Source organism: Alnus glutinosa, chromosome 6, assembly GCF_958979055.1.
Source record: "Alnus glutinosa chromosome 6, dhAlnGlut1.1, whole genome shotgun sequence".
In the NCBI taxonomy this organism is placed as follows: Eukaryota; Viridiplantae; Streptophyta; class Magnoliopsida; order Fagales; family Betulaceae; genus Alnus; species Alnus glutinosa.
In genome coordinates, this window is record NC_084891.1 from 2,702,426 (window position 1) to 2,832,278 (window position 129,853).

At 37.0% G+C, this 129,853-nt stretch overlaps 7 protein-coding genes across 10 annotated transcripts; 5 read left to right on the top strand and 2 right to left on the bottom strand.

Moving 5' to 3' along the window:
* The first annotated feature begins 2,690 nt into the window (after positions 1-2,690).
* On the top strand, positions 2,691-4,941 carry LOC133870129 (U-box domain-containing protein 13). The gene is made up of 2 exons (XM_062307185.1): positions 2,691-3,422; positions 3,870-4,941. The coding sequence occupies exons 1-2, from the start codon at positions 2,863-2,865 to the stop codon at positions 4,783-4,785; spliced, it is 1,476 nt and encodes a 491-aa protein (XP_062163169.1). The 5' UTR covers positions 2,691-2,862; the 3' UTR covers positions 4,786-4,941.
* Positions 4,942-8,799: 3,858 nt separating this feature from the next.
* On the bottom strand, positions 8,800-17,248 carry LOC133871007 (chaperone protein ClpB4, mitochondrial). Its single transcript, XM_062308339.1, has 10 exons — positions 16,852-17,248; positions 16,222-16,440; positions 15,919-16,156; positions 15,092-15,287; positions 13,810-13,864; positions 12,805-12,955; positions 12,036-12,344; positions 11,163-11,428; positions 10,153-11,079; positions 8,800-9,391 (listed from the first exon to the last, which is right to left on the bottom strand). Exons 1-10 carry the CDS (start codon positions 17,134-17,136, stop codon positions 9,080-9,082), a joined length of 2,958 nt encoding a protein of 985 aa, XP_062164323.1. The 5' UTR covers positions 17,137-17,248; the 3' UTR covers positions 8,800-9,079.
* A 15,183-nt stretch (positions 17,249-32,431) lies between these two features.
* Positions 32,432-34,001, top strand: LOC133870880 (probable CCR4-associated factor 1 homolog 6). The gene is made up of 2 exons (XM_062308135.1): positions 32,432-32,592; positions 32,708-34,001. Exon 2 carries the CDS (start codon positions 32,961-32,963, stop codon positions 33,783-33,785), a length of 825 nt encoding a protein of 274 aa, XP_062164119.1. The 5' UTR covers positions 32,432-32,592; positions 32,708-32,960; the 3' UTR covers positions 33,786-34,001.
* A 3,938-nt stretch (positions 34,002-37,939) lies between these two features.
* Positions 37,940-41,394, top strand: LOC133870692 (cytochrome b561, DM13 and DOMON domain-containing protein At5g54830). The gene has a single exon (XM_062307874.1). It carries the CDS (start codon positions 38,310-38,312, stop codon positions 40,977-40,979), a length of 2,670 nt encoding a protein of 889 aa, XP_062163858.1. The 5' UTR covers positions 37,940-38,309; the 3' UTR covers positions 40,980-41,394.
* Positions 41,395-56,796: 15,402 nt separating this feature from the next.
* On the top strand, positions 56,797-109,690 carry LOC133872030 (CHD3-type chromatin-remodeling factor PICKLE-like). Its single transcript, XM_062309535.1, has 31 exons — positions 56,797-56,961; positions 65,181-65,330; positions 66,354-66,491; positions 66,592-66,746; positions 66,999-67,160; positions 68,760-69,007; positions 69,114-69,209; positions 69,298-69,434; positions 70,279-70,491; positions 70,577-70,684; positions 77,392-77,442; positions 77,569-77,668; positions 79,251-79,393; positions 79,478-79,581; positions 79,859-79,997; positions 80,130-80,299; positions 90,573-90,639; positions 90,732-90,854; positions 92,892-93,001; positions 93,097-93,178; positions 96,468-96,665; positions 97,173-97,323; positions 97,421-97,526; positions 97,791-97,865; positions 99,824-99,885; positions 99,989-100,065; positions 101,069-101,199; positions 102,511-102,886; positions 106,871-107,003; positions 108,708-108,781; positions 108,885-109,690. The coding sequence occupies exons 2-31, from the start codon at positions 65,184-65,186 to the stop codon at positions 109,380-109,382; spliced, it is 4,374 nt and encodes a 1,457-aa protein (XP_062165519.1). The 5' UTR covers positions 56,797-56,961; positions 65,181-65,183; the 3' UTR covers positions 109,383-109,690.
* Positions 109,691-115,736: 6,046 nt separating this feature from the next.
* Positions 115,737-119,656, top strand: LOC133872003 (brassinosteroid-related acyltransferase 1). Its single transcript, XM_062309507.1, has 4 exons — positions 115,737-116,306; positions 117,140-117,340; positions 117,473-117,724; positions 118,955-119,656. Exons 1-4 carry the CDS (start codon positions 115,857-115,859, stop codon positions 119,456-119,458), a joined length of 1,407 nt encoding a protein of 468 aa, XP_062165491.1. The 5' UTR covers positions 115,737-115,856; the 3' UTR covers positions 119,459-119,656.
* A 344-nt stretch (positions 119,657-120,000) lies between these two features.
* LOC133870638 (two-component response regulator ARR12-like) lies at positions 120,001-128,389 on the bottom strand. 4 transcript variants are annotated; one of them, XR_009900756.1, is made up of 7 exons: positions 128,018-128,388; positions 127,147-127,299; positions 126,277-126,672; positions 126,057-126,133; positions 124,703-125,968; positions 122,716-122,846; positions 120,001-120,334 (listed from the first exon to the last, which is right to left on the bottom strand). XR_009900756.1 is itself a non-coding variant. In XM_062307803.1 (7 exons), exons 1-6 carry the CDS (start codon positions 128,145-128,147, stop codon positions 122,756-122,758), a joined length of 2,103 nt encoding a protein of 700 aa, XP_062163787.1. In that variant the 5' UTR covers positions 128,148-128,389; the 3' UTR covers positions 120,001-120,334; positions 122,716-122,755. The 4 variants fall into 4 exon arrangements, 3 of the variants coding, with proteins under 3 accessions (XP_062163787.1, XP_062163788.1, XP_062163786.1); XM_062307803.1 differs by having other exon boundaries at positions 122,716-122,836; positions 128,018-128,389; XM_062307804.1 differs by lacking the exon at positions 122,716-122,846 and having other exon boundaries at positions 128,018-128,385.
* Between the last annotated feature and the right edge of the window lie 1,464 nt (positions 128,390-129,853).

Sequence of the window (129,853 nt, forward strand, 5' to 3'; positions counted from 1 at the left end):
CTTTAGAGTACAATCCACACACTTCCCTATGTAGAAAAAGAAAAAAGTATTGAAGGACACGCAATCTTTTGCAAAGCCCCTTTCCCCTTTTTTCTCTCTTCTCAGGTGTGGCTTCTTCTGTAAGCCTATATATATATATATATATATATATATATATATATATATATATATATATATATATATATATATATATTTTAAAAGATAAGAATTTAGAAATTTTATTTTTAAGTAAATGTGAAATTTTTGATAATTTTGTTGTTTGAATTGTTAGAGAGAACTCTCGAATGTCCAAAAAAGTTTCGGGTAGTTCGCTAATTTGTTTGGGTAGGTCAGTCTCATAAAAATTATTTCATATTTATTGTTCGAATTGCTAACAATTTTAGCGGCAAATTACTTGAGATTTAGATACATGTTACTTGTTAGTCACTGCATCTCAAAAATTTGTCAAAATATTCTTATAAGAAGGTGTGAAATTTTTTACTTTTAATTCTATTGTCATTCTCTTAAGTCTTATCATTCTCCTCTAATGTGAACATTGTAAATTCATTATCATAATTTATTTTTTTTTGCAATTAAAATTAATTTAAAGGTGAGTTGATAATGCCACATCAGCAAAAAAAAAAAAAAAAAAAGAAAAAAGAAAAAAAAAAAGAAGAAGAATAAGTATTATTGCACAATTGTTATGCACAATCATTGCTCGAATACTTTAGCCGCGTATCTCTTTTGTGAAAAGTGTATTTTTGTGTCTCAAAACAGAAATTACTAGGAGAAAAGCCTGTTTAAGTGACATTTGAATATAATATGTTTAAATGACATTTTGCTCAAAGTGGGTGGCTCCTTCTATTTTTTTTTTTTTTTTTTTAAGTTTTATTATTTATGGTTTTTTAATTTTTAAAGATTTTTTTTTTTCAGTTTTTTTTTTTTTTTTTTAATGCAGAAGATATGTGTCACCACTTTAGAGATGTTAACGTGAACTTCCGTCAAATTTTAGACGAAAGTATCATCTCTGTTTTTCGTCATAACCAAAGTACCATATGCGATATTAAATAAATTATAGGAAAAATAAAAATAAAAAATCATTAAATCACATGGGACAAAAACAGATTTAGCCCTTATTTTTATTATTTATATTCAGCGTGGATTTCATTAAATCTGGAAATTCAATTGTTTACGACTAACTATGGAAGAGAAATGTTAAACATCTCATTATTTTTTTTTTAGAATTTAGTTTCAACTTGATGTGTCACAATCCTATGAGATTGTGGCACATTTTCCAAATAGAGCAACTTCTATCCAGTCAAGGCAAAAAATAAGAGTATTATGCCCACCAATAAGAAATTGACACATCACTTTAAAACAAAAAATACAAGTGTTGGCAAAACACTAGATCATATCCATTCCTTTCATTCTTTTAGCATGAAAAAAAAAAAAAATAGGACAAAAAAATCTACTAGCCACCGCCGACCCCAGCCATCGCCCACCCCAGACGCCGCCGCAACCACCGCTGGTTCCGCCGCTCCTCCACCATCAGTTCCACCTCTCTGCCACTGGTAAGTTCAACCCTATCTCTCTCTCTCTCTCTCTCTCTCTCATGGCGTGGGTCTCTCTCTCATGGAGTTTTGGAAGTAGTCGTTGGAAATTGTCGCTGACAACCCCTGACTCCCAGAGGACTAGGGCATTTTGGTTGTTTTTCGTTCCACCACCGCTCTCTTTGGACCCTTTGCTTCTAATGTCCTCAAACTCAACACACTAAATATCTTCTTTTCTCTTTTCTTTTTTGGGACCCTTTTTAAGTTCCAAAACTTGTCGGTTGGAGATGATCTAGAGGTGGCCGACGAGATTTGAAAATTTTCAGTGGTTTTACAACGGCTGTTGTGAATTTTTTTGGCGAATTTTGAGTTTTGAAATTATTTTCCCACACTTTTCTAAGTAACCAGTTACCAAATAGAAGAAATAAAACATTAAAGCTAGAGGATGCTGTCGGAGAAAGAGAGGTTGAACTTACCGGTGAAGGAGTGGCGGAAATGGCGGTGATTCCCAGTGTGGGGCAGTGGTGGCAGCATGGTGACGATGGTTGGGAATTTTTTTGTTTTTGTTTTTTTTAAAGACTAAAAGTGTGAAAAAATGGTTTCATCTAGTGTTTTACTAAGTTTTACTAAAATTTACTTTTTTTGTTTGATGCTGATGTGTGAATCTCTCATTGGAGGGCAAAAACCTATTGGTTTTTGCCGATGCCTGATTGAAGTTATCCCCATTTTCAAAATGATAAATCTTATGAGATTGTGACACATCATATTAAAACTAAATTTTAGAAGAAAAAAAAAGTGTTAAATATGTTTAGTATTTCTCAATATAGAAGCTCCACAAAATCTTGTTTTGGGGGAAAAAAAAAAAATTAATTCGACAATCAGGGAAAAAATGGTTGGAAGATTTAAACTAAAAAAAATTGCTAAACACATTTTTTTTTTTATTATAACTCTTTTACAAAAAAAAAAAATATATATATATATATATATATATTCATCAGTCTACATGTGGGAGTCATGTGGCATATGGGACAATATAAGTAAATAATAATAATAATAATAATACAAAATTATTAAAAAAATTATAATAAAAACAGACGTGTCGAAAAAAAACAATTTTTACCGTCACTCCGTCCATTCTCTGAAACAAATAAATACGAAACAAAAAGTCAGCAGGCACACACTCTGTCTCTGATCACTGAAACGCTCGAAGAAAACACCAAGAAAACCTAGACACTTTTCTTCTTCTTCTTCTTCTACTCTCTCTCTTTTTCTAGAAGATTTTTTGTACCGGTTTTCTTGGCAATGTGGTTGGCCTGACACGTCATCGGAGGAAATGGCCAAGTGTCAGCGAAACGACGTCGCGTCACTGATCCTCGACCGCCCTACTGCCGCCGCCGCCGGGGGCCACTCCCGTCTATGGACTGTATTCTCCGGTTCTGCATTCCGCCGCGCAATCTTCGACGCCGTCAGCTGCGGAGGCGGATCCCGCCACCGTAACCGTCACCGCGAAGAGGACGACGTTTTCGCCGCAAGCGTCAGATCAACAGCCAAAGCGCCCGAGAAGCGGAAGGCGGTGAGGTCCGAGAAGCTCTCGGATCTTCTGAGCATGGCGGACTCGCCGGAGGCCGAGAGCGATGCGGAGACGAAGAGGAAGGAGGAGGCGCTGGAGGAGCTGAAGCGCGTGGCGAGGGGGCTCCAGGCCGAGGACTTGTCGACGAGAAAGGAAGCCGCGCGGAGCGTGAGGCTACGCGCGAAGGAGGACTCGGAGGCCAGAGTGACGCTCGCTATGCTCGGAGCGATCCCTCCTCTAGTCGGAATGCTCGACTCGGAGGACGCCGATTCTCAGATCGCATCGCTCTACGCGCTGCTCAATCTCGGGATCGGCAACGACGTGTGAGTTTTTCGGTTCCGGTTCCGGTTCCGGTTTCGGTTTTGAATCGGAATCTGATTCTGTTTTTGTTCTGTCACTTTCTCTGTTTGATTTGTTTCTTCCGTATTAACTACGTTTTTTCTTTAAATTTATTTTATTTTTACCTCTCTAACTGTCGTTTTTTCTCGCTCTAATAACGTGCTTAATTCCGGTCTTTACAGGTAATTATGTAAAGTACATGTCGTTTTCGGTGTTAATTAACTTCCATTTTCTTTTTTAATATTCACTTCTTTGTCGTTGAATTTCTTCTCTCTTTCTCTTCAATCCTTAAAAAATGTGGCTTTTTCCCTTTCTAATTTCAGTTTGTCTTTTAGCGAATGTTAGTACACCATGCTTTTGTTCGTGTTAATTGCTATATTAATCACGTTTTATTCTCAGTTATCCACTTGTTTTTTTGGATCCTTTTGCAGGAACAAAGCGGCCATTGTGAAAGCTGGTGGTGTTCACAAGATGCTAAAGCTGATTGAATCTCCGGGTGATCCAAACCCTTCAGTCTTGGAAGCTATAGTGGCCAATTTCCTTGGCCTGAGCGCATTGGATTCGAATAAACCGGTGATCGGATCATCGGGTGCAATCCCGTTCTTGGCAAAAACCCTTCAGAGTAGTAGCCCCCAGGCCAAGCAAGATGCCCTCCGTGCGCTCTACAATCTTTCCATCTTCGCTTCCAACGTTTCAGTCATTTTGGAGACCGATTTGATCCCATTTCTATTGAAAGCACTGGGTGATATGGAAGTGAGTGAGAGGATTTTAGCAGTCCTCAGCAATGTGGTATCGACCCCGGAAGGTCGAAAGGCGATCAGCGTTGCACCGGATGCCTTCCCGATATTGGTCGACGCGTTGAATTGGAATGATTCGCCGGGTTGCCAAGAGAAGGCGTCGTACGTTTTGATGGTAATGGCACACAAAGCATATGGTGATAGGCAGGCAATGGTGGAGGCTGGAATCGTGTCGTCCTTGCTAGAATTAACTCTTTTGGGCAGCACATTGGCCCAGAAGAGGGCTTCAAGGATCTTGGAGTGTTTGAGAGTGGATAAAGGGAAGCAAGTTTCGGAGAATTACGGCGGGAATTCGGGTGGTGCGGCGGTATCAGCTCCAATTTGTGGCGGGTGTGCATCATCGTCTTCTGCAAACCCAAATGCCGGGGAGGCGGAAGATATGATGATGATGAGTGAGGAGAAAATAGCAGTGAAGCAATTGGTCCAACAGAGTCTGCAGAACAACATGAAGAGAATTGTGAAGAGGGCAAATTTGCCACAGGACTTTGTTCCTTCAGACCATTTCAAGTCCCTCACATCTGGCTCCACTTCAAAGAGCTTGCCATTTTGAGGAGGCATTTGGAGCTATCCAAGAAGGTTTATTATTAGGTTGAAGACAAGAATCTTAAGGTTTATTAGGCTTCTGGTCCCTTGTAGTTTTTTTTTTTTTTGTGAATTAAATATTTAGCCTAAAATTTATATATATAATCATTTTGTACAAGTGTTACTAGAACAGTTTTAGAACAGTCATCTCTGGTTGATTTGTTTCTATGCATATTTTTGGGTTTTTAGAATAATTTTAAGTAGGGCCGTGTAAATACCTGCTTTTATGGGGATCAGATTCTCTTCATTTCAAGTCGTTTATTGGTATGTTATTTAAAATTTTAAATGACATGGCATTATATATATTGTTAGGTTCAACAAAACAAACTTATGGCCCGTTCCAAAGTTGGTTTATATAAAAATGCTTATCACAAACCTAACCCGTTCCGATGTTAATTTTCCTTTTTGAATTTTGATGGATAAGTAGTAGAAAAGATCGAATTTCCAATCCAACCAAGTTACTAATTTAATCCACATTAGTCATAGCCCAAGCTCATTCAATTCCGATATTGACCCATGAATTTGAGAGTACGAATGCGCATAGCATGGAATTCATACCCAAGTCATTATCGCACTAAATGGCCTCGTAACTACCACATAAACCATAATTTATAATTAAACCGTGCGTACTTAATTTCAAAGAGAATATATGCCTTAAAGCAATCAAACGTAGGGTAAATTATCGATTTGAAAGTAACCGAACCATCCCATGAGAACTGGTTTGGAGATGGTCTAACCACCAAAAACAATCACCCAAGAAAATTACCATTTTATCCTCTTCATCATTTTTTTTTCATTTAGTATCATAATTTAGACCATTCATTTTAAATAAAACTTCAAAGAATCTCAATCTCTTAGTGACGTTTCCTTTGCAGTGGCATGACATGCAAATATGGAAAGCTGGAGGGCTGCTAGTGTCACTCAAGACTTGTGTGAGTTTCCCTACAATCAAGGAGTCACTTTCAAAGCCCATCAGTACAATTATGTCTCCCACGTTGGCCCTACCCTCTTCAATATTATGAGTATCCCATAATACCCGAATCCTAATAAACAAACCTGTTGGTTGGGAGGTGTCGGTCGTTTTCTTATTCAAGCAAATTGAGACCATTCAGTATCTCCCTATGAATATTAGATGGAGACCCTTCCTGCCCATTTATTCAAACCAAACATATTTTATCATTCTGCCAACAACAACAACAAAAAATAAAAATATATATTTTATCATGATTGGAGCACGAGAGACCCGTGTTTCGATGATTACAATTTTTACTGCAAAGTTATTTATAAATTATTTATAAATTGATGTAACAGTTCATAATCGATAAAATAAATAAACAAAAAATCTGGTGGCAATCCACGTTTTATAAAAACAAATGTTATGTAAACTGCTACGAGCCAGTCCACATTTTAGTGATTGACGTGATAAATGTCACGTTAGTTTGTAAATACGATAAGTATCAGTTTGTGAAAAAAAACTTGTAGTAAAAGTTATATTACCTCGGGCAAGGTATTATTCGATGAAACCAAACTTTCAAAAAAACACTTTCAAAGTAGTATATAAAATTGTAACGAGTGTTGCTAAAGATACTGCAAGTTTTATTGTAAGTTCCTTACAAATTGATGTGACAAATCACGTCAGTTTGTAAGTCATCGTGGTACTTACTATGTTAATCACTATGCAATTAAATTTGATTATAACTGACGTGAGAAATCTACGTAGGCTTTTGCGTCAATTTATAAGAAATTAGAGTAAAAGATATTGTAGTATTTGAAAATTTTAGTGTAATTTTGAACAGAAGAGAGCCAAATTGATAACTAATGCAATTGATTCCCTTTTCCATATGGGTATCTTTCATTTGTCAGTTTTGAATACTGGGTCTGAAGGATTTACAGAGTTGAATTGAATTCAATATAAGTTTTACAGTGAGAACATGGCTGTTGAGCCCTCTTCTCTTTCATCAATTCAAAAATCTTATTTATTACTTATGCATTGTCAATGCTTTTCCCTCGTTTAATGGGCAATTTTCTATTACCTAATTACAGATGTTAACGAAGAATTAGTAAACCAATTTGGTTTGGAGTGCTGTAACTGTAGCATCTTTTATTATAAATTATTTACAAATTGACTGCTAATTATGTTTAAGGGTGATTATCTTCTTCTTTTTTTAATAACCATCGGCCTCCGTCAATATGTCTCACGATCTGCCAAAATGATAGTCTTTAACGACGGAGGAGTTATGATAAGTAAATGGTAGTTCGATGCGGTTAGGTGATGAGAACGTCAGTTTGTGAGGGTATATTAACAGAGGCCGGTAGTTCATGAAATAAAAAGATAATTTCCCTTTATGCTTATAAATTGACGTAACAGTTTACGTTCACATATATCAACTAATAATAAAATATGTTAGTTTAATAGACTGGATCGAAAAAAGAAAAGCTTCCGCTAAACTTTGAAGCAGTTAATTTAATAGACTGAATTAAAGTATTGTTCATCGTTTGTGGTACCGGTGTGGGTAGATCGAACACAAAAATTCTACAGATTCATGATTGTCCATTTGTGGTCCATTTTCAAGGTCGTGTCGGACCACATTAGCCACTGTTGGGGCATAATTTTTGTGCCTCTGCTGAATGTAAGGCTTCTTTGTGAAATGTTTAGTGTTTTGATGTAACTATCACCAGACTAATTAAGTGGCCCTCTTCTAAAATTGTTTTAATTATTTGTATTTAAAATTATTCTTTTTTACGTTTTAATGATTAAAAGGAAAAAAAAAAAAATCAAATTTAGTATTTAGGTTTTCTAGCAATTTCAATTTAGTGTGAGTTTTCAATTTTGACAAATAAGTCATTAAATTCTTTCCCAATTTCAAATAAGTTCTCTTGTCAACCTATCAACCAATTAATTAATCGTATGTTATGTCAAATCAATAAATTGATGTCATGTAACTCGTATATGTAACTCGTATAAGAGCACTAACAACAGCTTCTCTAAATTTCTTTCATTTCCTTAATTGTACGAAAAACTCTTAAAAAACCACTTGAATCAAATTTCTTTGTTATTCCCTAAACTAAGGAAACCAAAAATTGTACCATATATCTAAGGAAGCAAAAAACTATTAAATAAAAAAAAATATTTAAAAACTCTCTCTTTCCTCTCTCTTAGCATTTAATTAAAAAAAATATTAAAATAGTATAGAAAAAGAATAAGAGAATCTATTGTGTAGTGCATTTAAATAGAGAAGCAAAAAATGGTTTAATTCTCTACATTGAGAAAAAGTTTTAAGAAAAGCTGCTAGATGCTCTAATACTTTGCGTGACAACTTTCCTATCACATGACACACATTTAGTTTACAGTACCAATATACAGTAAATAAAAAAATAAAATAATAATAATAAAATAGAGATAAAGGAGAGGCGGTCGACCACCTCTAACTAGTGATGAAGGACATACCTCATAGGAGAGGAGCTGCCACCCCTAGCCACTCTCACTCGTTAGGGGCGGTCAGCCACCTCTCTTTTTTTGGTTTTTAAATTTTTATTTAGAATGTATTTATAATCAAAGTAATTGTGTCAAGTGGCAATCATATTTAACATATAACTTGTCAAATGAAAGCTACATGGCATCAATTGATGGATCTAATGTGTCCCAGTTAATTAGATTCAGACCTAATAAAAACCAGATAAAAACCTAAGAACCTAATTGTTAAAAATGGAGACTTGAAATTGTGTAAAAACCCTAAGGACTAAATTTTAATTTTTCCCTAATTAAAAAGACTTTCAGCAACCACGTACAATTACTCAAGTTGTTGCACCATGGTGAGTATCTGTATGAAAAAACCAACATAATATTCTCTTCTCTCCATTTAACATCAGCAACCACAATTACTCTTAGGAATTACTCACTAAGAAATCACCAGAAATCCTCAATCTCATAAAATATGATTATTTTTTGGGCAGGTAGAAATCAAATATGAAAGTCTTCCCATATCCAATAATACGTTTCATACCATTAGAAATTAAAGTTTGCAAAACTTTGTGTTGTCCAGAAAGTTTAACAAAAAGGTTCAAGTACACAACGTTTCCATGTGCTAAGAAAACCAGGCCAGTAGCTACACAACTTGATTAAAAAGCACATAAACTCTGATGCCTTTGTCATCATACTAGAAGGCAAAACTCAAAACATACCTTTTATTCACCATATTTACGACCCCATAACGCGTACCCGGACATTTATTCACAACATTTACAGGCTCCAAAACGCAAACTCAATCATTGGCAGCCATTGCATCCATTGCAGAGCTGCTCTCCAGTTTCTTTATGAGCAATCTCTTCTGAGGAGGAAGGTCTTTGGCTGACGTAGACACATCGGCATCAACAACGATCGAGTCGTCCTCGTTGAAATCTCCCCTCAAGATTCCCATTGCAATTTCATTCTCAACCAACTGTTGTATTACCCTCTTAACCGGCCTCGCTCCAAAGTTCGGGTCAAAACCCAGCGTCCCAAGAAGCTCGACAGCTTCCTTTGTGTAATGAAGATCAATTTTCTTCTGTTTGAGCCTGTCTTTCAAACGATCCAGCTGCAAAGGGCAATGACATGTGTTAACAATGTAGCTTTTATGACAAAGGAATATGGATTTTGCTAACAATGATTTTGCATTTAGCAATGATTAAATGAATAAAAACAACAGAATATGTATTTAGATTGCTGTATTAAAGGCAACAGTTATAAATATACAGATACATGTACAAACAGGCCCAGGTTAAATTAGATATGCCCAAGAAAGTTAAAAATAGACTAAAGATCATTTGGGTTTGCGATTCCGAAACGTGCGATATAAAAATTGCGATTTTTAAAAATGTAGTTAAGCATTTGGTAAAATTGCAGTTTAACCTCCAAAATCACAGATTTTTCTACGTTTTCAAATTGCAATTTTTTAAAAACGTACTTCCAAACAATACATTTTCTGCGACTTAGTTTAAAATCGCATTTTTGGTTTGTGAAATCGCAATGCCAAACGCACTCTAATTCAGCTTCAATCTGATCTCACCTTTTGCAACCCAAGGGAATTATGAAAGTTTGTATACCTCACTCAATAGGGGCGAGGTTACATGTGAACAATCATCCTAAATGTAACCATATGATCTCATGCTTCCCTTAGATGGTCATAAAATTCAGCGACTATCATTTAACAATAAGACCATAACCAACCATTAGGATTTTCTACTGCAGTAGGTTATTGAAGGCATTAAAGGACCGTCAGCATAAGAATAAGCCTCACTAAAGCAATATATAAGAAATGCTTATACAATAAAGTATTTTATGGAGAAGATTAATCACCTGTATCTCGACAATTTTACTTATTTGATTGGAGTCCAGAGGCTGGAACACAATATACTCGTCAATTCGATTCATGAATTCTGGGCGGAAAGTTTGTCTAGCCAACTCAACAACTTGTTTCTTCATCAAATCATAAACTGCTTTCTTGTCACCCGGTGTGCTAAGAGTCTCAAGTATATAATGGGAGCCGATGTTCGAGGTCATTATCACAACACAATTCGTAAAACTAACGGTCCTCCCTTGAGAATCAGTTATTCTTCCATCATCCAACAACTGTAACAAAATGTTGAAGACATCATGATGCGCTTTCTCTATTTCATCAAAGAGTACAACAGAATAAGGTCTTCGACGAACCACTTCAGTTAGCTGCCCACCTTCTTCATAACCAACATAGCCAGGTGGGGCCCCGACCAGGCGCGAAACTGCATGTTTTTCCATGTACTCGCTCATATCGATTCTCACAAGAGCATTTTCTGTGTTAAAAAGATAACCAGCCAAGGCCTTTGCAAGCTCTGTTTTCCCAACACCAGTAGGGCCCATGAACATGAAACTTGCTATGGGTCGATTTGGGTCAGATAATCCTGCCCTCGAGCGTCGGATAGCATCTGCAACTGATTTAACCGCCATATCTTGACCAACCACCCTCTTGTGAAGAACCTCTTCCAGCAAGACCAACTTGTCTCTCTCGGATTGTTGAAGATTTGATAAGGGTATACCAGTCCATTTGCTTACAATCTCAGCAATATCAAGATCAGTGACCTCTTCTCGAAGCAAAGATTTTCCAGACTTCTGGAACTCTGCAAGGTTCTTCTCTGCCTCTTCTAATTGTCGTTGAAGGGATATTAGGGTTCCATATCTTAGTTCAGCTGCACGATTTAGGTCATACTCACGCTCAGCAGCTTCCATCTCTAGGTTAACTCTACCAATCTGCAAATATTAAAAAGAGATGAAAGCAGGGAAAAAACGTGAAGGTGTTATAATGTCAATGAATTCTACACATGTATAATTACCTCCTCTTTAATTGATCTTATCCGTGTCATGAGAGCCTTCTCATGTTCCCACAGCTCAGTAAATTCTTTCTGTTTTTGTTTGAGCAAAGTCAAATCATTTTCTAGCTTGCTTAACCTTTCTTTGGATGCTTTATCAGTGTCGTTTTTCAGAGATAGCTTCTCCATCTCCAACTTTAGAACAGCTCTATCTATCTCATCTAACTCCGTAGGCTTAGAAGTCATTTCCATTTTCAGCTTTGCAGCAGCTTCATCAACAAGATCAATGGCTGAAAGGGGAAAAGCTAAATTAGAAAATCTACAGAGACAAAATGAGACAAGGAAAACTTCATGATTTTAATAAACAACTTCCTTTTTGGATGAGACCAAGCTTCTACCAAGTGTAGAGGACTACGAAGGGTGAAAAAGAAAAAAGAAAAAATCTATTTGCTCCTCCATTAGACATCTGACAGCTCTCCAGTTTTTTGTAGCTAAGCAAGGGAGAAAACCTACATTACTCATCATAAGAAATGTCAATGCTTGGACAAAGCCACCCATAAAGCACACAGTTGAAACATCTATCAAAGGAGTAACTCAAATAAACCTTAAAAAAATAAGAAAAAGTACCACAAAAAAATGGAAAGGCCTAAATTGTTGAAAAAAAAAAAAAAAAAAATCAGCTTCCAAATCCATGAGGAACAATGATTTTGCTCTCTCTCTCTCTCTCTCTCTAAAGCTTTGAACTCTTTAACGTAAATATATCATGGGCTATTATCCATTTATAACATCACACCTCAATTAATTGGTATGTGAATACATAGACAAGAAAATGATAAAAATAAAATTAAGCTAACTGACATTGACATCAATTTTTAACGCTTAAAGTTACTATTTTACCTTTATCAGGCAAAAAACGTCCTGTAATGTATCGACCTGCTAGAACTGCTGCTGAAACGAGAGCGCTATCTGATATTTTAACACCATGATGCAGCTCATAGCGCTCTCGCAATCCACGAAGAATAGATATTGTGTCTTCAACTGATGGTTGATCACAGAACACTTGTTGGAATCTCCGCTCAAGTGCAGGATCCTTCTCAATGTATTTCCTGTACTCATTCAATGTAGTTGCTCCGATACATCGAAGCTCGCCTCGACCAAGCATCGGTTTCAACAAGTTCCCAGCATCCATTGCACCACTTGTAGCACCTACACATAAATCATCAACATGGCTATCGTATAGATACAATGTAAGCAAGGGCTGAACTAAAATTTTAGGTAAGGGAGGATGGGCAAAAAAAAAAATTAGGGTGGTAAAAAATTAATTTTAGAGGGGTTATCCCATAAAAACATATAATTTTTGGGGCATTTTGAAATTCTTGGGGGGAATACCGCCCCCAATGCTTGCTGTGGTTCCGCCCTGAATGTCAGAATGCACAATGCATTACATTGTAGATTTGAAAATAACGCCACACAAAGATGTATAGATACATGATTATGGGTGCGCATACAAATACAGATGTGACTGATTTTCACTAGTGTTTTCATGTAGTAAAATCATGCTCTAGGCAGCAGCTTAAATGCTACAGAAAAGGAACCAAAGACGGTACATATGCCAGATTCTAAACAACAGGATTCTATCCCAAAGCGAATTATATAGCGCACAAACCTGCACCAACAACAGTATGGATCTCATCAATGAATAAAATAATCTGCCCATTTGAAGAAGTGACCTCCTTCAAGACAGCTTTCAATCTTTCCTCAAAGTCTCCACGAAACTTGGCACCAGCAACCAATGAACCCATATCTAGGGAGATTAACTGTAGAATAAAAGATAAAACACAGAATCCAAATTCAACTTTTACTATCATGGAAAGCAATACAGTAAACAATGAAGTCACTTCACAGTAAATTTAGCTACAGCCAATTACGTATACAGAGAGCTTAGTTTGCATCCATATAAAAACAGATCCTGAATAGTTCCATCTGCCGAGATTTGTACAATAATCTAAAAAAACTGGATTTCTAGCAAATCCAAAATAATATTCCGTTGAAGGCTACAACTTACAATCATAACCAATCATCATGGCAATCATGACATACTGCAACGAAGATTCAAAATAGGCCCATTCTTATTGAATCTGTTCCATCCATTCCTGGATCTAAGATACTGTTGATCAGATTTTTTATTTTCTATTTTTTTTAAAAAAAAAGTCATTTAGGGATTAGTGTTGTAGTTGAATCTTTGGTCCAAAAATGGATGAAAACCTGTGGGAGATTTACATTCTGATGGATAGGCAAATCGTTATTTCATTTGAATCTTGTACAACATTCAACATCCATTTGCTTCATTAAATTCTATTAAGAGCACTGAAGACTAAAAGAATAAAAACAAAATAATCCAAACTCTAAAAACCAACTTTCCAGTTGAGTAAATGCTGCTCAAGAAAGACAATGTTGGGCAGCTATTATAGCTATCAACAGAGTGAAGTAAAAACATATATAACTACAGAGTTGTCCGAGAATTGGGTTAAAGTAATCCCTCCCTCCCCCCACCCCACCCCACCCCCGCGGACACACAAATACGCGAGAGAGAGAGAGAGAGAGAGAGAGAGAGAGAGAGAGGACCCACACAATAAAAAAATTGAGGATTAAAACAAAAGAACTTTACTACCTTCCGATTCAACAGTGGCTCTGGTACATCCCCCCGCACAATCCGTTGAGCTAATCTGAAAATTGATACTAGGATTATTAGTGCAAAAAGAAAGTTCCCTATAACCCCACAATCAATGTCACAAGAAAAAATTTCAAAATATATTCGATCAATAAGATATGATGATAGTAACATATCTCTTAAGAGAAATGGTTAATATAACCAACACTTCAAACTGGCTGCAGGAGTATACATCATGAGAAGAAAATAGTGACTACTTGAACTTGAAACACCAAATTCAAACACGCAACCTAAGTGGTATTAATTCATTATAGGACATAAAGATATCATTTTAGAACATAAGAATGTCACCAAAGTATCTTGTTCATATTATCAAAGAAAATTTGGGTTGAACCAAAGCCTCATTAAAGATATCATTATTAAAGCACCATATGCCATTTGTACCAAATATCTTGTTTTGTAACAATATTCAATGCTTTACTTTTATATGTGCATGATAGAACAAATTGTTCATATCAAATGTCTCCTCCATAACAGTATTTCAGGCTGCACATTCACAAATTACAAGGGAACGGAAGAAGGAATAAAAAATTAGCAGAAAGCAGGTGACATAAGCTTTACTTAGTTGAGGACACTGTCTATCAATAACATTCTCCGCATATAGACATTGAATTTAAAATTCTCATACCCTGTATATTTGGTCCTGATGGAATAAGCTGTCTGTAAATTTCCTTAACTATCCAGTTCTTGCTCTGCGAGCCATAAATTTTTGACTGACAATTTATCACACAAGCATTTCACTAAAAATAATTAGTAGGTGAAATGTTGTCAACTCAAGAATCATTCTCATAATTTGAACTTGCAGCAAGAACATATAGTTACAAAAAAAAAAAAAGGTCAAAAAAAAAAAAGTGCACCTTTTTATTTTATTTCTATTAATTAACTGATGCTGGTCAGATAGATTGAATTAACCTAGAAGGATCGATAATGAAGTGAACTGTCTGACAGCAACAGATACAAAAACCACTACATCTAAGATCAGCACTACATCAATCTACTGCCAACTAGTCATTGAAGTAAAAATGAATGCCCTGTAAAGTAGTTCAGAGATTCATGTTCACAAATCTGTAGTACTTAGCATCAACCAGACATAAGAAAGACTGAACCAACTGAAAATTGTACTTAAAATTAAATCACCTAAAACAGAATTTTCATGTACTTGCACAAGAACTATGATGAGGCACAATTTCCCAAAAGTGAAAAAATACTTCCAAAAACATACCCTTCAGCAATTGCAGTCTTCCCCACACCAGGTTCACCAATAATAACAGGATTATTTTTTGTTCTCCTAGATAATATCTGGATACAACGCCGGATTTCATCATCTCGTCCTATAACAGGATCAAGTTTGCCTCGCCTTGCAAGTTCAGTCAAGTCATTCCCATATTTCTCCAATGCCTCATATTTTCCTTCAGGATCTACATAAGACAAGAAAAAGATGTGAGATAAAGGCAAGAAGTAACAAAAGCAGCCAAGAATGTGGCATTACAATTCAAATAAGGTCAACTCAAGGTGGAACATTGGAAAAGGGAGGAAAAGGTTTTTCAAGATGATCCCAATGCTCCGACAATATGTTCTTTGACATCTAAAATACCTCAGTTGCTGCTATTAGTTTAAGAAGCTTAATAGATTCCTCAAGAAGAATTAGAATTTCAGCATTAAGATTAGCTGCTTTGCTATCACATAAGCATCAACTACCTTGCGACTGGAAAACAAGGATGTCAGTATTCATTTATGGTAACAACATATTCCTACAAAAGAAGATGCAACAAAAATCTCGATCTATACAGATCTCAATATCCACATTGAAAGAAAAATGTCTCGCACGAGAAAAAAATGAAAAGCTGGAGTGACCTTCTTGAGCAACCCAACATACCAATGTAAATTTAGAGTAATAAATTTATACTTCATATTCTTACATGATAGAGTAATAAATTTAGTTCAAAGACTATCCTTTGCAGCTTCCTAGAATTCTTTCAACTATATGCAATTCGGGCATATTGTTCTTGTCATACGAGGCAAAATATCTGTAAGAGGTATACTTCTTACTTTGATCAGTTACTCTCTGACTTCCGCGAACAGCTTGAACGGCATCCTTCAAGTCCTTTTCACTGAGCTGGAGGTTGCTAAATAACTGCTGCCCAAACCTCTTGTCTGGAAGGAATGCCAACACAAGATGCTCTACTGACAAAAAATCATCTCCCATTTCTTTCTTACGTTTCCGGGCAACGTCCAAGAGGTTACTGAGATGTGTGCCAATTTTAGGGCCACTAGTGTCACCTATCACCTGCAATTAAGATGAATGAGAACCAAGCCTGCACAAATAAATACATCAATCATCAAATTACCTACTTTTGGTTGTTTAGATATAAAGTCATCTGTAGCCTGCAGAACTGACGTGTTGTCAAGTCCTGCCTTAGTGAATATTCTCCTGGCTAAGCCATCCTTTTGCTCCAGAAGGGCTTTCATCAAATGCTCGGATTCCACCACTTGTTGTTTGAAAAGCCGTGCTGCCTCCACAGCGCCAATAACTCCCTCCCATGCCATCTCAGTGAACTCTGACTGATTAACCTTAGAACAAAACCAAAAGATCCATAAGAAAATGAAAAAAAAAAAAAAAAGTTTTAATGGGTAGCACACCATGCTAGAATTTGTACCAGACAAGAAGCAAGAACTCCAATATGTCAAAACAAGAAACTAAAGTGTTAAGCCAATCTCAAAGCAAAATGGGTTGAACTAAACTACCAGAATTCAACAAGCGTATTACTCTTTTCCTTACTCAATTCATCCCAATCTCAATAAACAAATACATATCATACCCAAAATTTTAAATTAAAACCAAACAAAAAGCAAAAACCCCATATGCCTTTCATATCTTTTAAAAAAAAAAAAAAAAAAAAACCATTAAAAAGTTACATTCTTTATCGATGTATTGCAGTAAAGTAGGCATTTTTTTTGTGGGTTTGAATATCTTCTTCGAACCTGAGACGAGCTGGCGGCGGAGTAGAAGGAGGGGGTGGAAGAGTGAAACTGGCGTCGCATGAAAGTGTCAGCCAGAAACTTCGCCGAAGCGACATTGCCATCCGAAACTCTGCCGAAAGCCAGAGGCCGAGAGAGAGAAGAGACAGAATTACCGAGAAAACTACAAGTGGAACCAGAAACTACGCGAGCACGAAGCTGGGAGTGTGTGAGCCTCGCGGGCCTAGAGGCGTTGATGGAGGCCGCTAAAAGGGACTTGGTGAGCCTTGAAGCTCTTCTGCTTGCCATGTTGGAGATGAACAAAAGGACACCAAGTTGGGGTTTTGCTTAGGATCTTTAGAATGGGAAAGAGAGAGAGGGAGAAGCGGGGGAGAGAGAGGGGGGTGTTTGAAAGCGTGGGGAAGAGGCAAAGGAAGGTTGTGGAATAGTTTCGAAGTTTCTTCTATTTTCTCTTTGTTTCTTTTTTTATTTTTTTTTATGTTCCGTTTGTTTGGGTGTAAAATATTTTATATATTTTCTAATGTTTAGTGTAACCGAAAATAATGGTTAACATAAATTATTTTTAGTTTAACCATAAAAGTATCTTTTAAATTTTTGAAAACGATTTACGATTTTAAAAATGTAAATGAGTTTTTGGATTTAAATTCTTCGTTTTTGCAAGTACGTTTGTGGGAATCCGTCATTATCGAGCATTAAAGTTTGTTGGTAGCCTGAATCTACAGCTGAAAATTCACAAATTTTGGTATCCGATCGTCGTAATTTGGCAACCGAGATTCCAGCAAAACAGGCCGGAATTCGGCCGGTGCCTAAATCTGGCAACGTCTGGCCACCATCGCCAGATTTTAGCGACCAGATTCTTCCTAAAATTGGCCGAAATCCAGTTGTACTGTGCCAGATTCCGGCCAATTTGGCCAAGATCCGACACAAATAGCCATATTCCGGCCACCTTCGCTGGAATCCAGCTAACTTAGATCCCAGCAAAATTGACCAGAATCTGGCATCCATTATCGGAATCCAGCAATAGTAGCTGGAAGCCAGTGAAAGTGGCCAGAATCCTTCCAATCAGTCACATAATCTCATTATTGTTAATGATTTTTTTGTAAGACCCAAACGTTGAAAAATATTTTTAAGAAAAAAAATAATTTCGTTAAAAATATTTTACGACGAAACAAATAGAACATTAGTTAGGATAGTGTTTGGTTGAGGACATTTGTAACACCCCGGTCCTATATTGGGAATAAATGAATAGCTCACATAGAGTGAGTGATTTATAAGAGATGGATGAGTGATAAGTCTCACATTGCATAGTTACTAGGTGAAACTAGACTTTATAAGTAATTATAGGGAAAGCTTCAAATCGACTAGTCATTTTTGGGTGATAGTTAGGATAGTGTTTGGTTGAGGACATTTTTGTAACACCCCGATCCTATATTGGGAAGAGATGAGTAGCTCATATAGAGTAAGTGATTTATAAGAGATGGATGTGTGATAAGTCTCACATTGCATAGTTACTAGGTGAAACTAGGCTTTATCAGTAATTATAGGGAAAGCTTCAAATCAACTACTCCTTTTGGGGTGATAGAGCAGATGTGGCTAGCGTTTTTTCTTGGGTCGTTACAAATAGTATCAGAGCCACCTACCTAGTAACGGCATGCAGTGTGGTACTGAAGCGCTACATGACATGGCCCTGACGAGGGCGTCAAGAGTTTAAGATGGGGAGTTTGTAACACCCCGGTCCCATATTGGAAAGATGAGTAGCCCACATAGAGTGAGTGGTTTATAAAGATAATCATGAGTGCTAAGTTCTACATTGCCTAGTTATTATGTGAAACTATGCTTTATAAGGGATTCTAGGAAAACTCCAATTTAACTAATCCTTTTGGGGTGATAGCGCAGACAGGGACGGAGCCAGCTTTTAGGTTTTGGGGAGGGCCAAATTGAAAAAGAATAATTTGGGGGGGCCAAAACTATATTTTTTTAAAAAAAATAAGGGCAAAAATATATATATATATATATATATATATATATATATATATATATATATATATATATATATATATATATATATATTCACCCCCAATAACACAATACTGTCCGTTTTTGGCTCCCCATATCAGACTTCCCAGGAGGTCACCCATCCTAGGATTGCTCTCGCAGCGGCTCGCTTAACTGCGGAGTTCTGATAGGTTCATTGCCATCTCGGCTTTAAAACGCGTTGTGTCATAAAGGGTGCATTTATACATATAAGCACATTCTCATTCCCAGGCGATGTGGGACGTCACAATCACCCCCTCACCCCCTCTTTGGACCCAGCGTCCCCGCTGGCGTCCTTCATTGGGCTTGTGCACGCTCCCACCATCTCAGGCTGGGCAATGGCTCTGATACCATTTGTAACGATCCACCCCCAATGACACAATACTGTCCACTTTTGGCTCCCCATATCAGACTTCCAGGAGGTCACCCATCCTGGGATTGCTCTCGCAGCGGCTCGCTTAACTGCGGAGTTCTGATAGGTTCATTGCCATCACGGCTTTAAAACGCGTTGTGTCATAAAGGGTGCATTTATACATATAAGCACATCCTCATTCCCAGGTGATGTGGGACGTCACAATCACCCCTGAGCGTAGATGTGGCTAGCGCTCTTCCTTAAGTCATTGCAAATAGTATCAGAGCCGTACTTGGGCCCGCCTACAACGTCCACTCTATCCGATGGTATGTAAAAGAATATATCTTCTTCTGGATCATAATAGATGAGGGGGTCCTCTTCTGGATCAGCTTCTTCTTCTGGCACCCATATCGGGCCTTCTTCAAAGCTAAAGTTAGAGTAACGTGTACTCCTTTCGTCCGTGTCATCATCGCCTAGGATTTTTATTTGTTCCTCCCAACGCAAAGTTCTCGTCTCGTCCTTGTCGATTACCGAATTTTGAGAACGAAATTCTTATAAGGTGGGGAGATTGTAATAACCCCGACTCCCTTTCGAGGGTAAAATAGTCTTTTACTACTTAAGAGAATGGATGACTGGGCATTTAATATTTTTATTTAAAAGAAAAAAAAACTGACCTTGTATATTTATAATATTTTGTGCCTTATTTAAATAGCCGTTGCTATTTTGTTTTTAACATCTGATTTTTTTAAATTTAATAAAATTTCATATCAATTTAAATTTTACCTTTTCAATTAATATTTTTAAAAACCTTAATTGTCAAGCCCTAGCAGCCATTCTCCCTTTCGAAAAGAACAAATGAGTTGTTTGGTAACCCATTCTAAAATTTTTAATTCTCATTTCACTCCTCCCAAAAAAATCAAATCAAAAATATTTTAAATTTTTTACACTTTTTACATCACATCAATAATTTTTTATTACTATTCAAATAAAATAACTCACTACAAAACAAAACTTTTTTATTTTTTTATAAAACATTCTCAAATTTTATATCACATCAATCACTTTTAATTACTATTCAAATAAATATTCAATTTATAAATAAATTAACAGTAGCCTTAATTTTCCCACACTGTTTTCTAGCCGCACACCCTTTCACACTTTCGCAGCTTTCAGCCCTTTTAGACCCCATCTCGTCTCTACATCTTGTCTCTTACTTCTGTAGTTTTTCTTTTTCTGTAGAACAGTAGCCTCCATACACTGCCCTGCTAATTTATTTAGTTTATTTTGTCTTTGTTGTCCTTCACATATCTACTTTAATAGTTTCTGGTTCTATTGTCATTCATGTTTGTAGAACAATCATGAACTTTGACTTTTAGACCATTATCACCAAACGTGGGTAGTCCTTATTTCTTCTTCTTCTTCTTTTCCATCTCTTTTCTTTCCTATGGACGTGGCTCTTGTAATTTCTCCCTTTTATTTTTTAGTTATCTTTTTCTTTCCTAGCAGTAAAATACTAGAACAGAGGAGGTATAGCCTTTATCATTTTTAATTTATTCCCTTCTTTTCTGACAGCATGGTCTCCACATATATATATATTTGTTTGCTTTTCTTTTCTATTCTTTTATTTTCGATACAAGTCTTAAAATACTTCTGTTTTTTTATTTATTATTATTTTCCCTCTACTCCTCTATCCTAATGACCCCGTAACAAATTTTCATTGGCATAACTGTATTAGATTTTAGTTATTTTAATTCTGTCCCACTGAAAAATAAAGACGATGCTAATTCAAGTGTTTTAAAAGTCATTGTTAATTGCTTAAAAATCATCAGAGCCTTTTTAATAAATCATTTTGAATAGATGTAAAGTCGGGTGATGCATGAATTTATCGAATTATATGACTTTATCATATAAGAATTCTTATGACAATTGCCTTTATTGAGTTGTATTTATAATATCAATAAAAGAAAATGTATTATTACTTACTTAATGATTTATGTGTTATTCGAGTTATTAGTGTGCTTAAAGAATCCATTCTCAGTAGGTTAGCAAGACGAATCTTAGTGGTGTCAGTGTGTAGTCTAGTGACTAGCACGAGGTATTAATTTATTTAAACTTGTATCAGGTGACTAGTTAGCTGTCGAGATATTCCAACGACGTACTGTGTTCAGAGATGTAAGGGATCCTCTACCCCTTCTAAAATTATTTTATGTATTATTATTTTATCCATTTATTCTAGCATATTTGTGAATAATTATTTTCGTCATGTATTTAAAATTATATTGTTGCATAAAAGATTGTTTTAAAATAGTGTTGATGTGAAAGTTATTGGTGGAAATAATATTATTGGAATCAGCGATTTTAAGAAAAATCTTAGTTCTAAAAGACTTTCCAATTATAAAAAAAATGAGGAATGCTAGGTATCCAAACACTTGTTTCTAGAATTTGGTTCCAAACTGATGTGTCACAATCCTATGAGATTGTGACACACTTTCCAAAATGATAGATCTCATGGGATTGTGACACATCAGTTTGGAACTAAATTCTGAAAACAAGTATTTGGATGCCTAACATTCCTCATAAAAAATTACTTATATTATTCCCGAGATGGGAATACGCTACTTTCTTGAAATTAATGGAAATAGGAGTGTAAAAACCCTCACACACGTTGCCTCAAGAGTTACCAAGCACAGTGAAAGGAATAGAAATAGTTTATGAGAAGGAAAAAAAAATTTATAAATGAGGCACATGTGTGGAGGAAACTATTATTTTGGCCCCATATATATTGACAGAGATTCACAGAAGATTAAGCTCGGTACCGTTGCTTGAGATGTAGAGGTGTGCAAAACCTGCCCGTACCCGCGAACCCGTCCCGCCCCGCACCAACCCACCCCGTCAATAAAGGATTTAAAACATTTCTAAAAAAGTGCGGACCCTAAATATGCCAACCTGTGATTTATGGGACGGGTTACGGGATTAAATTTTTTTCCACCCGCAAACCTGCCCCGCCCCGCCCCGCAGTCCCTTTATACTCGTACCATAAAATTTTCCCTAAAAAAAATTATAAGAGTCACGATTAGGGTCACAAATTGCCTAGATTGTATACCTTTGATTTCATTCAATACAATTCTGCACTATCTATTTCATCTCTATTCTTATTCTATTCTCATAAATACTTCAATCTCTACATTTTTACACACACATACTCATTCAATCTACAATCACATAAAAGAATAAAAAAGTTCTTTTACAGTTGGGTTTGTTGGTAATTCTGGTTCTTTCTTCTTGTTCTTGTTTGCTAGTAAGGTTGATTCAATTGGGATTTTCAAATTTTGAACTAAGTTAGCAAGATTGTGAATTATTTTTCTAGTTTTGGGCCTAAAAGAAAAAAAGAAAAAGGAATATCCGAACCCGCATGAACCCGTCCTGACCCACGCTACCCGAGGCTCAACGGGTTGACCATTCACTATGCAGGTTGTGGATCTCGATTTTCAAACCCGTTCACTGCGGGGCGGGTTGTGGAAAACATGCAAATCCGGCCCGCGCCCACCCCTATTGAGATGGAAGAGCAACCGCTGAAGATCGTTGAGAATGCGAGAATTCATCTCCAGGTCATGCTAAGTGCACTTTGATTAATTAGCTGACGAGACAGGCATGCGGCCACAGTTACTTGCCATGGTCACAGTAAAGACCGTGCAACCCTAAATACACAATGCGTAATGGTGTACATGGGCCCTAAATATTAGAAGTTTTATTTATCAACCAGTAATTTTATGTGTTAAGCAAAATGCCGAACTTATAATTGTGTTCTGAAAATTTAGATTTCAAGTGTGTTTAATAATCGTTTTGAAGAAAATGAAGTTAACTCAACTGTTTTATGGTTGAGGGTTGTTTTACTAAGCATTTCTCGTTCACCCCTTATTTTGTTTTGTTTTCAGGTTATGAGCAGAGAGACCTAGGCGGCGGGGATGGGATCTAGGCTAGCATTAGGATATTGCGTTTATGTTACCTTAATAAGTGCACTTGCACGATAAATTTAGCTTCCTTTGGATTTTCATTTATTGTATCAAACATAATTACTCTTTTCGAAATAATCATTTCCACGTTTACCGGAGCTTTGAGTTTTAAAATTATTTTTCTAGTAATTTATTTAATTTAGCATATTAGTTAGGTTATCTAGTAGACCTTGTGAATCTTTGTGTTTTGGTGTAAGAACATGGACGAACCTAACCCTTAGCAGTTTGGGAGCGTTTTAACTCCCCCCCTTAAACCCATGATGTCCTCGTCAGGGCCACGTCATGCAGTGCTCCAGTATCACATGACCTGGCGTTACTAGGTGACTTTGATATCATTTTTGTAACAACCCAAGAAAAAATGATAGCCACATCTGCGCTATCACCCCAAAAGGACTAGTCGATTTGACGTTTTTCCTATAATTGCTTATAAAGCCCAGTTTCACATAGTAACTAGGTAATGTGAGACTTAACACTTATCTATCTCTTATAAATTACTCACTCTATGTGAGTTATTCATCTCTTCCCAATATATGACCGGGGTGTTGCAACATTGATCAAGAGTTGAAGCAAAAACAGTTTGGGGATGAAAGGGTCTGAATCTGATTCATCATTCAGACATTGTTTATATACATATTATTTCTTGTTGATGAATTTCCTTGCAAATTCCTGTCCAACTTGCACATAGAAAAAATTATAGGAGACTGTGAGGGGTGCCCGAGCAAGAGGAATCGCTCTTATAAGTGGACTTTTGAATCAGGATACGTCTTTCTCGAGCAAGTGAGCTTGACACCTTGAGTGTCATCTCTTAAGTTGTTCAAGTTTTATAAAAATTCGGACAACTTTATTATAGGGTTTCAATCTATGGGCCTCCTACCAAATTTGAAGGGCAGAAATAAGCATAGGGATTCCAATTGTAGGGGCCACTATAACACCCCACGTATAGAAATAAGACTAAAAAAATAATGTTTTGAGTACTTTTTTTTTTTTTTTTTTTTTATGAATTAAAGCTTTCTAATTCATACATGAAATTTTACAACTCTCCAATAGACACCGGATTCAACATCCTAGCAAGGGACAAACCCCTAAGAAGGATAACAAACTCTGTTACTTTCAAAACAACAAACAACAAACCACCATCACCCAAATAAGCCCCACAAGAAACAAACGAAAAGGCCCTCCCAACATAAAAGCATACTCTGTAGAAACATCTCCATGCCAAACTAGCAAGAGGAGCTCCAAAACCCAGATCGGCCATCAATGAGGAGAGAATTTAGCAAGAATTATCACTTTAACTTCCCATCTGATTCTAGAGAGAATCTCTTCCTCAGTTTTGGGAGTCCTTCCATGAAGCAGAAAATTGCATTGCATCCACAAGTTGTAAACCGTAGCAGCAAAACACAATTTTCGGGATGTAGAGAGCAACCTTTTTCCCTTCGTATGCATAGAACTCCATCTCACAATCAACTCTCAATCAGTTGGAGGATCCACCACCTTACAGTCAGCCATGATAGATCTCCAAACTCTCCTACTAAAACCACACTCAAAAAAGAGATGAGTCAAATTTTCCTGTTTGAACCGACCGAAAATACAGAGACTGTCACCATTATATCCCCAGCTACACATATTTTCTCTAGTAGTAATAGAGTCTTGAAAAGCTAGCCAAAGGAAAAAAGCATACTTAGGAATAACTGCCGTAAACCAAACAACTTCATGCCACTCCACAATCGGTTTTTTCACCCATAAGTCCTCAAAGGTTTCTGCACAAGAAAAAACTCCACCTTTAGTACCCTAAATCGGCATAATGCTTTGAGTACTTGGTAATAATTTTGAATAAATCTAAAGAAAGTATGAGAATATTTATGGAAAATGAATATTTATTTATATTAAAAGGTCTTAGTTATTTTTTTTAAAAATAAAAAGTTATTAATTGGACAAGAAAAGGCTTTCGGGAGGCTATGTCGTAAAATCTCGTATTGATCGGAAGACAGGAAGGAGTCTGATCAGATAATTGGAACGATAGATGTAATAAATATAATATAATAAAAATAAGATAATATTTTTCAAAAAAAAAAAAAAAGTTAGGACTGCTGTGGCGGCACCTGCGCCACAGCAGGAGCACACGTGGCTCAGCGTGTGGCGCACTTGTCGCACAAGCTGAGGGACACTCCCCTTATAAAAGGGAAGGCTGGCCCTTATAAGGGCAGCTAGAAAGAAGAGAGGGAAGAAACGAAGAAAGAAGAGAAGAAAAATGAAAAAAAAAAAGAAAAAAAGAAAAAAAAAAAAAAGGGTTAAATACCCCAGAGGTACCTGAGTTTTACGTGTTTTTAAATTTAGTACCTCAGTTTCATTTCGTATCACAGGTAGTACCTGAATTTGGAAGAAAAAAAAAACCCTAGGTAGTACCTGTCAGATTTCTCGTCCAAATTTCAACTTCTCGCCACGTGTCAACCTCAGCGGTTGACACGTGGCACCACATAAAAAAAAAATTAAAAATTAAAAATTACAAAATTAAAAAAATGATTAAATTTTTTTTTTTTAAAAAAGAGGGGTGGCTGAGCCACCACCCTTGGCAGGTCTGGGGTGGCCGAACCACCCCCTATGGGGTGGTTCGGCCACCCCACAGTTGAAAAAAAAAAAAAAAATAAATTGAAGGGTTTTGGCCCTAGGGGGTGGCCGAACCACCCCCTAGGGCCACGGGGGTGGTTCGGCCACCCCCATGGCCCTAGGGGGTGGTTCGGCCACCCCACAGTTGAAAAAAAAAAAAAAAAAAAAAATTGAAGGGTTTTGGCCCTAGGGGGTGGCTCGGCCACCCCCATGGTGGCCAAGGGGGGTGGCTCAGCCACCCCTCTTTTTTTTTCTTTTTTTTTTAAAAAATTTTAATCATTTTTTAAATTTTGTAATTTTTAATTTTTTTATGTGGTGCCACGTGTCAACCTGACACGTGGCGAGAAGTTGAAATTTGGACGAGAAATCTGACAGGTACTACTTAGGATTTTTTTTCTTCCAAATTCAGGTACTACCTGTGATACGAAATGAAACTGAGGTACTAAATTTAAAAACACGTAAAACTCAGGTACCTCTGGGGTATTTAACCCAAAAAAAAAAAAGAGAGGAAGCCGTGGAAGAGAGAGAAATAAAAGAAAAATAGGGAGCTGCAGACGTGGCACTCGGTGAATAGTTTTTTTTTTTTTTTTAAAACACTTTTATTACTAATTAGTGAAATACAGCAAATTACTTCAATAAAACAATATCACATATATAATTTGAAATTTCCTTCATTCAAACTTATCTATGGCATGTTTAATGGCAGCTCTAGCTAAACTATGCGCCCTATTATTAGGAATATTATAATATGGTGAATCCGCCAACTAGAAAATAAATTTAAAACTATACGAGTATCTTCCACAATTTGTCAAACGCTACTCATATTACAACCTTTTCGTTTGTGTATGTCTGTTTTTTTAAATCAAGTCGTTATAATGTTCAAATTAATCTGTAAAGCTTAGACTAATATTTTATAATATTATATTTATATAACAACTAATGATGTTACATTCAATTTATTACCGAAAAATTGTAATAGCATCGTTATAATGTCCGTATAAAGTAGAGAATTTCACAATAACACTGTTATAATGTCCGAGTAACGTTATAATATTTTAAGAATATTTTTATATATATGAAGTAGTAATTCCCATATAAAAAATACGAATGAATACTAAGCTCAATTGACATTACGACCTCATAGATATACCATTACTCTGCCGAAATAAATAATGAAAATGTAGCAACATATTTTGGGTAGTAAAATAATACATTGGATTATGTCTAACAAGATTGGAGTGCCACTCACGTGAATAGTGTCATGCTCGCGAAATATTTACAACTTGTAAATATGTCATTATGCTCTCTATTTTTTGACTAAGTATAAAAAGAAAAATTACACGTTATTTTAGCATTTTAAAAATAATTTAAAATTGATATATTGTCGTGTGCGAGGGCACTAATTAAAATTCAGTAAATATTAGAATCCATGAATAAGAGTTGGAATCTAATTTAGATGTGTACGTAGAAAAGTAAGTATAACTTCTTACTAGGACTTGATACATGTTCTTAAATAATGATACTTGTTTTATAAATTAAGCCCGGATATTTAATGAATAATGTGATTATTGCTTTTGATTATTTCCATGTGTTTTAATATATATTGTTGATTAATGCATGATTTAAGAATTGGTTGGTGCCTCCAAGAAGGGGTGAAGGAAAGGTGGGGGGATGAAGATGAGTGCTAAAATATTGATTAAATGATTAAATTTATCTATTTCTATCAACTTGCCTTTAAATGATGATTTAATATAGTATCAGAGTAGAGATCCTGAGTTCGAATCATGTTGGTTAAATGATTCAATTTACATCTTCCTAATACCACGAAAAAAAAACATAATGAAATAAAAATAAATTACTGAAATTAAAAAAAAAAATAGAGACAAGAGATTTTACGTTGTTCGGTCTATAACCTATCGTCACCTACGTCTACGGCCTACGGGATAAAGCCAAAATGACTATATTTTACTCTTATTTATCTTAATGAATTTACAATAGAAATGATCCATGTTTATAGAGATATACGAAGAATACAAAAATGTATGAAAGAATATCAAATCAAATCAGAATTGAATGTATAATAATAAATTATAATCAAATCGTACAATTTTATATATTCGCATACCATATCCGATCACAACTATATAGAGAATATATTCCCTAACAGGCACATGCTCCCTCTCAATCCCTAAAATTTTCCCTTGGCCTTGGTAGATTTTCATTGGATATCCTGATTGCTAGTTATCAGGGGATATCTATATTAGACGGACAAAGCTTTTGGAAGGCTAAGAGAATAGTCTTTCATGCTTTTACCATTCCAAATTTTCAAGGTTTTGACATTTTTAGGTTAAAGGTCATTTACTCTTAATGAAGAAGAAGATGAACAAAACATGAGTTATTTTATTATTATTATTATTATTATTATTATTGTTATTGTTATTATTAGGTGAAAAGTTGCAATTTGATAGATTAGTGATATTTAATAATTTATTATACAACTATCGTATATATTGATAATATGACAGTTAAAAATAATCTTTGAATCAACACTTACAAAAGTAAAATATAATTAATGGCCGATTTTCACAACCACAACATATTAGTTATATGATAATCGTATAACATTTTACTAAATAACATTACTCTTTATATTATGTTTTACCGCCGCCAACATAAAAACCTAAAGTTTCAATATAAAATATGTGTTGCGACTTGCTTACTTGCAATATTGAATTTATCTCTCTCTCTCTCAAAAAAAAAAAAAAAAAAAAAAAAAAAAAAATCAATCATCGATCCTATGTTGTGATTTGCGAATTTGGGAAAGAATATATGTAACACACAAAAATATCCATACTCCAATTAGTGCATCCATGTATAGTGCATTGATTTAACAGGTCCAAACACATCGCAATCGATACAATCATTCAATCCTTCTAGACCCATTTAGTGGTTATATGAAAATATATCATACCTTGCTTTAAAGGGAATGTATGCCAAGAGATAAAGATGCAACCAATGAGTTATGGCCATCATTCTTGACCACATTCGAGAATCAACAGATCCATTGTCCCAACATAGAGAGAGAGAGGGGGTCTCATCTATGGATCATGATGGTATATTCTTATATGGTTATTTGTCTGATTTTAAGAAATTTTGGGTAAGTAATTGTGAGAGACCACTTATGAGATTTAATTGTCCAATTGTTATTTGGTCAATTGAATTTCATAAATGGTCTTTCACAATTACCTGCATAAATTTTTATAAATTCGAACAAATAATTGTAGCCGATCCTAATCCATCGTCTATTGGATCACATTTTCATAGAGTAATGCTAGTATATATATACATTTTATATCGATTGACGTGACATATTTTAAGTGACTTTTCATTTTAATCACTTAATAACAAGAAATAAAAATAACTTCAAAGTCGTTATCTCAACCGAAATGAAATAAGTGTGATAAACAAATGTAAATAATAACATTATTCATTTTCATAACTAGTATTACTAACAATTAAGATTTTTCAGCCAGCCAATTCACTCCTAAAACTTTGTCATATAATTATTGGGTCAAACTAATAATTTGATCCGTTCACATGTAAGGGCAGTCCATCCGCTAGATTGTCTAAAAAATTATCATTTTTTAGCTGTCCTTTTTTTGGTTGCGTTCTAAAATACTATTGGGCCAAACCATTTAATTATTTAATTATTTATTATTATTAAGCCAAATCCAATATTTATACTAAGGCCTTTGTTCACCCTCTTTTCTTCTTTTATTAATGCAATATCCCTTAAAAACTATGGAGCTGTTTGGTAACCAATCCATCCCATTTCAATTTCCATTTCACTTCTCCCAAAAAAATCAAATCAAAAACATTCAAACTTTTTTACACTTTTTACATCACATCAATAATTTTTTATTACTATTCAAATAAAAAAACTCACTACAAAACAAAACTTTTTCACTTTTCTATAAAACATTCTCAAATTCTATATCACATCAATCATTTATTACTACTATTCAAATAAAACATCCAATTTTCCACAACTTACCAAACAGGTCCTATGTAAAGATTCATTAAAAGAAAAGCAACGGAGCTGTTTGGTAACCAATCCATCCCATTTCAATTTCCATTTCACTTCTCCCAAAAAAATCAAATAAAAAACATTCCAACTTTTTTACACTTTTTACATCACATCAATAATTTTTTATTACTATTCAAATAAAAAAATTCACTACAAAACAAAACTTTTTCACTTTTCTATAAAACATTCTCAAATTCTATATCACATCAATCATTTATTACTACTATTCAAATAAAACATCCCATTTTCCACAACTTACCAAACAGGTCCAACAATTTTGCCAAGCCAAACGCTGCCTTTGGTGGAAACAACACATATTTCTTCGAACTGGACCACAGCCATTTTGGGATTAGACCAGTCAACAAAGTTGAGTCGTTGACTTCCCATCCCTTGGGTCAAAGACGCGTGTACTTTATGTAGGTTTAATATCACACTTTCTCCATCCAAAGATAAATTAAAAGATGTGTTTCAATTGAGATTTTAAAGATATTAACCTTGAATACACACGTGTCAGTCTACAACTTGTTACATTAAAAAGACGTGATCATTGATTAATATAGCATAATTGAATCCAAATTCATAAATTTAAACTTTTAGTTAATGGAAAAAATTGCATGATACGAGCAAACCTACGTAGCATACAAGTTATCTTAGAAACTAGGGTTGTACATTCGGATAGATATTAACCGTCCGCATAGGCTATCTGCACATGCGGCTAGCAAAAATCACTATCCATACATGCGGTCGCAGTTAGCGATTTTAAGATACGCGGTTATAGTTATAAACCCAATTCACATACCCTTAATATATAATATATATTTTATATTATATATATTATTTAATAAATTCATTAAAACGATGTTGTTTTGATGTTTAATCTCAAAATGACGGTCGTTTTGCATTAGGTATAGATTATGTTTATATTGATCTGGTTGGCTGTGTTGCTTTCTTATGTAACACTAGGTTAAAAATGCAAAATTAATTAATGTGAAATTAACATATTTTCAAAAGATTAAGGTTTTAAAAAATTTAAACAAGCCAAAAATATTAAAATCGGCATAAATTATTTTCAAAATCGTTTAAAATAAACCTTAATATACCCAAAAAGGCCCAAAAGAATAAAATAGACCCATTACCTAATATATAGATAGCGGATAACAACCGCAATAACCACGCATATGTGATTATTAAAAATATGATGTGGGTGTGAATACCGATACAAATGTAAATATTTAAAAGTGATATTCGTATTTTACGGATGAGATTATTAATATATATAAAAAACAAAAGAGAGAGAGAAAGAAAGAAATAAAAGAAAGTGACTGGCATTTCGTGTTGAACCGTGAGATTACACATTTCCATGGCTTTTCCACCTTTACTCGAGGTTATGGGAATGGCCAAGTCTCTGAAAGAGACCTACTTGAAAGAAAAGACGAAAAATTCGTGTGCTTCAATGTTGATGGGTGTGAATGTGTGATATGGTCAATTAAGGAAGCATTTCTTAATTCTCATGGCCTCTTGGTGAGGCAGAAGGAGGGATTGGAACCCTAACTTGTCATCTTAAATTCATTATATTACACAGATTGACCAAATTGATGGTGATCAGGCATCTTACAGTTCTTATCATAATTATAAATAATGGAACAACTTTATTTTAAGGGAAAAAAAAATGTAAAACCAATCCACATGGTTATATTGATTTGCAATAAATTTATAAATTTATAGGGTTTTAAAATTGATTAGGGTTTTCCATCCCGAACTTCCATCTTACATTTTGATCGAGAACTGTCAGAATGTCACATTAAGGACAAAAATAATACGACACTTGTCTCCTGTTGTAAAAAATAAAATAAAAAGAACATATAAATAAAATAAATTGTAAGAGGTGGGTCGACCACCTCAATGTGGGCAGAGTGGTTAGCCGAACCATCCTCAAGAATTTGGAGTGGTTCGGTGACAATTTCCGTCAAAATTTTAAACGGAAGTTTGGGATGTGAAGTTATTTGTCTTTTATACTTACCACAAGGAGTTTCAAGTCATTTTTTAAATCTTAATGAGCTTATTACAAATTGGTGTAACCACAATGACTAATTTATTAGTAATTTTTTACTTATCAAAAAATTACTAATAAATAAAAAGGTTAATACTTGTGTTCAATTGTATAAAAAAGAAAGAATAAAAAAAAAAAATGACGCTGATACATTTTACGGCTCAATGAATTCTGACAAAAATTTTCAATATACAATTAAACAAAATAAATTAAATAAATTAAAATTTAAGATTTAAAAAAAATTAGAAATGAATAGGTGACAGGGTATAAATCATTTAATTAAATATAATGATTAAGCTTATAAAATGATAAAATGATATAATGATTAGAATCTGAACGGTTATCCTAATCAGAGAGCGAACGACGCCGTTCGGAGCAAAATCGCTTTCCACTTTTCGCCCCCGTCGTTTCCACTCGTTATTAAGAAGCCCACCCCCCTCCCAGTAAAGATCTCAGACCCACGTTATTCTTTCTCTTTCTCTCTCTCCTTCATCCCCAATCTCTCTGGTTCGTTGACCGAGAGACGCCGCTTCGACCAAGCGGAAATCGCCGATTCCAGGTCCAAGATCCGTCTAATTCGAAGCCCCGATTTCACTAATCCAAGGTCAGATCTCTCGCGTTCAATCATTTGTTGTCTAGGGTTCCGATTAGTGTTGTTACAGTTCAATACTGCCAGTTTTTCTTTTAATTTACGCTTTGTTTTATTGGTTTTGTTTCAGATCTAGTGGAACCACCGAAACGGGGACGTTTTTGGACTCTGATTCGCAGTAAATCAGTTGAGTTCAGGTTCTCGTGGAGGGTTCTTGATGCTTTCTAGATTGTTCTCGTTTCTGGCTTGTTATTTTGGTAACGGAAAACGCTGTCGTCTTTAGAAAACTTAATTTATAGTTGCAAAAAACAGTTAGGGATTGTGTTTCCAGATCTGGGTTTGTTCTTCTTTTTCGTTCTGCTGCCTGAATATAAGTATTGGAAATGTCGATTTTACCGAAAGGCGATTCGATTCAAATCCGCGAGGTTTGGAGTGATAATTTGGAAGAAGAATTTGCTTTGATCCGTGGAATTGTTGACGCTTATAACTATATTGCTATGGACACCGAGTTCCCCGGCGTGGTTCTTCGCCCCGTCGGGACTTTCAAGAATATTAATGACTATAACTATCAAACCCTGAAAGACAATGTTGATATGTTGAAATTGATCCAATTGGGTCTCACATTCTCTGATGGGCATGGGAATCTGCCCACTTGCGGGACCGATAAGTTCTGCGTCTGGCAATTCAATTTCCGCGAGTTTAATGTAAGTGAAGATATTTTCGCAAGTGATTCGATTGAGTTGTTGCGCCAGTGTGGGATTGATTTCAAGAAGAATAACGAGGAGGGCATTGATGTGAATCGCTTCGGGGAGCTCTTGATGTCGTCGGGGATTGTGTTGAATGATGGCGTGCAATGGGTTACATTCCACAGTGGGTATGATTTCGGGTACTTGCTTAAGCTGTTGACATGGCGGAGTTTGCCCGATACACAGGCGGGGTTCTTTGATTTGATCAATATGTATTTCCCGACTGTGTATGATATCAAGCATTTGATGAAGTTTTGCAATAGCCTTCATGGAGGGTTGAACAAGCTCGCAGAGTTGTTGGAAGTGGAGAGAGTTGGTGTGTGTCATCAAGCAGGTTCTGATAGTTTGCTGACGGCTTGTACGTTTAGGAAGTTGAGGGATACCTTCTTCAACGGCTCTACGGAGAAGTATGCAGGTGTTCTTTATGGTCTCGGTGTCGAGAATGGACAGAGTACTAATTGAAAGAAAATAATTGGGAAAAAGGTTGATGAATATTTGTAGACTACTAAGTGTGAGACTTTCAGTTCTCTTTGTACACTGGCAAAAAGTTGTTGGTTTAGTGGTAACTTATCTTCTTTGCTTGCTTTGTAACTGAAACCTTGACTGGTTTTGTAGCTCGAGTTGCGTGTACATTGTTGCATTTAGTCTTTGAATAAAGATTTACGATGTTTCTTTGCTTCTGCTGAGTTTCTTTTTCCTCGTAGTCATCTATTGATTGTCTCAATCTTTTCTTACTCTTTGGCTTGTTGCATAAGTATTTATTTTTTATTGCAACTTGTATATTAACTCATGGGAAATCCATAGGAGTTGAGCTTTCCCCTTGTGATGGCATCCTTATGAACTCCCTCCCTCATGATTGATAGAATATCTTGCTAAAGAATCAAATTGTTTTGGTTTTAATATGAATTTTAGCATCGAGAATTACCATTTCTCGACTTTGTAGTCCCTCTTATTCAAGTTATTTTTTTTTATTATTTTTTCACGTCTACATCTTTGAAGCTTTAAAAAAAAAAAAGTCCTTCCTAAGTTTTTCCTTTCATGCTATGACATAGTCAATCATTTAGATTGCAGAAGGTAGTGAAGTTTTGTTTTTGGAATTTACACTGCTTGTAGAAGATAAATAATCTTTGAGTTCTCCCTCTCTCTCTCTCTCTTCCCCCCACCCCCCCTCTCTCTTGTGTGTGTGTGTGTGTGCGGGCATGCACGTCTGCATGTGTGAGAGTGCTTTTCTTGATCCTTTCTAAAAGATGGAGAAGGCCTGGGAGTTGTGCAAAGAGGAGGGAGGGGAGAGTGGGATAATATATGTTGCCATAGATGTTCATGCAGTTTGTTTCTGCAAATAGTCATGAATGGCAGTGGGGTCTGGTTCACACTTTACCTTATCCTTGAGGCCATCCTCATCGTGCACATGTTACATATGTTCTTTTGATCCTATTTGAAGGATTTATGGAGAAGGCCAGCATATTTTGAAGAGGATGATGAGATGAGGAAAACATATACCAGGAATGTGCATGCGCTTTTACAAAATTGTCATCAACTGGACAGTTCAGGATAATATATGTTGCCATAGATGTTCATGCAGTTTGTTTCTGCAAATGGTCATGCATGGCAGTGGGGTCTTGTTCACTCTTTACCTTATCCTTGAGGTCGTCCCTTATCGTGCACATGTTGCATATGTTCTTTTGATCCTATTTGAAGGATTTATGGAGAAGGCCAGCATATTTTGAAGAGGATAATGAGATGAGGAAAACATATACCAGGAATGTGCATGCGCTTTTACAAAATTGTCATCAACTGGACAGTTCATTCTTCCCCCTATTCTCAAGGTATGCAATTATCATGTCCTCATCATCCTTTGATTCTATTGTTGCTATTTATGTTAATGTTTTTATTTTCTTTGATCAACACAAATTAGGCTGTTATTGTCTACAGTTTTATGGAGAATTTAAACTGTAAATGTAGCAAGTATATGGGAATACACCTTGTTCTTTCATCCAACATCATTTGTGTTGTATCTTCTCTAAACTTTCAAGGCAGCGGTGTAGCTGTGCTACAATTTTTTTTCTCTTTTTTGGATGAATGAAAGATGTGCTACAATGTTGTAATTTGTGTGCTAATTATGTCTTGCAGATGGAGGTCCTTTTGTTTTGACTGATGTTTATTACTTTTTTATAGCAAACTAATCCAGTTAAACAATGAAAACGGTGTTTGATACACGGCGATTCTGTCCTTCTAACTGTTTGGGAAGCTCAAGATTTCCTCACTTCTCTTTCATACACAATTAATCTTGCTCCTAATAATTTTATTGCCACAAAACCCTTTCAATTCTTTTTTGAAAGGAAAGGTTATCTGGATCATGTCGAAGGAATTGGTTTTCTTAGACCTTGGTGCAGGTATCACAGTGGATGGTGATTGGTTTTTTGGGCATGGAGAAATAGCTTGAAGAAATGGTGTGTCACCCTTGATTCCCTAGCTCACTCCAATGCCACATGTGTTATTAAAGATTCACCACCTGATGCTACCAGAAGCTAGCGCAAAACGTGCTGTGCTTCTGAGGGGTGGCTGATAAGTTGATAACAGTAGGGGAAGACTTGGAGATGAATCTGCTGCATCCAAATTGCTTTTCTTTCTTTCTTCTTCTTCTTCTTCTTCTCTCTTTTTTTTTTTTTAAGAGGAGGTACCCTGAAATAGAAATAAATAATTGTTCCGATGGAACCTTCTTTTCTACCTCTAACGGATATTAGCCGTTGATACATGATTCAAGCCATTAATTTCTTTCTATTCTATTTGTTATTATCTTTATTACTATTACCAAATCAAAAAAAAAATGACCGCAAATAGTTCAAATCTGCTCTTAGGAATCATTAAATCCTCGCAATGATTGTTTGGGTGTATCGTGTAAATTCTTTGAAATGAAAAAATCAAATAATTCTCTGTGGTGGAACAACATATCTCTCATTTCCACCTCGAATAAATCATTCTTTTTGGTTTCCAAAGGAATGTTGTTAGGTTGCCTTGAACGTTGCACTAATCCTTTGAATCCAGTACCAACGGGTATCATTCCCCCTAGAACAACGTTCTCTTTCAGACCTTTCAACCAATCGATACGACCCCGGAGAGCGGCTTTTGCTAAAACTCGAGCAGTTTCTTGAAAACTTGCTTCTGATATGAAACTTTGAGTATTTAGAGATGCTTTCGTTATTCCCAATAAGATAGCTCGATAACGGATCGCTTCTTCCAACGCACGCCCTCTTCTTCTTCTTCTTCTTCTTCTTCTTCTTTGTTTATGTTGTTCTTTATTATATCAAGGAAATTTGTTTTTTGAAATTATGTTTAGATAATTTAGGGTCCGTTTAGGTTTGCAATTTAAAATTGTAATTTTAAAATTTGTGATTTGAAAAAGTAATTTTTAAAAACACAGTTTAGTATTTGCAAAATTACAGTTTAGTTTTTAAAATTTTGTGTTTTCAAAAAAACATTATCCTACCTGAAATTTGAAAAGACAGATTTTTTGCGTTTTTAAATTGTAATATTTAAAAACGCATTTTTTAAACGATTTATATTCTGCGATTTGGTTTAAAATTGTATTTATTGCCTACTACGAAATTGCAATTTCAAACATACCCGAATAGGATTCATAGCAAATTAAGTGCCCAAGTTGCATTAGGATTCATAGCAAATTAAGTGCCCAAGTTGCTTAATCTCAGTCCTCCTAACTAGCCATGTCGAACTCACTAACTGAGCATGAAATCGTCCTTTCAAATCATTGGGCTTGTTTGACAAAGACATGTACAGAACAGAGTAATGGGATGTTAATTTTGAAATTAGTAAAAGGTGATGATGTGATATAAAGTAAAAAGAATTTGTATAGAAAAGTAAAAAAAATTTGTATAGTAGTGAATATTTTTATTTGAATAATAATAAAAAATTATTAATTTGACTGGCCTTGTTTGTTAAGAGCATGAACGGTACACGGTAGTGGGTTTTACTATTTATGTACTTTTTTATTTTTAAATATTAATCAACATCAAAAACATTTTCACTTTCTTTTACTTTTTATATCACATCAATAATTTTTTATTATTATTCAAATAAAAATATTTACTACAATACAAATTTTTTTGACTTTTCTATACAAATTATTTTTACTTTATATCACATCATCACTTTTTACTAATTTCAAAATTAACATTCCATTATTCTGTTATGTTCTGTACATGTTTTTGCCAAACAAACCTACTATTTCAGATTAAAAAGTAACACGGTCAATATACAAAAATTCTTAAAAACACAACACGTTTCAAATTATGTTGGAAGTGATAGCAAGACATGCTACAAGTATTTATTTATTACAACATCAAATCACATAGACTAATTCAGCAAATTTTCTTAAATTTATTGACATAGAATTTATGAAGTTAAATATTACAATTACAATAATATATACCATCTTGCAATCGCCGCAACAATGTCATAGAAAATGACAAAGAGCCTTCTTTTGATATTAATATAATTCTATTTCTCCCAATAATAATAATATATATATATATATATATATAATTCTATTTCTCGGCTACACATGTCACACGATGGCAGTCGTGAGGTTAGACCAGTTGTATCTTTGGTACGAGGGAAAAGGCACTGAAACTGTAAAACATTAAAAACGAGTGCCTCCATCTTGAGGCACCTTCCCGGACGAAACACAACTGTCTCACCGCCGATCAAAATCCAGAACGTGGCCTCCCACTTCTTTTATTCTTCATTTTTTGAAAAAGAAGGCAAGGCCAACAGCTCAAAGCCCCATTCAAACCTTCTTCGCCGCTCTCTCATCCACGCCAATCTCCGTCCTCTCCGTTCACCCAAACCAGGTAATCTTATCAGTTATCCTTCCCTTTCTCCTCTCTCTCTCTCTCTCTGATTTTCAAACCTGGTTTACAATTCGGACTCAAACACTCGGGCACGATCCGACCAGATCCGGATCTCCTCATGCCTCGAAAACCCGTCTTCCTAGGGTTTCTTCTCAGCCTCAATTTCTATTTCCTTCTCTGCTATGCGGATCCGGGTCGGAATTGCTCCAAAACTACCCCGCTCGTCGACCTCCGGTACGAGTTCGCAATGGCCCAGCACCAGCTCCGAGGCGTCCTTACCATACTCGACGATTGCTCTTTCCGGGTCTCCCAGTTCGACATGCTGCCCGGCTCCGACGTCCATTGGTGGGGCGCGATAGCACCCGATTTCGCTAACCTCACCGCCGGGTTTGTCGTCTCCGACCATGCCCTCAACGAAACCTACAAGAACGCTAGCTTCGTCGTGCATTTGAGGCAGAACGTGACCTGGGACCAGATCCGAGTCCTCGCCTTGTGGGACCGCCCCACCGCGTCGAATTTCGGCTACATCGTGCTCGCAGCGAACAAATCGTCCGATTCGGCACCGTCGCCCCCGGTTCACGCCGAGCCGACCATGTTCGAGAACTGCAAGACATTGTCGGAGAACTATAGGATCCGGTGGACGTTGAATGCGGACTCGGGTTCGATCGATATCGGGTTGGAGGCGGCGACCGGGATCATGAACTACATGGCGTTCGGGTGGGCGAACCCGAATTCGACATCGAAGCTCATGATCGGAGCAGACGTGGCTGTGGCGGGGTTCAAGGAGGAGGGAACGCCGTTTGTGGACGACTTTCACATCACAGAGTACAGCGAGTGTATGACCAACAAGGACGGTTCGGTGCAAGGGGTTTGCCCCGATACGATATACGATGATTCGGACCCGGTTGGGCAGGTGAACAATACGCAATTGGTCTACGGGCACAGGCGCGACGGCGTGTCATTTATTAGGTATCGAAGGCCGTTGGAACCGGCAGATAAGAAGTACGATTTGCCAGTGAATTCGATGGCGAATATGATGGTAATTTGGGCGGTCGGATCCATACGGCCACCTGACACAATTAGGCCTTACTATCTCCCCCAAAATCATGGGGGGCCGAGGCTGGTCGCTTATGGGAATTTGGTGCTGAATGTTTCGGAGAATGTGGATGATTGTTTAGGACCATTGGATGCAGAGGATAAGGAAGATCAGGACCTTATAATCGCGGACGCGAATGCTCCGCTCGTGGTGATGTCCGGTCCGGCATTGCATTACCCGAACCCTCCAAACCCTTTGAAGGTTCTTTACATTAACAAGAAGGAGGCTCCGGTGCTGAGAGTCGAACGAGGGGTGCAGGTGAAGTTTTCGATACAAGCAGGGCATGATGTTGCTCTGTACATAACTTCTGATCCAATTGGCGGCAATGCCACATTGAGGAATGAGAGTGAGATTGTGTATTCAGGAGGGCCTCAAGCTGAAGGAGTTCAGGCCAGTCCAATGGAGTTGGTTTGGCAACCTGATAGGAATACCCCGGACCAAGTTTACTATCAGTCATTGTATGAGCAGAAAATGGGTTGGAGAGTGGAGGTGGTTGATGGGGGTCTATCAGATATGTATAACAACAGTGTTGTTTTGGATGATCAGCAAGTTACATTCTTTTGGACGTTGTCAGAGGATTCGATATCTATTGCAGCTCGTGGTGAGAAGAAAAGTGGTTATCTTGCTGTAGGATTTGGTAGTGGAATGGTGAATAGCTATGCTTATGTGGGTTGGGTTGACGATAGTGGTGTAGGGCGGGTAAACACATATTGGATTGATGGAAAGGATGCTTTGACTGTGCATCCGACAAGTGAGAATTTGACATATGTGAGGTGCAGGTCAGAAAATGGGATCATAACTTTGGAATTCACACGTCCCCTGAAGCCACCTTGTAGTCGTGATGAAAGGCCGGAGTGTAAGAACATTGTTGATCGCACAACTCCTCTTAAAGTTGTTTGGGCAATGGGTGCTAAATGGACGGATCGACGTTTAACTGAGAGGAATATGCATTCTGTTACAAGTAGCAGGCCTGTTCGGGTGCTGCTTATGCACGGTTCTGCAGAGGCGGAAGAGGATTTAAGACCGGTATTGGCTGTTCATGGGTTTATGATGTTTCTTGCTTGGGGTATTTTGTTTCCTGGTGGAATACTGGCAGCTAGATACTTGAAGCATGTTAAAGGTGATGGATGGTACAAGATTCATGTGTACTTGCAGTACTCAGGTTTGGCGATTGTCCTACTTGCCCTTCTTTTTGCTGTGGCTGAGCTGCGGGGTTTCTATGTCAGCTCAGTACATGTTAAGTTTGGAATTGCTGCAATTATTTTGGCTTGTGTACAGCCAGTGAATGCACGCCTAAGGCCCAAAAAACCAGCCAACGGGGAGGTTACCTCAAAAAGGCTTCTTTGGGAGTATTTCCATGTCATTGTGGGCAGATCTGCCATTGTCGTCGGTATTGCAGCACTTATCAGTGGAATGAGGCATTTAGGGGACAGATATGGTGGGGAAAATATTCACGGACTTAATTGGGCTTTAATGGTTTGGTTCTTGATTGGTGCATTGATAGTCTTGTATCTGGAATACCATGAAAAACGTCGAAGGAGGGACAGGATTTTTGGAAGAAGCAACTTTGTGCTGGGAAACCATGAGGAGGATGACTCTCTTGATCTTTTAAGCCCAACCGGTACTCTTGCAGAAAAGGAGTCGCAACAGTCTGGAAGAATGGAAGTTCAGTTAGAACCTTTAAGTAGATAGACTTGTTTTTCAATTACTTTTTGATATATATAGTCACTGCTCTTCACCAGTTTTGGTAGTGTTTCCACTCATACACAGGATAGCCGGCTTGTTCATTTGCATGAAAGGTTTTTGCAGTGCAAAAGGGGTTGCATAATTCCCACCAGTGGTCACTGTAATTGCTTTCCATCATCCTGCAGAGTAAATCCTACAACTTATATTTTGTATACTCATACATCTTCAAAATAGTGGAAGGTCATATCATTCTCTCTCTCTCTCTCTCTCACAGAAGAGAGCAGAGTTTGTTTGATATGTGAATTAGTTCAGTTTCTGTCTATTTAGTTTTATGGGATGTAATTTCTTTAACCAAGATGAAAGTTGTTGTTGCTGTATATTATGAGATTCTAACTAATGATGCTTTAATGTTTTATGGTAATTGCCATCGCATTCTTTTGGAAATTGAAATGTAGTTCATCATAGATGGTATCCCTATGGGTCAAGCGTATGAATCTACTTGGGTTTTGGTATGCTTCTGTTGCCACCGGAGATTTGTTTTTTTTATTGTTGTTGCAGGTATCATAAGAGTTTGAATGTGCTTCTGATATCCTTCCACAGTATCTGCTTCTTCTCCACGCAGTTATGTTGTTATAAAAGGTATCCCTGCAGGGCTTGATTTATTTTGCTTTATGCATGACTCCAACAAAAATATGGTTAGGGCACGTTTGTTAATTTGTTTTGTGTTTTGGATTGTTTGTTAATTCAAGCATTTGTGTAAGTTTTAACTAAGTTTTGAAATTGCTAATTTTTCATTTGGTATGTTTTGAAACTGCTAAACAAAGCACTTAAAGCTCGAAATGTATCAGAAATGGAAGTTTTTAAGTTGCATTTTAAGAACGGTGTTGCCATTTATTTCAACACTCCCATTCGAATTTTTCTTCATTTCCTACCAATTAGTTTGTAGGAATTTTCACACCAATTAGTCTATAAGAGTAACATGTGTTCTTTAGTATGTAAGAAATACATATTTTTTTTAATAATATGTGCTTCTCACATACTTTTTTAATAGCATTAATAAGAAAGCATATGTTTTTCACATGCTTAAAAGACACAATTACTTTTAAATGCTGGTTTATAGGAAATTTCTCTTCCCTTTAAGAGTTTTGGCACATAAATAATTGCTTTTCCACGATAATACAGTATAGTGATGTATATCTATAATTAAATACCTTTAAACCCATATTTTTTGTTTTTTTGGGATTTAGGAGCTTTAAATGCTCGAAGTTAGAAGTTTTGGTAAGCATGAAGTACTCTAATCAGTTCATAGATTTCCTTCCTAAATTGGGATTGTCAATTTTACGTTACCTTTTCAAATGAGTATTTTAATTGGATGCCATATATAACAATATAAATATGCATTACATCAAATAGGAAAACTAATGTTCCGTTTTGTTTGGATCTAAAATGTTTTTTAGAGATCGTTTTTCCTATTTTTTGGTATTTGGTATGACCGAAAATCGTGGTCAAATCGAAAATATTTTCGGTTGACCATAAAACCTTAGGTAGTTTATGAAAAATGTTTTTCCTTTTTTAAAATCGTTAACCATTTATCAAGTTTGAACTCATCATTTTCAAATCGCCAGACCACTACCGAAGTTTGCCTGAACACTAGTAGAGTTTGCTGGAAGTTGCTGGCCCTTTCCACTGTCGCTCGACTCGCTCATTTTTCGTACAAACCAAACGTCAAAAAATATTTTTAGGGAAATCATTCGTTGAAAATATTTTCCAACGAAAAATGTATTACATCAAAACAAACAAAGTCTAAGAAGAAAAAATAAGTTCTTTATACCCTTCAATAACTGTTTGTCACATCATATTCTAACACCAAAACACTTTATTAAAGCTGAAAATACACGATCACACCAAACCTATCAACAAAAAATATGAACATTCACGGGTGCAGTGTTGCGCTGCTGCACGTATTTGGCCAAAAGTTTCTTTGGAAGATACGGGGTTGTTTGTCAAGGAACAATACATTACAGTACTGTTCATGTACTTTTTTTTCTTTTTTTTTTTTTCTTCATTTTTTTATACTTTTCACTACTAATCAACATCAAAACATTCCCACTTTTTTCACTTTTTTATATCACAACAATAATTTTTTATTACTATTCAAATAAAAAAATTCACTACAATAGAAAATTTTTTCACTTTTTTATACAAATTCTTTTTATTTTATATCACATCATCACTTTTTACTAATTTCAAAAACTAACAACCCACTACTTTGTTCTGTTCTGTTCTGTAATGTCACTTGCCAAACAAGCCCTACATCACCGTGGAGCTACCTTGCCTTCGATTGATACACACCCACAACAGATATGGTGGTTGGAAATAATTTTGGATGGTGCACAAAATTTTTGTTGAAATAAAATAATATCAATCCGAAATAATAATAATAAAATAAATAGAATGCAATACAATATAATACAATACAATTAGAGTAAAGAAATATTTCACAATGCTATAAAATCACACAATGGCGTTGTCTTTAAAGGTTGATTCATGTCACTCGGATCATATAACTCGGTGTGATCGAATTCATTGAAACGCAACCTCTCAAAATTAGACTATAGCGTAGGGATATAAATTCGGACCGGGTATAACCAGCCGAGAAACCGAATCCGGGCATTAACTGGCTCCAGGAAACCGGAAAACCCGGTTGGTACTCGGGTACTCGGCTACCTGGAGTCGGAGTCGGGTATTGATGTTATAAAATCTCGGTTATATCCGGGTACCCGGCTCTGGGTACCTTAGTTAATTAAAAAAAAAAAAAATTACCCCTTACCCCTTTACCCTAAAATTACACACGGCTTATGAAGGGTTTTTTCTGTCTTTTTAGTCCCTGTTGCCTGTTGCCCTAACTCCTTACTTTAGTCTTTTACCCAAAGTCTCAAACTCCAGATTGTGCCACCGCTGAGCCGCTCCATGTACCTCCCACTCGTTCACGACGTTCAGCCCATTGAAGCTCTTGCATAAATCGTCTCATTCACGACTTCACGACGTTCAGCCGACGACGGTTCAGCACTTCATCCCACAATCTTGAATCTTTGAAACTTTTGTAAAATATTTGAGTTTCTGACTTTCTGGGGTTTGGGTTAATGATGTTGCCAAATGTGGATATATTATTTTTTAACGTAGATTAGTTCATATTTCATTTGTGTTGGTAATTGTCTCTGCCCTAAGTGGCACATATATCACTAATGAAGAGTTGAAGAGTGGCTCCTAAATCTCTCTTCTGAACCACGGTGCATCAGAATTATAACTGGGAAATACTTCTTCTAAAGCTGCATATTCTAGTTATTTCACTAACAAACACATGTAACTTATAGTTATTTCATTAACAAAAACCAAAAACATTTAACTTTTTTTTTTCTCCTTCCTATTTGAGTATAAAAGCCCAGGCACTGCACTTTTTTTTCTTTTCTCCTTCCTGTTTCTCTAGTGTTGCTTCTGATTCTAGGCATTACTGGTATAAAAAGGTTTAAATGAAGTTGAAAAAAGAAGGTCCATACTAAAATAAGTCCAAAATAATAATTTTTTTTAAAAAAATACCACCCGGACCGGATAACCGGTTTTTACCATGATGAAACCGGTTATCCGGGGCCGGGTGTTGAAAACAAAAAAATCGGGGACCCGGAGCCGGTTCCCGATTTTTACCCAATACCCGAGAACCCGCTCCGGGTTTACATCCCTACTATAATGTCTATCTTCGTTAAGGACACACTTCCAATAACAAATATCAAATAGAATAATCCTTTGATTTTCCTTTGTGAAAATAATATAATAATCTTTTTAGATCAATATCATGTAAAAAAAAATAGAAGTATATAAAAATGTATATATATTACTCAAGTATTCGTAGTGTATCTCATATATATGCATGACAGATGGCTTAATAAATCCACTATAGTATTCAAATGCATTGAAGACACTTTATGACCAAATTGTTATATTTTGAGATTTTATGACTAACGGTCAAAAAATCAAATGCCATAAAGCTTAATAATGTCCAATGATCAAAACCGTTAAAACAGTTAAAGCCGGTTTCTCTTTTTAAAGCTAATTACCATTTTAATTTGTTAAAGACAATTAAAAACTGTATGAGAACAAGATTTCATAAAAAAATCCTTTTATCATAAAAATATTAATGACCAGACGGTCATAACGTCCAAAGCATTTGTTATTGGTCAAATGCCATAAAATCTTTGTTAAAACCCAACGGCAAAACCATAAAAACTAATTTAAAGTCGATTTCTTTTTTCTTCTATTTTTCATAAAAACTCATCAATGTCTTAATGTCAAACATCAAAATATTTTTTAAAACAATCAAAAATAAAACCATGTTTGTAACATTACAACAATCTCCCACATGTTTTAAACACTATAATATAAGGAGATTTAAAGCATGCATCAATGTGGTATCCGAAGGTTTCAACTGTACCTAGAATAAATAAGTAGGAACTTAATGAATCATGGTTGAGTTAAACTCTTTTAACCAAATTCACAAGTTGACCAAACTTATCACCCACATAACTTTCTCCAAAAAAAAAAAAAATGGGTTGTTCTATAGGAGGTTGACGCCTTATACAAGCCATGTCCATGGGTTTTATGAGCGTTCTAGAGACTTACCTAAGTCTCATAGGAAGTAGCACCACCTCCACGCTCACATAGGCGGCATCCATCAAGAGTGTGTGCAGGGAACACCCCATCCCAACATGTAGGGATTATGGATCCATTAAGATTTTTAAACTCATCTTTAGTCACTCTGCATCTTGTACTGTCTTACACCATAGAAATTGACTCATCACTAATCTTCTCATTTAAGATAGTGGATAAACATATAATGACAGTACCTCACCATGATCACTTGTAACTTCGTTTCCCATTAAACCTCATTCATGGGATCTCCAATCACAAAGGTTGGGTATCAATCACAGTGTCTTAATTTGGGTATCAGTCATATCCCCCTCGATGTTTCACTCACCAGTATTCTTGCTAGTGGCTTGGTCAAAGGATTTGTAAAATTTCTTTTTGACTTCACAAAGTCCATAGAAATTATATCAGTCTCAATAAGTTGCCTCACAATATTGTGCAATTTTCCCATTATAAATCTTGCTCTCTGCTTGAGCTATGGCAGCTTGTCAATCCCAATGAAAACACAGGTGGAACTGAATTAATATAAAAAGGCAAATTAATTCATCAATGGGCTTCTTTGCCATTCATTTTCAGTTCATGCGTTTTTCAAAACAACTAACTCTGACTCCATAACAAACCTTGCTATGCAAATTTATTCTGAAGACCTCCAAGAGATAACTCATCCAGTCAGAGTAAACACATAGCCACATACAGGCTTTAGCTCATATAAATAAAAAATTCAGTTAGCATCACAATATCCTTTCAATAAAGTAGGATAATCACAATATGACAAACCAAAATAAACTACGCGTTTTAATTATCTCAACAATTTATTGATAGCATCCCAATACTTAACACCAGGATTTTGAGTATATCTACTCAATATGCCAACAACATATACAATATCATGGCATATACAGTTCGCCAAAACATAAAGCTACTAATGATTTGTGCATATTTTCCTTGCAATACACCATCACTATGATTCTTTACTAAATGTATTTTTGAATCATATGGTGTAGGCATAGGCGGATAATCAAAGTGCTCAAATCTTTTAAGCATATTTTCACCATAATGTGTCTGAGATAAAATTATGCAATCATTATATGTAAGAACTAATGTTCAATATGACATTAGTTCTACCCATTTATTTCGATCATATCGAAATTAGATGCAATAAATCTTTTAGCTTAATGCACAGCATCAATGCTAGTTCATAAAAAAAACACGCTAGTCACCAATATATATAAACAAATAATGACACGGTCATTATTGTAAAAAAAATGCTATGCATTTACATGCACAATTAATCAATATGCATTAGACATAATCACCTTGTCAAACTTTTCATGCCATTGTTTAGAAGCTTGATTTAATCTAACAAGGATTTCACCAATTTAAACACTTTGTGTTCTTGACCGGAGATTACAAGTTCCTTGGGTTGCTTCACATAAATCTCTTCACTATTCATAAAAACAAATTTGACATCCGTTTGATAAACAACAAGTTTATAAATTGAAACAATGGCAAACAACATTCTAATAGATAAATTATAGTACCCGGATAATTGGTATCAAAATAATCAACATGTTGCATTTGCTTATGACCTTTAGCCATCAAGCATGCCTTGTATTTATCTATTATATCATTTGGTTTAAACTTCTTCTTAAACATCAATTTGTAACAAATTGATTTGATTTTATGAGGTAATTCAACGAGTTCCCAAGTATGGTTAGACATAATTGATTCAAATTCATTATTTATAGCCTCTAATCAAAACAATTGCATTAAATAGATTTAATTGCTTTCATATGTTGGATCATCATCAACAATATAAGGAATAAAACATTACCGAATTCCTTTATTTTATAGCTCGCTTGCTTCTTCTCAATTCTTGCATATCATCAACAAAATTATTAGAAGCAACAGAAGATTCATGCAATAAATTTTCCTTATTTTTCAAATGAAACACGTGCTCAAAGAAAAATAACATTTTTTAGATTAAATAATAGTATTGTAATCTAAAACATCACTTTTGATAATAAGTAATCTATAGCATGAATTATTGTAAGCACAATCATAAGTTATATAACCAAGTTTCCTCATTTTAGGCTCGGGTAACATAACTTTTGCCAAACACACCCACTCTTTGAGGTGTTCTATGCTAGGCTTACACTATCTTTCCAAATTTCATAAGAAGTTTTACTAATTTTTTTATGAAGCACTTTATTATGAATGTTATCAGCCGAAAAAAATGGCTTCCCTCACATGTTGGTGGATAAACCAAAACTAACAATTATAGCATTCATAATTTCTTTTTATTTACTTGATGTAACCAAGATTTACATGTATAAATCTATCATACCAAATATTAATGAATAAACCGAGTAAAAACAAGAAAATAAATATTCATTAATAGCACACAAGGGCTTTAAGGAATGACTTCTTTGAGCCCGTCTTTCTCAAAGTATGATCTGTCATTTTATCTTAATTAACAGTTTTTGTCAAGAAAATAAAATAAAATATTTTCAACTAAAGCCCCAATAAATATGCAAAGTATTAGGCTCAACCATACAATAATCAACTAGCGTTGACTCACTGTTATAAATACGCCATTAGTATCAATCTTACGATATGATAATTTTTTTCAATGTTAAATGAGCTCTAATAGTAACATTAATAATTACAATATTTTACTTATAATCAATATGTCAAGAAAATTGAAAGCTAAATGATATAAATGAAAAACTAGCAAATACTTTTAAAGTATTCATACTAATTTAGAATGCAATAGCTAATATAAGTATTATATGCTATTTTTTTTTTTTTTTTTGAAATAGAACAATCTACAAAATGAACTGTTTATAAGACACAATATTCATGTAATTATCAAATTTTCACCAGCTTTAATTCAATCAACGAATACTTTTATCACTTGATTTTTTTTTTTTTTTCCTTTTTAATACAAGAAATTGTATATCAAGTCGTAAAAAAAAATAAAAAAAATAAAGGCATATGAATCATAATTTAAGAACTCACAGCGGAGATAACAGTTTTACTCAAAGATCATCCAAAACAGGCTAAGTCACCACACACAAACTGGGTGTTAAGAAAACCGATCAATTCAACATGCACACCACATCTCTTCCTCCTATCATGTGCTTACCTGCAAGATTATTCAGCAAAGTGGTATTCTTTGCACACAATTAACAATGTCTATTTTTTTTTTTTTTATTATTATTATTATTACAATATGAGTAATCATTCACTTTTGTTATCATTAATCGACATGAATGTTCTCCATCAAATTTAGCACAACACAATAGAAATTGCTAAGTTCTAAAAATATATAAAAGGCTAAACTTTTATTACAAGATTGGTGACCTAACAAGAAAAGACTATTTGACAAACAATTAAATAACACAAATTTGAGTTCAAATAATCGAAAACTTTTTAGTCAAAATATTTTTACTTCCAATACCTACAAATGAAATTAACCTTTTCTTCTGACAAATAAATCAATTATCACATATTTTTTCACAACAAAGTCTTTAGTTTTTCAATCAATAATTGATTTCATATTTCTGCAAACTCTAATAATATTTGACTTCTCATAAGTTCAAATACTATTGTTATCATCCTAATCAAAATATTTGTACAACCATCAACATAATTCAACCTTTAAGATTGTTGGAAATAATTTTGGATGGTGTACAAAATTCTTGTTGAAAAAAAATAATATCAATCTAAAATAATAATAATAATAAAATAAATAGAATGCAATAGAATAAAATTAAGTAAGAAAATATCTCACAATGCTATAGAATCACGCAAGAGCGTTGTCTTTAAATGTTGATTCGTGTCTCCTGGAGCATATAACTCGGTGTAATCGGATCCCTTGAAACACAACTTCCCAGGATTAGACTACAGCGCATATCTTCGTTAATGACACACTTCAAAAAACAAAGATTAAATAAAACAACCATTTGATTTTCCTTTGTGAAAATAATCTCATAATATTTTTGGATCAATATCATGTAAAAGAAAAAAAGAAGTATATAAAAATGTATATATATTACTCAAGTACTCGTTGTGTATCTCATATATATACACATGATAGATGGCTTAGTAAATCCACTATAGTATTCAAAGGCATTGAAAACACTTTATGAACAAATAATTATATTTTGGGATTTTATGACTAACGGTAAAAAAATAAAATGCCATAAAATAGTAAAATACCATAAAGCTTAATAATGTCCAATGGTCAAAACCGTTAAACTAGTTAAAGCTGATTCATCTTTTTAAAGCCAATGACCATTTCCATTTGTTAGAGACAATTAAAAACCGTATGAGAATAAGATTTCATAGAAAATCTTTTGGTCATAAAAATATCAATGACCAAACGGTCATAATGTCAAAAGTATTTGTTATTGGTCAAATGGTCAAATGCCATAAAATCTTTGTTAAAACCCAACGGTAAAACCATAAATACTGATTTAAAGTTGATTTTTTTTTTTTCTTATTTTTCTCATAAAACTCATCAATGTCTTAATGTCAAACATCAAAATATTTTTGAGAACGGTAAAAAATAAAACCATGTTTGTAACATTGAGAAATGCTATAACATTTCCAGGTGTTCTCCTGCAATGGCATAGATGTAATTAAAAAATTACATCTATGCCATTCCATGAGAACACCAGGAGAACATAAGGAGATGCTCTAGCATTCCTCTTGTAACATTACAACAACGGTGCCATGATGGAGATCGACCAATAATTTAAAAGCGACAAGTCTACCATAAGCTATTATTGGAGGACCAATTGTGAATGATTCCTTTAAAGATTCTTGATGTGATGTTTTGACGAGCATGATGCAGTGGGACTCGCGTCATCTCAATCTTTTCCACGCCGCGTATGGTAGCATCGGTCAATGGCATAAATGAACGCCTCCCATTTGCGTTGTTCAACTCCTGAGAGGAGGTGGCGGAGAAAAGGATGGTGCATGAGCCTGACCGGTTGTCTCATGCTGTGAGTAGTGTGCCGCATCAGTTTGGCGGCACCGCAGACTTTGCTTGAAGAGGAGCACAAAAATCTAAATGTTCATATATGTACATGAAAAATAACTACAAACTAAAGCCAAAGCTAAGCTTGTGGCTTAAAGAAAAAAAGAAAGAAAAAGATGACAACAACAAAAAATGGCTGGACAATTCGACAAAAATTAACTAGAAATGAAAGTACGCCAAGGCAATGCATCAAATTAAGATGTGGGCCTAAATGCTTGGCATGGATGCCAAGAACTCGAGCCACCAATAAATGTGGTTAATCGTATATAAAGAGTCCAGATGACCCAAACACCGATACAGATAAAAGCATGAAAAAGATACAAAAAATAAAAAGCCCATATACATAGATAAAACAAACACAATACAACATCGATGGAGAGAAGGGACTAGGAGTCGCTAGTGGCGGTGCGTGAACACCACGCGCCACCACTGGAAGACCTTTCTCCAACAGTGGTCGTCAGGGGCTGCCGGGAACCGCCGACAACAGGGGCGGGGGAAGGCTGAAGGGAGAAACGTGGCCACCACGCGAAAGTGAGACTCACTCGCTAGTGCGTGCATACCATGCTCTGGTGTGTGGATGTCAGGAGAGAGTGCGGCTGGTGTCAGTGGAGATGGAAGACGCCAGTGAACACTATAGAGAAGCGTGTGTCATGCAAAAGTTGACGGAGGAGTGTAGATATAGATCTAAAAATTTCGACCCAAGAACCTAGCCAAAATTCGCGGTAGACACGATGGAGGAAGGAGATGGCTGGTGAAATCTGTGTAACTGTTGAGGATAAGGAAAGCAAATAAAATACCTCCTTATAGAAGTTAAACTCAAACTAAGAAATGCATTTGCTAGATAATTGGAAAACTAAGAAGATTAATGCTATAAATTACATTTTTATTCCACAATACTAAACAGTCTCAACCAATCATTGATTTATTAACCAATAGTTGATTTGAATTATTATATAAACATTTTGAGATAGTTGTAGGATAAACATGTGGTTTATAACATTTTTTTAACTAATAAATGTATTTACTAGATGAGTAATGCTATAAACCACATTTCTTTCTCACTTTTAATCCATTATGCTGACGTGGCTGTGCCAATTAATATTTGATTTTTTTTTTTTTTTTTTATAAAACAAAGACTTATCTAATAATTGATTGACACTGTCATGTTAACGAGACAAAAAAAAAATAAAAATAGACATGTGATTTTTAGCAGGGACGGAGGGTGCCGTCCCCCCCCCCCCCCCCCCCCCCCCCAAAAAAAAAATAAAATTATAAGGTTGGAAAAAAAAATCTATAAAAATAAAAAATATAAGGTAAAAAATAAAAATTTAGCCTATTGACCCCTACTCAATTTTTTTTTGGGCTGCTAACCCCTGCTCATAAGAACTTCTGGCTCTGTCCCTAATTTTTAGTATTACTCATGTTATGAACATTTGGTTTAGTCATAGCATTACTAAATTTGAATATTTTTAGCATTACTCATGTCATCGAATTATGTAATAATAACTTTATACGAACTCTTTTATTTTTAGTTGGAAAAATTATTGAATTTCATTCATCGTGCTAAGAGCATTCATAATGGCCTAATCATAATTTCTCCAAATCTAACTCTAAAAAAACTACTTTTATTGATTTAGTTAGTCAATTTTTACAACTTTTAAAAAACAAACTTTCTAAATGTTTATCTGCTTTAAATAAATGCTATTTTTTAATCATAAAAATAATTGCCATGAATACATTTGTGGTGCCAAGAGGGAAAATGTTGGTACGATTTGCAAAAAGTAGTATTAAAAAAAATGGAAAAAATATAATTTAGCTCTCAAAACTACTAGCCGTTCTACAAATAATCCCCCGAATTACCAACGCTTGGACTTTGGGCTCAAAACTACAAAAATGTTTGAAAAATGCCAATTTTGGTGAAATATGCCCATAATACGTGTGCCACGTGTCATTTTCCAATAAAAAAATAATTATAAATAAAGAACTAAAAAATTAAATTAAAAACCTAAAAAAAACTATAATTTAATTTATATTTTTTTAAAAAAATTGGGTGTGTGGGGGGTGGCTTGCGAGCCACCCCAGGGGATGGGGGTGGCCGCGTGGCAACCCCTAGGATGGCCAAACTCACCTTCTCAAACACACGAAAGCCTCGATTTTGCGGCCAAAATGGTGTTCGGTGCATGGCGGGTCGCAGCTAGAAGAAGAAGAAGGGCGGAGGGGCATCACCAGGGTGCATCAAGGGCGACATCGATTTCTGTCGGGCCGTGAAGGATGGGGCATAGGGCAAGAGCAAGAAGCTCGTTGAGTCCTGCTTCTATAGCCTCCGCAGGAACCCTAAGAGCCAGAACCAAGCCGACAACTTCACTGACGACAAGCTCAAGCAGATCGGCCTCGGCTATGATCGGATGGTTCATTTCATGGAAAAAGATGACCCCAATTTGCGTCATCCCTTCGATTGGTACAAGTACAGCGAGTTCGGGCCCTACTCCTAGCGCGGCAAGGGACCAAGAAGAGTAGGAGAAGATTGAATGAAATGGATAGGGATAAAGGGTTTAACCACTTTTGGGGGTTTGTGAGGCACCCCAAGTGGAGGCTCAATGAGCTGCCATGGCAGCAATGAACATTGGTCTGTGAGGTCGTCATCAAAGGCGGCAAAGGGAGGTTGGACAAGTGGAGACGCGGCCACCCCCCGACCCCCTGGGGTGGCTTTCGAGCCACACCCGACCCTAAGGAGTGGCTGTGAGTCACCCCTAAACACCCACTTTCTATTTTTTGAAAAAAAAAATAGTTTTTTATAGTTTTTAATTTTATTATTTTTAATTGGAAAATGACACTTGACATGGGTATTATGGGCATATTTCGTCCAAATGGGCTTTTTTCAAACGTTTTGGTAGTTTTTTATGTTAGAGTCCAAACATTGATAATTTGGGGGGCTATCCGTAGAATGACTGGTAGTTTGAGAGACTAAATTGTAATTTTTCCTTAAGAAATTATAATATTGTATTTTTGACTCTTTAAATTTAAAGTGAAATCGATAAATGTTAAGTTTAACATTTGGGATATTACTACAATTCCTAGTTCCGCTTGAAAAATATATTCTTATTTATGAAATTAAAAATTCCCTCTTTTACTTGGGACTTAGGTGTAAAAGGAAAATGAATGAAACTAATTAAATAAATGAAACAACGTTTTGTTTTTTCTTTTTCTTTTAAAGCCTTGTCCTACACAAACATGTTAACATTTTAGGTATAACTATGAAAAGAGGAAGAAGCTGAGCTACAAGAAAATTTTTTATCCGTCTATTATTTCATTCTGCTGACGTGACAATACTAATTAATCATTGATAAAAAAAAAAAAGCCGGTTGACACTATCATATCAGTAATATGAAATAAAATATAATTTATAACATTATTAAGAAAAAATATGTTGATTAGGCTGGAACTTACCAAAATTTTATGAACTTCAAACTTAATTCTTCTAGGCTTTTGATTAAAACTTTTCAACATTATGTTACATAAATTGGGTGTGAACCGGCGATGACACTCTTTTCCCCTTTCTTGAGAGAGAAGGTCTGTAATTTCTAGAGAGAGAGAGAATCCTGTGAGCTCGTTCGCCAGGGGGGGAGGCTCCGTGTCTCCCCCTCCGGGTGCTGGTGTTTCCCCTGGCCGTTGGGTCGAGGGTTTTTTTGTCTCCAAGCCATCTGGCTGTTGGAGTTTTGTTCCTCCCGGTGCTTGAACCGGTGGAGGTTTGTTGGGGTTTGTTCTTTTTTCTGTTGTTTTTCTTGTTGCAAGCAGTGATTTTCAGGTGTTGGCCCGTGAAGAACGGCTGGTGTTGGAGGGTTCCGATGGAGTTTTGTTTAACTCTAGATCTGTCAGCCTCGACTGGTCTTTCTCCAACAGGAACTTGCCGAATGCGGTGGTTGGCCTTTTCTGGTCAGATTTGGTTATCTTTTGAGGTCGTGCTATTCGTCTCCGGTCTGCGTGACTTGCATGCGCCGGCGTTTCAGTTCTGTTTTTAGTGTGTGTGGGCCACAACTGCTTTCTCCGGTCTCGGAAGGTGCCAATCTCTACTTGTGAAGGTCGTCTGTTGTGAGGGAGGTTCCCGGAGATGGTGCGTGTTTTACACGCGCCGTCTCCGGCAACCGTTTCTTGCCGGTGTTGGCATTCTGAGTTTGCTGTTTGTGTTTTTTATGTAGATTCCTCCTTTGTACTCACAGTCTACCGTTTTGGTAGCTGCTTCAAATCAGGTGTTCTTGATTTTGTGGCCAGAGATTCATTATCTCTGTTCACTGCGACGGCCAACGGCCTTTGATTTCTCGCCTTTGGGCGATGTGTTCCTGGTTATGTATCCCTTTGGGGATGTTTTTCTCTGGAATGATATTGAAGAAGATGGTTCTGTGTTCAAAAAAAAAAAAATTGGGTGTGAACCAATGTTCCTTTCGCATCTTGGAGATTAAGAAGCAAATTTTACTTTACATATTTTTATTTTCTCTACCCCTAATTTGCCCACTTTAAAAAAAGGAAAAAAAAAAAAAGTTTAGAAAAATTTGCATACCCCTCAAACTACTATCCAATTGATAATGTCTTTCTCAAAACTTTTTTAACTGAAAAAATGTCCACTCAAATTACCAAAAAAATGTCAATGTCTTTTAAGACTAGCAAAAAGACAAAGATGACCATACAAATTGTTCAATAAGACAAAAAAAAACCCTTATACATTCGAAAAAAGAAACATTTGTATTTCTTTAAATAATTTTTTTTCATTATTTTTAAATTTTAAAATTTGGCCAATTGGGTAGTAGTTTTTTTTTTTTTTTTGGTAAAAATTTAATATTTTTATTTTATTTTATTTTTTAAATTTAGTTTTAGTTTTTTTTTTAAATAAATTATTTTATTTTATTGAGGGAATTTTCGTTACCGGGAGACATTGATAATTTTTTATAGTTTGGAACACATTTGTCCAAATTAAAATTTTAAAAGGACATTGTTAATTAAGTAGTAATTTGAGAAGATTCGTGGACTTTCTAAAAAATAATAATAAAAAAGGTTTCAAACCCTTAACACAAAGACCACATACTATTCAATTTAAATCCTCCAAATTTTGTGTAAAATAATATCTATGAGAAATATTATGCATATGCTCATTTTATATTTGAGAAATGCTTGACATCCCAACACATTTTTTTTTTTTTTTGGTTCCAACTTGATGTGCTATGAGATTGTGGCACATTTTCACAAAATGATAGATTTCACGGGATTGTGATACATCAGGTTGGAACCAAATTCTAAAAAAAAGTTACTTTTAAGTAAAGGTGTACAAACGAAGCGGTTATAATTACTTCAAAACCGCTAACCGCTTATAACCATATACCCACATAATTGCTTTCAAAAGCGGTTATGAATAACCGTTAACCACCTAGCGGATGCGGTTATATGATTTGAGAAATGCGATTAATAACCGCTTATATATATAAATGATTTTGGATTCGTAATGTTTTAGATTTATATTTAGATTTGTAATGTTTGAGTTTTGGATTTGTTTGTATTTTGTTATCTGAATTTGTTATGTTTTAGATTTGTATTTGTATTTAGATTTGGATTTGGATTTATTACTATTTTGGATTTAAAACCTGCACTAAATTCAGCCCAAAAGTGATCAAAACCGACTCAAAACTCAAATTGAAAAGCGGTTATACAACCGCCGGTTATCTACTCAATAACTGCTAACATGCGGTTATAAAAATAACCGCCTCCGCTTAGCAGTTAGCGGTTGCGGTTGGGGTTGGTACAATGCAATAATCGCTTAGGCGGTTGGCGGTTATAATTGGTAAAATGCAATAATCGCCTAAGCGTTTAGTGGTTTTAGCCAATAACCATTGGTTATACCCGTTAGTTCACCTATAACTTTTAATTGCATATATTTTTGACGTGACAATAATCATTTATAAATTTAATAATAATTTTTCTGCCTCGTAAGATGATAAGCACGTTAGTGAGTGTGAGATCGGGAGCGTTTGATTTTCTAGTAATCTATTTACCTTGTCGAAGCCCTTATATAAACAACAAGCGTTTCAGTTAAAAATTCATGTCTTGGTGAGATTAGCAACGCTCTCCCTCCCTCTCTCTCTCTCTCTCTCTCTCTCTCCTACACCGCTTTTTCTTTCTCTAACCCTCTCCCACCTTCAGTTTTGGGTCCGAGCTTCAAATTCCGACGTACTTGGCCCTCAGATCCAGCTACCTCCGGTAACTCCTTCTCTGGCCTCTACAATTCTTACAGTATGCACATCCAAAGCACCACACTTTCACAAGCTGTCAACTTTAAGAACCTTGGATTAAGTATCAGCATAAGATAGAAAACCTTGAAAATGGTTTATGAATCTCGAAGTTTATGTCGTTTGGGGAAATGGGTATTGCGTTTTTGCACTGTATGCTGTTTGTTTGCTGAGAATTGCCATGTGGGATGCTCTGCAACTCATCTTTTGACTAGTACTTGCTCTCGTTTTGGGAATTGGGTATTGCGTTTTTGCATATATGGTGCTATTTATTTATTTATTTAGTTCTGAGAATTTCCATGTGGGTCTCTTTGTAACTCATCTTTTGAGTGTCACTTTGCTTTGCTTATTCATTTGGGTTCGGTGTGGGTTTGAATTTAGGGTTGATTTACTTTGATTTTCAACTCGTATAGTTACTTTTCTTTTTGGTTTTTTCCATTTCCTTCATTCTTTATTTGTAGTGGGAATTTGTGTCGACTAGTCGTTTGCAATTCAAATTGAGGAACTGGGACTTGCCTCTTTATTCTGAAATATATAGGTGTCCACTTTATTCCATGAATGATTGTTTGGGATCAAACATCGTTTCCTTAATTGGTTTCATTACCATAAGCTTATTCCATAGGCTATATGAGCAGACACTTGAGCTCATGACACCTTTGTAGGCACTTGAGTTGGACACTCTTTTTAGAAACTTGAAATTCACCTCCATTTTCTTGAAATTAAGGGTGTAATGCAATTTTGTCAAGTGAATATGTTAAGTTATTTGATTTTATTGTTTTACTGTATGATTCTTTACATATAAACAAACATTAAAAAGGAGAGAGCAATACATTTTTAATTTTTTTTGATAAGTAATTGAAAGTTTTATAAAAAAGCATAAGACACCCCTGTGTACACAGACGATATACAACAGAAACACCTAATTAGAACAAGCAAAAGAAAGACTCAAACAACCCAACACCAAACAGAACCCAACACAGGTAACCCTAAAACCCGAAACCCACAAAACGCTTGCCGCTAACAAACAAGAGCCTTGCCTTTCCTGCGCTTAGAGGACGCGCCTGAAGTACCATAATTATGGAGAACTCTAAGTTCAAAGGCTCCCTTTTGCCTCTGGACTTAGAATATGCTTCATTTTCCTTCCGAGAATGATCCTCACCAATGGCTGTTAGGAGAGCCACAATCTGATCCTCAAGCCCCTCACACAAGACCCCCACCACTAGACAAACGTCCTTAACACAAAACAAAGCCCAATCCAAAGGAGTGATAGGGGGAACAAAATCCAGAGGAGATGGAAAATCCCCATCATCCCCATCCCTATAAGTGCCCCCCTTACCCCTCACAATTAAATCTAGAGGAGAGGAGATGGAACAACCTTAATATGTTACTTAAGGTGTAGATATAAGACAGAGAAAGAGACTTGGTTTTTTCAAATAAATCATTCAGAGGAAAAGGTTAAAGGAAATGTAATCTTATTATTTTATCATATTTAATGTTGGATTTGTGTCTCTTGATATATCCAAGAAATAGCTTTACTAGCAGTATTATCACAGTCCAATTGTGAGTCTTATGTGGCCCATAGGAAATCAACTTCTACTCAAACTCTAGTGTTCAGCAAGATAAGGTTTAGTTATCTTAAAGTTCAAACTCTATGATAGATAGATAAGAGATAAGGTTAGATAAGAGTTCTAGTCCAATTGTATAGGAAGCAGATGCGGTTATGTGTTGTTTTTCAAACTCTTTTGTAATCTTCTATATAAATCAATGAGAGCTCACATAGATGAGCACGGTTTAATAGCCAAATTATCCTTGTTCTATCATGGTATTAGAGCCCTCTCACCGACCAACGTCGTGATCCATGGCCAATTCCGACTCCGAGTCCTCTGCTCCTGCAACCTCGACAACCTCCAATGCTTCACAGCCTCCCTTGCCACCTATCCAACCAACAATTGTCTTCACCGTCCCAAATATGAATCACAACCTTAGTATTAAGCTCTCCAAAGGCAATTTCAATGCCTGAAAAACTCAGATTCTCGCATATATTAAGGGCCAAGACGCCTATGGCTTTCTTGATGGCTCCTCTCTGCCTCCTGCCCAGACTATTCCCAATCCCAGCACAGCTGCTAGTGCTCCTGCCACCATAGTCAACCCCGATTTCCTTGCCTGGAATCAGCGGGATCAGATGATCCTGAGTATGCTTATTTCTACACTATCCGAGCCCTACGTCGTCCATACTGTTGGATGTGCCTCGGCTGCTGCTCTCTGGAACACGTTTCTCACCATGTTTGCTTCTCAAGCTCGTGCTCGTGTCATGCAGATTTATTTTCAGCTTGCCACTGTCAAAAAGGGTTCCAACTCGATCACCGAGTACTTCCAAACTATCAAGACGTTAAGCGACACCCTTGCAGCCGCCGGTCAGCCTCTCAATGATTTTGAGAGTGTGTCTTTTCTTCTCAAAGGTCTCAGGACAGAATATGATCCCTTTGTGACGTCTGTCACAACCCGAGTCGATCCCTTGTCTATTGATGAGCTCTACGGTCACCTTCTCGGCCCATGAGATGCGCTTGGACTAGCAACTTCCAGCTGTTGATGTTCTTTCCCCTGCTGCAAACTTCACCACCCGCAACTCCCCTTCTCGGGGACGTGGTTTTCGTGGACGTGGTGGTCACCCTTACAACCGAGGACGTGGGTCTTACTCCAGCAACCGCGGCCGCGGTTCTTACTTCTCCCAAGATGCAACTTCTTCCACTCGGCCTTCATGCTAGATTTGTGGCAAACCTGGTCACTTTGCTCTTCGCTGCTACCATAGACAGGATATGTCTTTCTCTGCACAGACTCAGCCACCACAGCAACAGCTCTCTCCACAGGCTTACTATACATCTCTGGTTCTACCAGCTGAGGAATCTTCGTACCCCGACACTGGGGCTACCCATCATATGACCAATGCACTGCAGCATCTCAATTTATCCCATGAGGACTATCATGGACATGATCAAATTCGTGTGGGTGATGGAACAGGTTTGCCTATATCTCATATTGGCTCTACTTCCTTAAATCTTTCTCATCGTTCTTTTATTCTAAATCAACTCCTTCGGGTTCCCTTAATCTGTAAAAATCTCCTTTCTGTTAGACAATTTGCCCTTGATAATTCTGTCTTTTTTGAATTTCACTCATCTCTCTTTGTGATCAAGGACTCTCAAACCGGGATTATCCTCCATCAAGGGCGCACTAAAGATGGTCTCTATCACCTTCTTCCCTCGTCTGGTTCTTCGTCAATAAATCAAGCACTTGTTGGTGATCGTACATCTCCTGCTTCTTGGCACAAGCGCTTAGGTCATCCTGCTTTTTGAACAGTCCACAGTGTTATTTCTAAATTTCAGCTTCCAGTTCATTCAAATAAGGCATCCACCCCTTGCAAGATTTGTCCACAAGCAAAGGGTCATCAATTGCCGTTTTCTTCTTCTACTTCCAGCATTTGTAAACCTTTAGAGTTAGTTTATTCCGATGTATGGAGACCTTCCCCAACTCTTTCAATTAATGGAAATCGGTTTTATGTGTCCTTTATTGATGCTTGTAGTCGTTACACTTGGGTTTTCCCAATTCAAGCTAAATTTGATGTTATGCGAACCTTTCTCCAATTTCAAACAATGGCTGAACGTCTACTAAATTCAAAAATAATAAGCGTTCAATCTGATTGGGGTGGCGAATATCGCAACCTTCATTCTTATTTTCAGACTCATGGCATAACTTATCGTATCTCTTGTCCTCATACACACCAACAACAAGGATGTGTAGAAATAAAACATAGTCATCTTATTGATACTACTCTAGCACTCTTGGCTGAAAGCCATCTCCCTAAAAAATTATGGGATGAGGCTTGTCTCACCTCGTGCTATCTTATTAATTGTTTGCCAACACCTTTGTTACAAAATAAATCACTTTTTGAGAAACTCTTTAATCAAATTCCTGATTATAAGTTCCTTAAGGTGTTCGGTTGTGCTTGTTTTCCAAACTTAAGACCCTATAATTCTCATAAGTTTTCCCCACGTTCCAAAGAGTGTCTCTTTCTTGGGTATAGTCAACATCATAAAGGCTATAATGTCTTCACATTGATTCTGGCCGGATGTACATATCCCGAGATGTCATATTCCATGAAGATCAATTTCCCTTTGCTGCTATCCCTCTTGTTTCTGGTCCTCCTTCACCAGTTCAGGAACCGGTTCTTCCTCCTTTACTTCCAACACCTCCTGTCACTTCTCAGTTACCAATTTCAGCAGCTCTCTCATTCTAATTTTATTTCCAGTCCTCCTCCTTCTGCCTTTGAAGAGATTAGCATGCCTAATTCCAACTCTCACACAGATACACGTGCTCGGGTACACCCCATGCGTACAAGGTCAATGAATTAGATTTTCCAGCAAAGGCAACTTACAGATGGCACCATTTGATACCCAGTTCCTCAGGCTTTAGTGGCAGAAACACATTCAGCTCTTGTTGAACCAACTTGCTTCTCCAATGCAGTAAAAGTTCCAGAATGGAGAAATGCTATGCAAGTTGAATTTAATGCTCTCCTTCAAAACCAGACTTGGTCTCTTGTTGCTAAGCAGCCTTCTCAGAATCTTGTAGGCTGTAAATGGGTATTCAAGCTTAAGAGGAAAGCTGATGGGTCCATAGAATGCCATAAAGCACGTCTGGTTGCCAAGGGCTTTCATCAACAGGCCGGTGTTGACTTTGGAGAGACATATAGCCTGGTTGTCAAGCCTACAACCATTCGGACAGTACTTTCTCTTGCCTTTTTAGCAGGATGGTCACTCAAGCAGATTGATATTCATAATGCATTCTTGCATGGTTTTCTGTCCGATGATGTATACATGGTCCAGCCACCTGGATTTCTTCATCCCAGTTTTCCTAATCATGTATGCAAGCTTCAAAAGGCGATTTATGGTTTAAAACAGGCCCCCCGAGCATGGTTTTCTCGCCTCAGCAATAAGTTAATTCATATTGGTTTTGTGGGTTCTAAGGCTGACACTTCTCTCTTCATTTATCGCACCAAGACAGTAACTATTTATCTCCTAATTTATGTCGATGACATAATAATTACAGCATCGGATTCAGCTGCAATTATAGAACTTCTGAACCTTCTCAGTGTTGATTTTGCAGTGAAAGAATTAGGTGATCTTCACTATTTTTTAGGTGTTGAAGTCAATAAAGTTGAAGCAGGTCTCCTCTCTCAGAGACGATATATATTGGATCTCTTGAAGAAAACAAAAATGCATGAGGCCAAGCCTATATCTTCTCCAATAGCGTCTTCTTTAAGTCTCTCTGCCTTCTCTGGTGATCCAATGGAAGATCCAACCTTATATCGCATCATTGTAGGGTCATTACAGTATCTCTCCCTCACAGGACCAGATTTAGGGTTTGTAGTGAATAGAGTATACCAGTTTATGCATTGACCTCTTCAGCTGCATTGGCAAGTAGTTAAAAGAATCCTTCGGTACTTGAAACACTCTCTTTCTCATGGTCTTCTTATTAGTCGCACTTCTTCTCTTAAGTTGCAAGCATACTCGGATGCTGACTGGGTTGGATGTCCAGATGATCGATGATCCACAGGTGCATATTGTGTTTTTCTTGGTTCTAACTTGGTGTCTTGGAGCTCACGCAAACAACCTACAGCAACTAGGTCCTCAACAGAAGCAGAGTATAAGGCCGTTGCAAACACTACTGCTGAACTCCTATGGATTCGTGCATTACTTCAAGAACTTGGAATCAGTTTATCTTCTCCACCAACACTCTGGTGTGATAATATTGGGGCTACATACATGTCGGTCAATTCGGTTTTTCATGCTCGTACAAAGCATGTGGAGATAGATTTTCACTTTGTTCGTGATCAAGTAGCTGATAAATCATTGGAAATCCGGTTCATTCCTAGTTCAGATCAACTAGTTGATGTCCTCACTAAACCACTAGTCTCCCAACGTTTTCAGCAACTATGTTTCAAGCTCAACGTGCGATCTTCCCCGTTGATCTTGCGGGAGGGTATTAAGGATACTACCGGAAAAGACTCACAGTCCAATTGTGAGTCTTATGCGGCTCCATAGGAAATCAACTTCTACTCAAACTCTAGTGTTCAGCAAGATAAGGTTCAGTTATCTTAGAGTTCAAACTCTATGATAGATAGATAAGAGATAAGGTTAGATAAGAGTTCTAGTCCTATTGTATAGGAAGCAGACGCGGTTAATGTGTTGTTATTCAAACTCTCTTGTAATCTTCTATATAAATCAATGAGAGCTCACATAGATGAGCACGGTTTAATAGCCAAATTATCCTTGTTCTATCAAGCAGTAACTCGACATTTATTGTAATGGTGGGTTAGACAGCACAAATACTTATGCTAGTTATGAACACATTTCTTTGCCCCATTCTAGGAAATTCTAGTTCCATATAGGTTTGCTTTTCTCTAGACATGATATTATTGTGAGGGATAAGAAAGGAGGTAATAATCCAAGACGTGATTCAAGAAAACAATATTGTTAGTCGAGTTTGTTTGAGTTTTTTTGGGGCGTGTTTCTATCAATGTCTGATGAATATGCAATTCTTGTAGTTGTTACACCTCCATTGGTGTAGGAGGGCATTGCATTGCATTGAAATACTAAATGTGTCATAGGGAAGATTTATTGTTGTATACCATGCAAAGCAGATCCCTTATAATTATGGGGGAGACATGCTTTTAATATGGGCCAGAGAATCTTATTAATATACTGATCATCTAAAAATTATAATTCTAGGTCCTTTTGCGTGTTCATTACATGCTTTCTTAATAGTGCATGTATGTGAAGAGAACTTATAATTGAATGAGGCGTGGGATAAACTAATTAAAAAAATTGTGAAAACCTTTTTTCCAATGTCAAATTAATTTTCTGAGGAGGGTGAATATTACTCGTGGGAGGGGGTGATGAAGTCTTTCCTCAGGCTCAGAAGATGGGGGACGATGCAGCTGTTGCTATGTTTTTGTCGGGTGCTTAATCTTTCACCCAGGTTTTGGATGGGATGTCTCGGTCCCTACCCCCCTTCCTTTGAAGGCGGGTTCCGCTTCCAAGCTGAAAGGCCAGAGGGAACTGAATAACTTAAAGTGTTCAGTTAATTATGAGGGTCCAGTCGTGGCAAAGGCACAAGGAGTAGTGTTGTGGGATTTTGTTGCTTTTGGTTGTTGGGTTCTTTATTTACTTGGGCTGTTTTGTGGGTCTTGGTTTTTTTTTTTTTTTTTTTAGTTCTTGCTTCTTTGTTCTTTTTTCTTACTTCTGTTTGGTGTCCTTGTGTATACTTCTAGTGTACTTTAGGGGCGCTTTACGCTTTTTATAAAATGCACTTGCTTATCTATCAAAAAAAATATTTCATACATCAAATAACTTCACAGTCAAACCTGATTTATAGACTAACAAAACTTTTTAGTGGAAGGTGAAAATAATATAAAACTTTGAAAGGCAGATTCTTGTGGGTTTGTTTTTATGCGTGGAAGAATTCTATCAAAAGCTTTGCTAACATTAAAAAAAGAAAAAAAAAAAAATTCTGGAATGAAAGAGTATGATGATAGAGGACTTAATACACATGAGACTTTTGAAACTTTTAAATTTAGAGATGTGAACTGTAATGTTTCCTTATTAGCTGGAAAATGCAAGAAATGAATTAAAATGGAAAGGGGCATTACCTTGTACAGAATAACTATATGTGAACCATAGAGGTTAGTTGGTTCCTGAAAAATCAAATGTTAGAGGGATCGGTTTATAATTACATGGACTCCTCTGAAACAGATTGGCGCGTGTGTAAACGAGATGCTCTACCAATTGAGCTATAGCCTTTGTGCTTGTTATACATATTGTAAGTAGTAATCTAAAAAATCTACCTTTGAAAAGAAAAGATACAAAAAAACCCCCTCAAAATACTTACAAAGTTGGTCTTATGTTTGAGGTGAAGGCGATTGGGAATTGTTTATCTCACTTACTGTACGTATATTGATTATGCATTATACATATTCAATATTCCTAAAGGGGAAAATAGTGCAAATTTACTTAATTATCTGTATTTTAGGATCATAATATGTTCTTAGCATTATTATGAATTAATTGTAAGATGTTTTTAGTGTTCACTTGTTATTAATACATGTTAACATACGGGGATTTTTTTTTTTGCTTCCAGAAAATGAGTAGCTTGGTAGAGAGGCTTCGTGTTAGATCAGATCGGAGGCCAGTATATAATATTGATGAATCAGATGACGATGCCGATTTTTTGCCTGGAAAACCTGGGACAAACCAGGAAAAGTTTGAAAGGATAGTCAGGAGTGATGCGGTTTGTTTCTTTTTCTTACTTTTCTACTCTTTTTTTTTTTTTTGGGAATCTTCTGCTTGATTTTTCTTCTACGGTTTGTTTCTTTTTCCTGTAATTGATTGGATTTTGTTTACTCGTTCTGTGCTTATAGTTTATGCTAATTGCTAATTGCTAAGGATGATATTGTTGTTACCTGTAAGTACTGAGTTTCAAGATTTGTTTGCCTAACTCATAAATTTGGTTATGCATCCAGAATTAGGTGCTTGAGAATCAGTGCTCATAAGTACTTAAAGAATGTTTTTGTGTTCATGCTAAATGTAATTATAACCTATCATAATCAAGTATTTGTATGAGGAAAAAAAGAAGAAGCCTAAATTGAGTTTTGGCTAATGATGGATCTTTATTTGGATAAATTGGTTCAGATTTCTTGTAGAATGTGACTTGTTGACTTCAATATTAAGCATTTTGAAAGGAGAATGTTATGCAGAGGAAAATTTGGACCCCTTTTAGTTTGTGGCCTCTGTAACCTGGAAAATATAGACTCCTTCTAGATTGATTAAGTAATATGCTTTAACATGTTCATAGCTCTGCTTTTCATTATTGCTTTAAGGCTTCTGAACTTCACATCATTGACAGTATGTGGCGGTGCTGTTTGGACATTTGATGGAAAATATTTTACTTTCTGGAAGTTTCTAATGATATTCTGTTGCATATCGTATGTTCTGGATTTTTATTTATTTATTTGATAAGTAATTGCAATTTATAAAAAAAGCGCAGATGGGCGCAACCCTTATACACGGGAAGTATACAAGAGAACTCCTAAAAGGGATGAACAAAGAATAATTTTAAAAAATCTACATAAGTAAAACCATTCAAGCTATGATGGGACGGTATCCAAATATGATGTTCTAGATTTTTATTTTGTCTTATATATAATACTTTTATTAAATCTGTTAGTCTAGTTCTTTCATTTTCAAATGTTTCCATTTTTTTTTTCATCTATCAAATAATGGTTATTTTTTTATTCTTACTTTTTCTGAATAGAAAGATAATTCATGTCAAGCATGTGGAGAAAGTGGGAATCTTCTCTGCTGTGAAACATGTACTTATGCTTACCATCCCAAGTGTTTGCTTCCACCGCTGAAAGCTCCTCTCCCCGGCAGCTGGAGGTGCCCTGAATGTGTATGATTCTATATCTAGAACCATCGTTGTTTCTATCAAACGAAGTAAAGAAGGTGTACGTTTGGTGATAGCTGATAATGAAAATGTGATATCTTTGCAGGTTAGCCCTCTAAATGATATTGAGAAGATATTGGACTGTGAAATGCGCCCTACTGTTGCTGATGATAGTGATGCCTCAAAGTTGGGTTCGAAGCAAATTTTTGTAAAACAATATCTTGTAAAGTGGAAAGGACTATCTTATTTGCATTGCACATGGTAACTTCACTGTTGACGATTCTACCTTGTTTATGTTTTTATAAGGAAACCTTGTGTAGTTGACCAATTTTCTTAAAACGAACATTGATTTCTAATTTTTGAATCATTTTCTTATGTTTTCTAGTTGTTCTCTGAGCTATTTGGAATATATGTCATGCTTAATTGCTAGTATGGCTCTGCTTTCTTAGTTCTTCCCTGATCTTTTGTTAGTTTGACGGTTTCCGTTTACCTGCTCTATGCTTTTCACCACAGGGTGCCGGAGAAAGAGTTCCTAAAAGCTTTTAAGACACATCCTCGTCTAAAGACTAAAGTAAACAATTTCCATCGTCAAATGGCATCAAGCAATAATTCTGAGGAAGATTTTGTTGCCATTCGACCTGAATGGACTACTGTTGATCGGATTCTTGGTTGCAGGTTCACAATCTTGAAGTTTATTTTTATTTTACCAACTTGATTAGTAATCAGAAGTTTTATTTAGCTGTTGGCATGCTCACTTCCCTTGTCTAAGTATGCCAATTATCCCTGACTGTAGATGTATATCATGATTAATTTAAAGTTGCATATAAATGCTTCCTTTCATGGTTTTCAGTACTGCCATGGACTTCATGCAGCATATTGCATGGGCTCAGTCTACTGTGCCCATGATGCATATACATAATAAGTTTTTAATCCACTTGTTCTTGTTCATGTATGATTGCAATTGTAACACTTCCTCTCAGTATCTGTGCATGCAAAGTTCCTTTGTTTTTGTATATATATGTTTTAAAGTTTTTTTGGCATTCATAGTACTTTCCATCCAAAATGTTTCATGAATAACATCTCAAGTTTTACAAATGTATACAACTAATAAAGATATTTGAAGAAACTGATTAGCTTTGTGTATCCCTTTTTCAAGATGTGAATATGTTATGGTGGAAATGTCACCGATAATATGTGCCTTTGTGTGCACCGCTTGGCCTTTTCAAGGTGGTGGCTATTTTTTTTTTTGTTTCTCTGTTTTGTTTTGACAAGTTTTCATGGTGAAAAAAGGGGGTTGATGGTATTGGCTAGAGATGGGTCGTGCCCACATCTGCATTTTTGTTTAGGTTATAGGGATGATTAATAGCTCTTTTATCTGGTTCAGATTTACTCCATTTCCCCATTCCAGTCAGTGTTTTTTTCTATCTTTTCTTTACCTCATCAATTATGTTGTCCACCTCTATGCCTCATTGGTCCTGGGATTTTTCCTCCTAATTAAGGCAATACATTTATAGACATTGGAGAGCCTAATCTGTGACACTAAGATGGAAGGTTCATGTTGATGGTTAAGTCTGATGTATGACTTGTTTAAATTTTAGAGTAATTGTAATTAACAATAGCCTCAGACTTTCTGTCCATAAGACCTAGGACGGTACCTTTTCATTCTGAATTGTATGATTGGATCTTTGTCCTTGAACAATATGATATTGTTGTCTAGTTAAGTAATACGTAAACAACCACATTTTATGCTTGGGGTCTGGAGAGGCTATGGAGTTGGACTTGCATTTTCTACTTCTGCTCTCTTCAACTATGGTAGCTTTCTTACTTACAAGTGTTATATGTCAGCTGGGCAGTTGTGGGATTCAGAAGTAGGAAATCGTGGAGAAGGGGGAGAATGTAAGGGCGAGTAGTTTCAAAGTTTCAGTTTTGTCTGGTGCATAGTTTGCCTGCTATGTGCACCTTTCTTAAGTTTTCTTTTGGTAAAGGCCTTTCGTTTCTTTTTTATTAACATATTATGATCCATCTTAAAACTTCTGAGTTTTTATCATAGCATTACAGCGGACTAGATCAAATCACTCAACTTGTTCAATATGCAAAATAATGGGATGGAGAGTTTCAGTAACTATTGTAAACATTTATTTGTTAGTTCTGGTTGAGTTCTTAGTGAACTTATTATGAAATTGTTTATTTTATTTTACTTATATCATTTTGATCTGTTTGAACATTGTAATGGACCTGATTGTTGGATGTGATATTATTTGTTGAATGCTGCAGAGGTGATGATGATGAGAAGCAATATTTTGTAAAGTGGAAAGAACTTTCTTATGATGAATGTTACTGGGAATTTGAATCAGATATTTCTGCATTTCAGCCAGAAATAGAGAGATTCAATAGAATGCAGTCTAGGAATACTAAACTGTCTTCTAGTAAGCAAAAGAGTAGCCTTAAAGATGTTATGGAATCAAGGAAGAAGCAGAAAGAATTTCAACAGTATGAACATAGTCCTGACTTTCTTTCTGGAGGTACATGATTTAGTCTGTTATATAGCTCTGAAATATGGCTCACTTTTCTATATATTATTTGTTTTTATTATCATGAATTATTGACTGCATTTCGGTGTAAATGAAGGTACACTACATCCATACCAGCTTGAAGGGTTGAACTTCTTACGCTTCTCTTGGTCCAAACAAACTCATGTCATACTAGCTGATGAGATGGGGCTCGGTAAATCTTCTTCTTCTTCGTTGTTCCTTTTTCTTCCCTGTCTGTGCATCTTGATGGCTGGATTTTGCAATCTCTCTATTGGTTGCAGGAAAAACTATACAGAGTATTGCGTTTTTGGCCTCTCTTTTTGAAGAGAACCTTTCTCCGCATTTGGTGGTTGCTCCACTTTCAACACTGCGAAACTGGGAACGTGAATTTGCATTATGGGCTCCTCAAATGAATGTTGTATGTACATAAATTCTGTCAATGTTAGGGCCGAGTGAAATTGATACACCCCGTCTGACTCCGATGCGTACTGCCCAATGACGGTTGGTTACCGACCAGCGGCAGGTCAGCATCGGTAGGTTAATTTGCGAACCAACAGAGGTTGGTTTTAGGGTATGGTATTCATACCCGACTGATCCCCTAGATATAAATTATTTTCCCTCTTGCCCGTCCCCCTCCATAAATAAATAAATATAGAAAAAGAAAAAAACAGGGCAAGCCCTAAAATCATCTTTCCTTCTGCACAGCTGTGCCAACCCACAGCCCTAACCTACACCTATTGCTCCCTTTCATCATTCCCACCTCCAAATTCCACCCCTCAGCCTCCAAGCCCTGTCCCACTTTCAAAGCCCCCACTCCCATAAAAATTCCACAAAGTTAGAAGCCACACACAAAAAGAACGGCACATTGTCTTCACTGGTCACTGCTCCAGTTGTTTTGAAGTTGTGGGCCGGTGATTTTGTTGTGGATTAGTGGGTGGCAAATTTGTGGGGGATGGGTGTCAGCGGTGATTTTGATGTACCACTGATGATCTTAGATGGAGTTGGGTGTGTGGTGAGGATTTTGGTGTGGCCTAAGCCCGGCCTAACTGACCAGCAGAACCGAAACTGACCAACCTATGTCGTTTCGGCTTCATTGGATGATCATTTCAGGTTTGGTGGCAGGATTCCGTCTACCAACCCTGTTGGTTCAGCCGTCGAAATCCTGGCAGCACCAACCTCTGGGGTCGGTGTTGACCCCTACTCAATGTATCATTGCCATTGGCCGGTTAATATTGTTCTGAACAAAAGTTTACTTACTGCAGGTCATGTATGTTGGTTCTGCCCAAGCTCGTGCTGTTATAAGGGAATATGAGTTTTACTTTCCCAAAAAACATAAGAAAATCAAGAAAAAAAAATCTGGTCAAGTTTTTAGTGAAAGCAAGCAAGATAGGATAAAGTTTGATGTCCTTCTGACATCATATGAGATGATTAACTTGGACTCAGCATCATTGAAACCGATAAAGTGGGAGTGCATGGTAACATTCCACGACTCATTGTCTACATTGCTAGTTGTCAATGTATGCTTTTTTTTTTTGGTTTAATGCTAATATCTCTTTGTAGATTGTTGATGAAGGTCATCGTCTAAAAAATAAGGATTCGAAGCTGTTTTCTTCAATGAAACAGTATTTGAGTAGGCATCGTGTGCTTTTGACGGGAACTCCTCTTCAGGTTTATTGTCAGATTATGCATTTATTCAATAGAGACTTCTGTATACTGCTATGCCTTTTTATAATTTTTTGAGATATAAATGAATTGGATGTTTCCCCATGTAAACTTCTTTTTTTTTTTTTTTTTTTTTTTTTTTTTTTTTTTTTTGTCTTGGATGAATGTATAATAAGTTTGCTCCACATTGTTGTTGATAGTTCAAAGTTAGTAATATCGGAATAGATTTTGCCATTAAAAAGTGATTTACATATGGCTTGTAAATCACAATTTCATCTAGTTTCACAATTTCATCCCATTTAATTGAGCACTTATGGGTAAATGGTTGTGGAGATATGGTAAGGAGAGAGAGGCTTTATGGTGTTTGGTGATTGACGCCAAATTTGAGAGCCTAAAGGGCGGGTGGTGTTCGAAAGAGCTGTCGGGTTCCTTTGGAGTGGGTGTGTGGAAACATATTAGGAGGGGGTTGGAGAAGTTCTGTAATTTTGTTCGTTTTGAGGTGGGGGATGGGTCACATATTAGTTTCTGGCATGATTGCTGGTGTGGGGATATATCTTTGAAGTAGTGCTTTCCAATTCTATTTAGTATTGTGAGGAATAAAGATGCGATGGTGGTAGATAACTTGGTCTTTCATAATGGAGTCATTTGATGGAATGTTCTTTTTACGCGGCAAATCCAGGATTGGGAGATGGAGACTGTTCTGTTCTTTCTTTCTTCGAGCGGCTTTACTCCATTTCGATTCGACATGGAGAGGGTGACAAGTTAGTTTGGAATCCCTCTAAAAGGGGTTTATTTGAAGTGAGGTCCATTATGAAGTGCTTATTAGGAAAGATGGCCCTTCATTTCTGTGGAAGAGTATCTGGCCTATTAAAGCTCCGACAATGGTGGCTTTCTTTGTATGGTCAGCAACTTTAGGTAAAATTTTGCCGCATGACAATTTGTGTAAGAGGAATGTCGTAGTGATTGAGTGGTGTTGTATGTGTAAAAACAGTGGGGAGACTATTGATCATTTGTTGCTTCACTGCGAAGTCGCCCGTGATATTTGGAGTTATATTCTTACTTTATTTAGGGTTGAGTGGGTTATGCCGCGAACGGTGCTGGAGTTGTTGATTAGTTGGGGTGCGTCGGTTGGGTATGATCCTGCTAAAGAAGCTTGGCAGTTAGTTCCTCTGTGTTTAATGTGGTGTATTTGGCGGGAGCGGAATGCACGACTTTTTGAAAATGTAGAGACATCAATGGTGGAGATACGGAAGCGTTTGCTCAATACATTATATATTTGGATAGCGTTCCATCATTGCTTGAATGTTTTTACTTATGTAGACTTTTTAAATTTATTTTTTGTTCCATCCTTTTAGGGGCATTCTTGTATACTTCCTGTGTATTAGGTTTGTACCCTTCTGCGCTTTTAATGAATTGAATAGAAATTACTTAAAAACATATGGCTTGTAAATCTGTTTGGTGACAAAAGAAAAAAAAAATCTGTTTGGTGTAATTACTTTGGGTGACTAATATCATGATGATACAACATATTTTGGAACAGATGCTTTCATGACTGGGTTAGTACATTATTATATAGTTGCAAGTATTATGATCCTAGCTTGCTTCATTGACATGGTTAATACATTATTATGTAGTTGGGGGGCGAGAGGGGCATGGGTCTCCATTAAATTGTAAAAGGAGCAATGGCATCCTAGTACAAATGCATGTGATATTTGTTGTTGTTTTTGTTGTTGTTATTATTACTATTATAGAAACACAGATTATTTGGCTTTGAATGCTTGCTCATCTAGTGAGCGTCTATTCAATATATATAGAGATTACATAGAATACAAGATAACTTCTAACTTCTAGCTTTTAGCTTCCTGATCTAATACTATCTCTTAGAGATAAGTCTTATCTAATACAAACTAAAACCAGGGGCTTAGTGAGAACATCTGCAAGTTGATCTTCACTTGGAACAAATAGAATCTCTAGGTCTTTGGACGCAACCAGCTCTCGAACAAAATGAAAGTCAATGGCTACATGTTTGGTGCGAGCATGAAAAATAGGATTAATTGACAAATAAGTTGCACCAATGTTGTCACACCATATCTTCGGTGGAGTAGAAAGTGTAAGACCAAGTTCTTTGAGTAGAGATCGGATCCAGATCACCTCAGCAGCCATGTTAGCAACTGATTTGTTTTCAGATTCTGTAGAAGACCGAGAAACAGTAGGCTGCTTACGAGAACTCCAAGAAATCAAGTTTGAGCCAAGAAAAACACAATAAGCACTAGTTGAACGTCGATCATCCGAGCATCCTGCCCAGTCAGCATCCGAGTATGCTTGAAGAGAAGTTGTTGAGGTCTTTTGTAACAGCAAACCATGAGTGATGGTACATTTGAGGTATCTAAGGATTCGCTTGACAGCTTGCCAATGAAGTTTGGTTGGACGATGCATAAATTGGCACACACGATTAACCCCAAACGCCAAATCCGGGCGTGTAAGAGACAAGTACTGAAGTGAACCCACTGTGCTTCTATATAAGGAGGGTTCTTCCATAGGATCACCTGTAAATGCGGATAAGGCTGCAAAAGACGACATGGGAGATGATACTAGTTTTGCTTCCGTCATATTTGTTTTGGAGAGTAAATCCCGAATGTAGCGCTGCTGGGAAAGTAAGAGACCATCTTTCACGGGTATAACTTCAATTCCAAGGAAGTAGTGTAACTTTCCAAGGTCTTTAACAGCAAAATCAGTGGTTAATAGCTGTAAGAGTTCATCAATGGCAGTGGGAACAGATGAAACAATAATAATATCATCAACGTAAATAAGTAAATACATAGTGATTGCTGCGGTATGATAGATAAACAGAGAAGAATCTGCTTTTGAGCCAATAAAACCAAGGTCAACCAATTTCCCACTAAGGCGAGCAAACCATGCTCGTGGTGCTTGCTTCAAGCCGTAGAGAGCCTTTTTCAGTTTGCAGATATGATGCGGATACGAAGGATGAATAAACTCCGGAGGTTGCTCCATATAGACATCCTCGGATAAAAGACCATGCAGAAATGCATTTTGGATGTCAATTTGTTTCATAGACCATCCAGCAGAATAGGCATGTGATAACACAGTCCGTATGGTAGTTGGTTTGACAACAGGGCTGAATGTCTCACCAAAATCAATGCCCGCATGTTGGTGAAAACCCTTTGCAACCAATCGGGCCTTATGACGTTCTATAGACCCATTTGCCTTCCTTTTAAGCTTAAAAATCCATTTGCAGCCAACCACATTCTTCGCAACCGATGAAGGAACAAGTGTCCAAGTGTTGTTTTTGAGCAAGGCATTAAATTCAATTTGCATGGCGGTGCGCCATTCACTAACCTTGATAGCATTGGTGAAACATGTAGGTTCTGTAAGAGCAGCTTCAGAAAGTAATACCTGAGGTAGAGGGTAGCTCACTGTCCCGTCAGTGAGCTGTCTGATGGTCCTAACATTATTTTGAGATCGGGTCTGCATAGGATGTACACGGAGAGGTTGCTGCATAGATGACACATCCGGTTCTGCAAGAGATGAATCAGAAGAAATAGAAGAGCTAGAAATACTGACACTAGTAGGGGAAGAAGGTGTATTGAGAACAGGGTTGGTGGGTGGAGTTGAGAGTGCTAGGGTGTTGGGAATAGATGGGGTTAATGAAACAGAAACATAATTGGAAGAGGAAGGAACTGGAGCTGGAGTAGTGGTGGAGAAGGGAAAGACATCTTCATGGAAGATGACATCCCGAGAGATAAATATGCGGCCAGTTTCAGGGTGGTAGCATTTATAGCCCTTATGACTTGTGCTATATCCTAAGAAGACACAGGGTTTGGATCTAAGTGAGAATTTGTGAGAATTATATGCTCGAAGATTAGGAAAACACTGACAACCAAACACCTTAAGAAACTTATAATCCAGAGTTTGAGAGAAAAGTTTCTCAAAAGGAGAAAGATTTTTGAGTAGGGGAGTCGGCAGTCGGTTTATGAGGTAGCATGAAGTTAAGCACGCATCATCCCAGAATTTCTTTGGAAGTGAGCTTGTTGCTAGGAGAGCCAAGGTTGTATCGATGAGGTGTCGATGTTTCCTTTCCACACACCCTTGTTGTTGATGAGTGTGAGGGCAAGAAACACGATGTAGAATGCCAATGGATTGAAAATATTGGTGGAGGTTGCGATATTCGCCCCCCCAATCAGTTTGGACAGATTTGATTTTAGCATTAAGAAGACGTTCGACCATGGATTGAAATTTGATAAATACTGGCATGACATCAGATTTGGCTTGAATAGGGTAGACCCAAGTAAACCGACTGAAAGCATCCACAAAAGAGACATAAAATCGATTTCCATTAATTGAAATAGATGGGGAAGGACCCCAGACATCTGAATAAATTAAGTCTAACGGATTACAAATAGACGTTTGAGAAACTGAAAAGGGCAATTGGTGACCCTTTGCTTGTGGACAGACCGGGCAGGGCACTGTTGCCTTATTGGATAAAACAGGAAGCTGAAATTTGGATAGAACAAAGTTGACCGTTCGAAGAGCGGGATGTACCAAACGGTGATGCCAACTATGTGGAGAAGTCCTCTCACCAACGAGTGCTTGTGATTGAGATGAATGCACTGGTGACGGAAAGAGGTGATAAAGGCCATCCTTAAGCGGGCCGTGATGAACTGGGAGCTTGGTCTTGCAATCCTTAATAGTAAAAAAAGAAGAGTGAAACTCAAAGAAAACATCATTGTCAAGGGCAAATTGACGAACAGAGAGGAGATTCTTGCATATATGAGGAACATGAAGAAGTTGTTTGAGGAGAAATTGTCGACGAGATAAAGAGAGATGTAGAACCAGAGAGATAGACAGACCTGTACCATTACCTATTCGGATTTGATCTTGACCAGAGTACTCCTCAGAGGATATGTTCAGATTCTGCAAGTTGCTGGTAAGGTGGTGTGTTGCACCAGTATCTGGGTACCAGTTCTCTTCTGGAGGAAGAGCAGGGGAAGAGTAATAGGCTTGGGCAGGTTGGTACTGGGCTGAGGGAGGTCCAGCAAGTGCAGGGTCAGGACGTTGATAGCATCTAGGGGCAGTGTGCCCAATTTTGCCACAGAGCTGGCAGATGGGCCTTGAAGATTGGCCTGAGTCAGGGTAAGAGGAGGTTCCTCTGCCGCGGCCATGAGAGAAAAATCCTCGACCACGGGAATTGTTGTTGCGACCACGACTGCGATAGCCCCGTCCGCGCGAAGGTGCACCTCGTGATGAAAAGTTTGCAGCGGGCACGACAGTCTCAGAAGGAGTGAGATGGTGTTCGATTCGCATCTCATGCGCCAGAAGATGGCCGTAGATTTCATCGAGAGTCAGAGGATCCAGCCGTGTAGTGATGGAGGTAACAAACGGATCGTAATCTGTCCCGAGACCGGCTAGGAAATAGGATGTTCGTTCAAAGTTGTTGAGGTGTTGGCCGGCAGCAGCAAGGTTGTCACATAGAGCCTTGAACGTTTGGAAATATTCCGTGATTGATGCACTACCCTACTTGGAGTTAGCAAGTTGATAATGAATTTACATTACCCGGGACCGGGCTTGAGAGGCAAACATGGACACTAAGGTAGTCCAAAGTTGGTGCACGGTAGCACAACCAACAGCATGAACAACAAGTGGTTCAGTAAGCGTGGAGATGAGCATGCTGAGTAGCATCTGATCACGTTGGCACCAAGCTAAAAATTCTTGATTTGCTATGGTGGCAGGAGCATTTGGAGTAGTGCTCGGATTTGGAATTGTCTGGGCTGGAGGTGTGGAAGTACCATCCAGGAAGCCATAAGAGTCTTGGGCTTTAACAAAAGCCATGATCTGAGTTCTCCAGCTAGGAAAATTGGCATTGGAGAGTTTGATTTGCAGGGTATGATTCATGTTTGGGACGGTAAACAGGGCGTTGGATGAATCAGACTTGGAGGAAGAAGCCGTGGAAGCAGACATGATATTGAACGGGAAAAAAAATTGGAGACGTGAGTCTATAGTGGCTCTGATACCATATAGAGACACAAATTATTTGGCTTTGAATGCTTGCTCATCTAGTGAGCGTCTATTCAATATATATAGAGATTACATAGAATACAAGATAACTTCTAACTTCTAGCTTTTAGCTTCCTGATCTAATACTATCTCTTAGAGATAAGTCTTATCTAATACAAACTGTAATCAGTAATCTAAAACTAACTTAAATACAAGTAAAACTCTTTCACTCAATACAAGAAGGACTCTTATCTCTAGGAACCGGTTGTCACTAGGAGTTGTGAACTACCAGAAGTCTTATCAATACACTCACTAGAACTCTTATGTGTTAGAGAAGAGTTAGGAGTGTGTTGTGCGTTAATAACTATTATGTTTGGAATTTTTACTTATCAAAAAAAAAATTATGTTTGGAATCTGGATATATCTTTTTCTTATGAATGTCATCTTTCACTCATCTGGCTGCTTAATGCTATATTGTTCGAATTTTAGCTGTGTAGCTCAACAGTTTTGGCTTAATATTGGTGATCTATTGAGAGTATGTGTGGTGTCATGTCTTTGGCATAAATATAATATTCAGTTGGTTCTTGATTAGTAGTTTTTAATTTCATATTCATATGCCTAGTTATGACTCAATAATTTTTTGCATGCTGCGTAGTTATTTGTACAAAATTACTTATGAGACTCATCTGTTACATTTTCAGAATAATCTGGATGAACTTTTCATGCTCATGCACTTCCTTGATGCTGGGAAGGTTAGTATACATCACAGCGTTGTTTGCAGTGAATGATGATGTTCATTTCCTCAAAAGTACATTATTGAAATTGATTTATGGACATCATGACTGTTTTCTGAGTATATGTTTTGTAATTTTCTGCAGTTTGGAAGTTTAGAGGAGTTCCAGGAAGAGTTTAAAGATATTAATCAGGAGGAGCAGATTTCAAGGCTTCATAAAATGCTGGCCCCCCATCTCCTCAGAAGTATAATTCTTAAACTCTTACAACTGACAAAAATTGCAGTTGATTCAATTATTTGGATTGCCAACGTTGCTTTGCTATGTGTTTCATTATTAGGTGTATTAACTAAAGTTATAATTTATGGTACGTTTGTTATATGTCTTTAACTCAACTTACCTATCAAAAAAAAAATGTCTTTAACTCAAACTCAACTGAGCCTTGATCTAAATTAATTGGGGATTCAATATGAATCTTTATTCCAATTTATTGGGGTCAGCCACATCTTATAAGTATAAAAACTACGCCTATGTCGTTCTCAGTATCTTCGCTTTAAAACACAATTGGGCCCATGCCTGGGGATTTTGGTAGGTTGATTACTACAAACACTTATTCACATGTTATTAACTTGAGCACATTGTTTTTTCTTTTTCCCTTTATCTTCTTCATATTCTTTACTCATGACATACAAACTGCTTTTAAAGTTTTAGTGAGGATCGAACCTGGTTGGGCCATTCTTTGAACTTAAATAATGTTGACATTTTCTTATAAAAAAAAAGTTTTAGTGAGGATCAATTGTGAAACTCTTTTCGGGTACAATTTAAAAATTTCAGCCACTCTTAAGATGTAGTTGAAAAAGACGAAAATCCTTTTGTTGTCAAATTTGGGCCTAGCTGTCAATGTTGTTAATGTAATTTTTGGCATTTTTACTCTTACTTTTAACAAGAAGACATTGGGCTCGTTTGATAAAACTTTTTAGAGGGTGCTTTTTGCTTTTTTGTTGTGACGTCACATAAAGGGAAAAATAGTTTTGAGTGTTTTGTGTGTTGAATTGTTTGTTAATGGTTTTGCTTTTTTGCTAAAAAGAAAAAAGCCGTCCTAAAAAGCATTGACAAATGAGTGTACTAAATTTTGCTAGTCCTTGTCATACCCAATTTCTGACTGGATTGGCTACATTCCCACATACCAATTTCTTTTCCTTTTTTGATATATTTTTTTTGTTATTTATTTCTTTTGAAATTTTCAATTCTTTGATGTTTCATAACCCTAAGGGGTTGGCTCAAGTGGTAAGGGCCTTGGTCTTTGTGGTAGTTCCATGAGGTTTAAGGTTCGAATTCTCTTAGGTGCAAACAATTCTTTGGGGCCAGCCTGCTGGCAAAGCCGGAGTATTATCCGATCCGTGTGGATGGGGTGTTTTACATGGGTCCGAGGTTTACCTGACATGGGTGGGTACACGAAGTGACTCTGCCTTGAAGGAGTTCCTCGTCATCAAAAAAAATTCTTTGATGTTTCCTATTGTCCTTGCAGTAGTTGTCTTTTAGTTCACATGAACTGTAATTTCCCTTTTAGGAGGACGTTGCCCTTGATCTTAGGACTTTAAAATATTCAGTTGATCTTCTTTCCTTTCTCTGGTCTGGATCTTCCAAATCCTTGTAGAGAGCTCCCATTCCCATAGGTGTTGTTGAGAAAGTAGATATGTACTCTTGCAGGTTTGTTAAAGCTAAAGTTCTTGCAGTCAGAGAGGAGATTGATCTTTTGTTCATCTATAACCTTTTGAAATTGTATTATTTGCTTAAGATGTGGGTGCATATGTTGGATGCTCTTGCAGGAGTAAAGAAAGATGTCATGAAGGAACTACCTCCTAAAAAGGAACTTATTTTACGAGTTGAATTAAGTAGCAAGCAGAAAGAATACTATAAAGCAATTCTGACACGTAACTATCAGATACTAACTCGACGTGGTGGTGCTCAGGTAAGATTGCATGTTTCAATGAAGTAATGATCTTTCAGTTTAATCCTGACCTAACATATTATTGTGGTTGGATGCTTGTATCAGATTTCTCTAATCAATGTGGTTATGGAATTACGCAAGCTCTGTTGTCACGCTTATATGCTAGAAGGAGTTGAACCAGATATAGAAGATACAAAAGAATCGTTCAAGTAAATATATATTTCATATTCAATATTGCCGTCCACATTGTCACTGAGGAAGGCTGGATTGTTTGCTAATAGATGCAGTGAATTTGTTCTGATTCTTCATGTTATACTTAGAAATTACTGACAAGTGTAGCTAGAGAGATACCTTTTAATGTTCTGCGCTTGTTTTGAGAGTAATCTTCTGTATTTTGATGAGTCAGATTATTTAGATTAATGTTTTTAGTAAGCTATTGACATGTTCTCTGTTTTCTGCTTCAAATTGTCTTTTACTATATGACAGACAGCTCGTGGAATCTTCGGGGAAGTTGCAATTGTTGGACAAAATGATGGTGAAGCTAAAAGAGCAAGGCCATAGAGTTCTTATATATTCACAATTTCAACACATGTTGGACTTGCTTGAAGATTACTGTTCTTACAAGGTCTGCAAAATTATTTTGCCTACAAGCTCGTGTGTGCATTTAGTTTGTGGGCTGAAGCAGTTAATGATATTTCAATAAATATACTTATATAATTGATTTAATATTCTTTCATACTTTTTCTTTGGAAGTCAGAAATGGCAGTATGAGCGGATAGATGGCAAGGTTGGTGGAGCTGAAAGACAAATACGAATAGACCGATTTAATGCCAAAAATTCTTCCAGATTTTGTTTTCTGCTTTCGACCAGAGCTGGGGGCTTGGGGATAAACCTTGCAACTGCTGACACAGTTGTCATATATGATAGGTGAAAAGCTTACATTTTTACATTTGTTTCCTTTTTCTTTTAAAATTATTTTAATTTTGATGGGAAATGTATTATTGGAATGTGATTACAAGTTGATGATCAATTTATAGATAATTTGGTATATGTAAAATGAGTTAACTCATTGATTGTTCGTGAGGGTTATAAATTCATAGGCCTGGGAACCTAGAGTTAGGAAGACAGTAAGTAGCGGTTTTGATGGAAGACTGATCTAATAATTCTTCATGGATAGTGGATCTCTATATCGTGTAATTTGATGATTGCATGGGAAGGAGTTGTGGATTCAGCATCAATGGCCAGAATTGTGCAAGTGCCGGCAGACTAATTCCAAATGACAGATCTTGTTTAAATAATTATCACTGTGTGGCAGTGGTTAGATACTGGGAAGATAAACACATTAGAAGGACAATGTTTCTCACTTCTTATTGTTCTTCCACAGTGAGAGGGGCTGATTAAGATTTTTCATGATTTTTTTCTTGTTTGCTGTATTTTTTTTTTAAATGATCATTTATGCTTTTGGTATATGGCTAATGCTTATTCTCTCGTCGGCGCGTGAAGGGGCGTCACAGCGTCTGCACAGTGGTCTGACATCAGCATTATCTCAGTTTTCATTTTTGATTGTTTGCGATGGGTTATGCGAGTTATTTTTATGTTGAAACGAAAACTTTCGAGCTGTCGATAGAAGAGGGGCCTCGGGTTTACGTTTTATCAAGAGGTGCAGAGAGGTTTCCCGAGCGGTGTTCTTGGGCAACCTGAGTGTAGCGTGGTTATTGGGTATGGTGGAGGAGATGCTTAAAGGGGAGAATTTGAGGGAGTTCTATTGGACTTTAAGGGTTGGTAGCAGGGCATATATTGCGCTGAGGTACGTGAATGGTAATGGGCGGTATTTGGCGTTGGTGGAATATGGCAAAGGTGGGTGAAGAGGCTTCATTGTCGTTCCGGAGGGTTGAGAAGATAGAGGGTGGAGTAAATTGGTTGTCAAGATGAGAATGGTTGTAGCATTTCTTGAGTTGAATGTAGACGATTGGAGCGGGTTTGGTTTACCAAAAGTCGTTTGGTGGTTCTAAGATGAATGGGTTGAGTGGCACTCTACCGCCGCCAGATAATAAGGATCTGACGGTGGATCATGGAAGAAAGTCGTATGTCAAAGTTTTGGTAGGAAAGGGGTAGTCTTAGGAATTTGAGTCTTCATGCAGGGGTGGAGTGGGTATTTCGGAGGAGTGAACGTTGAGGGGTAAGGACGGATATGGTAGGAAGGAGGTGCATGGATTACTCGAAAATCCTGCTATTCAAGAAGGAGATGACAACTTGAACATCCCTTCGGCCATTTTGGGTGATGTTTTTGAATTACGGTCATTGAAGAATTTGCTGGTTTCCCTTAAAAGGGAAGTGGAACGGTGTTTGGAAAGATTAAAGGTGGGCCAATTGTCATTTGGGCTTGGGCACATTGAAGGCCCTACGAAGGGTGGGTCTTATGAATTTAAACTTAACTGTCTAGAGAAGGCTTCAGCTGAGTCGCCAAACGGCGTGAGGTGGGTCCTCGTGTTTGGGACCAATGAGTCAGATATTGTTCGAACTAGGTCTATAGGTAGGAGAGGTGGGCTCATATTCTTATCAACTTGGATGGTCTATGGGGATGAAGCCCAATGTTAAAGGGCACGACCAAAATGTTCCGTCCATGGGTTTAGAGGTCCTCAATGGTGTGGAGGCCCAACCCAGTAAGATGAGAGATATGGGGCTTGGACCAAAACAATTTGCTATTTACCAATGACGGTTTAAATCCAACCCTCCCATAAAGTGGAGAGGTTCTTTCACGGGTCCGAGAGTGTGGAGCTAGGTAAGCTAGATGTTTCTCCGGCAGTATCGAAGCCAGATTGTATTGATGGAGTTCTTGGGCTATCATCACACCTTGCTAATGGCGTTCCATCACAGGTGTCATTCGACTTATCAACCAATGACGACAGTAGATGCTGGAACTCGTGGGTTTTATGTAGAAAGAGCCAATGGAAAAATAGATGTTGGAGTTGAAGGTGTTAGTCAGTGGGAAGTTGGGTCCTTGGAGTTGTACATTGTTTCAGGGTTTTCTTCAAATGATGGGTTAGAGGCTGGGACTGTGGGATTAAGGTTGCAGGTGAATGGGTCTATGGAAATGGGTATGCCCTTAGGAAGTTCCTTGGTAGAGAGGGCCATTATTTGATTCGATGTGACAGATAAGGTAGGTGTTCCTAAAGTTTTGAAATAAGATATTGACATGGGAGAAGGGGAAAGATTATCTTCCTTGGGTTGCTTCTTTGGGATCCCCCTAGTTCCTTTGAAGAATGGTTTGGGGGATGGTAGCAAAGAGGGTCAAGAACTCCAGGTGGTGCGTGCAAAGGAGTTGCGGGCAAAGGATTAAGGGGGTGTTCTATTTGTTCTTAATGAAGCCTAATGTTCTTTCCTGGAACGTGAGAGGGCTTAATGATAGGGATAAAAGTTTGAAGATTAGAGGTCTTATTAGGGATTGGAAGGGGTTATTGTTTGTTTACAGCAAACTAAGCTGGAGGTTATTTCTACAGCTATGGTGGGTAGTTTATGGAGTTGTCAACATGTGTATTGGTGTTATTTGGGGTCGAGAGGGGCGTTTGGAGGAATTTGGTTAATGTGGGATAGGAGGGTGGTGGAAAAGATTGAGGCTTGTGGGGGGATTGTTACAATTGCGTGCTCCTTTGGATGTGTCAGTGATAGTTTTGAGTGGGTTTTTGCGGGTGTTTATGGTCCAAATGAGGGTAGTGATAGGAAAATGCTCTGGGATGAATTGGCTGGGCTAATTAGCTGGTGGGAGATGCCATGGTGTATTGGGGGTGACTTTAATGTTATTTGATATCCGTGTGAGAGATTAGGCGACACTAGACAATCTCTAGCTTTGCTGGAATTTTCCAAATTCGTCTTTGATTAGGGTCTCATTGTTATCCCTCTTGTAAGAGAGAATTTCATGTGGTCCAATAATCGAGATTTTTCGTCTTACTTATATAAAAAAAATAATCGAGATTTTTCGTCTTGGTCCAGAAGTGATAGGTTTCTACTCTCGGCTGATTGGGAAGCTCAGTTTCCTTATGTATCTCTGAGGAGACTCCTTAGAGTTTTATTGGACACTTCCCTGTGTTGCTTGATTGTGGCGTGCGTTTAGTAACAGTCGGTATTTTAAGTTTGAGAATATGTGGTTGAAGTCGGAGGGATTTGTAGAACAGGTGTAAAAGTGGTGGATGTCCTACAGTTTTCAAGGTTCCCTTTGTTTTATTCTGGCGCAAAAGTTGAGAGCCTTGAAAACGGATCTGAAAAATTGGAATGAAGAGGATTTTGGCAATTTTGGCAAGCAGAAAAAGGATCTTTTGGATGGTATCCATGATCTTGATATTGTTGCTGAGGAAAAGCCCTTATCTGATGATGAAAGGTTGAGAAAGGAAGGAATTTCGTGGGATTTGGAGAGGTTTATTCTTCTCGACGAAAAGAGCTGGAGGCATAAGTCAAGGGTCTTTAGTTGAGAGAGGGAGATAAGAACACTAAAATTTTCCACCGGGTGATAAATTCAAATAATTGAAGCAACATCGTGGATTCCTTAGTTAATGGATCCATGTTTTCAGATACTACGAAAAATAAGAGAGCACATTGTGCAATTTTATAGTCCTCTTTATCTAGAACAATGCAGTTGGATTCAAAATTGGATGGTCTGTCTTTCACTTCCATTGGTGCTAATGAGATTGCTTGGTTGAAAAAAGCTTGAGGAGAGTGAGGTTTTTGATGTGGTGGGAGCCTTAAATGGTGATAAGGCCCTAGGCTCTGATGGTTTCTCCATGGCGTTTTTCCAGACTTGTTGGTAGGTTTTTAAAGAGAATATAATGGATGTTTTCGAGGAGTTTCATCTTCAAGGAAAAGTTGAAAAAGAGCCTCATTGCAACTTGTATTTTCCTTATCCCCAAGGAAGCCGGCGCCGTGGATGTTAAAGATTTCTGTTGGGTAGTGTTTATAAAATAATCTCTAAGGTCATTGCAAACAGGTTGAAAATATTGTTGCAAAAGATAATATCCGAGTCTCCGAATGCGTTCATTAGGGGCAGACATAGTCTAGACTCAGTTTTGTTTGCTAATGAATGTCTTGATAGTCGAATTAGATTAGGGAACCTGGTTTGCTGTATAAATTGGACTTAGAGAAGGCATATGATCATGTTAATTGGGAATTCTTGCTGTATTTGTTGAGGAGATGTGGCTTTGGGGAGAAATGGATAGCATGGATAGAGCATTTTATTTCTACTGTTCGTTTCTCCATTCTTATTAATGGATATTCTCCTGTATTGTTTACTAATTCTCGTAGTTTGAGACATGGGATCCTTTATCTCCCTTATTGTTTGTGGTTGTCATGGAGGCCTTAAGTAGGATGGTGTTTGCCACAATGGATATGGGGCTTTTATCTAGTTTTTCAGTGGGATCGAGGAATAATGAGGAGCTTTTAGTGTTTCATCTTTTGTTTGCGAATGATACCTTGATCTTTTATGAGGCAAATCATTAACATCTATGCTATTTGCGTTGTCTCTTTTGTTTTGAAGCGGTTTCGGGGTTGAAGATTAATTTATCTAAATCAGAGTTGGTTCTTGAAGGCGAGGTGGATGATGTAGGAGGTTTGGCTTGGATCCTTGGTTGTAGGGTGGCCTCTTTGTCGATGAAGTATTTGGGTCTTCCTTTGGAAGCTTCGTATAATGGATTCCAAATATGGAAGTATGGGGGGTGGTTGGTGCTCTAAGGAGGTTGGGGGTTCTTTTGGGTTTGGAAGAGTATTAGGAGGGGATGGGATGCTTTTGCAGCTCATGTGAGATATGAGATCGGGAATGGTTCGAAAGTTCTATTTTGGCATGATGTGTGGTGTGGGGAGATTCCTTTGAAGACTCTTTCTAGAATTGTTTCTCATTGCTAGAGGCAAGGATGCTTGGGTGGAGGCAATATGCAGAAACAAAATGGCACAATTCTGTGGAATATTTTGTTTTCTCGCCCAGTTCATGATTGGGAGGTGGAAGCGGTTAGTAGATTTTTTGAGATGTTGTACACTCTTTAAGTTAAAAGTGAGGGAGAGGACAAAATGTGTTGGATTCCAGCGCGAAAGAAATCTTTTTAGGTAAAGTCTTACTATAAGGTTTTATCTAGTCCTCTTCAGTCTTCTTTTCCGTGGAAAAGTATTTGGAAAGTTAAGGTCCCCCTGCGAGTGGCATTCTTTGTGTGGACGGCAACTTTAGGGAAAATCTTAACTTTGGATAATTTACGAAAGAGAAACATTATTGTGATGGAGTGGTGCTATATGTGTAAGATTTCTGGAAAGTCTATTAACCATTTGTTTCTGCATTGTATGGTTGCTATAGAATTGTGGAGGGTGATTCTGCAAATGTTTGGGATGGAGTGGGTAATGCCGCGATCGGTGAAAGATATGTTGGGGAGTTGGAGGGGGCAAAAGGGTAATCGGACTTTGATACCGATTTGGCGCATGGTTCCATTGTGTTTGATGTGGTGTGTATGGAGGGAACGAAATGCACGCTGTTTTGAAGATTGTGAGACTGATTTGATGAACTTGAAGAAGATGATGCTACAAACGTTGTTTATGTGGAGAGAGAAAATTCAGTTTATGCATGTGTGTTCTTATTTTGAATTTATAGATAGGTGCTATCTTTTTTCTTTGAATTTGGGGCTTCATGTATACGTCATATGTACTATGGGTTACGCCCCTTTGCGCTTTTTGAATATACTTTACTTATATATATAAAAAAAAAAGGTTAAATCTATATGGGATGGTATTGTTGAAAAAATGGAATGGTCGTTTGGCTGGTTGGAGGATGCTTTTATTTGTTTAAGGGTGGTAAGTTGACTTTATTGGTTAAAAGCTTTTTCCTATTTGCCTACTTATTATTTGCCCCTTTGTCCATTACTATTGGTGACCTCAGAGAGACTTTTTGTGGGGGTGGAGTTGGTGATGAGTTTGAGTTCCATGTAGTCAATTGATTGAAGATTTGTTGTTCAATGTGTTCTGGTGGTCTGCGGGTCAAAAATTTTATCCAGTTTAACCGAGGTCTTTTGGGGAAATGGTTATGGTGTTTTGCTACAGAGATGGAGGATTTGTGGAGGTCAGTGGTGGAAACTAAATATGATGGCACCTGCAAGGGGGGAGGGAGAGAGAGAGAGAGAGAGAGGGAATGGGGTCCTTCAGAATGGGGTGGGGAGTCTTTTCTTGATTTGTTAGATTTGAGGTGAGAGATGGGTCAAAAACTAGGTTTGCCATGATTTGTGGTATGTGGACCAGCTCTTGAAGGCGGCTTTTCAAAAATTATTATGGCATGATGTAAGGAGGCGTGGGTGGCATATCATGTGCAGTTCTCTAATTGAAATATTCAGTGTAATATATCATTTACCAGATCAATCCATGATTGGGAGGTGGACTTGGTCATTTCTTTCTTTGATTTTTTGTACTCTATCGGGTTGAGACAAGGTGGTGAGGATAAAATTTGTTGAATCTCCTCCAAAAAGCGGATGTTTGAAGTAAGGTAAGAACCTTTTATCACGCGTTGTCCATTTCTACTGGCTCCACATTTCCTTGGAAGAGCATTTAAAGAGGTAAGGCTCATTTGAGTGTGGCGTTCTTTGTGTGGACGGAGACACTAGTAACTTCGCATAACTTGAGGAAGAGAAATGCCGTTGTGGTAGATTGATGTTGTATGTCCAAGAGAGTGGGGAGTCCATAGATCTTCTTTGTCATTGTGAAATAGCTAGAGAAATATGGTTTGTGCTCTTCTATCTATTTGGTGTAGAGTGGGTCATGCCTAAAAGGGTGATAGAATTGTTGGCAAGCTAGATAGGTCAATTGGGAAGTCGTAATATTTTAGAAGTATGGAGGATGGCTCATTTGTGCTTAATGTGGTGCATTTGGAGAGAGTGGAACGTGGAGAACTTTGAAGATTGCGAGATTTCGGTAGTAGAACTAAAGTCCGTTATTTTCAAATCCCTTTATGCATGTATGGTGGTGTGCAATAGTCCTCACTTTTCTAGTTTTACTGAATTTTTGGACTTCTGTCCTTTTTCTTCTTAATAGGGGATCTTTTCTGTATACTTCCTGTATACCTGGGTTGCGTCCTACTCTCTAATGAGATTGAATTACTTGTAGAAAAAAGATAGTTGGAAGTCTATTTGGTTTTTGAGATGTTGTATGGGCTATGATACTAGTAAGTTGAGATGGAGACTCAGTGGTGGATAGGGAAGTGTTTTATATTGCTCTGAGTGCTCCTAGATGTGAAGAGTTCCTTGGGAAGATATGTGGCAGAAGGTAGCGAATTTTGCATGGTCTGCATCACTACAGAAGGTTTCAATATTTGACCCCCTTATTACAAGGGGTTCTTTTTCATTAACTGGAGCTACATGTGCAAAAGGATAGGGGTGTGTGGATCATCCTGTATAGAATTGTCAAAAGCTTGAGATCTACTATCTGGTCTTCTTCTTGCTTAATTTTGTATTGGTTTTTGCCAGACAGTGTCATAGTCCCTTCTAGGTTGGCATGGTAGCAGTGACGTGGCAGTGGGTTGGTTTTATCATGTCATGACATTGGATCTCTCTAATGTTGTGGCCTGCATACATCCTTTATTTAGATTTTAATAGTATAGCTCGCATATTTTGTCACGACTCTCTCTCTCCCCTCTGCCCTAGCGTCGGCGCGTGAGAGCGCGTCTAGCTAGGGATTCGTTTCTTCTCGTCGCCTACCGCTTTCTCTACTTTTCTTAGTCTTTCGTTTGGTACTCCGGTTTCCGAGTTTCCATTTTGCTGGTCTGTTGGGGTGTGATTCTCGCAGGGGAGTCTGTCAGCGTGCTCTTGGTTTGGGTGGTTCTTTTTCCGGCGATGTAATTTTTGGCTTGGTTTGGTCGTCGGTGCTATGGGGGTGTTGTGAGATGGATAAGAAATTTTTAGTGGAGTCGAAGTCTTTTGCTTTCTCTATTTTGGCTGGGGCGTCGGCTCTGAGGGTGGAGGAGAAGAGGAAAAATTTTCTGGGAGTGGTCATATTGAATTCTCAGAGCTCCGAATGGCTTGCGTCGTTGTTGGAAGGCTTGTTGGGTTTACCGGAAGAGCAAGAAATTGTAAAGTCGTTCAGAGAGGGATCGAAACTTCTGATTGCTCGAAGAGGTGAGAACAAAGATGGGTGCTTTTTAGAGGTTTCTTCATTCGGGTTGGGTGGTCGGAAAGGGTTCATTGTTATCCCCGAGGGTCGTGGAGGGTGGGGTTGGATCAAATTCTCTGATGACCTGAGAAATGTTGTTTTTCTCTTTGGCCTGGTGGGTAGTGGGAGTGGTTCCTCTTCGTGAAGGCTATTCAGCCGAGTATGGGTTTGGCTCCGAAGTGGACGGGACCCTCTTTTGCGGAGGTGTTGAGGTCGGTTCCGGCCATTGCTGCGAAGGAGTTGTCCATCGTGGGTGGCGGTCGTTCCAGGTCAAGGGCTTCGTTGCCGGAGCCTTGTGAGCTTGATCTTCTTCCGACGGGGTGGTGTGCAGAGTCTGTACAGAGATCAGCAGTGGATTGCTTTTTGGTGGAGTCGCATCAGCTCAACCTGTTGGACAAAGACCGTCCTCTTCGTCCGCTGGGTAAGAAGTGTCCCTCTTGTTCAAATTTGAATATCAAACGTTCGAGGCTGCGGACGTGGTGTAAGTTGGGTACCGGGGTTTTTTTAGCTTTGGGCCGGGCTGTAAGGAATCTTCTGGACCGTTTTGCCAGGTCGGGGCTAAGTCGTAAATCTTCTGGCTTCCGCGTGGCTCGTCTCATGCCGAAAGCTAAAGTCTCCCGTCCGTCGAGTTCGCCGTCGGAGACGACGTCGAAGGTGTCATCTGGGCTGATTCTGGTTCGATCTCCTCCTGGGGGTTTGGAGGTTGCTGCGTCGGTAGCCACAGAGGGCGCGGGTCCGGCGATCTCGGTTTCTGTTGGGGTTTCCATTAGGTCGGAGCCTTCGTCATCGGCAGTTACAGGGATGATGTCGTTTATGCCTCCCACCGGGGGTGAGTGGAGCAACGTCCATACGGTGCTATCAAGCCAGACGCCAGCCTCTAAAGAATCTTCTGAGGGTATGGGTATGGTGTCATCGGGTTCTTTTGGGTTCTGTCATCCTCCTCCGCCGGCACCGGAGTTGTTGCTTCCGGTGGCTCCGGCAGCTTCTCTGGGTTCTGTCTCCTTGTTGGTTAGTTTTGAGTTGAACTCTTCTCCGGTGTCCTCCTCTCTGGTCCCTGCGGTTCCTTCTGTGCAAGCCCACACAGCTTCTTCTTTACATGTCTCTGCAGATCCAGTAGAAGAGAAGAAGTCTGCTGAAGATCCTAGTCGAATTTCAGAGTTATCCACTGATTCGACTTTGGGAGAGAAAGTCCGAGATGCAATCCATTGGTGGAGGAAGGAGGTATCAAAGCTTCAAGAGAAGAAGGATCAGCCTATTGTTTGCGATCAGAATTGGGAGAAGGATTGTTGGAGAATCGAGGCAGAGCTCTGGGGAAAGATCTCTGAGGTGTATCCGTTGGTGACTAAAGAACAGAGACAGAAGCATCGGGAGATTTGGGGTGAGATGATTGAGAACAAGAAACGCGAGAGTAAGAGGGAGCTTCGGAATCTACAAAGTTCCGTAAAGTAAGGAGACATCAAAGCTTCTTCGAGGTGTAGGAGAGACAAGGCCAATAGGTCGTAGGGTTGGTTGCTTTGAGGGTTTTTTGGTGGGTTGTTCTCAGGTTTTCTTGGTTTTTTGGGTGTTGTTTGGTTTCTTTTGCAGATAGTATTTTAGTTGGTTCTTTGTTTTCTAGGTTTTGACTTGGGGGCTGTTTCCTGGGTTTTTTTTGGGTTTTTCGGGTCAGCTGTGATTCTCCTGTGTATACTTCCTGTATACGTAGGGGCGCCTTACGCTTTCTTTTCAATAAAATCTTCTTACTTATCAAAAAAAAATATTTTGTCACGATGTTGATAGGAGAGGGAGGTAGGTTTCCCCTGAATTCATGACAGCAACAGAATGAGGCATTGTTACTTTAGTGTATTAAATGATGCTGGTAACCCTTAGTGACCTTTTTTCTTCAAGTTCATTCATCTTGGTACTGATAAAATGAATTTAGGCTTTTAGCTTCGTGTTTTTATTTTTTTAAAGAAAAAAGATGTGTTATCTGTTCTAATGTGTGAGGTATAAATTTCTATTTTTAGCTAGTCTTTTTTCCTTCGCTAAACATGTTGTCCTGCAGTGACTGGAATCCCCATGCTGATCTACAAGCTATGGCTAGAGCTCATCGACTTGGGCAAACTAACAAGGTTAAGTTTGTTCTTCATATTAATATTCAAATTGTTATTGTTGTCGGCACTTTTGGTTGCTTTAAAATTGGTGAGTGCCTTTGGTGCTACAGGTGATGATTTTTAGGCTCATAACACGAGGAACCATTGAAGAAAGGATGATGCAAATGACTAAGAAGAAAATGGTGTTAGAGCATCTTGTTGTTGGGAGGCTAAAGGCTCAAAACATTAACCAGGTAAACAATATTCTTTTAGAAAATAATGCTTTGTTTGTCTGGTGGCAGACTGGAATAATCTAAATTGATGAATGTTGGTTGAACATACTGGGAAGTAAACAAATTCTGTAGCTGCATCACACATATCATTGGACATCTTATGTATAGCTTGTTGATTTCTCATCTACGTCTTTGGTCCTGTCCTTGTATGTACAGGCCAGCATTGTACTATGAGTTAAATCCTTGCTTTGTTTTCAACTCTTACAGAAACTGTTTTTTACTCGTAAATTCTTTTATTTTGTTTATTGTTTAACTTATTTATTGCTAAAAGGTATCAAAGATAATAATTTCACTTTTTTTTTTTTTTTTTTTTTTTTTTTTTTTTTTTTTTAAAAAATAAATTTTTCGGGTTAAACACCATTTTAGTACTTGTAGTTTGAAGATTTTATTTTTGCCAACCTCGATTTCAATTTGTATCGTAGATAGTTCCTTGCTTATAGCAAAAAACGGAGATGGTACTTCCGTCTAAAGAATTAAAAAAATTAAAAGGTGACATATGAACATATGTCATATTAAAAATTAAAAAAATATATAAAAAAATTAAGAACTAAAAAATTAAAATTTTAAAATAATTAAAAAACCATTAAAAAACTTTTCTTTTAAAAAAAATATAAGGGGTGGCTGGAGTCACCTCATTTAGCTTTTTGGGGTTGGCAGAACCACTCCCAAAAGGCAAAAAGAAAAAAAAAACGTTTAAAGTATTAATTAAATGATTAAATTTATCAATTTTTATTAGTTTAAGCTTTTGGGACAACTAGTGAGGTTTTTTTTTTTTTTTTTTCAAAATGTGTTTACTGTGAAAGGGTTATTTATATTTATAGATGGTACGTTATTGTTATGGTGATTTTTTGTTTTCCTTTTTTTTTTTGTTCTGAAATCTTTTATTAATGTTTCAGATCTTTTCTATTTGCTAAGCTTTGCTCATATGTTTTGAACACTTGGTGCCTTGGTGGGCATATTCATAATTATTCAATTTTTTGTTGCCTGGATGCTTTTGAGATTATCTATGGCATTTTCTTTCTTAGTATTTCAAGCTTACCTATGATATTATTTTCTTAACATTTTACTGTTATTTGAAATAGGGAAAATGATCAAATTTAAATGAACTAGATGGGTTACATGGGTTGAGGGTTGGGTTAGGGTTAAATTTCCACGCTACTTCTAAATTGCAGCTGTGGTTGGGGCTGGATCTATGAACACAATTCCAATCCAGTGGGAACTGGGAACCTGGCCAAACCTATCTCTTGCTACCTCTAGGTGATGGTGGGCAATCATAAGATATTTGCTTGTTATGTGAAGGGGGCAGTGCTTTTCCTTAAAATGCAAAGTGGCACCTTCAAATAAGGAGTCAAGGAAAGACTATTAATATCACAATTTCATAAATTTAGTGTATTGAAACAAAATTTTAGTACACTCTTCACTCTCCCAGTTCATTCCACCTTCAGGTAATGGTGCTGGCCTGCTAGTAGTACCTCTAGTTCTTTGTATTGGAGACCTGTATTTGTTCTCATATTCAACTGGATTGAGAAAGGGAGGCTGGGGTGGGGAGTGGGATTATGCGTGAGGAGATGCAGTACCTCAGATGCAGCCCAGCCTTTGGACCAGCAGCTAAGAAAGGAGAATGTAATCTTTGATAAAGGTTTCTAAGAAAAAACTCCTATCTAGTTAGATTGACTTTTTTAAGTGGTGAGTAGTATGTTACATGACTGGAAAATATGTCTCTGAGCTTTAAGGAGGTGAAACATGTGAGAATTGATACAAAAGTATAATAAACCTCAACAAACCCATCCGTTAAAATTTTCTTTACTTGTTTATTGTTCTGGAGATATCAATCATTTTGTTTACGGTGTGCTATGCATGCTTGAAGTACCTCATTTTTCATAATTCTTTCTGATAGAAGTCAAATGTATGACAGAGATTATGTGCACATCGAGGAATATACCATCTAATTAAATGTATTTGCATAGAAAATTGATGAAAATTCTAATTGTACTTTAGGAAGAGTTAGATGACATCATAAGGTATGGCTCAAAGGAGTTATTTGCTGATGAGAATGACGAAGCGGGAAAATCCCGCCAAATTCATTATGATGATGCTGCAATAGATAGGTAATCTTTTTTTAACTGTTTTGACTCAATTGATACTGTTCAACTATTTTAGCTCAATTTTTTTGTTTGTTTCATTTTTATTTTTCTTTTAATAGATTACTTGACCGTGACCAAGTTCGAGACGAAGAGGCTACAGTGGATGATGATGAGGAAGATGGGTTTTTAAAGGCCTTTAAGGTTTTATCTATGTTATATTATTCTGTGCATTTTTATTTATGTGCTTCTAGTAAGATATGCTTGATTTCTTTTCCGTATATTTGCATACTTGATCTCGTGTTTGTACTCTTTTATCTGATGGTTTAACCCAATTTTCATTAATTATATATAAAAAAAAATTGGGGAGTGTTTTTGGCGAGGAGAGGTGACATTTGCCTTTTAGAGGAAGTTGATCAGCCTAGTGTGCTCACAGCAAGATGTCAAATGTGGACATAAATTAGGTTATACTTGTTTTTACTGTAATGTATAAATGAGACCTTATTTTGGATGAAATTGTGCAATTCTATGGTGAAATTAAATTATCTGAACTGCAGAGCATTTTATTGTTGTAGCTTCCGCTGTCCTATTTCAGAGGCCTGTGGAATCCCAAATATTAAGGCATCCCTGTGCCAAATTTGTCCAGGTTCTCTTGAATATGCTTTTGTCATTACATGCATCTTAAAACAGCTTATTCTGAGCGTAATTTTTACTGGGACCTCTTTAACTATTCTCTCATAATTTTGGAACATTCTTCTATATTTTAGTTCACATCTGTTCCGTTTGGTCTCATCAAACAAATTTAGTCCACATTCGTTAAACCAACTTTTTTTTTTTGATAAGTAAGTGTAATATCATTAAAAGCGCAAAGATAGGGTAAGAGAGCATGCACATCCAACTTTTACAAGAGCATTATCATTTATGACTATTAGTTAAAGTTGCATTCAGTTGACTGGTAACATAGTGCCGAAATTGGATGGTAGCCTATATCTCCATCATATCGATTTGCATGAGCTATGGTTCTTGAAGAATTTTGATTTCCTTTTGGTTCCTCTGTCGTTCCTAGGTCTCACATGGTTATGTGTGTTATGTCATGTTTAACTTCAACTGTTTTTATGTAATGCTTTAGGTCTTTTTTTTCTTATTTATTTATTTTTTATTTTTTAATAAGTAATTCAAATTCAAAAAGCGTAGAGGAGCACAACCCTAGTACCTTTGTCTCTTTTAACCAAGCTAAATATTAGGGATATACCTATCAGAAGGACCGAATTGGAATGGGCCTCCCCATAACATGTTTTAATAGAGCAATCTCCAGTACACATAAACCATCCAACATAAGTGTAAAATAAAGACAACACTTTATGTAACATATAATTCATTGTTCAGAATAGTCTCAGTCCTCCTTTACCTCCTTTGTGCATTACATCCATGAGTTACCCTCCTTATAGACCTAAATTACTAAAATGTATAAATTTTACTAATTATATTCTTACCGGATTCAAAAGATGAGAAATGCTATATACTACACCCCTATCCTATTGAGCTGATATAGCAGTGCTCATTACTCTTAGTTTTTTTTTTTTTTTTTTTTTGTAAAACTAAAGTTGATCCAAGGGCTGATAGGCACTGCCACATCAATCCAGTAGGATTGAAATGTAGTATATAGCATTTCTCTTCAAAGATATTGAAAATCCTTATATAGTTTTAAAGTTTAAATGTAACGCTTTTAAGAATTTGTGACCTTGATATTCCTTCTATATTTCTAGAAGTGAAGGAAATTATTATAAAAACGACCAGTTCTTTTTTGACAAGTAAAGTTGGCCACTTCATATTTTCTCTTCTCAGAAATATTACTTCTTACTTCTTTTGGCCAGACATATAATTTGCTGTAGCACAGGGGTGCACAAAATACATTAGCCAATTGCTCTTTCCTGATAGCTTAGAGTACCAAAAATTGCATTTTCATGATTTGCTGTATAATGGTTGGGGGATAGAGTCAGTAATTTTAGAATAATACTCTGCCGTAGTAATTTTCTTCCATGCGATTCAGTCATATGGAACCACATTTTTCTAACACTATTGGTTTCTTCTTCTTCTTTTCCAGTACAAAAGAGCACCCAGCCATGGTACTGTTGTGCCATGTTGTATATATTGGGGTTGCCCACTGATACATGTAGAATGCTGGTAGCTCATCCATACCTTCTCCAATAGTAATAGCAGGACTGAAAATGCCCCTAGTCCTTTGGTGCTTTCTTATTTTCCTTGGATTGTTATTCATTTTGGGCATTTGGATAACTGCACCTTTAGTTCATGACACTTGAAAAAGTTACATGAACACTTCTGATGACTAAAAATGAAATAAGATGAAGCATGGCTTTCCAATATCTTGGTATGGAGTTGTGGTGACTCTATGCCAGATTTGGACTTATACATGCGGACTTCCCACACATCTTTTGAAGCATAATCAAATTTCCACTAGTAGAATTGTTGTTATATATGGGCTACGTGATAAGTTCAAATACCACCTGGTAAGCTGGTCCAATGTTTGTTTTCGATCTCTGTAGAAGGGCTGGGGATCTTGAACTTCTTCTTGTTCAATCTAGCTCTCTTAGAAAAATGGCTATGAAGCTATGCGCATAAGAGAGAGGCTTGGTGGAGAGTGGTGGTCGACTCTAAATTTGATAGTTCATGGGGTGGGTGGTGTTTTGATGAGCCTCTTGGGACTCTTGGGGTGGGTTTATAGAAAAATATTAGGAGAGGTTGGGGGAATTTCTCTAGCCATACCAGATTTGAGGACCGTGAGAGGACTTTAGAGGAGTTTAAATCTTTATTTTTCTATACTTTGTATCTATGGGCAACAAATTTTTTTTCTCCTTTGGTGATTAGCTATCATGACTTTCTTGTTTTCTTTTCTCCTAATTATGTGTTTTCTCATGTATACTTCCTATGTACCTAGGTGTGCCTTACACTTTTTATGATATCTCAATTACTTATCAAAAAAAGAATATGTAATCATCATGTTGTGATTTTTTGTGAAAGGGCTTTTTCTAACAGCGTAGTGATGTAGGACACAAAAGTCAATTTTGTTGACTTTCTACTTTTTATTTGGATTTAACTATTTCTTTTCCTTACTAGGATTGGGTTTACTTTCTCTACAAGTATTTCCTTACTAGGACTAGGTTTTCTATTACTACTAGGATTAGCTTTACTTTCTTTACAAGTATTAATCTCCTATAAATACATAAGTTTGAAATGTAATAAAAATACAATTGAATATTTATCAAATCAGAGAATTTTCTCAAACACTCTGTGGAGTTTTATCGTTCTTAAGCCTGTGGGCTTGTTTTATCTTTTAATTAGAAGACGCAGACGCTTCTAATTGTTGTTACCAAGTCTTCCGCTACGTCACATAGGATTTTTTCATTGTCATATTCTTTGCTTCTTTCTTGCTTTATGGTTTTCTAGTAAATTTAGTAAATGTTATATTCTGTAGGTGGCAAATTTTGAATATATTGAGGAAGCAGAGGCTGTAGCGGCGGAGGAAGCACGGAAGTCAGCAGTGGACGATAAACCTACCGTGAGCAATACAGAAAAAACAAATTTCTGGGAAGAGTTGCTAAGAGACAGCTATGAAGTGCATAAAGTTGTAGAGTTTAATGCTTTGGGAAAGGGAAAGAGAAGCCGGAAGCAGGTATTGCATTTTAGTTTTTATGACATATTCATTAAACTTATTTTTGCCCTTATTGTCAATGATTTAAGTTGCCTTGGAATGCTAAAATGCTTTATTTGCATACACATAATTCCTGAAGGGCATTTGTTCATTGAAGATGTCAAATGATCTGTGGATGACTATGTTTTCTTATGGGAGAATGTTTTCATCTTTGTTGTTTTACATTTGCATTCTATAAAGTACAATTTGCAGTCAGGCACATTCTATAGGTTTAAATGGATTGATTAATATTTAAAAACCTCCTAGTTAGATATAAAAAACTTTTAAGTCTCTGTAGAACATCATTAGGCCTAGTGGGAAGGCTCTACATATCCGTAATTTGAAACTTGCTACTAACATATTTAGCAACTTTTACCAATAATAATAATAATAATAATAATAATAATAATAATAACACTTCTAAGACTCATTCTCAGACTCATTCTCCATGAAAGTGGGATTAACATGTGTAATCGGAATTTTGTTCAGATGGTATCTGTTGAAGAAGATGACCTGGCTGGTTTGGAAGATGTAAGCTCTGACGGTGAGGATGATAACTACGAAGCCGAGCTGACTGATAGTGAAACAACTATAGCTGGAGCTCCGTCTGGGAGAAAGCCTTACAAAAAGAAACCTCGTGGTATATTTTCATTGTCATATTGTTCAATAAGTTAATTAGAATAATTTGGTCAGCATGTGTTGATTATAGTGCCACTTCCCTATGAATTCTTTTACAGTGGATGGCTCTGAGCCACTTCCATTGATGGAAGGCGAAGGGAGATCGTTTAGGGTACTGGGTTTCAATCAGAATCAGAGGGCAGCGTTTGTGCAAATTTTGATGAGGTTTTCTCTGTTATTTGTAATCTTTGGTTCAGTAACCTATGCTTGTTAGATTTATCTCCCACTCTCTTTCTCTTCGTGTGAGTATGTGTGTGTGTGCGCCTCCATGTGCACAGACACATGCATGCATGTATTATTAGACATTTTAATTTGTGGAATGAATGGATGTGTTGCAAGAAAGTGAAATTTCCGTGACATTATTTAGAAGTCCGGTCTCTTTTAGTTTTGCCTATGTTAGCAGCTTGTCTTATCTTGAATTATTTGCAGGTTTGGGGTTGGGGATTTTGACTGGAAGGAGTTTACATCTCGCATGAAGCAGAAGACCTATGAAGAAATAAAAGAGTATTCTCTATAGCCTCTGCTTCATATTGGAATCTTTTGTATTACCATTATAAATGTCATTGAACCTTGAAGATGCCATAGTTTTCGTCATTTTATTTGGCAATAAGTGAAAACATTTTATGTTTTTTCTTTTCTGGGTTCGATGACCTCTGTGCACATATGCTTTATGATATATAATGCACGCACTTAGTTTTCATAACACTTATTAAAATGATAAGCTCATATTGCAATTTTTTTTTTTTTGGCTGTGAATTTGATTACTTTTTTAGTGATGCAAAATGTTTTTGGATTAAATCAATAAGGGGCATTTGATGTGTCAGTGTTTCAATTTGTTATGCCGTGCTATATTGTTAAATCTTACGATATAATACAGCATAGCAAATTACAATAGTACAATTTAGTATGGCATAAGAGCATTACTAGCAGCTTCCCTACATGGGTTCCCTTCCCTACATTTTAGGGAAAATTTTAAAAAAGTCAAAAAATCTACATCACAGCAGCTTCTCTTCCCTTTTCCATTCCCTAGGAAATGAACAGTTCTTCCCAATGCATTGGGAAGAACTGTTCACTTCCCACTCTATTGTTTAATAATAAAAAATACTCTCTCTCTCTCTCTCTCTCTCTCTCTCTCTCTCTCTCTCTCTCTGCACGCCTTCTTTCTCTCTCTCTCCCATTTCGTCATTTGCAACAGTTACCGACGAGCCCAAGCCACCGGATCATCAGCGCGTGCCGCCACGGAGATCGGTGCTCTCACCTCCACAACCGGCCCACGATCTCGCCGATGATCCTCCTCTCCAACATGTACCAGCGGCCGGACACACCCCCCACAGGTCTCAACCCTACAAAATCAAACAACCCATCGACTCCAACCTCCTCCATGTCGGAACCCACCACATCACCACCAATCAACCATCAACGACAAACAAAAACCCAATCCAAACACAACACCCTATTCCACCGGAAACCACCACCAAAATACACAAAAAAAAAATAAAAAAAAAATCCCCAATCAGTCCAAACGCGCCTTCACCTGGCATCCCAAACGCGCCACTGCGCCTTCACCTTCCGGCGTCCACCAGTAGCCCACGACGAGAGAGGAGAGAGTGACGGAGATGAGAGAAAGAGTTGAGAGAGGCGAGAGTGACAGGCGAGAGAGGAAGAAGACAAAGACGGTAAAATAAAAGAGAAAAAAAAAAAAGTTTATGGAATAAAGTAAAGTAAAATAAAATAATATATATTATTTTAATGATATTGGGAAAAGTAAAGGGAAGCTGTTGTGGGAAATTTTTTGATTAGGAAGCAAAAAATGTTTTTGTTCCCTACATGTAGGGAAAAGGACTGGGAAGGGAAGGAAACCTGCTAGGAATGCTCTAACAAATTGACAAAGACTAGATAGGTTGTGTGTTCTTTTCATTTTACTCAAATTGCAATTGTATCAAATTCACACATTGCAAAATACTGTGTATTACATTTCATATGCAGTAAACTAAATGAGGAGATTGTCTACTAAGCCTGCAATTTTTCTACAACACTTTCTAAAAGTTTCTTTGCTTCATGATGTAAAGCAATCATTTGAAGCTGAAAGAAATGTCTTATTTCTTTTATATAAAATTTACTTCTCTGATGTAAATGCAGATAGGTTTGTCTTGTAAATTTAGTTTTTGACATTTGATCACACTGCCGAAAAGTTCTGTTGATATCACTCCAAATTGAACGCAAAATTCAGACTTTTGTCTGTGCCTATGTGTTTATTCATATGAATGCATGTATTTTCTGGATCTAGTGCATGTGTGCGCGCGCGCGCATGGACACATGTGCGTATAAGTAGTGCGTATTGCTATACATGCGCACAGTAATTATATTTAATTGGAATCTTGACGCAGAATATATTGTGTTCTCTTTCCATTCTCTATCCTGTGGATTTGGTATGTTGATATAGTTATTTATTTTTAATCCAGTTATGGGACTCTTTTCTTGTCTCACATTGCTGAAGATATGACGGACTCCCCTAACTTTTCAGGTGATAAAAACCTGCTAATTTCTTATTTTCTTTACCTTTATGTCCGTAACTTTCTCTGGTTTGTGACTAAAACTTTTGTTACTACTAATCGTCTTGGTTATAGATGGTGTTCCAAAAGAAGGACTCAGAATACAAGATGTACTTGTTAGGATTGCAGTTCTGCTTCTAATAAGGGACAAAGTAAGTTCCACAAAAAAATATTGCCATGAGTTTAGTTGCTTTCCATTGTCATATTTTGAAATTTTTTCCTGCCTTATAAATTTAAAGCCCTAGTTTTTTTGATTTTGTTGATTTGAAGAACTTAGGGTAAACATTTTAGGGACTTTCATGTATGACTCAACCAAGTGATGGATGTGGATTATCTTTTTTCCCTGTTTTGTCTCATCTCTGAAGTGATCATTATGTAATATGAGTGCGTGGATCTCCTGCAGCATCGGCATAGGCCTGGGATTCGTAAATTTACATTATGCAAGTTGAAGGATTGATTAAATTTTAATTATTTTTTAACTTATCTAGATTATGTAAGGAACAACAACTCTTCACAAAGTCATTTGCGAGCCTAGAGAATGGAGGGTTCTGGTACCACCTCATCTATACATGTGAGAGAATAGGGGTTGGAGAAGAAAGAATTGTACTTTAACTTGCATAGGCCTATCTTATGCATAGGCCTATCTTGCATAGGCCTATGCATAAGCCTATGCATAAGATAGGCTATACAAGTTAAAGAATTGTACTTTAACTTGCATAGGCCTATCTTATGGATTGTTATTGAATCTCTATTTCTTTGCATTAGCTTTGAATATTCTCAGTAGAGGGGACTAAGATGAACTGGAAAGTAGAAATGAGGAAATTGTTCAATTGATGACAAGAGGAACCCAAAAAGTGTCCATATTGTTATCCTGGATCGATTCTTCATGAGGGAGGGTATATTGTGGATGATGTAATCCAAATATTAACTAGATCTAGATTTAGTGAAGATGTGTATGCTGCGAGTCTGTATGACTCTAGAGCATCTATCAAATTAAAGGAAGATGTACCTCATATCAGGACTTGGGAGACACAATTTTTTATTTTTTTATGTATAAAATATACATTGCTATTGATAAAGCTTATCTTTCATTTCTCTATAATTATTGAGGCTAAATTAATTTTTCTTTTTCCCTCCTTTTGGGTGTAATGGTAGGTGAAGTTTTCACCAGAAAATCCAGGCTCTCCACTTTTCACAGAAGACATTGTATCACGCTACCCAGGGTTGAGGGGTGGAAAATTTTGGAAGGAAGATCATGATTTATTATTACTGCGTGCTGTACTGAAGTATGTTTCTGACATTAGTTGATATGTTAGAACATTTATCTGCATAGTCATTACAAGTCTTTCTTCACTTTTATGTTAGACTGTTTATATCCTTCATTCATAATATATCTCCTTGAATGATTTTGATAAGAAGCATTACATCTCCATATATATAAAACAAATGTGGTTTATATACAGATGTGTATGTGTATATATTTTTCTACACGTGTGACTGTATTACTTGTAGTGCTATAATTGGTAATAAACAGATTATTGTTGTGCTAATTTCAGGAAATACTTCAAATTCCATTTGAAAAGCTTTATAGTTGGTAACTTAAATGGCTAAACATTGTTATTTGCAGCCTGGTTTTCCTTTCGATTGGATTCTATATGTATGCTAAACGAGTTGCTTTTCCCAATGGTGTGGCCTAATTATGCTTCTACTTCTGCCAATGGTCTTTGGACCAAATGCAATCTCCTTCCTACTTAAACGAGGGGTAGAGGATAAGATCATAAGTTCAAATCCTATTGCATGAGTTGTTTTTCCTATAAAAAAGATGCTTCTAGTTTTTGGAGGGAAAAAAATGATAGTAGTTTTGACAACCGTGAGAGGACGTTGGAGGAGTTTTTATCTTTTTTCTTCAATGCTCTCTATCTTTGGACAATGGCATTTGTATCCTCTTTAGTGCTTAATTTTCATGATTTTCTTGGTTCTTTTTTCTCCTTCTAATTAGGTACTTACTCTTGTATACTTCCTATGTACCTGGGGTGCCTTATGCTTTTAGTTCTAGGAGTTATTGAACAAATGAAATTTCAACCACATTTCAGACTTCTTTCATGTGCACTCTACTTGACTTTTGCTACTGAAAATAGATTCAGTCACGTGTGCTCAAGCATGGTGAGCTTGATTATGATTCAAATTAGGATTGGCCTAGAAAGGGAGGTATGAGACGGAAAAAGTAGTATTGCATGTATCATGTGTTTGTGCATGATCTTAAACCAATTTACTTTCGTCAGAGCATGAAATATAAGTGGGCTGTGGCTGGTCTGCTTACATTAAATGTGATTGGGCATTGCTTCAAAGGTTTTCTGTTTAATACACAAATGCACATACACAGGCACTCACACGTAAGCACATGGGACAAATATATGTGGGTGTAAGAGGGTGTAGTGTTATCTGTGTGGTTGGGGATGTGGTGTTTGATACTGCAACTGCTTTGACTAGCTGATTGTGAGATTAATAGTTTTGCTATTTGACAATGCTCAGCTCATAAAGATCTTTGTTTAGTTACTTATTAGTTACTAACCTGTGCCTTATTGCTTACATGAAAGGCACGGGTATGGAAGATGGCAAGCTATTGTTGATGACAAAGAACTGAGGATTCAGGAGGTGATCTGTCAAGAGTTAAATCTCCCCTTCATAAATTTACCTGTCCCAGGACAAGCTGCTGCCCAAGCACAAAATGGTACAAATGCAGCTAATGCAGAAGCACCCGTCACCCAGTTAAGGGAAAATGGTGGTGCGAATGATATAGCAACTGATGTTGCACAGGGAACTACTGATGCTGCAAACCAAGCACGGGTATATCAAGACCCTTCCATATTATTTCACTTCAGAGATATGCAGAGAAGACAGGTTGAGTTTATCAAGAAAAGGGTGCTTCTCTTGGAAAAAGGGCTCAATGCAGAGTACCAGAAAGAATACTTCGTAAGTTTAGTTACATTTCCTGGTACCTGCATGTTGGTTCACTCTCTGTATCTTGTTGAAGTCTTGAGGAAAATAGCCTGAAGTATTATTACCTCATTAAAAGTTAATTCAATTTCAATATTTCTTATGGTGTTGTCATATTACGGGTGTCACGCATTGTTGCCCATTTACCAATGACCTTTAGCTCAAATGGTACTTCCTCCCTTTGTAGCAAGGTGGAGGGTGAGGTTGTGGGCTCGAGTCCTACCGGGTGTGTGTGTAATTTACCAATCAAAAAATAGATAAGTGAAAAATAAAGGACGTTGTATATAGTTGTGAGCAAGGATACTATACTTCAATCCAGGGTTGGAGACGAAGAAGGAAATTGCTAAGGTCCAAACCAAAGCAACCAAACTAAGAAGGGCCGTTAGCCTTGGTTAATCATCTGTCTAGATATCTCCTCTCCTTTTGGGTTCAGGAGAACCTGTTAGTTGCATACACTTAATACTTCCACTGAGGTAGACAGGAACTATCATTGAGCATCAGTCCTATGTCTTGTTTGCTCTTCTTGTTGCCATTTGTTATGGTGAAAGTAAAAACATACTGCATTCTCAAATGTGGGCCAGATTTCTTGATGTCAGTTGTCCAACTAAGTAAAGAGTGGTTCTGCACTCCTAGAGTTTGTTGGATCTGATTAGCTTGCGTCTCTTGGTCTTCAGTCATGTGAGCGCTGCGTGGCTGCTGCGAACCCCCTCGGGGGTTGTCCTGTGCGGTTGGGTATGGAGAACCGATTCTTTATGGAGGCGAAATCTTTCACCTTCTTTGTGGTGAAAGGGTCTGTTGAGTTGAGGGTGGTGGAAAAGAGGAATGGGTTCTCGGGGTGGGTTCTGTTGGGCGAGCGTTGCGTAGCTTGGTTGCTATTGATGGTGGAAGAGGTGCTGCGAGATCGTGGTTCCGAGTTGTTCATGAAATCTTTCAGGGAGGGTTTGAAGGTGACCATCGTTTGGTTAGGTGGTAATAGCTCCAGCCGGTTCTTGGAGGTGGCGGTTTACGATGTGGGTGGCTAGAGAGGAATGGTAGTGTTCCCTGAAGGCCGTGGCGGGTGGGGGTGGGGTCTTGTTTCTGGGGAGTTGAGCAAAGTGTTTGTTTTTTTTGGTTCCACGAGGGTGTCGTCATCCTCTAGTGGCGCTCCGGCGGGGAAGATATTAGGTAAGGTCGCGGGCGTTTTGTCGTTCGCTGAGGTGGTACGCTCGCCGGCTCCTGTCGTAGTTGACGAGCCTCAGGTTCAGTCGGTGCCTGTGGTCTAGTGTGAGATGGAGAAGCTTATTCCAATGGGTTGGGAGCAGGAGATGATCCGGCAGGTGGTGGACTGCTACGCAATGGAGTGTTTTTCTTCTGATCCTCTGGGCAAAGACCCTCTTGTTGGTGGCTCCAAGATTCGAGGTTCCTGTGGGTGCAGTCTGGCGTGTTCCATGCAGAGGGCTACAATGGGTGAAAGTGACGCTTCAGAGGGTTTCGTGTCCAGAAGAGGCAGTTTGGCATGCTCGAAGAAGTGTGATGGTGACGCTTCAGAGGAGTTTGGGGTTCTTAGGAAGCTCCTTGGTCTTTTTGAAGCGTGGCTTGGTTGGGCTTGTGAGCATAGGCTTTTTTTGGGCTTGCACTCCTCTGTTGGGCTGAAGTGGAGAATGGACAGATTTGGGCTGGGTCGGTTGCTTAAGAGTGGTTATGGGTTGGGCTGGATGCGTTTTAGGGATAGGTCCAGTAGAGTGCGTTGTAGGTCTAAGAAGTCTTCCATGTTAGGTTTTGATCAAGTACGGGACTCCAACGTTTTTTCTGTGGGTTTGAGAGCGAGTCCGGGTTCAACCTTGGGCCCGGCGGCTTTGGCGGGCGCTGTTGCTTCTCCGGCGCCGTTTGCTTCCGGCTGTTCGTCAGGTGAGTGCTCGGTGTCTACTGTGCACTCTCCTTCTTTGAAGGTCTCATCTCCGACGGCTTTTGTGGAGGTGATTGCCGCTGCTCCAGAGCAGTCAGCCGTGGGTTGCATCCCGACGCTTTCTGTAGCTGAGCTGTCTTCGGCGTCCTTGGTGAGATCTGCTCTGGGTGAGGGTCCTCTGTTGCCGTCTTCATCTGAGGTTTATTGCGATTTGCTGACTCCTTCTCTGGCTCTAGATGTGTTTGGTCCAGCCCTCGGCGTTTGCTTATCAGAAGCGGCAGCCCTTGGTGAAAGGCTGCGTTGTTCTCTCCCTGTGATGTCGGAGTCTGGAGCGCCCATTTACCTGTCGGAATCCAAGTCTGTGCTTAAATACTCCCAAAAGAATAAGGTTGGCAAATTGGATAAGCTTCTGGTTGGGGAGGCTCTTGAGACTTTCGGTGTTCCCAAGGCTTCTTCCTTGCCGTCATTTGGGGATGCTACCAAGCCCTTATTAGAACCAACAAAGGACGGGTTTGTGTCTACGCCTGCTCAAGACGAGGGTTGTCAGCCTTTTCTTTGGCGTGGCTTTCTTCTCCCAAGGGGCACGGCCCCTTCTCCTTAAGAAGTGGGCGAGTCTTCCGGGCAGCCGTTGTTGATGATTCTTCGTGGGGAGGTGGTCTTGAAAAGCTTGGTGGTCCTCCCGGGGCAGCAATTGGTCTTAGCCTCTGTTTTCAGACTTTGGGGGTCTCACACGAGGGGAATGAGAAGGCATTTTTAGACTTCATGGCTCTAATTGATGCGGAGCATCGTCTAGAGGCTCCAGTCTCCACCCTTAAGTTTAAAGGGTGTTGTAAAGTGAAAAACCTAGAGTACACAATTAATTATGATGCCAGGGGTTTTGGTTCTAGTCGGGGCAAGGCAAGAGGGCCTCTGATGTGATGTTTTAGTCTCTAGGTTTTGTAGGAGTTTGGGTTTCCTCATTTTTTGGGTTTTTTGGGTGTTTTTCCTCCCGCCCCTCGCTCTCCTGTTTTGGTTTCCTCTTTGTATACTTCATGTATGTTCAGGAGCGCCTTTTACGCTTTTTATAAAATTCTCTACTTATCAAAAAAAAAAAAAAAAAACTATTGCTCAGGGAAGGCTGAGTCTTTAATTTAAGTTATTTAAAGGTAAAAATTTTTGGGTACTGGTACAAGTACAATCCAGCTCATTGAACAAATTAAATATAGATTGGCTCTTGATCTGAGTTGGACTGAACATGATTATACAGGCAGTTCAATAAAGATTGCATCTCATGTTGTTCTCAATGATGAACATAGTTTGAAGAACATGAGAACATGTCTCTAGACCTCCTTAGATTTAATTCTTTTACCTCACAGTGTTTTGTTTTAATGATGTCCTCCAGTACTTTGACAGATGTATTTTAACAAGTACTTGTGGCCTTGGCAGATATCAGGTCTACGTAAGTGCTTCTAATGTGATTTAAGTGATGATACCATTGACTTTCAGAACTCAGGGAAACTTCAATCCAGTTTACTTTTTGGCCCTTCACATTCTCTGGTCTAACCTCTCCTTCAAATAAGTGGTGCCTTCGTCATCTTGTGCCCTTGCTATGTAGTTCATTTTACCTCACTGTATAGGATCGTCATACCAGCTCTGTAGTTAAATGGGGTTACTGAGACATGTAGGTAGCTCCACCTGCTGATTCACTACCTGCAAAGTTATTATTTGAAATCCATCATTTCTTATTTAAGCGGTACTTTTTCCCCGATTCCTTTTTATGTTGTACACATCTCCTTTAGCTGGTTTACTGGATTGTAGTGCCACAATCTGAAATATTTCTTGTAGCCTGGACTGCATATATGATTTTGAATCTGAAATTCACCGGCTTTGGTAACCCTATGGTTCTGATGTCCTTGATCATTTGGAGATTGGGTTTTAAAAACACAGTTATCATTGCAAGACTAAGAATGATTCTATGTGGAAGATTTTACAGTAATTTTATGTATATGACTTGTATAGTCATCACTTGTAATGACATGGCAGTTGTCTTGCTTCTGGACTCAGATAGTTCTTGTTTTCCTTGATTTTGTTCTCAGGGTGACATGAAATCAAACGAGATTGCAAGGGAAGAGCCTGAAAATGAACCGAAGGTTGCAAATGTGCCAAGTCCTAGCTCCGTGGAGGTTGAGACCCAAGTGGTTGATCGATTGCCTCAAGTAGAAACAATTTGTAAGTCTTAACTTCATCTATTGAATGATTGCCTGCCTGGTTGATTTAGATAAAAAGTTTATATACATCTTATTTCGTCCTTTTTCGCTTTGTCCTCATTTCAAGTCTAACTTTATTTCTTGGGTCCGCAATGCCGGAGACAAGAACGAACGAATCTAGTTTCGAGAGCATGCCCTTACTATAATAGGGGGCGTAGAGTTTATAAGTGAAGGCAAGCGCAACTATCTATTTCATATCCTCCCTGTTAGCAAGGCAGGTCCGCTATAAAACCTACCGGAATGGCTTATTACAAGTCACAACATACGAGCCATTTAAAATATCTTTTTTATTTTAATTTGAATTCCTGAACACAAGACATGATCAATTTAGATATAAATATTTATATCTAAATAAGATTTATATATATTATATAATAATATAATTTATCAGATCTTTGATTCATGTACCAAGCGATATTTTTGTTCCGACAATGGGATGGAGGATGGATGTGAGAAAGATACTTTCATTTGCAGTTTTTCTTATTAAATTAAATACAATATTAAAAAAAAAATGGATTTCAAGAAATATGAAATTCAGAAATCATTTGTCATGTAGATCTGCTGACCAAAGATTTTTAGATAATCTGAAACTTCTGGTGGATTCTCCTCTAAAACCTGATTTTGTGCATATTCTAGAATTAGTAGTCTAGGCAAGTCTCAAAGGTATCACTTAGAGGCTAAAAGGATGTTAGGATATATATATATTTATTAATTCGAAACTTTGAACTACTCAGTTAAGGATGATTTATGGGTTCATTTATTTATTTTTTGTTGCATAACTTAAGGATTAGTTATGTTGAGAGAAATCAGAAAGGGAGTTCCTGGTTTTTGGTCTCTAGATGGGGATGGACGTTGCTTACCCTTTTTTCGAGGATGTAGGCGTGAGGAGTTATCCTTCGAAAATGTCTCTCGTCATTTTACATAGCTGATGATGAGGATGCTTTGATAGCTAATCACCTAGGGGCTTTGTATGATTAGGAGCCACTCTTGCTTAGGGTAACTTGGGTTCTGCCACTCTAGCTGGCGTGAGAGGTTTGTGGGTAATAGTAGTTGGCAAGTCTGGAGAGTTCTTGTACTTAGATGGAGTGTAGTCATACCTTTGAAGGGATAGAACATTCTCACAGTTTAAAGCTGCAACTCTATATATTCTGCATGCTTGAATGGTTGGTTATACCTCTTCATCTCGTTTTTCTTTTTTGGGTTCTGTTAATTGGTACAGTTTTGATTTTCTATGTCTGTGGCTCGACATTGTATACCCTTTTCCTTTCTGTGCAGAGCTTGTACCTTGTTGGCTTGCATGAGGGGTGTTCTCTGTCGTTCACAATATTTACGAGTAACTGACACTTTTGAAATTTAGCATATAATTCTGAAGTTATTCGGAAGTTATCAGCAGTATCGAATAATTTCTAGTTTTTTTTTTTTTTCATGCATGAAAGGGTTGGGTATCATTTATTAAAAGAAAATTCTCAGATTCAGGTTTTCCTTATAAAAGATACTAGAGAATTGCCAATTTTTTTTTCATTGGTGGATACAAAATTCAACAGTAAACAATTGTAACTGAGGAGTTGCATTTCCTGATGATCATATCACCATATGATGTCTGGTTTCTACTATTGGTTGGTGCTTCTTGATCTGCTTGATGGTGACTAATATTGTGCCTGTGCAGCTGCGGAAGAAATTTCTGCTGCAGTTTGTGATGATGACCCGGATCGATCAGAACTGCCTCGGCTCTACAATGAGGTAACTCCTTGATCGAGTTAATGCATACATACTATGAAAGGGAAGGGGGGGGGATTCATGCTACCCAACAGATCCTTTATTGTCTGTTCGATATTACTGGCAGATGTGCAAGGTTGTGGAGGAAAATCCCCAGGAATCAGTTCCAACTTCCTCAGCAAACCAATCGGTGACAAAGAACCTCCTTCCATTGGAAACCATTTGTGAAGATGTAAACCGCATTCTCTCTCCTGGGCAGACAAAGCCTCCTACTTCGGAAGACCTGATATCGAATAGAACGCAACAATCACAAGCTGAGTCAGGGGTGGTCGATGTTTCAATAACCGGATCTCCATCTGCCCATCAAGATGACCACGGCCCTGCTTCCACGGCAGAAACTGAGATGATGGACATTGTAACAGAGTCTGAACCTTTAAAGGAAAGCAGCAAGTTAACGGACTCAAACCCTGACCTAGATCCAGCAAAAGCAGAGAGTGAAGCTACTGTGGATCCATCCCCACCTCAGGCGCCAGATGTAACTGAAGATGATGTGGAAATGGATGATGCTCCATCTAATGGAAGCACACAGAAATCGGAGCAGGGGGTCATTGTTTTGGATGACTGAAAACATATATCTAAGTTTACTGAGCCTCCTATTTCATTAGTCTTTGCTTTCTCTAACAATCACAGCAACAGTCTTTACCCCCCAAAAGAAAAGAAAATTGATTGACAGGAATTTCTCGAGTGATTTATATAGTTTCTTCCTCGGTTTCAACTTTCATGGGAGAATTGATTACCAAATGCTGGGACTTTTTCATCTCGTATTGCCTGAGGACTGGCTGGGGAGGGAAGGATTAACGAGTATGTACTTTGTTTCATTGAAATACATAATGATGGATTATAAACATATATAAACTTTTTGATTTCATTAAACACATGATAAAACCGTTCTCTTTGGCGATTGCTATTTTATTTGTAAGTAACGAGTTGGGTAAACCATGCTTTTGACAGTAAAATTCAATATTCTTTCAAATTTCGAAAGCTATCTTTTTGGACATGAAGCACTATCTCATCAGGAACACTTATTTCTTGCAAAACGGGCCGAAACAGAGAGGGCTTAAGCTTTGGTAAAGAGATAATTACGTTATATTGAAGATGGTCAAAGCCTTATCGCTTTTCCGCCAATAGGAGACGAAGAATATCTCAATCTTATCAACTAGCTAGAAGGATGTATACCTTCATTTTGATAGATATATAGATAAAGAGTATGGATAGAACAGTTTCTCTTTTATGGAGGAATGGGGAAGAAAGCAACGCACAATAAAGCTTCTTTACTTTTTGTAAAGAAAGCTTCTGGCGTGTATAAAGTAACTTGAATTATTGTTGTTAGCTACATAATCTTTGTTTTTTTCACAAAAATGTCACAAAAAGGGTGACAAATTTAGATATCTTAACATAATTGATAATGATAGGAGACCATAGGTTTTCTTTTTGTAAAAGAACATCACAATCATTAATAGATAAAATTGTAAGTTAGTTAGTTGCCATCACTGCCATCATCATCAACAGACAATTATAAGCATGTGGATGCAATTCTTTATGCAGCATGCATAACAATGATCACATCATAATCCATTCTAGAGTTTAAATATTTCATTTCGACAAATGAAGGTATAACCATCCAACTTCAACCTAATTTTAAACATTTGCACCGACATTCACAGTTGAAAACTTGAAAAGATGAGTAGTCATGAGGTCATAGATGGCCCCTTTCTCCTCTACTCACCCCACCAATTTGGCCATATTATGCATCCCTTCAAAAATGGTCCTTTGAGTACTGCAAAGAGTTAGAAAGGTTTTCCATATTATTCTATTTTTGTAAAAAAAAATTATTTGTTTTTTGATTTTGAACCTTTATGTTGAAACAAAGAAGACCGACGAATTCATCAAAAAAAACAAAAAACACCCTGTTTTGTTAGGATTTTTCTGAAAAGTGGGCTGACATAATCTTTTATATTTTATTGCTTGCCAAAAGCCTAAAAGAGCCGGAGTTTCAATTTTTTTTTTTTTTTTTTCCACAATGTTAGTTATCTAACTGATACGCTAAAAGCTTTAGAGCCGATGGAACGCGAAAAGTTAAGTCTGTAAAGTGTAAACCTATTCCATATTAGGTTGGCCCAATCTAGCACTCCATATCCCATATTGCACCTACCATAATCATAACATAGAACATGTATGAAATGCTTAATATTGATAGCCTTAATATAGAGAGAGCTTGCATGAGATTATTTTATTTTATTTTTCAAATAATAGCTATTCCTCTCATTTTGTAAAAGAATAGGTATTAAGGTCTCGATTGGTTCGCGAAATTGACTCCTGAAATTTGTTTGGTTAGGGTTTATTTTATGGAATACTATTCACTTACAAAGAAAAATACCTATTCCTCTAAAAAATAAGAGGAATAGCTATTCCTATAGGAATAGACTATATTTTTCACAAAAAACCACTCATTATTTTATATTTTCTTTCATTTTTTTTTAAAAGAAAAAATGAAAATGAAAATGAAAACGAAAGAAGAAAAAAGAAACAAATCCTTAGTAATTTTGATTGGATTCTAATTAAAGTATATGAGTTGTTACCAAACTAAATACTATGAATAATCATTCCATTATGCTTTTATTCGTAATAATAACTATTTTATTTTTCACTGGAATACTCATTCCACAAATCAAACGAGACCTAATTCCTCTTTTTAAGGTAATAACTATTCTTAGAAATGGTAAGCAACTAAACAAAAGAATAGTCATTCTATAAGAATAGCTATTCCATTTTAAGGATCTATTCCGCATACCAAACGAATCCTTACTTCTTTCTTTTAAATTCATGTATTTATTTTTTATATTATTATTATTATTATTATTATTATTATTTATCTTTTTGGTACCCTCTCTCTCTCTCTCTCTCTCTCTCTCTCTCTCTCTCTCTCTCTCTCTCTCTCTCTCTCTCTCTATCTCTCTCTATTATGAATGTGCTTTTTTCTTTTGACTGTCTAGTGTATCTATGTCATGTATACATAGTTCCATGACTGGACAAACCTACCACACCCATGTTGAAAAGCATTGAGTCGTGCATGACATGGATGAATTGCGCCAAAGGATTACAATTTTGGATTTGATACACAAAGAAAAATATATTCTTGAAAATATGAGTAAGAAAAACTTGCCCAAAATAACAATATGTGCTAGTAATGAAAAAAAAAAGAAAAAAAAAAGCAATGGATATTTTATGTTCATGCATTATATAACTTGTCTTCTACATGCATGGGTGGAGCCAGGAGGTCGAGCTGAGAGGCCGGGGGCAAAATTTCATTCACATCGATCTGGCAAATTTTTTTAAATTATCATGGTTGTCCATCCTCAACCACTCATTAGGATTAACGAAATTACCGCATGATCGACAAGCGGCAAATAATTTTTAAGAATATCAGACTTTTAAACTGTTTCAAAGATGAAATTAGATTAGCCTTAATTAGTCTCACGAAGAATATGATACGAACAGTACCGTTTAGACTTTAGTCTTTAGTAAAACGCGTCGTTTCGATCATAAAGCATAAGTTGAGTTATGTAACTTATGTTGACCAAAATGCTGACCTTGAGCTTGAGTTGCGTGTTTTTGTTTTTTTCAAGTGAAAAAACCCTAATTCTAGTTAAAAAAATGTTAATAACACTATTTTGCGCACACTTTTCATCTGTACTATAGGCTTTAACTTAAAATTTAATAGAAAAAATAATTAGACGTTATTAATATGTTAACTACACAATAACACGTATGTTAAGAGGTATGCATATTAACTAAGAAATGCAGAAAATAAAGAAAGTCAACTTGTTTAAGAATGGAAATTGCTTAAAGAAAGTCAATTTTTGCTCGTGCTATGGTAGATTTAATGAATTTACCACTAAATTCTTATTTAGTAAAAAAAAAAATCTGATTACCATCATAATTAATTTTTGTTTAATTTTCTTCTTCTTTTTTCTTTTTAAATTTGCCCCCTCCATCTAAATCAAAATTTTAGCTCCACCACTGTCTACATGCACATATGGAACCAAGCATAATAAGAAAAAGAAGAGAATAATTCGGATGGAACTCCAGGATATATATATTTGGTAGTACGAAAAGCAACGTTTAAATTTTTATTGAAAAAAAATAGTACGCAAGAATGAGAATCAGTGCCCATCTGATCATTTGACCTATACAAGGAATTTTTTTGGACGTATATAAATTAACAAAAAATTTCTGAATTGGATCTTGAAGTATTGATAACTATGAGCTCTCAAAGCTAGATTAACCTTACAAGGATTCAACGCATGCATATGGGTGATCAGGGATGCCTCACGTATATATTCTCACAAACTCTTTTGTTTTTCACTCTCAAAATTAAAGTTACAAGACGCATACAATGATCGTGGCTAAGGACCTATTTATAGAGGTCTCGAAAATAATCTTGAAAACCCGTCGAGGGTTTTTGGTTTGCTCGTCGGCAGCCGATTGGTCGTGCCTCATCGGTTGATTCCACATCAACTGGGCTTTCACCGTTATGTGCTATGGTTTCGTCCCTATCAGTTGACCTATTTTCTATTGTGACTTCGATCGATGCTCTCTGTATCAATCCTAATGAGTTGGGTCGACCACAAAGGTATCTCGATCGACCGGAATGGAAAAGGAAATTTGGCGATTTATTAATGTATTATGTGACATCTCATGAAGTTATTCTCACATTGAGTGGGTAGATTATAAAAGTGTTCATGAGTGTCAAGTCTTGCATTGACTCCTTACTAGGTAAGGCTAAACTTTATAGGTAATTCTAAGGAGGTCCAATCATAACTCGAGCAGTCCTTTAAGAGTAATAATACAGATATAACTAACGTTTTAATTTACTCGGTCATCACGAAACATAAAGTAACAATTTTTACCGTTGACAAATGCATTATCGGAATTAATAAAGATCAGCCAATAATTTGGAAATACTTTCGATATATTGCCTAAGGTTATGATCGAGTTTGTTCTCTTAGCTTAAAAGATTACCGTGAATAATTAATTATGAACGATTGATGAGACATTGACAATTATTATTAATATATAGCATTGCTATATACGCATGCAAATTTGTTGTTGACATGAACATGAATGTGAGGTTGCGAATGTGAATATATATCTCAAATAAAAAAGCTGCAAGCACTTTAGAGGTGGTGGAAAAGAACAAATTCCTTTGAGATATACAAACAATAGCTCTATATATAAATATATACATATAGACATATAGTAGTAGATATGGTAGAAAAACTGCCAAAAGGAGGTGTATACTAAACAATGTGAGGCTGAGGGGAAAAGGGTGGAGGAGAGAAGGTGAAGAAAAAAGAGGGAGAGGTGAGGCCTGGAAATAAGGCAAATGCCGGGAAAGTTAGAGACAAGAAGAGACAAGTCTGGGCTTCAACTGCACGCATGCTTTCCTACAAACAGCAACTTCCCCGACCCCCTCCCCTAAACCTCCTCTCTCCGTCCATCTATGAGATCATGCCAACCTGTCTTTCCAACACCCTTCAGCCCCACATCGACAAACTTTCTTTCTCTTAAAGAAAAGCAGGAGAGAAAAAAAGAAAAAAAAAGTTTGTTTGTTGCCTTTGTTTGTGGTTGTTTGCTCCAAGTTATAGTAATACGAGAGTGTATAGAATATTGTTGAACAGTACTTGAGCTTGAAACCAACAAACAGAAGCTCATTGAGTATTGTGGGCCTTTAATTTGATCATTTTCCTTATCCTATTCCCTTGAAAATGGCCAAACGTACACCATTTAGGCATTTTCCACAACAATCATATGGTCTTCTGCTATATATTCAAATAGTGCATGCCCACTTCTACTGTTGCTCTCAGACTCACCTTTTGTCACTCAGCAACTCTTACTAATTAGCTGCCTTTTAATTTCATGAGTCAAATAATTGTACCATGTGTTTCATGCAACCACGTAAATTACCGCTTATTTTAAAAGTTTAAGCAGACAACAAATAGTTGGTTTAATGATCATTTAATTAACCAACATTGACCTAAGTTGTTCTCTTATTTGATCTCTTTTTTAAAATTTCAAACTAGCGATGGAGTCATGATCAATGTGACTGTAGTCTGTAGGGAAAACAGGGAGTAATTTATCATGTTGGATGTGACAAGCTAGCCCACATGCTCTACCTAATAGAAGATTTAGGGGATTTACAATGAATATTAAGTGTCAAATAATTGCTATTAACTATTGAAAACCAGCTGTCACCTGAAAACAAGGAGTTTAAGGAAGCTACAATAAGTTTGAAATCTTCTCAATCAACAGATCAAGATAATGTTAATTGTTGATCATAAATTAGTTCTCTTTCTTTGTATTTTAAACGAGAAACACAAGTACTGATCAATACTGTGAGTCTAGCTATCTTGGAACTTTTATTTATAGATAGAACATAAAACATTCATTAAGAAAAAAAATAGAAATTTTTGTTCAAAAGTTTAAGCGGATAAAAATTTAAAAAAAATATAAAAAAAAAATAAATTTGAACTCAAAAACTTGACTCCAATGACATAAAGTAATGGACTTAAACTTTTGAAATAGACAATGGTTTAACGTTTGATTAATACCTTAACAGAAAATTTGACTTGAAACCCGACTCTTGCTGATTGGACGTTAGCATACAGTCCGACACCAAGAAGATGTGTGGGGCTACAGATGGATGATCATGATCATCTCTAAGAGTTTTTACACCATTGATAGGTATTAGGTCACTGTCAATCCTTCCAGTGCGAGCCAGATCAGAGAGTCGCCGACCCACGGGGAATCCTTGTCACACAAAAACAGTGCCATGCAAAGCATTTAGTAATAAAAAGATGCATTAAAAACCATTCTTTTATGGCATAAACACGTTAAACAAATCCAAAGAGAAAGATAGGTTAGCTCCTAGGAACCACATTAGCTACCTTTTTCTTTATATTTAGAACACCCTTCTCTTCTCTTCTCTGTCTCACACACATTAAGCGATCGAAGAAATTAAGAAACCACAACTGCATTCATGGCCACCCAACATGAAAATTATCAAACAGTTTCTGTCACAAAGACAGTTTCTGCGTCTCCAAAAGTTCTCTTGCACCCCAAGAAAATTCTGAGCCTTTCAAACTTGGACAGGCAGTGTCCATCTCTTATGTACTTGGTCTTCTTTTACAATCCATCTCCTGCTTACAAAAACCTGTCGCTTAATTTGGTCTTCAGTAGCTTGAAAGCTGGCTTGGAGGAGACCCTGTTAGCTTGGTACCCGGCAGCCGGCAGGCTGTGCCCTAACCAAGGCGATGGAAAGCTTGACCTCTGGTGCAACAATGATGGTGCAGTTTTAGTTGAGGCAGTGACACATGTCAAGATCTCAGAGCTTGGGGACCTCTCTCAGTACAATAAGTTCTTTGAGAAATTGGTCTACAAGCCTGTTTTTGATGGAAACTTCTCCAAGATGCCTCTAGTCGTTGCTCAGGTGAGAATTCTTGTAGCCTGTAAATACAACAAATTAAGAATTTTCCTTCCAAAAACAAATCATTAATTCCCTTAATTAATTAATTACTTCTCCAAGTTTAGGGAAATGATTTCTTTTTTCCATATATTGTATGTTTCTTCAACACCCTTATATAGATATAGGTCACTAAATGATGAATTGCTCAATTATAAGCCGACAAAAACCAGTTCCCGACATACGAAACTCGGCCCTTCTAATACGACAGAAAATAAACGCCAAGAAACTTTTCTGAGCGTTTATACACACTGATTCCCGGCGTTTAAAAACGCCAGAAACCTGAGTGTTTTTTTTTTTTTTTTTGTAGTATGTTATCCGGCCTATATATCCATGGCAGTAAGAATTCACTAGGGTTTTCGTTTATCTCTATTCGAATTCATTTTTAGCATATATTTTTTTTATATTTGTCCATGTTTTAATTTCTACCTAACACGCTTCCAAAACAAGCAACTGTAAAAATATTTTGCTCCAACAAAAAAAAAGAGAAAAAAGAAAGAAAGAAAGAAGAGAACATTTGGTGATGTTTCCATGCCCGTTGGGAACATTCTTCCTTCACGCTGGACAAATTAGGGTGGACACAATTTCTTTAAAGAAAATAAAAATCACCCAAAACATCAGATTATAAGTAATTTTGACAAGATATTGGATTTGTGCACTGGCTGCATGATTGAAGATCATAAACACAGAGAAAAAGTTACTCAAATGAGAAATCAAGACCCTGGTTTTGAACTGATAATTAATATATTTTTTTTTTCTTTTCAATAGTAAGCTGTTTAACATGAAGTGGTGTGGTGTAGGTCACCAAGTTTGGCTGTGGAGGCTATTCAGTAGGGATAGGTGTGAGCCACTCGTTGTTTGATGGACCGGCCTCCTATGATTTCCTGTGCGCATGGGCTTCTAATTCTGCAATCATGAAAGCAAAGGGATCAGGGCTTGAGCAGCAAAAACCAGTGCATGAGAGAGGGAAACTGCTCGTGGGTAATTCTCATCAGACGCGGGTAAGAATTCTCGACCCTGTGTTTAACGTCGTTTCCTTTTCAATCGACACTAAACGGTTAGTGTCCTTTTTTTTTTGGCATTACCCGGCACTAAAAATAAGGTCACTAAATACTTTTTTTTTTTTTGGGTAGTGTCAGGCCCCAAATATTCTGACCACAAAAGTATCCAAAAGCTCAAACTCAGCCACGAGGGCTGCAGCCATAGATCATCTATATCAGTTGATAATGCAAGCGGCTGCTGATCAGAATCTTTCTGACAGTCAAAAGAGTTACCTTATTAGGACCTTTCACCTGAGCAGTGCAATGATAGAAAGCTTGAAGAGGAAAGTCTCCCGTAGCTTTTCGTGCTCATCCTTTGAGGTGGTTGCGGCTCACCTGTGGAAGGTAAGTTTCTCAATTGGGTAAAAGATTTTCCACCCTGATCTTCATTGGTTAGCCATGAAATGATTTTTTTTTGAGTTCAGAAGAATAGGCCTTAGGCTATTTAAGTAGATATAGTAGATATTCAACCTGGTAAGCAGACAAAATAGTAGACATTCTTTAATATCTGGAACTGGTTTAACTAAGTGAAATCGACTAATCGAGTATATATTAGACCTGAAAAAGACACACAAAGAAGGGCCTAAGAGGATGGCAAAAAGAAAAAGAAAAGCCACGAAACCAGCAAGTTGTCTGGTGAAAATGTTTGGAAACGTAGCTAGTTGTCTATTGTCAGCTTCATGCAGCAGCTCTATGTACGACAAAAGTTGACCTCTCTTCTCTCTCTCTCTCTCTCTTGATTAGCAAATTATCATTGCTAATCAGATTCATTTAGATAAAAACTTGGTAATGATCATATGCTCGATCAAAGTCTTTATGATTCGGGTTTGAGACTACACTATGTTTTATAGAATAGATTTGGCTTAGGTGTTATAAAAAAAAAATTTAACATATATGTTGTAGTTTTTTCAACAGTTCTGATAATTTAATTTCTTTTTTTATTTCTTTTTTTTTTTTTTTTTCTTCTTTTATATGTGAAAATTTTAGCTTTTACTACAAATTCCTTATAAATTGAGGTGACAGTTCAAAAGTGGTGAAATGATTAAGCAAAAAATTTGACTTGTCAACTTAATTAGTTAGTGTCTGACTTGTCAACTATACGTACTCTTAATCATTTCACTAATTATGAACTATCATGTCAATTTACAAGTGCATTCATATCCAGCTCAACAAATTTCCTCTTCATTTTAGCTAAAAAAATCACAATTTTTTTTCATATTTTAGCTACTCATTCTCTATTTTAACTATCAATTTTTACTATTTTATTTAAATATTATTTCTTTTTCAAATAACTTACATTCCAAAATCATGAGCATGTCCTATCAAGAGTCAAAAAGTTATAATTTTTTTTTTTTTTTTTCATTTGGTGAGCTACAGTGAGCACTATAGCAGCTCATCAATTTTTTGGTTAAAGTAGCTAGCTAGATGCAATTACATTTTCACCCAAAATTCTATCCCAATTAACCAAAATAACCTTTGGCTAGCTGAGTGTGAATGCTCTAGCTTAATGAATTTTGTATTTTATGATCATGACCTGTACATAAATATAATTTTAGCTATTGATTGTCAATCCAGACAAGGACCAGGGCTTTAGGGCTGAGGAAGGAAACTATGGTGTGCCTGCAATTTGCAGTGGACACAAGGAACAAGATGGTGCCGCCACTGCCAAAAGGTTTCAGTGGTAATGCTTATGTACTTGCCTCTGTTGCTTTGACAGCAGGAGCATTGGAGGAAGAAAGCCATGAAGGCATAGTTGAGAAGATAAGGGAAGCCAAGAACTCTGTAAGCAACGACTATGTGAATGCATATGTTGAGGCACTTGAAGGGCCACAGCAGGCTGCTACTCTCCCGCCTCTGAAGGAGCTAACCCTAATTTCTGACTGGACCCGGATGCCATTTCACAAGATCTCATTCTTGCATGGAGAAGCAGCTTATGCATTTCCACTGGCTCCTCCTGTCCCACATGTTGCCTACTTTATGCAGAACCCTGCTGATAACCAGGGCATTGATGTGTGGATTGGGTTGCTTCCACAGGCCCTCAGTTCCTTCTCTCACTACTTCCTAAATGGTGTGCAATAAGACCAACTTTAATCTCCCTCTCCCCTTTTTTTTTTTTTTTTTATCCTTTCTAACTTGTTTTTGTTGGGGGTGAAGTTTAGTTACATGGTCTGCCAGAAGGCTACTAGATAAGTGACTATATAAAGTTATAAACTATGATTGTGAGTTGTCACTACTTACTATCTCAAACATAATGAAAGGAAAATGCTTGAAGTTCTACGGCTTTTACTACAACAGCCATACAAATAGAAGTACTGTCATTTTAATTACGATCAAATTTAATTTTTTAATAACTAACGTAATAAACGCCACGTAGACTTACAAACTAACCTGACAATCTGTGGCACTTACACCAACAGCAATCAAATTTAGCAACCCCAAAATGAAAGAGTCGTTTGGCAAGACACAATTCCGAACCACTACGCTTTTCGTGTTCGAAAAAATTTGTAGTTTTAAATGTGGGTCATAGGAATCACAGCCTCATCTTAACTATCCATAAAATGACAAACACAAAGCATGTGTAATCAATCAACAGCAATTAATCTGTCATGAAATGTCGGACCAAGGGCAACGAGGCATTTTCGTAATACAAATAAAGAAGCACTTATGGCCTTATTCATAAATCACATATTCACATTGCTCAATCAACAAGAAAATTGACTACACTGAAGCTAATTAAATACGACTGAAGCTAATCTTTTCAAGTATTATACAACTAAGAGGCAAAAGTGGATACGTTGACAGATATCTGCTTTAATAACAATGAAATACTCATCAAGGAAAACATTTTTAGTGCAATTCCTTCTGTTGCTAGGAGTCATTGTTTCAGATGCATGTCCCAAGGGAATAACTGTCGCACCCTAAGTCTCCTTCAATTAGTTTCACCTTATCTTGTTCCTGCATCACCAAAAGCATGTCATTAAATGTCCAGGAACAAAGAAAAACTAGCAACAATAATTGGAAAGATGTCGGTGTTTCTTCTTTGATGCAAGAAAAAGCATGCATCAACACTAAGGTCAATGCCAAAACAAGATTCTCATTAGCAGTAATGCCAAACATCTGGGTTTCACTAGACATGCTTTTTATTCATTTTTATTATTATTAAAAGAGACATGTGTCACCTTCCGTTTAGGTGTGGCAAGACAGCACAGTTAGAAAATTAACGGATCTATTTGACAACGGTTCTAACCTTTAAGGAGTAAATTGATAAAATTTAAACATTAGCGAGCAATATAATAAAAAGTGATACAGGACCTCTAGAACATTTTTTCCTACATTTATGAGCTCTACCCTGATTTGGAAAGAGCAGTGAAATGGATGCACCATTACAGGTATGTTCAAGGAAATTAACATTGCTATCAGAAGACATGATGCATAAACATAATACATAAAAAATAAATAAATAAAAGAAAGAAAAGAAAAGAAAGAACCCCCCCCCCCCCCCCCCCCTTTTAAAGAGGCAATTGTCCTACACACGACCCCTCTATTATACAATGGTGGGCAGAAGCTTTTTCAAGTAGCTCACCGTACCGTCAGTAGCTTTATATATGTGGCAGCCAGCAAGAAGTTATAGGGGGGCCTCATATATATAGCTGCATTATTGGTTTGGCATGCAAGGTATTCCAAAGGAACCAGAAAACATTTCCTGAGAAAATGCCCTGAGAGATGACTAAAAATACCGACAATGACAACAAGTACAAGAAATAACCTTTGTTGCTGCCTGCCTCTGATAAAAGTGTAATGAGGCTGTGCGGATTTAAGTGAGGGAATAAAAAACATATTTAGTCTCTAGGTTTTCATCTGATTTGGATTTAGTCATTGAGTTTCTAATTTCAAAAATATGGTCCTTAAGTCTTACTCATTTTAAATAGGTCCCTCTATCACTTTACCGTTAAAGTTAATTTGCTATCTTTTACATGTGTCTCATTTAATACATCGGCGTCTATGTCAGATAATAGATTTTGTTCAATAATAGGGTCATTTAGAAGCTAAATCAAATAAAAGACATTTTTCTTCCTCATCTCCTCCTTGCCGCTATGCTAGGATCAATGAAAGTAGCCAAAACCAAGCCAAGAACAACACCATAAATAAAGCAACCAACAAAGGAAAAACAACACCAATGCCTCAAGCACGAGTACTCCTCACCATAATTTTCTCTACCTCCCTTCTCTTCTTGGTCGCCTTGGCGCAACAACGTTCACATAGGAAAAAAAAGAAAAAAAGAGTGATCCTCTATTTGTTTCTCACAACCTTTCTCTTTATTGTGTATGCTTTATGTTTGTTACTGAAAATATCAAGACTAAATGCTAAAATATTATTCTGTTACCAAAATTGTTATAGAAGTTGTTCTCATATTCATTGGTTTTTGTTTGTAAAGTTGGGTCTTTTATTTTTGTTTTTATTTCTATGGATGACTTTGGACTTGAGGACGTGACATTGACATTGAGTACTGACATAGACGTTGACGTGTTAGATGAGACACATGTAGCAGACGGTAAACCATTAACTTTGACGTTAAAGTGACAAAGGGACCTATTTGAAACTTGGACAAAACCAACAGACCTTATTCTTGGAATTAAAAACTAACTAAATCCAAATCATATGAAAACCTAGAAGCTAAATATGATTTTTCCCTTTAAATTATCCTAGCTCACCTTTCAACCAATTTTTGTTTGCAGTGAACTTAAGGTGGTTTGCCATTTTGCTATCTTAATAACCATATCAACTATTTCTTGAAGAATGATGAATGAAATTTTTAAAGAAAAGAAACAAGAAAAATAGATGCATTATTGGTAGAAATGTTCTAGTTGCCTTGAGAATGACTTCTTTTTAGACAATTTGAAAGCACAAGATTGCTGCAGACAAGCATAAAGTCATGATCATTTGATGACAGTTCAAAGGGGAAATAAATTTTTTATGTGCAGCTAAGATAGCCTAAACAACAAATTAGGAAGCAGAATCGCACAAGTAGGATGAAAAGAAGTCCTTTTTCTGTTACAGCATATACACATGTACAATACAGTCCTTACTTTTTATATATTTTTAATCATATAATTTGAAAAAAGATAAATTAGTCGGACATTGCTTGTCTATTCATATCAAGGCCTCATGTATAACATTTTGATCACCCAATTTGCACAGAAAAACATACAAAAGATGCTCAACTCAAATGAACTTACAGACAAATAAAGTTTTTTTTTTTGAACAAAAACATAGGCCTAATATATCAAATGTGGCCATTCGTCATATTTAAAGCTTTTTATTAAAATACTACTTACATATTTATTGCTATCCAAATTAGCAAATAGGTCTTCCCTCTCACCAAATGCTTGAGTAACCCTTCAGCAAGTGGGCAAGTTCTTGGATGAGACAGTCATCTATCCAGTCCAGCAGTCCATTCTATATTTTCCTAATTATGACTTCCAGTTATATAATATGCTTATAGACACATTCAACAATCATGAGCATGAACTGATACACATGCATGCGTGCACACACACGCAAACACAGAATGGTCTCAAGTATAGACTTATATACAAATGCCCATGTGCCATACAAGAAGCAGTAAGCATCATGGAAGGCATTCTGGTATAACATATGATGACCATTTTTGGAAGCCAGCAATAATTTTGCAGACTAATTTTGCACATAACACCCATAATCAATCACGAAAATGCTCAGTAAATCATCACCAAATTCTGTCCTTCATCACAGAAATCCCAAAACCCATCAACTCATCAAACTACATACCCCACACGGACATGGCAGAAAGAGAAACCTCAAAGAGAAAAGAAATCTAAAACGAAATTTAAATAGGGGAAGAAGTTTTCGTCTTGCTGAAAGACCTCTCTCTCTGTGAGACGAGATGCTTAGTGTTAAGAATTTTGTTTTACTGTGGAATTTGACTAGTTGCCATTTTGCTGAAAATGGTTATGAAGAATTTGCAGAGAGAAAGTGAAAGTGAGGGAAGGAGAGGAGGACAAGCAAAAACGGTGTTTAGAAAAGTTCCATTAATTCACTTTAAAGTTACATCGTTTAGGTTTAAAAGGGGGGGAATTTTAATCTAGACCATAGATTAAAATAACAGTAGATGGTGCTGTTATTTTTTTACAGCATGCAAGCCGGATCCTTCACTTTCCTCCATCCTTCCCTCAATTCCTCTCTCTCCTATGCTTTCTCTCTTCTCCAAAACTTCCAACTCACCTTCCAAATGTCCTCCCTCTACCTTGCAACAAGAAAAAAAAAAAGTGAAAAGTCCTTGTTCCGCCACTAGGGAGCACTGAGTATCCTAATTATGAATTCTTGTATAACCATGCCCAAAATCAATTGTCTTTTGAGTAATTCTAATTGAGAAATATTTGGTTTCCATCTTTTGCCCATCTCATGTGCGTCTCACAAATTCAATGGTGGATTTGCAAAAGAGATGGACAAGAGATGCATGTGTAACAGCTCTCAATTCTAATTTTCATCTTATGGATCATGGATTTGGTCACTTAGTGGGTTGTGGTAACTCATTCAGAATACTCTCTTCAAAATAAGTTAGAGAGCATGACAAATGTTGGAGGTGTCGAGTATATTTTGTAACACATGGAACTGAATTATGATGTATATCACGTTATATTGTAATTCTAAAACTTATATTTCAGTTAACCTCAATTTGTAATGTAAATATTATTGGAGATTTTTTTTCTTCCAGTTTATGCTTTAAATGATCATGTGCTAGACTTCCCATGAAACAATTTACCCAAAACCTATTCGCATAATAAATTTAAATATTTGCCAGACTTAGATTTTTGGATAAGTGTGAATCTCGGGTTACAACATCTCAAGTGGTTTAAGAACCAAGAGCTGACAAACAACCATTAAAAAAATATGTGATAGGTATAATGCCACACGTGCAAGTAAACTAAATCATACCGTGCTAAGCTCTCCAACAACAATATTCCGTTGGTACTTCCAAGAGAATATCATTAGAGGGAACTTACTTGCATTTAGTTCCTTGACTAGTGTCAATAAAACAAACTCACTAATCAACATGAAAAAAAAATGTATATATATATATTAAAAAGCAGTCGCTAGCTGAAGTAACCAAGAAATTTTCTCCTTTTAGCATCTGTACCATCAAGTTACCAGAGCAGATTCTTTAATGCAATGGTTGAGTTCTAAATAGTATGTGAAAAATCATGTATAGTCAAGATATCACAGTGAAAATATTAAAGAAGACATCTCTAGTTGCAAAAATAAACAAAATTATATGATAATTACCTGTTTCACCATCGCACTCACTATGTCTTCCAACGAGCCAAAATTACTAGAAATATGATTTCCTTGTGGCTTCCTTTGGTCCATGAGGAGCCCTTGCTTCAACTTCAGTGATGCCTCTGCTGCAGATTTATTAACCAGATCGTACTTCATGTATAAAGGATCATTAAAATTTGATTGTCCAATTGAATTGAAATCCATGTTGGCTAGGAAGATTGTGTTCTTTGGTTCCAAACCCTGACCCGTTGGACCCACAGCACTATTCACGGGGATCATAGAGTTTATTGAGCTACACATAACATTTAAGCGATAAGAACCATCCTGATTATGGTCATCCCACCCTTGTGGTGGGGCATGATTACTTATTTGCTCGGCATTACTGCTAATCAGGCTCGCTTGGCATTGCATGTCTGCTCTAATATCCTGCAATTGAGGGGGCATTGAAGTAACAGAAGAAACATCACAACGATTACTCCCAATTCGCAAGGCCATTGTAGACATATTGTCCCTCAAGTTATTATGATGCAGAATAGGCTGTTTAAAACAGTCATTTAATGGAAAAGAATTTGAATGGATCCCAGATGACTGAGCAGCAGTTGACCAGTTATCATTCAGTCTATTGTGATCCATCAAGGGGGAAGGAAATTCTGAATTTAAAGAGGCCACTGAAACAGAGGACTGATTTCCAAATACTTTGCCACCTTGAGCTCCTTGACGGTTTTGTTCTAACATCAAGGTGTTGTTTGTAACACCAAGAAGAGAATTGCTTGAGCTGCCAATGGTTATTTTTGCATCTGGGAAGCCACTGGAAATGGGGAAAACTGTTCTATTATCAATAGCAGTGGAGAGCTCTCTGGCATGGGTAACACCTTTAATATGTTGAAGTGGATCAAGTTCTAGTGCCGTCGGCATTCCTTGAAGTACACTCCCATTATGGCTTCCAGGAAGCATGACCTGCTGGAAGTTAACCTGATCAACAGTAGAGCTGCTTGAGTTCTGTGCATGACCCAATTGAGTCACTCCTGAAGAAGGAAGGCCACGCATACCAAGACCAGCAGGTGTGTTCAACCTACCAAGCATCCCACTAGATGGGAAGGACCTGAAAGCACTGTTATGAAACTGCCCAGATCCATTCAAGGTATGGAAATTTTCGAGTCCACTCAGAGAACCCATTCGCAAATAGGAAGCATCTGTACTGCCTAAGGCAGCCGCCATATTAGCTTGCTGGTTTACAATACTGTTGAGTCTTTTAAGGTAAAGCCTGTATTTCTGCAACCATAAAATAAAATAGTAAGCTTCCTGGAGTCAAAAAGTTTAGATCATATTGAACTGAGAAGAGAAAGATCAGAATCCATGCCTGAAGATGGCTTGCTACGTTTTCTCTTGTAAGCTTTTCAACATTCATCAAATCTAGAATCTTTTTAGGAACAGCCTCTGCTTCCAAAGCAAGATTAGAATATAAGAAATTTATAAGAAAAGGCTCCATGTCTGAAGTATTAACATTGGAATAAAAAGTATGGCAGACTCTATATGTGCCTTTATAAAAAGTTACTTTTAATGATTGGTGAAGAACCTACTGTCAATGCCCATCTGATGAACAGCGGCAACAAACTTGCGATGCAGCTCCACAGACCAAACAACCCGAGGCTTCTTCTGAGTTGATGAGTCATCATGCCCATCTTCATCATGCTCCTCCTCCTCATCTTCATTCTGATCCTTTCGTCTTTTATTGAGCTTCCCATTTTGATCTGAAAGTGTCCCGGCTGACCCAATTCCTCCTTCGCCACTCCCAGAATGAGGGTTGTCTTGATTGCCAGAATGATTCGAGTCTTTTGAATCAAACTTCTTTCTCCTGATAACATGTTGCCAGATGTTCTTCAGCTCCTCAATTCGAACAGGTTTCAGTAAATAATCACAAGCTCCATGGGTAATTCCCTTCATCACAAGCTTGGTATCACCATTTGCAGACAACACTACAAACATCAAACAATTTATAACTAAAATTAAGCCAGATTTAAGTAACTAAATGCTGCAGAGGGTCCCACAATCCTACTGTAAACTCTCATAATACAAGCACACTGAAGATTTTAAAATTTAGCATTTTAAGACAATTGTAAACTTTGTCAGGGACCAACAAACTCAAGGGCTTTTGAAAATGTCATTTTCTTCTTCTCTGGAAATCAGACACATACTGCATATTGTTCTTAGAAAAATTTCAAAGTTTATCAAATTGTTGAAGATTTTGAGAAGGAAAAAAAATCAATATCCTTGAAATTTTTTTTTTTGAAAGAAACCATTTTATTTGATCTACAACACATATCTTTTCTTTTAATAAATAAACTAGAACAAATATTTGTTTTCAATAATTAAAACTTCACCAAAGAATGCCAGAATACAAAGAAAGGAAAAGTCAATATGATGAAGATCATGCAGTGTTTCTGGCTTACTTATGACAGGTAGGTCCATCTCAAGGCCCACAAGCTCAAGCAACTTAAAACCATCCATGTCTGGCATATGCACATCACTGATAACGAGGTCAAACTTGTTCTTGTTTTCTCTCAACAACTTCAATGCTGTGACAGCTTGATTAGTTGTCGTAACTGCAAAAGCCATAACTCAAAACGAAATCAGGACAAACTTTTAAAAGAAAAATAAATGCTTTCTCACATTTCCAAAAGCTAGAGAGAACCACAATGAATCAACCAACCCATAGTCCAACCAAGAAGATAGTCCAATAATATGACAGTACTCAGAAAAATAACGAGATAGAGAATAAGATTCGAGCAGCAATGAGACCCATCTGCTAAATTCTTATAGAAAAAATAATAAGATCTGAACAAAAATGATAACCCATTAACAGAATACCATAGTTACAACTAGTTAATTTGAATTTTGTTTAGAAGATATGCCAACCTATACAAACTTTAAAGGTTAAGACCCTATATCCAGTCACATAGAATTCAACATTAGAACAATTCATGAAGGTCAAAAAAGTCCTGAAATAAAAATGACAGAGATTAGGGAGAGGAAGGACAGTGAGAAACAGTACAAATGTGTGGGCTCCAAAATCTTTACAAATCACTAAATAAAGAAAAAAAAAATCTTATTATAAGGCAGAAATCTAAGAACCCATCTTCATAAACAAAGAAACACAATCAACCGTACGAAAAATAAACATACAGATTCAATATACCATCACGTAGAACCTAGAAAACAATTCTCAAAAACAAAATCCTAATAACAAAGCACAAATCCAGAAACCCATATCCAAAAACTGATAAACGAAAACAAATGAATGAGAAAAAAGAAGAAGCAAACCGTGATATTGGCATCTACGAAGCAGGGTCTCCAAGAAAAAGAGGCAAGTTGGGTCATCGTCAACTGCGAGCACACGCATTCCAATGGGAAAATGATCTCTGGGGTCGTCCATTTCAGGCTCAACGGTCATTTTCTTCGAGCAGAATAATTAACGGAACTCAGAGAACAAGAACAATGGAAAAGGACCGTTTCAAGAATATAGTCTTGTGTTCTCAAACCCAGAATCTATTAAACAAGAGATACAGAGAATAGTATCGGCAAAGACCATGGAATGGTAGAATATGAACATACAGACAGCGATGAGAGAGACTGTCTGAAAGAGCAGAGAGAAAGAAAGGGAATCTATGAAAGCTAAATGGAGAGAAGGAGAGTCTTTGGACTTCACCGGAAGAATTGTCAAACGTGGGGTGTAAAAATTTATTTTACATTTTGCTACAATAATATATTAAAGGACAACTTATAAGTTGTAATTAGCCTATTTTTAATTAATATTTTAATTTTTAGTCCCAAAAATGGTTAATAATTTCAAAAATGAAAAAAAAAAAAAAAATGGAACGAAAGCACTTGGTATAAATATGGTGGAGTGGAGGGTGTTGAATTTACTTTTTCTTTTTTTCTTTTTTCTTTTTTCTTTAAGTGAAAATTTCATGATTTCATATAAATTTTCAAACAGAATTACACTCTTGATAATACAATATCATGAATAAAAGTAAGATATTATTCCATCCAAATTTACTTGGGCTATTATTGGAGAGTTGCCTTTGCCGACCGATGAGCTGCCATATTTGCTTCTCTTATAACTTGAAACACATGCCTTAAATGTAAGCTATTTAGTAATGTCTTGAATCACCAATCAAATTACCATACCAACTTTAAGTTTGTTCTTCCTTCCAAAGTACATGCACAATTTTTAGAGAGTGACCCTCTACACTAATATCTTGTAGTCTCAAATCTTTGCTAAATTTCACATCCTTCTATGTCGCAAAAGCCTTTGCTAGCAACTACAGTAAGAATCAGGATCCTCCATATATGGTTTTGATGAACACATCGTTATCATAACCTTCCTCTTATGATCTCTAACAATTATGCCCACGCTCATCTTTTTTGCTTTATCAATCGATCTATCCTAGTTAATTTTGAACACACCACAAGGGGGAACCATTCATTTTGGAACCATTCTCCTTGCAACTGTAGCCATTAATTCAAACTTCTCATTTTTCAACTAGTCTAAGAGCTCACAAGCTAGTTGTAGAAAATCATTCCCCCCACTTAAATACTTTTGAATTTTTCTAATACAATCGCCCCGCACATAGTTTGAAGATGGCAACGCCACAAAATATGACACGTGTTCTCTACCTCCGATTCACAAATCGTGCATAAAGAAACTTTGGTAATCCTTTTTTTTTTTTTTTTTTAAATAAGTTCTTGGGTTGGTAATAAGTTATTGCATTCCTCCCATAGAAATATTTTGAAAATTATTATTTTTGGAAATTCTTGTTATCTAAGCTGTTGTTGTTGGTCAATGTATCGGCCTTTCATTTTCTTGGAATCTTATGCCGCGTTTGGAAAGAGGTCCTTTTCAAGATGATTTTCAGCAAGATTTTATTTATTTGAAAATGAAATCCCATACATGACTTTTATAGCATTGTTTTTCTTGGTTTTCTTTTTTAATTTAAAAATGGGTTTTCCTTTGTGGATTGAAGAGAGCACGCTTCTTACGCGTGCTGATCGATATGCCAAAAAGAAGCTCAGGCTGTTTGCCAACTTTTTCACTCTCCTCAGTCCTTTTTCAGTTTTGTGACTTTTTAAGCTTCCACTTTTGAGGGTTAAGAGCCT

What these genes read in the sequence shown, in the direction of transcription:
- LOC133870692 (XM_062307874.1), top strand. Translation starts at nt 38,310, where the DNA reads ATGCCTCGAAAACCCGTCTTCCTAGGGTTTCTTCTCAGCCTCAATTTC.
- LOC133872030 (XM_062309535.1), top strand. Translation starts at nt 65,184, where the DNA reads ATGAGTAGCTTGGTAGAGAGGCTTCGTGTTAGATCAGATCGGAGGCCA. An exon ending in GATCGGATTCTTGGTTGCAG is followed by an intron (nt 67,161 to 68,759) that starts GTTCACAATCTT and finishes TGAATGCTGCAG; the next exon opens with AGGTGATGATGATGAGAAGC. An exon ending in CGATAAAGTGGGAGTGCATG is followed by an intron (nt 70,492 to 70,576) that starts GTAACATTCCAC and finishes ATCTCTTTGTAG; the next exon opens with ATTGTTGATGAAGGTCATCG.
- LOC133871007 (XM_062308339.1), bottom strand. Translation starts at nt 17,136, where the DNA reads ATGGCAAGCAGAAGAGCTTCAAGGCTCACCAAGTCCCTTTTAGCGGCC. An exon ending in AAGACTGCAATTGCTGAAGG is followed by an intron (nt 13,865 to 15,091) that starts GTATGTTTTTGG and finishes ATCAATTTTCAG; the next exon opens with ATTAGCTCAACGGATTGTGC. An exon ending in CCATACTGTTGTTGGTGCAG is followed by an intron (nt 12,345 to 12,804) that starts GTTTGTGCGCTA and finishes ATTTATGTGTAG; the next exon opens with GTGCTACAAGTGGTGCAATG.
- LOC133870880 (XM_062308135.1), top strand. Translation starts at nt 32,961, where the DNA reads ATGTCGATTTTACCGAAAGGCGATTCGATTCAAATCCGCGAGGTTTGG.
- LOC133872003 (XM_062309507.1), top strand. Translation starts at nt 115,857, where the DNA reads ATGGCCACCCAACATGAAAATTATCAAACAGTTTCTGTCACAAAGACA. An exon ending in TGCCTCTAGTCGTTGCTCAG is followed by an intron (nt 116,307 to 117,139) that starts GTGAGAATTCTT and finishes GGTGTGGTGTAG; the next exon opens with GTCACCAAGTTTGGCTGTGG. An exon ending in GTAATTCTCATCAGACGCGG is followed by an intron (nt 117,341 to 117,472) that starts GTAAGAATTCTC and finishes TTTTTTGGGTAG; the next exon opens with TGTCAGGCCCCAAATATTCT.
- LOC133870638 (XM_062307802.1), bottom strand. Translation starts at nt 128,147, where the DNA reads ATGACCGTTGAGCCTGAAATGGACGACCCCAGAGATCATTTTCCCATT. An exon ending in ACGTAGCAAGCCATCTTCAG is followed by an intron (nt 125,969 to 126,056) that starts GCATGGATTCTG and finishes TTATGGTTGCAG; the next exon opens with AAATACAGGCTTTACCTTAA. An exon ending in TGAGTGCGATGGTGAAACAG is followed by an intron (nt 123,663 to 124,702) that starts GTAATTATCATA and finishes TCTTGTTGCAAG; the next exon opens with GTAGAGGGAGGACATTTGGA.
- LOC133870129 (XM_062307185.1), top strand. Translation starts at nt 2,863, where the DNA reads ATGGCCAAGTGTCAGCGAAACGACGTCGCGTCACTGATCCTCGACCGC. An exon ending in CTCGGGATCGGCAACGACGT is followed by an intron (nt 3,423 to 3,869) that starts GTGAGTTTTTCG and finishes ATCCTTTTGCAG; the next exon opens with GAACAAAGCGGCCATTGTGA.